The sequence below is a fragment of the Simochromis diagramma genome, unplaced genomic scaffold (genome assembly GCF_900408965.1).
Source record: "Simochromis diagramma unplaced genomic scaffold, fSimDia1.1 OVJJ01000216.1, whole genome shotgun sequence".
NCBI classification, from domain to species: domain Eukaryota; kingdom Metazoa; phylum Chordata; class Actinopteri; order Cichliformes; family Cichlidae; genus Simochromis; species Simochromis diagramma.
In genome coordinates this window covers 17208178-17345340 of record NW_024386883.1, presented here as the reverse complement: position 1 = coordinate 17345340, position 137163 = coordinate 17208178, and the positions used below count along the sequence as shown (strand labels likewise).

The 137163-nt window shown below is 39.7% G+C and overlaps 7 protein-coding genes and 1 long non-coding RNA gene across 12 annotated transcripts; 3 read left to right on the top strand and 5 right to left on the bottom strand.

The window, feature by feature from the left end:
- Positions 1 to 10327: 10327 nt before the first annotated feature.
- Positions 10328 to 14801, bottom strand: LOC120733990 (maternal B9.10 protein-like). Its single transcript, XM_040032531.1, has 4 exons — positions 14358 to 14801; positions 12676 to 12813; positions 11426 to 11699; positions 10328 to 11111 (listed from the first exon to the last, which is right to left on the bottom strand). The coding sequence occupies exons 1-4, from the start codon at positions 14528 to 14530 to the stop codon at positions 10908 to 10910; spliced, it is 789 nt and encodes a 262-aa protein (XP_039888465.1). The 5' UTR covers positions 14531 to 14801; the 3' UTR covers positions 10328 to 10907.
- Positions 14802 to 19852: 5051 nt separating this feature from the next.
- On the bottom strand, positions 19853 to 36915 carry slc25a14 (solute carrier family 25 member 14). Of its 3 annotated transcripts, none has more exons than XM_040032527.1 (9): positions 36760 to 36915; positions 36066 to 36170; positions 34573 to 34711; positions 31494 to 31588; positions 25464 to 25549; positions 25139 to 25234; positions 24756 to 24880; positions 24457 to 24670; positions 19853 to 21356 (listed from the first exon to the last, which is right to left on the bottom strand). In XM_040032527.1, exons 2-9 carry the CDS (start codon positions 36127 to 36129, stop codon positions 21315 to 21317), a joined length of 861 nt encoding a protein of 286 aa, XP_039888461.1. In that variant the 5' UTR covers positions 36130 to 36170; positions 36760 to 36915; the 3' UTR covers positions 19853 to 21314. The 3 variants fall into 3 exon arrangements, with proteins under 3 accessions (XP_039888461.1, XP_039888462.1, XP_039888460.1); XM_040032528.1 differs by having other exon boundaries at positions 36866 to 36884; XM_040032526.1 differs by lacking the exon at positions 36760 to 36915 and having other exon boundaries at positions 36066 to 36324.
- A 253-nt stretch (positions 36916 to 37168) lies between these two features.
- LOC120734061 lies at positions 37169 to 45798 on the bottom strand. The gene is made up of 4 exons (XR_005695964.1): positions 45336 to 45798; positions 44613 to 44692; positions 42087 to 42203; positions 37169 to 39377 (listed from the first exon to the last, which is right to left on the bottom strand). It is a non-coding gene; the product is annotated as an uncharacterized LOC120734061 (long non-coding RNA).
- A 2856-nt stretch (positions 45799 to 48654) lies between these two features.
- LOC120733755 (glucose-dependent insulinotropic receptor) lies at positions 48655 to 52458 on the top strand. Its single transcript, XM_040032147.1, has 2 exons — positions 48655 to 49683; positions 51591 to 52458. Exons 1-2 carry the CDS (start codon positions 49179 to 49181, stop codon positions 52277 to 52279), a joined length of 1194 nt encoding a protein of 397 aa, XP_039888081.1. The 5' UTR covers positions 48655 to 49178; the 3' UTR covers positions 52280 to 52458.
- A 4123-nt stretch (positions 52459 to 56581) lies between these two features.
- LOC120733986 (dual specificity protein kinase CLK4-like) lies at positions 56582 to 65575 on the bottom strand. Its single transcript, XM_040032525.1, has 13 exons — positions 65224 to 65575; positions 61423 to 61516; positions 61202 to 61296; positions 60492 to 60615; positions 59947 to 60013; positions 59677 to 59790; positions 59321 to 59487; positions 58873 to 58967; positions 58624 to 58753; positions 58463 to 58545; positions 58263 to 58342; positions 57186 to 57261; positions 56582 to 57099 (listed from the first exon to the last, which is right to left on the bottom strand). The coding sequence occupies exons 2-13, from the start codon at positions 61457 to 61459 to the stop codon at positions 56962 to 56964; spliced, it is 1206 nt and encodes a 401-aa protein (XP_039888459.1). The 5' UTR covers positions 61460 to 61516; positions 65224 to 65575; the 3' UTR covers positions 56582 to 56961.
- Positions 65576 to 78669: 13094 nt separating this feature from the next.
- On the top strand, positions 78670 to 86773 carry si:ch211-247j9.1 (rho GTPase-activating protein 24). The gene is made up of 9 exons (XM_040032674.1): positions 78670 to 78679; positions 78763 to 78855; positions 79230 to 79437; positions 79513 to 79645; positions 79762 to 79835; positions 79949 to 80070; positions 82738 to 82972; positions 84274 to 85218; positions 85496 to 86773. Exons 1-9 carry the CDS (start codon positions 78670 to 78672, stop codon positions 85734 to 85736), a joined length of 2061 nt encoding a protein of 686 aa, XP_039888608.1. The 3' UTR covers positions 85737 to 86773.
- Positions 86774 to 87397: 624 nt separating this feature from the next.
- On the bottom strand, positions 87398 to 97592 carry LOC120733985 (putative monooxygenase p33MONOX). Of its 2 annotated transcripts, none has more exons than XM_040032524.1 (9): positions 97453 to 97592; positions 96140 to 96263; positions 95958 to 96024; positions 93367 to 93542; positions 93182 to 93293; positions 92784 to 92911; positions 91240 to 91343; positions 90940 to 91124; positions 87398 to 89900 (listed from the first exon to the last, which is right to left on the bottom strand). In XM_040032524.1, exons 3-9 carry the CDS (start codon positions 95980 to 95982, stop codon positions 89692 to 89694), a joined length of 939 nt encoding a protein of 312 aa, XP_039888458.1. In that variant the 5' UTR covers positions 95983 to 96024; positions 96140 to 96263; positions 97453 to 97592; the 3' UTR covers positions 87398 to 89691. The 2 variants fall into 2 exon arrangements, with proteins under 2 accessions (XP_039888458.1, XP_039888456.1); XM_040032522.1 differs by having other exon boundaries at positions 87398 to 89903; positions 97453 to 97591.
- Positions 97593 to 99711: 2119 nt separating this feature from the next.
- Positions 99712 to 136197, top strand: pof1b (POF1B actin binding protein). Of its 2 annotated transcripts, none has more exons than XM_040032520.1 (13): positions 99712 to 100336; positions 104962 to 105042; positions 118254 to 118522; positions 122191 to 122224; positions 122990 to 123070; positions 123659 to 123751; positions 124842 to 124955; positions 127782 to 127934; positions 128065 to 128184; positions 129027 to 129158; positions 131543 to 131613; positions 132249 to 132363; positions 133340 to 135888. In XM_040032520.1, exons 1-13 carry the CDS (start codon positions 99965 to 99967, stop codon positions 133358 to 133360), a joined length of 1656 nt encoding a protein of 551 aa, XP_039888454.1. In that variant the 5' UTR covers positions 99712 to 99964; the 3' UTR covers positions 133361 to 135888. The 2 variants fall into 2 exon arrangements, with proteins under 2 accessions (XP_039888454.1, XP_039888455.1); XM_040032521.1 differs by having other exon boundaries at positions 99716 to 100336; positions 133385 to 136197.
- Positions 136198 to 137163: the final 966 nt, after the last annotated feature.

Genomic DNA, 137163 nt, shown 5'->3' with positions numbered 1-137163 from the left:
CAACTCCAATGTCAAACCAGGGAAACACGAGCCAGACATGTGTTTTGGCAAAATTTTAGGTTTGTTAACTCCCTTAGAGCGGTCGGAGCGTGGCACGCTCATGTTTGCTGCCACTTAACTATTTTTTTTTAAAACAAAAAAACAAAAAAAAACAACTTTTCCGTCAGCTTGGCACCACAAGCTGCGCAATATATTTTTTTTGCATATGAAAAACGTGAGGGTTGTACTTGCATCTTATGCCACAGCTTTGTCCTCGGTCACAGTTTCCTCCCACACATAGTTTGCAAAACTGCGATAAAAGCACTGCACGCAACAAAATAACATAATATTCCCGGAAAACCCGCTTTGCCGATCCGATCCAGTGTTCATAACACTTCCCACTGTTGGAATAGACGTGCAGCACGAACATTTTGCATGACGCCATTACCTGCCAGAAACCGGAAAGTGCATGTCCATTTTCCGCGAAATTGTAGTTGTGTTTTTTTTTTACCATCAGGAGCCACCAGGGCCTTGCTGTTTTTTAAAATTTATCTTGACTTTATGACTTCTGTGTCGTTCTGGGATGCCTTAGGACTCATATTTGCACTGCGGGAATGTTATTGTGATGCATATATCTGCTTTTGCAATATGGCATGGATAATATTCATGTTTCGATTTTTCCTGCAGTTGTATAAAAATTGGTGTTAGTCAAAATAAAACCTGGAAGACACTTCACATAAAATAAATGTCCGTGTGGTGGGACACTATTTTGTGCAACTTTTTTGTATTCTACAGTTTTTGAGGGGATAAGCCTGCTTAAACTTTCTCTAACTAGAAAATTTTTAAAAAGCAAAAACATTTTCAATTTTTGTGAGTTTAAGCCCTTTTTGCAATTTATGTAAGTACTATGCACTAATGGAATACACATTATTAGAAATCTGGGCTATAATTGTTGTATTGATGGTTAGCAACTTGAAATGCTCCCAAAAAAATGGCACACACACATGGTAAAGAATTAATCTAAGCTCTTGGCGGACTGGGTCTCTATGGTAGGTCTTAAAGGGGTTAATGCAGCAACAGACTGATGCGATCTGATAGAAATATAACTGCGGTGGAAAACTGAAGCATTTAAACGTTATGTTGAGCAGTTACAAGCACGTGGAACGCTCAAACAAGGTGTCTCAGACAGTTCTGGGCATGGCCACTCAGCAGTTTACTCTTGTACTGTGGCTGTGAGTGCGGGCGGGGTAAGAGGAACAACGACAATCAGTTACTGACGCGTACCAAGCCTGGGTTTGGGCTATCGATGTGTTAACGTTACTTCCAAGTTACACTCAGTCTGCATGTTGGCACTTACTGTAATGATTCCAGGACCATACCTTGAGTAACCATGAAGAGTTACAAGTGTGCTGGTAGTTGCCATACCACCATAGCCATAAGCCTTGGTTTGCCATCTCTGTGGTTCCAGTAGTGTTCCATAGCCCTGGTTTCCAGCCCTGGGCTTCTGTGACCTGACAACACAAACGTGCACATGAGTTTGTCTAAAAACTTCAATGACATTCCAACTCGAGAAGTACACGCAGAAAAGTGTTCCAAATTACATATATTATACCATTACCCACGACACGTGCGTCAACAGTGACCCGACACTCTTGAGCATTTAAGCCGATCATACAGATTCAAAACAAACAAGAAAATACCAGAAAGGAAGCGGGTGACATCTTGCATTGACCTAGCCACGGACCCCTGCCCCTCGGCCTCCTCCATGCCACCTCCAGTCGCAGCGTGTCCGTATCTGTCTGCTGCTGGTACACCTCCTTTGGCTGAGCATTTGGTCAAGCTCACACTAAAGAAGATATACAATACTGAAAAATCCATCTTGCGCCTTTAATGTGGCCTGTAAAACAAACCTACAGTAAGAAACGCCTTGCATATATTATAAAAACATTGCACAATTAAAGAGTGACCCACTTCCCAGTGTATTTTTACAGAGAAACTCAAAGTTGTAATTTCAAAAACATCTCAAGCATTACACTCCAGGGGTGTTTAACTACCTGACTTGGTCAAACATTCAGTCTTGCACAAGTTAATCTGTAGTGGCTTAATCTTTGTCAATCTTCACCAAACAGATCACAGGTGAGGCTAGCACCTGTCCACCAGGTAGCCTGATTAGAAGAATATTAAGCTGGAATTCCGCTGTACATCAGCACTTCAGGAATAACTGCTTACCCGCCACCTGGATGTTGTGGTCTTCTTCTACAGGACACGTCTTACGCTGGTTTCCTCGTTGTATGTGATGAGATGAATACCCCTCCCTTTCTCGTTGATTGGGGTCAATTGGGAGTCATGGGTTCGATGCTGAAAAAAAAAAAAAAAGCATGAGCGAGAAAAGATTTTGATCAGAAACAACAACTACGGTGCCGTGTAGTTGAGCAGGTCTCAGGAGTAAATTGATGCTCTGCTGTAAAAATGCGGCCATCATTTAGTCAAACTTCAAACACCCAAAACAAGTGTCAGAATATCTCAGTTTTTATTCTAATCCTTAACTAAGATTGACTTCCTTCAAATAAGCTAACAACGTTGTTGGTTACCTGGCCTAGTGGTGGAATGACCTATGATGTTAATTTAATGGCTGTAGACCAGTTAGCTGATACGAACACGGATAAATGTAACTCATGTGTGGAATTGCATGAGTGGACAAAGTGTGGGGCCAAGTCAGGGTCCGCTAAAAACCTAGTCCACCGAAAATTAAAATAAACTAGGCCATCTACCACAAGTTAAAACTCTGGAAACCACTTAACCGAGAAAGACTCAACATACAAAGAGAGATGTAGTGGTTTGCTGCCATTTCTAACCGCAGATATTAAAATACATTTATTTGAAACCAACCTCTCCAAAAGCGCCGATAGTATTCCTGATGGTTTCCTCAGTTGCTTCTGGGTTCAACCCCCACACAAAATCTTCTTGACGGGATTCCTTCTTCATAGCCATCCGCCCTTTAGGGTCGATATTGCGTCCATCCATCTGTGTTCCTTCGCTCGAGACCTGTGGATACAGATATATTACCATAACAGACAATAACAGCAGCAGGATTCGAGTTCATCAACAGAGATGACTAATAATGCAAGAACAAGCAGTGTGGCTGATTAGCATATGATTCATTATATTACGAAGATACCGTTCTCACATAAAAGCTTCTGGAGCCCGTTCGGGATGAAATTATGCCAGTTCACGAGGGGGGTCACATTACCACGCTGGCGAGTCTTTGAGAGAACGAAACCAAAGTCGGGATCGGGCCAGTGTTTTGAGGTCCATCTTGATGGGTGCAGTCTGACACCTCACCGAAACTTACTGAAGTAATCCTTTCAGGTCCTTTTTACTCGTATCCCAGCTGAGGCCGCCCACGAACATTTTCCTGTAAAATTACATGTGACATTTGCTAACATTTCTCCATTCAACAAGGTTTCACAGTTTTTTCCCCAAGGCTCATCATGCCATCACGAGATCCTCGCACACATCACATGTGGCCAACCACAGTCCAACCAGACACTCACCCAGCATCCTCCTCTCCTTTGCTAGCGTCGATCTTTCCGCCATCTGTGTTGTTGTCCTGCTCCTCGTCCCCGGCCATCTGCTCCAGCTCAGCTCCATTCTGCTCCTCCTCTCCCTCGTTGCCGTTCTGCTCTGATGTCTCCATGAGCAGGTTGTCAGCGTCTGCCATTCTGACGGTGGGATCTTCAAATGACTGAGATGGGACAAGACAAAGTTTGAGAGGTTGGAGAAGTAGGTAGCAGACTACATTAAACCAACATTTATCAATTCACGCACAACACTAACTGGAAGCGGTATTGTTTTCTTTACGTTTTTGATGCTTTATAAATACTCTTCAACAAGGACAAGAAACCTTTTGTTCATATCACTACCTGATCCCATCTTTGCTCTCACTTGCTAATTTGTTCAAATAAGACTGATTAAAATTCAGCCACACTTATGCTGACTTTAAGTCGCTCTCACATTGGTTTTAAACTCACTCATACTTAAATGTACATTACATACTCTGCAACAGGCAGAACTTCTAAAATGCTGTTGATTTATTTACCAAAAGGATCCTCTATGATATATAACTGCAAAGTTTAACCAAAACAAAAACGAGGCAGCACTTCCCATCTGAAATTACTGACGTTTAAACTACAGAATGGCTTTTTATTAGCGTATAATAAATGTTAGGGTTTTAGTCCTATATTATTAGTTGATCTTCTGTGATCAACTAATCGTGTGTAGTATTTTAAGACATTTGTTACTTTACATCTTAATTTCTAGTACTTTTTAGGATACTACATTTTAACATGTATAGTTTTAAAGGTCCTTTGTTAAAATAGTTAAACATAACCAATAGCATCATAACAAAACAACAGAATATGCACATGGCTTTTAAAGACACCCGGGGATAAAAACTAATTAACTCTAAACAGATACACACAAAGAGTGTACTCATTTAAATTCAAGTAGCAATAGAAACTATTTTTTCCCCAGAGTTTGGAAATTACTGTATAAGGAGAGCCGAAACACGGCCTAAAGATATTTCTATTCGTCCGTATTTTCAGAGAATATTGACCATAAATCGGAATGCTAATAAAGAGCCGCATACATAATGCTAACTGAATGCTAATTTTAAGTTAAAGCGTTAGTCCGATCATTGCAATGGCGCCATATATCGGCAGGTTATTTATTTATTACACACCACCGACCATCATCAGTAATAAGACAGTTACACGCAGTTGTGCGTGCACCAGTGACCCCACAGCCGCGGTTGAAAGGAAAGAAAGAGCGTGAGTCTTCCATGTTGTCCAAACGTTTAAGCGGACCGCGCTTTGCTCCGTTACCGCTCGGGGCAGACAGCAGGCCGGGCTATCAGATGGGCAACCAACCAAACACAAAAACCGTTTTAGATTATATAAAGTGCACTTAAAAACTGCCATTATGCACAACGGATGAGAATCATCAGGAGAACAAGAGACTCATAGCGTGCAAAAGCCGCGCTAACGCACATTAGCACGCTGCAGCTAACGAACTAGCCATGCTTACAGGCTAACAAGAAAACACCGCACACGAACAAAATGGTCGCCGCAGAAGAATCACGATGGAAATAAGCACGATATAAACCGGAACTCCTACGGTTACTATTTACTACTCTTATATTTGCTATTACCCAAAATAACAATAAAACGTGTTCTTACTTTGACTGAAATACCGGGGACGCCGAGTGGCTGTTCAAAATGGACACGCTCCAAATTCGCCGCTAACTCGTGGCAACATATATATGACCGGATGTGACCAAGAAACAACCACGTCGTAATATCGACATGCGTGATTGGACGAAAGCGACCCTTTTGAAGTTAAAGGCGTTGGATCATTGGTTGACTGTTCGCCCGCTGTGACAAAAGCCACATTCAGTAGCCAAACGTCCTTCCTGCTTCCTGTGTTCTGCTTTCTTTTTAGAGTGGCGTCTCAAAAGAAACGTTTTAAACATGCTAGGCTTAAAAGCGTGAATAATACTAATGTGTGTTTCCGTATCTTCATTTTAGTCGGCTACAAATAGCTTTAAAAGTGAAACCGATGTTTGTACTGTAGCTTCGCTACATTGTTACGATCCTCTGCGACATCAGGGATTAAAGAAGACATTTTGTACTGTTCATATTTGTCACACTTACATGTTTCAGATCATCAATAATATTTTAATATTAGACAAAGATAACCTACGAAAAAATAAAAATACCGTTTTTAAATGGTGATTTTATTTATTAATGGGAAAAATGCCCCTATGAGAATTAGTAATCGCCCCCTAAACCTAATAACTGGTTGTACAACCCATGGTAGCGAGAACTAATAAGTCTTTCACATTGCTGTGGAGGGGTTTTTTTTGCCAATTATTATTTGTAGAATTAATAATAATAATACATTTTATTTGAAAGCGCCTTTCAAAAACACTCAAGGTCACTGTACACCATAGGTGTCAAACTCTGGCCCGTGGGCCAAATTTGGCCCGCAACCTAATTACATTTGGCCCGCGAATCCATACCAAATTACTATTAGAGCTGGCCTACTGGTATTATACAGCTAATATATATATTGTTTAGTATTAAGCTTTGCATGTTCCATATTCAGTTTTTCAGCAAAACGTGTTTGAGTCCATAAGAAAAGATTCATTCTTATATCTGGAGGAATAAATATATTTCAATAAATATTAACATTTAGCCCTGTTCCAGTTTTGAATTTTGGCCCACTGTGTATTTGAGTTTGACACCCCTGCTGTACACAGTAGAAATAAAAGCAACATAAAAGCAAGCAGTTTACAGCAGCGGTCCCCAACCCCCGGGCCTTGGACCGGTACCGGTCCGTGAGTCGTTCGGTACCGGGCCGCGAGAGTTGAGGCTCAGGTGTGAAATGTATAGTTTTCAGGGTTTTTATCGGTTTTCAGCGTTATTTTGTTACCGTTTTTATCGTTTACTCGGTTTTCCTGGGTCTTTTCACGTGTGTTATGAATAAATTTCTTTTTTTCGGTACCGGTACTAGTTTTATTTTGTTGTATTTATCCGCGACACCTTAAAGGCCGGTCCGTGAAAATATTGTCGGGCATAAATCGGTCCGTGGCGCAAAAAAGGTTGGGGACCGCTGGTTTACAGAATTGTTTTAATATAGTCAGATTGGAGGGTTTTTGAACCTGAATGTCCTGTTTACGGTCATGCTACGTCCACTTCCTGGGAAGGTTTTTTCATTTGTGGATCATGGCTGTTACTTATTGATGTGTTACACTAATGCAAATTTTAGCATTGATCCATATACAAATATAGGACTAATATTGCTGATGCCAATACTTTTACCCTATAAAGGCAGCATATGTAGAGGAGAGCAGTGTGTCATGATTTATGAGATGAATCATCATTAATTAGACACATATGTGAGAATGCTGTTTGTAGATTACAGCTCAGCATTCAATACCATCGTTCCCTCGAAGCTGGACAGGAAACTGCAGGATCTAGGACTGAGCAGCTCCCTCTGCAGCTGGATCCTTAACTTCCTGTCTGACAGACGCCAAGTGGTCAGACTGGGCAGCATCACCTCATCCCCCATCACACTGAACACTGGTGCTCCACAGGGGTGTGTACTGAGCCCTCTCCTGTACTCACTCTACACCTATGACTGCACAACTCTAACATCATTGTGAAGTTTGCGGACAACACTACAGTGGTGGGTCTTATCACCAACGGTGATGAGACGGCTTACAGGGAGGAGATCAGCGCACTGACCCACTGGCGCCTCCGGGAACGGTGCCCAATTGAGGAGGGCAGGGATAGCTCAGTAGGTAGAGTGGTTGGGGGTTGGGTCAAATGCAGAGAAAAACAAGTAATTTCCCCACGGGGATCAATAAAGTATACACTATTATTATATATACACACACGTAGAAAAACATATTTAGTATACACATTCAGTAATGCATACACTCTTATATTGTACATATATTTATTCATATAACTCTCAGATTTAGCCATTTTTATATTTTGCTTGTTCTTATGGTATTGTATTTTTGCACACCTCTGTTGCTTGTGAAGCTCGCACACAAGAATTTCACTCGCATGTCCTGTACCAGTGTACCCGCACATGTGATGTGACAATAAAAGTGATTTGATTTGATTTAATTAGCAAATTCTGAACAAATTTTAATGACTACTGTATCACTGTGAATTTCCCCCACAATAATTCATTAATACAACAAAGCACACTTTTCAGCATTTGACACATCCCACACAAAAAAGCTCATATACAGAGAAAAATAATAGTGAACAGGACTCAGGTCAACTTATTCTTGCAGAACCTCCACAACAGCCCCAGGTTCTCATGCAACACCACCCCTGTGTTAAAGAAAATCTTTCCATTCAGGAGTTGTAATCTGTAGGAAATTGAGTGAAAGTAGGTTTAAACTATAGTTACAGGCCAGAGAGTGATTCTTCATTTACACCAGAGCCAAATAATGTGGGATAGAAACAAATGTACCTAAAACACAAGAGTGCTGGGGATTTGTAAAGAGGGCAAAACGTGCCAGTCCTGGTGGTCAGGGCGACTGTTTACTGCTTTACCGGGCAAGTTGAGGCACGTACAACATGGACACACACACACACTCATACACACACACAGTAAAGGGTATCTGTGGAGACAGTTGTGTTTCAGCAGTGGTCACTTGTAAACAGAACGAGAACTGCAGCAACGACAGGTAAGAACGCAGCACATTTTAAACATGACTAAATTCTTTCTTTTTCTACTTTTTTTCAATAAAAATATTTTCCAAGTTTACTTAATCCATCCAGTTGTGTCAAAGTAATGATTATGCACTATACTAAATGTGTAACATGACTGACATGCCAGTTGAAGAGTTTGTTTTGGAAATGGAGGATGGAAAGGCCATCAGGCTCAAACCTCAACCCTTTTTGGATCTTCACCCAGCAATAATAATCTAATTAGAGCTTTATGTCCCTGTCTTCCTTTTCCCTGCAATGTGGATTTTCCAGATTTGTAGATGTGGATAAATAAAAAAGTTAAAAATCCTTAACTGGAGTGGGTATTGTTATTTAATTTTAACTAAAATTACGTATTAGACTTTGTCTTTACATCAAATATTAACTTTTTAAGAAGTCATTGCTTTATAGAAACAGATTAAAACATGACACAACCTGTTTCTTGCACATACGCACACACAAAAAGTATGGTTGTGGTGCTAAGGCCCATACGTTGTTACCAAAGACCAAGTATAAGAGTGAGAAAAGTTGTCTTAGACAGTGTGACTGCTTTTGTTGTTCTAATAATGATCTCTTACTGCATGTGACTCATTCAAACTTTTTTTTCCACGGCAAAAATGCATTAGAAGGCATAGACGTGGCTTTGCAAAGTGGTGACTTCACTCTTTTACAGAAGTATAGGACTAGTTTATTGAGCTCCCTCCTGGAGTGTCTGAAGGTTGCCTGGTAACTGCTCAGAGCTAATCACATGAAAAAAAGGCTTTTTGCACTTCTGCTTGTCGGGATTTATAAAGTGCGTATGGATTAAGTGGTGGATTTTGGATGTTTTGATAAACAGATCTGGCACCTTCTGGTCGGAACAGGGTTACAGATTCCCTGTTTTTCCAGTCTGAGTAATCTGCTCCCTGTACCCTTACATTTACTAAACATGAAAATGGCATTTGCTAATGCTTCAAGCTATTTTTGACACACACTATTATATTGTAAAACTGTGTTGTAATTTGTATGTATTCATTTGCCCTAAACAACATACTTAAGCTACTTCTGGCTGCTCCTTTGCCCAAATGTTCGCTACAGTGGGGAGCTCTGCAAGTTTGATTCAAATAGTTTTATGCCAGATACACTTCATAATGAATAATAAAGACATTTTTGTCTTTGGCCGGAATTGAACCAGCAACGGTTCAATTGTAAAACATGTTAACCACCAGAACAACGTCCAGATAAACATAATCTGCTTTCTGGGATAACCACTGCACACCCTTGGAGGATTAAAGAAAAAAAAAATCCTGTCAGAGGGAGCATTGGTTATTATAAGAGCTTGAAAAAAAGGTGGCAGCTGGACTGCTTGAGATTGTGAAGACATTTCACTTTGTATCCAAAACACTTCTGTTCTAAAAATAAAAGGCAGACAGTCCCAGGTATTGGCAGCTCGTTGACCTGCTATTCATCATGAGAGTCATCACATGAGCCAAGGTCTGGGGGGGGAAAAAAACAAAACACAAAAAAAAAAAAAAAAAAAAAAAAAAAAGTCATTACCGTCACTGGGGGTTAAAGGTGAAACCACTGTGAGACTTTGCCCCATCCCACGATGTGCTTTGAGGTTACCTGAAGCAAGGTGTGAGTGGGGTTTTTTTTTTTTTTTTTTTTTAAAGAAGTGGGAAAATCACATGTGGTTCCATTTAACTGACTGAACTAAATTAAATACAAAGTTACAAAATATAACAAATTATAAAAATCTCATAATATTACACAGATTATATATGATTGACATTGGATTTGTAACTATATAACTATTTTCACTGTAGAGGATGTGCAAATGTTAAGGTTGTGCATCTATTGCACGCTCTGCTTAGTTGGATGGGTTGCAGAGAGAGATGGACGAATTCAGGAATGATTTCCTGTGCCGTTCAGTGATGCAGATGGGCAATCTCGTAAGGTATATGCAAGAACAGGGTCTCCTGCACTTCTGCTAAAAATATTGCAGGTGTGACACCAGGACCAGACACTGCACAAGGGCCTTCAATGAAGAGTAAAAATGAAACTGACAAAAGGCAAGCTAAAGGGGACAAAAATATACATTTTATTACAACTCAAGCATTTACTGCAAGATTACAAGTTTCTGATGGTCAGTGTGATTGGGGTGGCTGTATAGGCAGTGTCGTTAGCTGATTGTTCTTACACGCTAATCACTAACTACACTACCAGTACAACCACCACACACACCAGCGCAGCTGTATTTCCTTCCAGACTGACCCGCTTTACAGGTAAATATAGATTCAGTGTTTTTCAAAGAACTTTTGGATGTTTTATCTAAAAGTCCTAAATGTTAGGTTAACTAAAACTGTTTAAGAGAGGGAGAAAAAACCAAAACAAGACATGTTATGGCCAGTAGAGCTGGCATGAATCTATTTATTTCTTTTCAATGACAGGTCAATGTTACTTTATTCACACTTTAATTTAAAAAAGACAATTAGAGTGAAGAATTATTTAAAATATCAATTTTCACATGTTAAAAACATACTTAAACAGCATTACTTTAAATCAGGTACAAATAAGCTTATCCTTTAAAAGATGTACAAAGTGTGTGGCCTAAATCCAACATCAGCAGGAACCAGATTCTGGTTTGTAGCTTTAAGGCTAGGATCGCGATTTGCTGACCCAGTGGTACTTGTCAACACGAGGCCCAGTGAAGGTGAACGTGGCTCGATAGGATCTGAAGCCTTTCTGGCTTGAGAAGTGGGCTCCAGCAGGAGCGCCATGAGGTGGGAATATGTCTCCTGGAAAGCCTTTCCGCTTCTCCCTCAGCCAGTTCTGAGGGGCACCTGGAGAGAACTCGCTGAACTGAAGACAGGTACAACAAAGTCATTTAGAAAACCTGAGATCTCTTAGAGAAGTTACTAAAAATACTTTGCAAAGCTCTAGCTTTAAAAATTTTATTCAGCAGAATTACATTTTTAGCCAAAAAAATAAAAAATAAAAAGACTCCTGAAGATGGTCAATCAACTTGCACTTTCAGGAAGCCTATTTTTCCAAGTCTCATGTTAATGAGCTTACAGAGAATGAATATGTTAAGATATAAAACGCTACCATCATCATCGTTATAAAACAAGCTTGGGAGGCTTTAAATTATCCTGCATTTCATATATTGAACTCACCCTGTAAACACTGTTGGGGTTGCTAACAGTCGGAATGGTTTTGGGTTCACTGTTCATGGGTGGGATTTGAGGGCAGAGGGTTGAAAGGCTGCTGGTACTCGCGCTCATGCTGTTGTCTCCACCGCCGTCTTCATCCTCGTCTGATGAGCTTCCTGATGGGACCTCGAGACTCGCCCGTTCCACAGCTTCATGGATGCGGCGGGACAATTCCCCATCACCACGCCGACAGTCGTCCACCACTGAGACGCAGAATGGACTGCTGTGTTCACCATACCTGCAGGGATTCAAAAGAAAATTAGAGAAACTGACGGCAAATTCAGGTTTCACGATTTCTTTGTACATGTACAATGACAATAAAGGGCTTTTCCATTATGAGGCCAGAAGTTCCACCTTAACACTGCTCTAAACATTCGTTCCCCCACCACTCCTTGTTCTAATGTTCTAGAAACCTGCCAGAGCTGTGACAACATCAACCCGACTCATGTGCTTCAAATATCTTTAGTTTAGTGGCAGGAAATCAGGACAAAAAAGCTCCAGCAAGGAAGCCAAATCAGCCCTTTTCAGTCACAATCCATTCCTTCCCTTAGCAGCAATGATCAAGTACACAACTATGAATATATTAGTACATGCCAATGACAAACATAATTACAAGTAATCAGATGCTTATTTGTAAAAATGAAATTACAACTATAGGTGTGGTAGATGCACAAGGTAAAATAGTGAACAAAAAACAGGTGATTTTATCTTCGTGCTAAATGGTTGTCAGCCAATGCAATGGTATATTGATAGAGATAAGAACCTTCAGTTTGGCTGTTAACCCCTGGTGGTCTAGGAGAAGTTGAGATAAAGATTGTGTATTATAGAAAGACACACTCTCTTTATTGATTCAACATTAGGTTTGTAACTCGCTGAACCACTTGTTAGCTCTAACTTTGGCATAAAGACACTGCTAACTAATCATATCACCACCTGTTTGAGCCATAAAAAAAAAAAAGTTGATTAGACCAATTTATTTGCACTTTTCCTCAAGTCTTGTCACTGTGTGGATGATCAATAATTAGATTATAATTAAGCATTTACTTCAAACTCTGCTTTTAAACTCTGACATTAAAATAAATGGTTATTCATGTCTTAACGATATCACCATCTGGTTAGTAAGTTAGATGTGAAACCAAAAAGGACTGAGGACTTTGAAACAATGTAACCTGCAGCGTCGCACAAATGCAAGGTGACTAATGATTAAAGCAAACCTGCAGGACACCTCTCCAGGGTCGACCCACACTGTCAGCTCCTGGGGCAGGCCCAGGTCCTCGTACCTCACCCCGCTCTGCTCGCAGGCCTGCTCCAGCACCGGGTCCTGCAGCCGAACACTGTTCATACGCAGACACCTGAAAAACACCGGGCAGCTCAAAGCAAGTATTTTTTTATAGTGTTGCAATTTCACATGGTCACCAAGATATCAAGTCCAGTAAAAATCCAATTAAAATATAGATGGAAGAGTAGTAGTTTGTGCCAGTTAAAGGTGATTTAAAGCCAGACAATTAGGAATAGCATCAGCACATTAGTTCTTTAAAATGGTACAAAAACAAACTGAGGATCTCTTTCATGAATCCTAAAATTGTACGATTTCTTTATGTCACGAATCAAATGAGAAAATACAGAATATTGAACTATAGAGTCGCCTGTAGTGTGCAATGCAAGCCCCATTTATTTTAATTAGAGCACAAGGGGGGGGGGGGGGGTATTTCGCACCACAACACCTAATATTACAGGGTCTAGCACCACTCAAAGTGAGCAGTGGAACGCAACTTTGTGCATTTACTCCAGTACTTTACTTAAGCACAGCTGCAATGCAAATGTATTTCTATTGTGCTCTATCTGCTCCCTGCACCACCGTAAGGACTCTTGTACTTTGAGCTGCAAGTCTTCAGACCTCTCCTTTGGTTGCTCAGATAAAGTGAGCAGATTCTAAGTCAAGCATTTTTCTGAGCAGCTGAGCAAAGCTTAAAATTAACCCGCCAACATTTAGATGGATACCCATTATATTCCTGTGAATAAACCTGAGAGCTGCAGTCCTGCTTCTTACTGAGGCCAGTAGAGTGGAGCATTACAACACATTTCCATTTTTAAGTGTTTTTCCAGGTGTTTTGATCATTTACAAGGTTAAATAACTCAAGTATAACAGTTGGTATTAAGTAAAGAATCAATACTTTCAATTACAAAGTGGGTTCATAATATTTGTTGCATTTCTAAAGACAGCAAGAGTTTCATAACTTTACAATTTTAAAGATTTGGATACTTTATAGCAGAGTACATTTAATACAATCAGCAGCTGCAACATTAAAGTGACATTCATTTAAAAAAAAAAAAAAAAGTAATTGTATCAAAATATACAAAATAACATAAAGTTACTAAATCAAGCATATTCATTAATTTTGACTGAGAAACATTTACCATTATTTCAGCAGCGAGACCTTTACTTAAGAATAGATACTTTACAAAACAGCTGTTCACTACAAAAAGGTTCTCAGGCTCCGACTCAGCCACTTCAATTCATTTTTATCTATACAGCACCAAATCACAACAACAGTCACCTGAAGGCAGTTTAGGTTCAAAGTTAAAATGTCTGCAATAACACTCTGGATGCAGTACATGTACATAAATCATTTTATTTTTAACCATTCATTTCTGATCAAATAATCTGATTTCCTGTAGGTCCCCGACCAACTTGTCTTATAGTAAATCCATACAACTTAAAAGGAGAGTGCCAAATGGATACACATTCAAGCTTTGAAACAAAGTTTTTCCTCTTAAATTTAATTGAGTTTTAATTTTTAAAATTATGTTTGGTTAACTTTTTATTTTTAAGAGGAAGCAGGACCTTCAGCCATTTTGAAACAACCAAAAAAAAAATTGCTTTTGGATTACTGACCTGTAGGCCTGACCCCTGGCGGGTGCACTTGGGTGCCAGTGGTTCTTGTAGTTCTCAAACAGAAGGGAGGTGAGGGAAGCAGCAAAGCGCTCTCTGCTGTCATTGTCCAGACATCCGTATCTCTTCACCAGCCGAGCCAAAAAGAACACAGCGGCAGCAATTTCCTCCTTCATGGCGACACACTTACCGAGCACAGCAAACTGAAACCGTATTTTTAAAAAAATATCTCTTCAGATAAAACGCATGTAGGGATCCTAGTACCACAGAAAATAAAAACGTCCAGAGCAAAGTGGAAACCAAACAATTCAAGCAAACATATTTGCTGCTGAAGCTCAACAGAGAACTCAGCTTGGATTGTAAGGCAGCTTCATCAAAGACACCAAAACACAAATATAGCCACATGCATCTAAATGTGCAAACGCAGCAGCACCCTTCTCAGCAGTGAAACCTCACTCAAATCAAATTCTAAAAGAGTTTTTAATAAAACCACAGTTCAGCTGTGCGACCAGCTGCCACAGCTGATGCTGATTTACTTAATGACTCCTCTCAGGGTTAAAATGTAAACAATGCCCTCTCTGCACTTCTTCAATGTTAAAATGCCCCAAATTCAATGAAATGTGTGAACAGTTCTGTGCAGCAGGAACAGACTTCTACATTAAATCTGTCCAAGCAGAGAGAATATTTACATTTCTCAGCTCATCAGCACATAAGAAGAGAGGCATTTCTGATGATGGTGCAAGACTGAAAAAGTTGTTTTTACAACTTATATTTATTTTGTTGAGTCAGTTTCATTTAAAATCACTTTCACTTATTTATGGTGGTACTGTTGTGCAAGACGGTTCTGGGGCCGTTCTCTGTGGAGCTTGGATGTTCTATACCTGCACGTGTTCTCCGTGGTTCCTCCCACAGTCCAGAGACATACATGTTTCTAGAGTGATTCTAGAAATATGCATGATGGACTAGCAGCCCATCATAATCCTAGCAAGATATTTACCTCTGGAGTTGTTAGTCAGTGATTACATCGAGCCTATTTTGCTATTTAGAAAAAAAGCTGGCCTTAACCAGACACTAGCTGAAATGTGACTCTAATCATGCTTGTAATTGATTATTTACTTTTATACAATAAATATGTAGCTTGCAAGGAAAAAGAACAATACATATATTTTTGTTATTCATTTGTTTGGCGTTCATGAACAGCCTATTTTGTCACCTGACTATATACAGTGATATGATGAAGATGATGAAGATGAAAGGAATAACGTGATAAATTAACACGTCTGCCATGTCATGTCTTTTCATACATGAGCGAAGCAATTGTGCCACAGGCCTGGCAAAAACCATTACAGTGCACAGAAAGCCAGAGGCGGGGAACACAGCTGTGAGATACTAATGTAAGTTTCCCCAAACAGTTTATCAGACAGGTCCAAGGTTGTTGCCTCAATTTTGGGAAAATGAGTGAAACAAACAGATCCTTTTTTTGTACACGCAAGTGAAACCTTCCTCTAAGTAGGCCTGGAAATTATTCTCTTGATAAACTGATTAATCGGTCAACTATCCTATTAACAAGGGAATCTGTTTGGGTTTTTTTTCAGGTTTCAACATGACAAATAGTCATGCAATCTACTTCAAACACACATTTTTGCTTTTCTTTTTAACCTCACTAATAAAACAGGGATTGTCTCCTTGTTAGTTTTTTCTGTTTCACTTACCCCATCCCTCATCCAGTCCTTGAACCTTGATGACGTATCACTGGGGACCTAAGTAAGCTTCACAGTTGTGTGCATCACCATTGGGGTTTAGTCTTTTCCATGTTGCTGATGCTTTGATATTGCTCTCTTTATAAATATCTCTTCTCATATGTGCAAAAGTTTTAGGCTGGTGTGAAAAAAATGCTGTGAACAAAGAATGCTTTCAGAAATATAAATGATTGTTTATTGGCCCCAAATGTATTCTGCAGTAGGATGACGACCCCAAACAAACAGCCAAAGCCATTAAGAACTATCTTCAGCATAAAGAAGAACAAGAAGTACTGGGAGTGATGGTACGGCCCCCACAGAGCCCTGATCTCATCATCAAGTGTGTCTGGGATTACATGAAGAGACAGAAGGATGCGAGGAAGCCTACATCCACAGAAGATCTGTGTTTAGTTCTCCAAGATGTTTGTAACAATCTACCAAACAAGTTTCTTCAAAAACTGTGTGCAAGTGTACCTAGAAGAATGCAAAGGGTGGTCACACCAAATATAGATTTGATGTAGATTTCTCTTTTGTTCCTTCACTGCATTTTGTTGATTAATGAAAATAAATGATTAACACTTCCATTTTTGAAAGCATTCTTTGTTTACAGCATTTTTTCCTCACCTGCCTAAAACTTTAAATATCTAAAAAAATCTATGTAATTTTTAACTCTTAGATGTGGTATTAATGTGACAGCACATAACTTTTCTCCCCCAAGAGAACAAATGATATTTACCAATACTAATAAAAAGTTACTGTTATTTACTTATATTATCTACTTTTACATACATTTTTATTCATCATAAATATTTTTAAAAATCCATGAAATTGATTTTATCAACTGACAAACACACAAAATTAATAATCACAGCTTATATTTTAATAATAAGTGAACAGTGAGTTTATATTCTTTCAAAAAAAAAAAAAGAAAGGAAAAAAGAAAGATGTCTTTATACAGCAATGATACAAGCTAATCACAAATAAAAGTGCAAATGATCAGTGGGAGTGAAGAGAACACTTACAAAATAAAGATTTTCTTCTGCTTTCAGACTTTAAAAGAAGACGAAAATTTGGCAGTTACAAAGTTTCATAATTAAGTTACTTTAAACAGTAAAATGATGAAATTTAAGTGTGTCCGGACCCATCAGGACAAGAAACCTCTAATAGATGAAATCCAACCTTCAATTACATGTTTTCATGAAGTATAACTAAACAATAAAAACAATACACTACGTGTCCAGAAAAACCCATTTCCCCTGCATCACAAAGATCATTGATGCCAAATGCTCAAAATTTAACACTAAATTATTGGCTGTTAAGTCAGTGTAACAGTGTTTTAGTTTTGTTAATAAGAGTAAAAATAAATAACAACATGGCACACACCGGTGGGAAAAATTACTAGGCCCGAAAATGTGAAATAATGTGATTGACACATAGCACCTGAACAGTTTAAATAAAATCACCCAAACAAATAAAACAAACATGTCTTGACTTCAGGTTAACTGAAGAGAGTCGAATAAATAGACAAATCTACAGATTGTCACATAAGATCAGCCAAAAAAATAAATTGAAATGTCATCTTCAAACATAAAATGACCCTGTACAATCATGATTCTAAATATTTGACAATCAGAAAAGAAGAGAAACCTTTGGACATTTGAAAGCTGAACAGTTCACAGAACATTACAGTGAATTTCCAGCTCCGTGGTTTTACCGTTGGACTGTACTAGAGTGGATTTACACAGTTCTCAATTTAAAATGATCCCATTTATCTTAGACTGGACATTTGCTCAGCCCCTCCATTCATCCCGTGTCTGAATCAAACCCTCTAAATTGGCTCACAAAAAGACGTGAAACTTGCTGTTTAGAGCAATCTGAAGCCTGGGGTTTTGAATTACAGGGATTATTTCTATGTTGCTGATGTTTATTATGAGCATTCATCATCTGAAACATCGACATATCACAGGGGAAACTGGAAAGCAGAAAAACAGGTTGAGCAGAAAGTGAATTACCCCACTGTGACATACATTCGTGGAAACATGAAATATGAGAGCGAATGTCAGTCAGCACTCCTGGTTTTACAGAACATTAGAAGGAGTGAGATGAAAACGTGTTCTGTAAATTTAAATGAGCCGACCTTCAACTGTTGTTCAGTTCAGCTCTGTTCATAAATAAGTACACGACAGAAAGCCTCATCATTTACCTGTCTGAGTATCACAATCACATTTACATTCACAACAATGTGCAAAAAGTAGCCGTTATACTCAGATTTAATAAATAATTATGTTTTTGTGTACCATCCTTTACCCAAGTTAACAGCTTGAAAAAGTTTGTCCAAAGAGAATTAAAGTTAAAGTTCTTCAGTCCAAATGACGATTTGGTTTTCCAGTAATTTCATCATTTAAAAAAAAATATTAGTTTACATGTATCATGTTGAATGAATCGAAGACAATTGTATATTAACTATAAATAAACATTATAAACATATACTGCAGCATATGTTTATAGTACTTCAGTATATTAATGGAAGTTATTGAGGAGGAAACAAAACAATTTAATTTAACAAACAAAACAAAAACCCAAGTTTGAAATCAGGCAGGTCTGCACTTTTTCCTTCTGCCTCGAATTCCCTGCTGATATTTTTTAATAAAAGAAATTATTAAACAGACTTAGAACTGCAGTATTGTTACTTCAGTGTGGACTGAAGCCAAAACTGAAGACACGTCTTTGTTTTCAGATGTACCCATGTTATGAAAAACATCCCTGTGTAGCTGCATCTCCACCTGAGTCTTTAACCCACTCCGTGGATTAAACCTTGTACTCAGATTACCAGTGTGCAGACAAAAAATAAAACTGAAGTGCAAAAATCAGTACACTCAGTGCAGTGATGAGCCGTCAGAACAGGACTGGAAGAATATAATTACAGAATATCATCTCTAACAGGTGATTGATGTACAGTGTAAGGCTGTAACAGCACAACGCTCCCAGGACTCCAGGAAAACCTATTTTAAAGTGACCTCTGAAAGCAGCACGTCACACTTAGACGTACAAAGACGCAAAGTGAAACGGCTCACTACAAACTCTGGAGCACAAACTGGAAAAGAAATTAAACGCTACAGCAGTTTGAGGACAGGTAAAACCTACCAACTCCTCCTCGGAAAACTTTATTCACCATTAGTCACTTTAAAAACTGCGCACAGGACGACAGCATTTACACTGGAAGACTGTCTGTTTTACTTAGGATTTTAAAGTCAGGCTCAATTAAGGAGAACTCGGTGGGTACCATGTGCCCCGTTTGTTTGATTAGCATCATTAGAGTACACAGAGGCCCAGGCTTAAGCAGGGCACTTAAACAGCTGCCTTTATGAAAATTGTGTTACGCAGTTAACAAATTGTTCCAATTAAACTACAAGATGCATAAAATTATGATCCTAATGCTCCTATGGAAGAGTGCTGCCCAAAGGTGTTTGAAAGAGACAAGCAAGCATGATAGAGAAGAGTTGAGATGCTGAGACAAAGTAAAGCGCTCTCAGGGCCAGATTATTAAGCACATGTAATTAAAGGGCAGGAAAGGAGGACTACTGTACGTAGTGCAAATGCAGCCTAAAAACCAAACAAACAAACAAACAAAACATTTCTGCAGCTGCAATGATTCAGTACCAGTGGACACTGTGTGCGTCTTTTAATCAAAACCAGAGGAGACGGGGTGATGCAATTAGAAGAAGAAACAGATTCACAAAATCCAATCAGGTTTTTTTTAGCATTTGAGAGAAAGATGGCACAGCTATGTGGATGAGTATGACCAACGTGGTGCTGGTTTATGAAATATTAGTCAAATATAACCTAAAGAGCACGGCTGCCTATAACAGTGCTGTTAAAGGATTTTGATAAATTAAGCAAAAAAAAAAAAAAAAAAAAAAAAAAAAAAAAAAAAAAAAACCTGAATTTGACCAGCACCCAGACACAAAATGAGGAAAAAAAATGTTTATTTTAAATAAAATTTAAACGAGCAGTTAAAAATAAATGTAAATATGTCTGGTCTGTTTTACATGGGTGGAGTTCAGAGAATGTGATTTACAAATGTGCACATGTCACCGAGTAATCTACATCAACTACAGTGACTTATTACAAAGACCAAGTGCAAGTTCGGGACGGGACGCAATTTGGCACAGGAACTGAGGTTAAAAGAGGAACGATAAGGCCTTGTATGTACAGGAACATGCCTCAGGTAAAATACATCCACCTCTGAGTGTGAATGTGTCTGCACATACATTTACACTATGTACTGATTGTTCTCTTGTTTGTGTGGCAGCAAGCTCTCTGCCCACCACCGACTACATCCTAATACTGATTCAGATGGATGTGAACAGAACTGAAAAAATAAACAAAACAACCTTTTTGTTAAGGATTGGCTGCTGCTTTGAATCAAGTACTTCTTAATAAGAGCTGATGTGCTATTTACTCTTCACAGGCTCAGATGGTTCAGATTTCTGACTGTAAAACAACAAAACAGAACAAATGAATAACAAAAACCTTTAGATGAACAAAAAGCTCACTGGAAGAGCCATCATCTCTCTGTAACAGTGTCAACTCTGTTGTACCTTCATCTCTCTTATTACTGTGACTACCAGTAACAGTCACTTTGTCACGTGTACCACTCATTCGCACCATTCCTCTATTCAGCAGTTAAAATGAGATTTTCTGAGCAAATTTCATGCGCCATCTTTCCCCTAAAACAAAGCTTTCTACACATTCTTTTTAAAATCTAACACCCTTTTTCCTCCGTACGTGCGTCAGCTGTGTCTAAGAATCCTGAGCAAATAATTAGAAATTTTCACTCTGTCCTCGGAAAGCCCAAGTTTAAAAATCCAGTCATGCAATCCACACTAATCTATTTCTCATCAGCTGAGAAAAACAAAACAAAACACAACACATTGTCCTCTAAGCTTTCCCTCTTTTGCTAGAACTACGCATTTAGCTGCCTGAGGAGTGTGAAATGGTGAGCGAAATCATTAACCACAGCAGTCTTTAAAACAGAATCAGTAACAATAAATTAAAAAAACAAAACAAACAAAAAAAAAACAACAACCTTGAAATGAAACTGGTTTTCGTTCAAAGGGAGTGTGAATATAGATTTGCCAAATCGCCTGGTGCCATGCTCATGCCCCACTTATCTCTGACACAGTCCAACCGACCCACACAGTCGCACTACCGGCTCTTGTTAAAATGGGAGCTTCTTCAGCTGCTCAAAGGTGATGAAGAACTGAGAAGTATGTTAAGGAAACAGACAGTGGATTGGCAGATACAAATACTTCAATGCATTTACCTTGCAAAAAAAATTGGTATTCAAATTGCACCAATGAAAACACTGACAGAGAGCATCATTGCCAGCACTACGATGGTTCATGGGGTACGCTGAACAAACTCACCAAGTCCATTACTTGATTGCCATACAAGTCAATTTAATTTGTACTGTGCAAAAGTCTCAAGCCTCCTTTAATTTCTTTATATTTTTTGTTCAAGGAGCCAGACTTTCTTTAAAAGTACAGCCAGTGGCCAGCCGTTAAAAAAAAAAAAAAAGTTATTTAGCAATACAAAACAAACAAAAAGAAACATACTTCACTCATAAATAGGGATGGGTATCGTTTAGGTTTTATCCGATACCGGTGCCAAATCGGTACTTTTGAAACGGTGCCGGTGCTTAAACGGTGCTTGAACCGGTGCTTAAAGAATGGAGAACACAAACTTTGTCCAAAAACCTCTCATGTTCAGCTGTTTTTGTTTTGTTTTTTTGTAAAAAGATAACAATGTTAGCCTTTTCTGCAGCTATGGGGCATATATGGTATCACTCTTGGCTGGAAGCAGTGCTTAATCAATGGAAAAAAAAAAAAACACAAACTTTGTCCAAAAACCTCTCATGTTCAGCTGTTTCCCACTTTTTCTTTGGTCATTTTAGCCTTTTTGTCCAGGGTGAAGGGAGTATCTGCCATCAAACAAGAAGACAGCCGCATGTAGCTATGATCATGTTTGCTAGTTCACCTACTCAACGTAAATTACACTTGAACAACATTAAGCGACTCACGCAGAGAAGAACGGCTTCTGCTGCCATCATCATCCCTGCTACACTGGCAGGGCTAGGGGCCAGGACTCTATTCTTCGGGTTTTTGGGGGATGTTGCTCCAGGTCCGATAACAGGCAACCCACCCGACGTGCACAGTGTGAGGTCTCGCAGCAAGCTATCAAATACGGCGCATTTCTCGGCTTTTAAAAAAAAACGCTATGCGTCACCAGGTATTTAATCGGATTCTTGGTGTTACCTCCTTTGACAGTATCACAGTATCAGCTTAAAGCACTTGTTGCAGGCTGCTGAGTTTGCATATTTTGCTGTGAAGTACAGCCAGACTTTTGACCGCTTCGCCTTGGACATTTTTAATCTGTAGCTCTGCTCTAACTGAACGTACGTACCTGGCCCCGCCTACTATCCTGGGAAACGTAAAATGATTGGCTAGAAGTGTATCACAGCTCAGGAAAAAAAAGCACCGAAATAAAGCACCGAAATGTGCGCTGCTTTTCGGTCTGGTTACTACCGTTTATGTCAGAACCGGTGCCATGATGGCACCGGACACCGGTACCCATCCCTACTCATAAATATAAACTGATTAGTGTGTAATTATGTTCTCTAAGAAATTGATGCATTCTCATAAATGCATAAAATGAATCCAATAAAAATACATAGGAGTGGGTACTGGTTTTGAACAGTGGCTGAGATGGACATCATCCTTCTGCTTAATGGAGTAATGGAATGCAAAGGTCGAGGAGAGGAGAACTCATAGGCATTTATGTGACATGGAGGCAGTGAAATTAATTAAGTTGAGGATAAAATAAGCTTTCTATACATTTGAACCTTGAATACAGGAGGAACGATGCGGTTTTCGTCCTGGTCGTGGAACACTGGACCAGCTCTTCATCCTCTCGAGGATACTCGAGGGCGCATGGGAGTTTGCCCAACCAGTCTACATGTGTTTTGTAGACTTGGAGAAGGCATTCGACCGTGTCCCTCGGGGGGGTCCTGTGGAGGGTGCTCTGGCAGTATGGGGTGTCTGGCCCATTGCTATGGGCCATTCAGTCCTTATACGACCGTTGCAAGAGCTTGGTCCGCATAGCCGGCAATAAGTCTGACTCGCTCCTGGTGGGTGATGGGCTCCGCCAGGGCTGCCCTTTGTCACAGATTCTGTTCATAATTTTTATGGACAGAATTTCTAGGTGTAGCCAAGTGGCGGAAGGCTTTCACTTCGGTGGTGTCAGGATCTCATCTCTGCTTTTTGCAGATGATGTGGTTCTGTTGGCTTCATCAGGTGATGGCATCCAGCTCGCCTTGGAATGGTTTGCAGCCAAGTGTGAAGTTGTGGGAATGAGAATCAGCACCTCCAAATCTGAGGTCATGGTCCTCAGCCGGAAAAGGGTGGAGTGCCCACTCCGGGTCAGGGTCTCGTCCCTGACCTGGAGGGGTCTTGTTCAAGAGTGACGGGAGAAGGGAGCGGGAGATCGACAGACGGATTGGTGTAGCGGTTGCAATGATGCGGACGCTGTACCGGTCTGTTGTGGTGAAGAGAGAGCTGAAAGCGAAGCTCTCAATTTACCGGTCGATCCACGTCCCTCCCCTCACCTATGGTCATGAGCTGTGGGTAGTGACCCAAAGAACGAGATCGCGAACACAAGCTGCGGAAATGGGCTTCCTCCGAAGGGTGGCTGGCCTCTCCCTTAGAGATAGGGTGATAAGTTCGGCCATTTGGGAGGGGCTCAGAGTAGAGCCGCTGCTCCTCCACATCGAAAGGAGACAGTTGAGGTGGTTCGGGTATCTGAAAAGGATGCCTCCTGGGCGAGGTTTTCCAGGCATGTCCCACTGGGAAGAGGCCCCGGGGCAGACCCAGATCATGCTGGAGAGATTATATCTCTCGGCTGGCCTGGGAACGCCTGGGTGTTCCCCCAGATAAGCTGGAGGAGGTGACTATGGAGAGGGAGGTCTGGGCTTCTCTGCTTGGGCTGCTGCCCTCGCGACCCGGCCCCGGATAAGCGGAAGAAAATGGATGGATGGATGGACAAAATAAGAAGTGGCAGGCCTAAAAACTGGAAGTCATGTCCACTGGGATTTATAACTACCCTGGTATACCATAACACCATGATATAGCCCGAATCTAATAGGGATGGCCAAATGCTAAATTTTAAAGTACTAGCAGTTTTTTTCCATATTATATATCTAGATTTACTATTTCTGATCCTATTCCAGGTCTTTTATGGAATTAATTATTTTTCTAAGAACTAGAAATGATCCAAGTTCAAGTTTTGTTTTCTTTAAAGGATACAATGATGTTCCAAGGTCCCAGTCGTAGCCAGTTAGGCCAAAATCCCTTGTAGAGAGCAAAGAAGCCTTCATTCCTCCACGTCTGCATCAGTCCATCCAATGTTCCTTTGTAAATGGGGTTTCCAGACAAAACTCGCTGGTTCATCATTCGAGTTCTGACCACATCTACAGGATTGGAGGCCAGTGCCCCCGCCAAGCCACATGCAAAACTTGAACTGCAGAAAAACACAGAATGCAGATTAACTACAGCTGTTGCTACTGCACAGCTAAAGACAGACTTTAAGAATAGTTTAAACTTACATGAAATGTGCTAAAATAGTGTCTCCCATGAGGCCGGAACGAAGGAGGTGCTTCTTTGTTATGTCATAGACAGGAAGTTCCACTCCGACAACAATAGCTGCTCGCTGTGCTGTGGGGATGACACCCTGAAGACGTGAAGGATGGAGAAAATGAATCAGACCGTAACACACTTACAGTGCAACTCAGTGAACAGAATGAAGCAAGATGGGTGCCTATTTTCCTTAGGGGCATAGAAAAGTTGCTTTTAGGCTTTGTGCTAAACTGTGGATAGATTGGACCAGATTAACTTGTAAAGAAATCACGTGAAGAGATAGACCAGACCTTACTGTAACTTATGGTCAAAAACACCTTGACCTAGCTATACAGCGAAATGCAGCACTCACTCTCCACAGCCCTCTGGTGCCCTCTGTCTGGTAGATGTTGATGAAGTTGGACATCATGCTGCCTTGGAGCAGGCTGCCCTGTGCCTGCATTCTGATCTAAAACAAATGGAAACACAAAACAGTTGCTAAACTTTTGGCTCATGGATTAGGTTTAAAAACAGAAAAAGGTTCAACTATAAAGTTACTAGTATTATGTTTCATGAGTGAGTATTTCTCAGCATATCAGTGTCACAACTGCTGTTTAATAAATAATAAAGCAGTGCTTTGATATTGACAGCACACACATTCCAATATCCTAGGGCTTACTGCCAACATTAGTAGTCACCTTGAGAACATCTGTAGGGTTGGCCAAAGAGGACGACAGGACTCCAGACACGACACCGCAGAAGACGTTGATGACCATCGTCTCATCTGTCACAAAATTACACAAATTGAGTCAAGACGGAGCCAAAACCAACCAGCAAACTAGCAAATACTAGATCATCCTATAATTAACTATGAATTGATGTCTAAAGGGTTATTTCTAGAGATAACGTAAATTTTATGAACACTTAATTCTTGCTTTGTGTATCAGTTTTGGTACACTATTGCATCTTCTCTGGGTCTAAACATCAGTGTAATTATTTAGAACAGCGACCGAGACAACTCGGTACAATTATTATTATTTCTTCTTAATGTCTGTAGATTACAGAACAAAGTGTTAATTTTGCAAGGATCCAGTTACTGTATAGTGTATACAGTTTAAAATATAAATACAATTTCTTTAATAAAAAACTAACTTAAAGTGTTGACTTTTTGTGACATTAAAAAAAAAACATATTGGCATTATTTTAGGGCCTGTTTTGAAACATCTGTTGAGGAAGAAAAGTTCAATTGTTTTTGCACCTTGTACTTTCAACATCTCACATCAACGTCTGATCACAATGAGAAAAATCGACATATCAAAGAATCAACCCTTTTACATATCTTACATCCTTAAAAAAAATGACAAATCAAGAGTAGAGCTCAACTGATATATCAGTCTCTCTCATTTCAGCATTAGTGTAAATGTTGATGTTGTTGTTCACACTTTTTTACATTTCTTATAATGCTGAAAATAATCCTCATGAAAATGTATAAATGGTATTATCACAGTTCAGTGTTTACAGCTGTTTCTAGACAGATATGAGAGTTTTCTTGCAGTCCAACAGTACTAGCCATTAAAGTCTGAGCATGCGCTAAAAAAAAACTAAACCCAAAGTTGCCAAAAATAAATTTAAATTAAAAAAAGGAAATGGCCTGAAAACAACAACATAAAGCAGAATGGAGTAGGCAACACGGCTAAGCAGACAATGCATAGTCAAGTGACACCTTAATGGCAAGTTGCTAACTAACTTGTAAGATCTTTTGCTAGTAGGTGAGAACCTACCCAACCTCTGACTATTTTTCTCTTTAAATGCATACTACAGAATATTGTGTATCAACAGTAGCAAATGATACACTGGAATTATTTGAACTCCACAGAAATCATTATTAGCCTCAAAAAGAAACATTAGCCGTTAGCCTGTCTCTTAACTAGAGCCTGTCTGAAATGAAGTTCTCTCAATTTTGAGTAAAAGCTACAAAATTAGGATAGCTATTTCTGGAAGTTGGAAAGGTTAAAAATATGCTAAAAGGCACCAAGTTGAAATTACAGATTCCTATTCAGAGCTCTTGTCAAGCACACAGTACTTCACAGTCAGTTTTAAGAGAAGAGAGAAGGAGAAAATCAAAGGCTTATCTAATTTTCTCATATTTTCTATAATCTACATTGTGCATACTGGCTTAAAAACATTCAGATGGTTGATCTCATTTGTAGTAACCAAACGTGGTGTCTACACTGGATCAAGGAATAGAAATCTGACATTAGCAGTACAACAATGTAATCGCTGTGTTGCTTATTAAGGACAGAAATGTACACATTTCCCTGTGATTTGTGGTCTCAAATAAGGTCAGTGCAAGTACAAGCTGGCAAGTGTGCTGACAAATGCCATCTAAATTCAATTTTATTATATTTTATATTGACTTTTGTTATTTAGCATCAAACCACAACAACTATTGCCAAGGTGGCTGGGATGGTGCCTCCCCCCCCTCCCACTTATGTCTTTGGATGACAGTTACTTAAACTAAATTAGGCAGGTGCATAAATTTGGACACCCCAACAGAAAAATTACATCAATATTTAGTAGATCCTCCTTTTACAGAAATAACACCTCCAAACACTTCTTATAGCTTCCAATGAGAGTCTGGATTCTGGTTGAAGGTATTTTGGACCTTTTGTCTTTACAAAACATCTCCAATTCAGTCGGGTTTGATGGTTTCAGAGCATGGACAGCCCGCTTTAAGTCCCACCATAGATTTTCAATAATATTCAGGTCTGGGGACTGAGATGGCCATTCCAGAACATTGTACTTGTTCCTCCTGCATTCGTCTCCCATACAGCATCTCCTTGTGCAAAGTGCGCTGAATAGTTGAACGATGGACAGTGACACCATCTGCAGGAAGATGATGTTGTAGGTCTTTGGAGCTGGTGTGTGGGTTGACTATGACCGTTCTCACCATCCTTTCCCTCTGCTTATCTAAGATTTTCCTTGACCTGTCACTTCCAGCCTTAATTACAATTGTGGTCTTCCATTTCCTCACTATGTTCCTCACAGTGGAAACTGACAGCTGAAATCTCCGAGATAGTTTTTTGTATACGTCCCCTAAACCATGATGTTGAACAATCTCTTTGAGAGTTGTTTTGAGGCTCCCATGTAGCCACTCTCAAGAGAAGATGCAAAAAGGAGAAAAACTTGCAATTGGCCACCCTAAATACCCTTTCTCGTGACTGGATTTACCTGTGTATGTAGGTCAAGGGTCAATGAGCTTACCAAACAAATTTTATGTTTCAATAATTAGTGCTAAAGGTATTCAAATCAATAAAACAACAAGGGTGCCCAAATTTATGCACCTGCCTAATTTAGTTTAAGTAACTATTGCACACTTTCTGTAAATCCTATAAACTTCATTTCACTTCTCAAATATCATTGTGTTTGTCTGCTATAAGATATATTTAAATGAAATTGCTGATCCAAACAACCAATGATTTATGAAGGAAAAACGTGAAAATTATCAGGGGTGCCCAAACTTTTGCATACCACAGTATATAAAAAGGAAGCCAATCTCAGTCTCAAACAACATCACTTTCCTTTTCTGGCAAAAAAAAAAAAAAAAAAAAAAATTATGCAATTTTGTGCTTTGCACACTTAATATCAAATATATGTTTGACAAATGGATAAAAGCTTATCAGAGTGTCAGTATCAAAACAGCCTCTTTCATAGTTTCCTGCCTTTTCCATCCCCACTCATCTTTCTGTCCCTTCCTTCCTTCCTTCCTTACTGGACGCACTTTGCCTGTTGTTTAGCTTGCAAATTACTGCCGGGATGTTAACTCACTCACTTCCAGATGGCTCAACACAGGTGTTGTATTGTCGCTCTATTCAGAGGAAATATGTTGGAAAAAAGAAATGTCCAACTTAACCTGGGTAAAATGTTGGGACCTCAGTGTGTTTGCATTTTCCCTTACATTGTTTACTTTATCAAGGCTGATTTTGATTTTTAACAAATAAAGGACATCCGCTCAGCTAAGGTGAATGTATTTTATTCATTTCCAGGGGCAAATTATCACATAACTGCTTTACTTTCAACCATTTCCAACAAACATACAAACATCATTAACCTCTTTTCATCCATTTAATCTCAAACAAGTGACAACACAACACCCAATATTTTGTAATCCAAACAAGGAAGAAAAGATTTGCAAGGGGTCTTTTCATGTTTGATGCACAAAACTAGCATTGATTGCAAACAGAAAGATAAAGAATGAGCATGAAAAAATGAAAACCAAGAGAAGCACGGTCATGCACAATCAATTTTTGGGTCACCTGCCACGGAGACTTTTATAGTTATGAAACTGCACCAGCCCCAGATTTATCGAAGGCCTAGAGCATTTTAGAAGCCGAATTTTGTGTTAATTATTCCACACTACAATGTTAAATGACTCTGATATTCTGCTGTTTGGTTTGCTGTCCTAGAAATATGACTTGCATAGTAATAAAAATAAAAAAAATAAAAAAATACTGGCTTTAAGTCAAATTGAGGTAAATCAGTGCACTGCAGCTTTGGTTATGCTCAGTTCCTTTTCAATGTCAGTATATCTTAATGATCAACTCAACACTTGGCAAGAAAGAAGAAATGGCTGTTGTGTCTCAGGGAGCCGTTAGAGAAGGACATTTATTGATATTCACTCTGGACTGTTTAACTGAGCTTCAAAGTTCGCCTTAAAGATCATGGCAAGCTTGTAAAGCGCTCGCTTTGTGTAGCAGAGTTTTTACCATTTAAAAAATAAATAAATAAACAGCAATATTAATCTTTTCCCCTTTCTCCTGTCTAATTCCATCATGCTTCTAGTGCTAACACCACAAACCTCTGTTACACCCGTGCCCGCACCACTAAATTAGATATTGTCAGACAGTGAATACTAGCGAAGAAGACGACGACGAAGAAGAAGGATCGTCAATAATAATGATGCCGTTGCTGGGAAAAAATGATCAAACATCTTAATGAGTGTAGTTGTAACACATTATCTTTGCCTTACTTGGTTCCCTGTTGCTGTGCATATGCAGAGCTGCCTACATTTTAACTGTGCTGATAAAATCCAGCACAGAACCTGCGTGAGCAGAAAATAAGCAAAGGGAGTCTGTTTAAAAACAGTTTTTTCTGGAGCATCTCTTTTTTAACCTCATCTATGTTTGGCCTTTACCTTTGTGACAGATCCCTTTCCTCTCCTGTACTATATAAGCCAATAACATAGTATGTTTAAACCATTTGGAGTTCATTTTGTAAGCTTACTGATCCTCAAGATGCAATGCAATATTACTTCAAGTATTCCAACGGTGATTTGATTCCAGTTGGAAACACAAATCCCCTTTGGAGGGGTGTCAGAAAGGGCATCGGGCTCAAAACTCTGCCAGATCAAACCATGAGCTACTTGTTATGGTGAATCCTTGTAGAAAAGGAGCAGCCGAAATATCCATTTAGTCATCATTACTGGGTATGCTGAATGGAAGATGGCCCTTTAAAAAACAAAACAAAAAAAAACAACAACAACAAAAAAGAAAACCCTTTACAGCAGGGGTGGGTAACATAAGAAGGGGGAACTGTTGTGGAGGGCTGCACCATAAACAGAACCCAGTTCAGCTTTTTAGCCTCCACAACAATCCCAGATTTAGACTTTTTGTTTTTATTTCACTTTATTTTCAGTTAGTTTACTTGTCTGTGTTCAGTTTTTAATCATTTGAAAATGTTTAGTTTTAGTTTTCTATTGTTTCAGTGGTAGTTTTAGACTTTCTCATTAGTACAGTTTGGAGGGTGTTTAGATATTTGGAGAAATTTAGAAGAAAAAAAAAAAAAAAAAAAAAAAATCACAACAGACATCACAATACAAATGCACCTCTGTGTAAAGCAGGGGTAGGCAACTCCAGGCCTCGAGGGCCAGTGTCCTGCAGGTTTTAGATATCACCCTGGGTCAACACACCTGAATCACATGATTAGTTCTTACCAGGCCTCTGGAGAACTACAAGACATGGTGAGGAGTTAATTTAGCCATTTGAATCAGCTGTGTTGGATCAAGGACACATCTAAAACCTGCAGGACACCGGCCCTCAAGGACTGGAGTTGCCCACCCCTGGTGTAAAGAGATGACCAAAGTGCCACATAACTGCTTGGGTTTTCTTTTTTATTCCCCTCCCAAAAAGTCAAAGTTCTATTTATTGCACAGCCCAGTGTCTTTATATTAACACATTAACTAAAATGCTTTACATAGTTTTTCCATTTCATATGTTAAAGGGGTCAAAGATATGACTCTGAATAGCAGCATCAGTTAACCAGCTAAAATGCAAATGTAAGAAAATGACTCTGTCCGTTCTGTTTTTATTATGGAAGATCCAAGATAGCTTAAAAAGCATTTGCTTACTGTAATCTCTGGTTTTGGCTGAGCCCAAACTAAAATCTTACAAATCAAATGCATGTTAAAGGACATTGTATCAGTTTACTGTGAGGACAGAATAATTGTTATTCTAAATTTTATGCCGTATTAAAACACTTACATGGTTGGCCAGTTGTCTGGTTTAGCTGATTAGAGTAAATGTGAGAATACTATCAAGTTTTCAGCTGGGTTCTGTGTAACTAACTAATGAAACCCTGTGAATTAAAGACAGTCTAAAATTAGCCTTTTAAGGAGAACTTAGTAAAAGGACACAAAAAAAAATATTAGAGTTAGAAATAGTGGTACCAACCTTCTGGCTGACTGACAAATAGCCTCTTCAGAGAATTGTAGGTTCCTATCTTGATTGTCCCGTAAGAAGCCTGTCTCAAAAGAGCCGGGGAAATTCTGTGAGGAGAAGATTAAAAAAAAATGTTTGATTCAAGTCAGTTCCTAAAGAGAGTATATATCAAGAACTTACTTGCGTGGCTATGAATGCAAGTCAATGCCATTTCGGCCTTATTAAGGATTGTGAAATTCAAGCTATTGTCTGTTACACAGAAAGTGGATTTTAGAAAGTGCTCTGAAAACACCTGAATGCTCTAAAAACAAAGAGAAGCTTGTTTTTAAATCTTTTTCAGAATGGATTGCATTACTTTCCCCACGGGGCTGTCAGCTGAATTCAGCTCAGCCGCCCGCAAAGTGTAGCAGCTCTGCGTTCAGTCTTTATTACTGCATATTGTAGAGCACATCAAGCCTCCAGACTAATGTTCAATTATTTTCCCTCCCCACATCAGTAAATGTAAAAGAGTATTCACAGTGTCTTATCATGTTCAAATAATCAGCCTTTACTTGTCATGAAGTTGTTGCTGTGGCACATTCTAAACTATTTGTTCTGATGATTGCAAACAGTTAAGAAAAACCACATGGTGAACAACCATCCAGCTTTTCTCCTTCAGAAGGTGAGTACCAAAGGGCTGAAGATGAGTGTGGCTGATAAATGAGAAGCGAATGAGTCCCACACTTTCCCACACTTTTTGCTTTTCTCAGACTGCAACATCCTCAACTTGTGTCTTATTCCACCCACGAGAAATGTGAGCGGAGGAGTGGAGGCAATATGAATTTAACAGAATGAGAACATATTTGCCTCTGCGCCTCAGTTAAAGAGGGCATGTGGTGCAGCTTCATCATAAATTGGTTTGTTACTGCCCACCTACTGATGTATGCTACGATCTCAGATGTAACAGCGCTCATGACATGGTACCATTTAGGACTTAGTTAAATTGAGAAGGGTGCAACAAGACCAAATGTGAAATCATACACACAAGAGCAAAAAGTCTGATTAGCAGCTTCCCCTGTATGCCTGTTCTCTATGCTCTCCACACTAATTTTAAGAATTCAAACATTTTTCAGTATGGTGGAAAAAGACCGATTTCCTGGTCACTGGCAGGAGGATAGAGGACAGAAGAGACAAGGAGGCATAATTTAGAGAACTCAGAGGACTTTAGGCTTTACTTGGGCAGCCAACCCAAGTATATTATTAATTCTTCCCCCCTTGTGGTTTCCCTAACAGCTCACCAGCTAGCTACTCTGGCAATCCATGATATTACTGACCTTCCACCAGCTCCAATCCAAGATAGTGGAGTTGGAGTTCATCCACAGGGTGAGAGACAGCTGATTGCATTGTTCAGGTATTTATGGCCACAAAGTACTTCACAAATATTTCCACAGGAGAATTTATTAACTGTGTTATTCAATAACTCATTTAAGAAAATGTGTGCAAAGAAAGGAGTCACAAATGTGAACACAGGGTTGCTTAATTATGTGGTTTTTTTGGTCAGTAAGACTATAGATATTCATCACGATCACTCAAAAGGAAGGGATTTATTAAATAAGAAAAGAGTTGTTTAACTAGATTTCCTATGAACCCGGACCTCGTGCATGTGTACAAATGGCAAATAAAATGTTTTATCTTCATCTTTCTTTAACTTTTATTATACCTTACCTAACAAAAGGTAAATAAACTAAACCAAACATACTGCAGCATGGCAGGGATTTTTATTAAGGGGCAAAATTCAAGGAAAGAGATGTGTTGAAGGCCAAAAGACAAAATTATTTCAAAGTAGAAGCAGCACAAATATTGTTTAGGCTGAAATTAAAATTCATTTATTGCATAGCCCTGTGTACAGACCCCTTGCAGCTCATATAGTTATATTTTTTTGCATATCATATATTTTTACTGTATTTCTCATATGCTGTCTTTATACATTTATTATTCCTTTAAATGATCACTTATTTCTCTATTTTATATGGGCATTTTTTGCATCTGTTGTGGACAGCAAAGGAAAAATTTAGTTGTACAGGGAAACGTGTTGGGAAATATTTTGTTATATGCAGATATTTTGTGCATATGACAATAACACTTTGAAACTTCAATGTGAGAAACACTGACAGTGGTGAGTTTATTTTTAACCAGTGGAGTGCATTCATATTTACTGAGGTTCATATCCCGACCAACCTAAGCTGCTGACGACTCTAACCATACGTGACCCGACTCCCTTCTACCCCCCTTCCACAAAATATCATGAAGCTAAAATAGAATACTAAACTGCTTTAACAGAGCAGCCAGCAGCAGCCTGCGTCACCCATATATGATAGCAGAAGTGAGTAGCAAGTAAGACTATTTGACTGCACAATGAGAGAAAAGAAAATGAGATCTCCCTGTCTTCTAGGAACAATAATTTACCTGGGACTGTATGCACACTCCCTGGAAATAAGAGCTGGTAGGACTGAAATTCTAAGGAAATCTTTATTCAAATAACCCCCACTTAAACTTACAGCGGAGTCTTATTTCAAAGTGTATTAGCTCTCAGTAAAGCTCAAATGAAAAACACTGGCGAGGGGGGCAGTCGCTTCTCTGCAGCACAAGCAATTTAGACAGGGAGATAGCAGAATTATTTACAACATTAGAGAAAATATTAAATACAAATGGACTTTCCTACATATAAGAAATGATGGAGCCAATCAATGAGGTTTTGGCATTCCACCAAAGGGATATAAACCAGATTTTTTAACATTGTTGCTACAGAGTTAAATTTATTAAGACTTTTCTGTACATCAAATGGCCCAGAAAATACAGGAAATGCTAAGACATCCATTAGGTAAAGCAACACAGGCTCTCTGCCAACACTGCTTATGTGCACAGTCAGCCTACAAAGGCTCAGCTGAGTCAGAAAACAAAAACGTATTAAGCAAAGACAGGAATTTTTAATCTTGATCAAGCAATAGCATTCATGTAAACTAGAGAGATGCATCACGGAAAACCTTTCTACAGTGAAACTATGACATGTTATGCAGATCAAATGAGTGGCCTAAAAGATAATATTCCATACCCAGAGTAGAGCGCCCGAATGCCCTCCTCCTTCCCGATCCTGAACAGAGCATGGAACATGCCTCTGTAGCGCACCTCTGTGTACTGAGACTGACCTTGGACCTGTAGTCTGGTCTTAGTAAGGTCAATGGGAAATGTGCCTGAGAATGAAAAATAATGATAAATAGGGATTAAAAACACATTTTATGTGGTTTATTATTTTATTTTATTTATTTTATTATTTTAAAAAAGACTCAGAATACAGAAACAAATGTATATCATGTAGCTCTATGTTCATATCATATACAGTAAACATCAAACATGTTAAAAGAGAAATCCTCTACTGAAGTCAATAGATGAGTTCTACAAGAGGAAAGATAGTGGTAGAAGCATAACTTCCAGAAAAAGTTTATTTTTGGCGTTTAAAAAAAACAAACAAAAACAAACAAACAAAAAAAGATTAGTCTGAAATGAACGCCTCAAAATTACATATTGATTATGACAAAACTATTATTAACAGTTACTTTAATCAGCACTCAAACCACAGATTATTCAACAGAATTAAACATTTACTTATTGTTTATATTAAAAAGAGAAGCATGTATTTTTTAGTTGCAGAACTTCTCATTCAGTTGCAAAAAAATAAACAAACAGGTCCATGTAAAATGGACTAACCCTGCCAGAACCGAGCAGAGAGTAAATCTGAACTTGTATGGAGACACTTAAGCGAAAGAATATGATGGGCTGAAAGCCAAAGTGTTGTTAAAATTTAAGTTTGAATGCCTCCATGGCTCTTGCTACTGGTTACTTGCTCTTAGAATGTCTTTGTGTTATTAGTTTTACAACCTAATTCTAAGCAACATGTATTTAAACACAGGAAATGTATTTTTCTTCATTCTTTAAGACTCTAAATAGAGCAACAGATGAAATGTTTTAATTTTGCCTCATGTTCTCTGGGGGAAAAAAAAAAAAAAAAAAATAGAATAGCCCTTTATTGTCACTGTACATGTACAATGAAATTGGAGGTGCTCCACACCAACTGTACCGGAACAAAATATATAAATAGTAGACAATAGGATTAAATAGCAAAGAGTAGCTGATGAAGAGTGATTTAAATGGGATTTTGCATGGAGCAAAAAATCTAAATATGATTTTGAATGTGATGATTGTGTGAGAGACACAAACTGAGGCTAAACACCAGACTTTTGTCAGCACTCAACAATCTGGACTGAACTTTGTGAATGCCACACACCTGCGATTGCAGAATGGGGAACACAATTATCACCAAATGGCTTTGACATTTTCTCTGCTACATGCACCATTTCCCTTTTTGGAGCCAGTGTTATCTGTAGTGATGCATTTTCCTACAATACTGGCGGTTAACCATTTGCATACAACGCGCTCTACTCGTGTTACATTAAAGCATATACCCCCGACTCCCAAAAAAATATATACAAAAAAACCCCAAAAATACACCTGATGGTCAATGTGTGGATATTGCGGCGCACCACGTACCGAATTCTGCGACAATCGAGGCCATCCCTCCGTAGATAAACGGCTTCCAGTTCAAGTTGGCCATCTCCGTGGCGGCGGCTGCTGCTTCCACCTGCTGCAGCCCCGCTAAAAATAGAAGAAGACCACCCAGACAGAGGTCAACGCAGTGCTGCCACCTCAGACAATACAACATGTCGACAAACATTGAGGTAAAAGAGGATGCTACAGATCAACGAAGTGCCTCAGCATCAGCATCCCAGCATACTGCGCCGGAAAGAGACGCCCCGCAGTATCGAACGCGGTGAGGGGAGCCGTCATATTTGTTGTGACCCTACTATTGGCTTATAATAAAGTCAATAACATTTTCGGCGTCTTGATTGGCTGGGGTGCAAGAGGCGGGCACGGAATGCGTTACCGATAGCAACAGTGCCAAGAGAAATAAATGAAGTTATTTATTATTACTACTGGTCATAGAATGACAAAGAAGCTATTTTATTAATGAAATCTAAATCATATGATGATATATACAGTTTTAATCATTTTATAAAATGGTCTTTTTTTTTTTTTTTTACAGAGATGATCGCCCACCTGCTTCCAGCGTTCCGCCTCGAAACAGATGGCTGCTGCTAGGCTAAATGCTACTTCTAAAAAATTACTAGCCGGTCTGTTAGCAAATTTACCAACTGGCAACCAGTTACTGTCAAACTGAACGTACCTGTGCTGTAGATAAAGTCCGCGACCTTCTATGCAGTTTGGTTTCCCATGTGTCAGAGAATAACTATGCATTGACTTTAATAAAATGCCAGCGGAAAACTTCTCACCTTTCGTTAGCTTCCCATTTACGCTAGCGCCAAGTGTGGCAGAATTTGTAAAAACAGGATTTCCGTTAACACTTTCAAAATAAAACGCATTTTGTCTAACTAAAGTAATCAAGCAATGTAATTTATGTCGTTACGGTTAAAGCAGTGTTTACACAAATAAAACATAAATAAACAAAGTAATGCTAAATGTAATTTCAGGTGGCTAAAAATGAAAACAGTGATCTTAAAATAAAGTTTCATGGAATAAACAATTTTAAACTAGTGATTTAGCTAGGCTACTGATGGTTTACTGTTGTTGCACTTATTTCTAAATGTTTATTGGGTGTTCATCTATACAAATATATAATTAACCACCACAGCTGATAGATCTTCAGGAAAGCTGAATTTGTTTTATTGGAGTTGTACTGTGGAACAGGTCTTCCCCTGAACAGTGTGAAACACGCAGTCATACAAAAGTAAGAAAAGTACATAGTTTTCTAATATCTTTTCAGGTAGCACATTAAATTAAAATCCATCCACAGCATTCAAACTGTGATATATTTAATCACACCCTAGCGTTTCCATCATCATATTTCTTTAATGAACCCTTACTCCTTTATCTTTGTGCTCTCAGTTGTATGGCAACACATATTCGGCATTTTTTTTTTTCTTGCGTGTTTGCAACAGATGAGAGACTCCCTTCTCAATAAAACATAAAATCGGCAACTTGAAACAACCCAAGTTTTTATTTTTTTCCGATTTCTTAATGAAATTGATTTTACATATGATGCAAGGTTTTCTTTCTTACTTTATTATGATTTCCTGTTGGATTCTTTCACACCTAACTGCTCTAATGCTGAAGTGTTCGTTTTCTGCTTCTTCTGGCTGCTCCAGAAGAAGCAGCTTGAGGTTGACATATCAGATCATCTGCCCCCATCTCACCCTATCCATATCCTCGTCTTTGACGCCAACCCTCTACACGTCCGCCTTCTCTACCTCCTCTGCAGTCTTATTTCCCTCCTGCCTGGCAGCTCCATATTCAACATCCTTTGTCCAGTACTTGCACTATCCCTCCTCTGTACATGTCCAAACCATCTCAGCCTTCTCTTTGTAACTTTGTCTGAGCTGTCCCTCTGATTTACTCATTTCTAATCCTTTCATTCCTGATGTAAATCTTCAGCTCTGCCTCCTGGCAGTGCTACCATTTCAAAACTGTACATCAGAGTAGGCCTCACTACCATCTTGTAAACCTTCCCTTTCACTCTTTTTGCTATCCTTTAGCCAAAAATCACCCCTGACAGTCATCTACGCCCACCTCCCCGACTCTGCCTGTGCTCTCTTCCTCACCTCTCTTGTGCATTGTCTAATGGCTGTTGGTTTGCATGGTTGACCCGTTGTATTTAAACTTACCCATGCAACCTAACTACCTTCACTACCTGCAAGTGTTACAAAATAAATTCACTCCCATTACTTTAGCATTAAAAAAAAGTACCCACCCCCCTCAAACTGCATCTGTTTGGTGCTTTACGCACCTGAGAGTTGCTCATCAGGTAGCTGCACAGCATGAAAACATACTTCCATCAGGGACACAAATAAAAATGCTCCAAGCTGTGCACAAATGACATTACCTTTCAAAATATGACACCTGAAATTTTTCATATGATGAAATGTTGAGCTACAGTTTCACTTATGTAATAGGAGTAAAGGGCATAAGGGCAACATGGTTCAGCTAACATGTCTAAGGCTTATGTTTCTTGTACAACCATGGCACATATTTGCAATGAATGAGCCAAGTGTTACTGCAGTGTTTAAGCTTTAGTAGTTAGTCCAGGTTGCATTCACTGGGTTTTGATTATGATCTAATGTCTTGTTTTTAATCATTCTCTTTCCTTTTCAGGAGCATCATGCTCCTCTGTTTCTTGTGGATTTTCCTGCATTTTGAACCTGTGAAGACAGCACTTACATCACAGGATACAGTAGAAACAGAACACAAAAACAGCTCTTTGGTAGTTATTAGCAGAGGGAAGAAAGTTTGCGCTTGCATTTCAAACATTACAACTCACAGAGCCTCCCGGAATTTAAATCAGCAAATTTTCGGCTACCCAGCTTTTTTTATGTAAATAAAAAAAAAAACTGCAGTAAACCCCTTAAATGCTTTTAAAAGAGGACTGCTGATGTCCTTTCCACATCACTCACATGTCAAACAGCAAATATCCACAATGCTAAACTTCATCAGTAGAAAAATAGACATTGGCTAGGTATTCTTCTCCTCTACATTTAAAATATAGTTGGAAAATATCAATAATAAACAAAAACGGGCAGTTGGAGCCAAATTCAAGGGAAACTGAGTGGATGGAAACTCTGCAGTCCGAAAGTTTAGGGATGCATTTCCTCTGTTTCTTCTTCTAGAGGGCATTCTTGATGAAATCCAGCCTTACTTGTTCAGGCACAGGAAGTGGTGTGGAATCACAGAGTGGTGCGCAGCAGCCGAATGGCTCGCTGGTAAAGCTGTTGGACAACTGACACCAGATTCCTAAAGGAGAAAAGACTGAGTTTGAAAAAAAAAAAACAGGATGGAGAGAGAATCGCTCCAAAATTTAGTCTAGATTCACTTCTTTAACACTACGTCGTACATACAGGTGACCTGTGCTGCTCTTTCAGATCTACCATCTGAACATCTGTGTGATTTTTAAATAGATATACAAATTGTCATGACCAGTGACCACTGATCAGTAGTCACGAGTACCATTCACAGAGAGTTGGCTGCAATCACACCATTGTAGGATGGTGAAAGATGTACCCTTTGGCCCCCTCCTCGATTCAGAGATGGTCTTTCCCTTTTCACGTAAATGGCCTCCTTGACTGTCCGCTCAAACCAGCGTTCCTCCCTGTCCAGGATGTGTACATCCTCACCACTGAAAGAGTGTCCACTGCCCTGTAGATGTAAATATACTGCAGAGTCCTGGCCTGACGAGGTAGCTCTTCTGTGTTCTGCTATCCGCTTAGCCAGAGGTTGTTTGGTTTCCTCGATGTATAAAACACGGTTTACAATTTGCATATTAATTATCATGACACTGACCTCACAGTGCATTGCTAGTCAGTGGGCTGGTTTCAGTCATTATGCAAATGTAGTTTATAAGGTTGGAAACCTGCAGTCAGCAGAGACTGAAGAAGTCACTTGGATGAGTGACGAAACGTTTTCCTACTGAAACCGCTACGTCCAGATCAACAGAATCAACCTTTTGTGATTTCCTTACCTGGATGACTGAGCATAGTTGTTGTTAACAAAATTCTAAAGATACCATCTGAATGTCACAGATATTTAGACTCATCAGATCAGGCAACATTTTTCATCTTCTGCTGCTTCAAGATTCAAAGTGTTGTGCCTTTTGGGATGCTTTGCAAACCTTTGTTGTGATGAGTAGTTATTCACGTTACTGTTGCCTCCCAATCAGCTTGTAGCAGTCTGGCCTTTTCCTCTAATGTCTGATATCAACAAGGCATTTACCCCTGCTTTTTCAGACCATTCTCTGTAAAGTCTAGACACGGTTTTGAGTTAAAATCCCAGTGGATCAGTAGTTTCTGAAATAGTCTGACAGCAGCAACCATATCATTCACCTTCAGAGTGACTTAAATCACCTTTTGTCTCCATTTTACTGTGCGCAGAATGCTGCTACTATGTGATTGGGCGATCAAATATTTGCAGTGATGAGCAGTGAGTAAACAGTGAGTGTATGTTTTATGGATACTCACTGATGCAATCCTGCGGACCACCAAACGTCTTTGTCTTTCCTTTGCCTTATTCCCCCCCCCCCCTTCCTCTAGCAGTCCAGCATGAAGGCAGTTTATAGCTTAAGCAACTATTTTATTCAGACCCACAGTGGAGTGAAGATTACTTATTTACTTTTTTGTGTGTTTCTTTAGAGATTAGTCTGGATTAGAAACTGAGCCTACAGCTTAGCTGCTTCTAGCACAGGCTATAAGGGGTGAATCAAAGATTAAGCAAAACCCTTTGACATAATGATTAATACGTAAAGCTTGAACTTTTAATTGCATTCCTCTCCCTCATTTCCTGTCATTTAGCTACTGTCTGGTTGTTGTAAAGCCATAAACATGATTAAAAACATTATTTAAAAATATATATATGAGGTTACTCCGCTGTTTTTCATCTATATCAGGGGTCAGCAACCTTTAACACCCAAAGAGCCATTTGGACGCGATTTCCGCGCAAAAGAAAACACTGGGAGCCGCAAATACTTTTTGACATCTAAAATGAAGATAACACTGTATATATTGTTTTTTTACCTTTATGCTTTGTGTAAACAATTAAGGTGTGTTGCTTAAATCCATGAAGTACAGAGAAAATTACATTAATTAACACATTTTGAACTCTTAAAGAAATATAACAAAAGGAAAGACACCCAGCTGAACTAAAATAATCCATGTAGGAAACAAAAACTGTTGTGAGCCGCCACCCTTATATCGCCTTTGGGCTTTTGGAGCCTTGACTTGACTTTTAAAAAAAATAATTGGGAATAATTAGCACAGACATTAAGGCGCCTCGCCGCCTTAACGTCTGTGCTATCTATGCTGTTGTGTTGGTATGTGTTGGGCTGTGCGCTTTAACACCGGCTGTATGCGTACAGCAACCGTGTGTGAAAAGTGGTCAATAAAGAGATGCTGAAAAGCATGTTCATGGAAACATCGTCGGGTCTGCCGTGATATGTTTACGATGGGACTTCTGCTCCTGAACCTCTGCGCACAGCGTCTGCAAATCGGGGCTGTACGAAGTCACTTTCATCTTTACGCAGGACTGTAAGCTGTCGTCTGTGAGGCGTGAGCGGTGTTTGTTTTTAACATAGTTCACGGTGGAGAACAGCTGCTGACATAATGTGGATCCGAACATCCAGAATTGTCTTACCTGGGGTTGAAAGTCTCGATAAATGCACGGCGTTTCGGCAGGTATATCGGCTTCCGCAAGTGTGACGCTTATTTTGAGCGATCAAAAAAAATAATAGAATATAATTTTATATTTATATTTCAATATCACAATAATCTTCCAATTTAGAACTACAAGTTAAAAAAGAACTAACATAAATAAAATACACTTCAGCTACTTACTTAAAAAAAATAATTTATTTTCCCAAACCACGCAGAGCCGCATTAAAAGGACTAAAGAGCCGCATGCGGCTCCGGAGCCACAGGTTGCCGACCCCTGATCTATATGAAAACGCAGACTTACCGAGCTCCGGCAGAGAAGAAGTTGTTGCGGTTTGGATGGAGGCAGAAGAGCGAGGCCACGCAGTAAACACAGCACAACAACATGGACAGCAGGCGCCTCTTTAAAGACATCTTCAGTCTGGCAAAACACGGAAGCAACAGGTAACACTTGAAAACTTGGCATTCTCCTCCAATATGCTGTTTACACACGGGGTTAAAAATTGCAACAAAAAAAGTAACATTATTATTATTATTACATTATAAAGTGTTTCTTCTTTAGAGACTAAGCTTGTAAAACCTGTTCAAATATCTAATCTTGAATGCTACATTCTATAATTCATTCACATATTAAATGATGGAGGGAGTGTGAAAAAATATATGTGACAAATGTTATATCATGAGCTGAATGCAGGAATTCAAAGTCTACTGAAGGTCACACTGTTGTGTATTAGCCCAAAATCCCCTGTCCTCCATCATCCTGACAGCATCACTCACACAACACCATCCTAACCTTAAGAGTTGTTCTCAGAAGAAATCTTTACTGACAGACTGATATTCCAAAATGTAGAAAATCCTTGCTTTGGTTGAAAACAAAAAAAAACTCTGAAACTCCTTCAAATCAAACCCCAGATGGAGAAAATCCCTCGCTGTGACTGTAGGAGTATAAACACAATCAGAGCTCCCTGGGCGGGAGGGCTGCTGGGCACTGGGCACAATTACTGCTGACCCACGCTTTGTTTTGAACGGTCCTGAAAGGTCTAGCAGGAGTGAATAACATTCTCACATTGTGTGTGTGTGTTGGAGCTATTTTAGTGTGTTGAGAGGGAGGGTTGCATGTGATAAAAGAGAGATTCTTTCCCCTCAGGTTGCTGTGGACTAAGCTAGTTGAACCTGTGTCCTGCTGGTGTGGGCTCACAGACGAGGTGTGACAGCAATCAGGCTGGACTGACATATTCAAATCAGGTTTTGCAGAGTACATATAAATAGTTTTACAGGACTCCTGCCCTGATCCCTCTGCTAGCTTCATTTGTCATGTATAACATGAGACTGTTCACACTGGACATATGGAAGTTGTAAGATGATGATTTTAGAATCACTGATTTGTCGGCCTTGGAAGTAACAACAGAGGCTTTTGAGGATAACAAAACAGTATAGACCCAGTGATTGTGTCACATTAGGAACTCTGCACTGCTATTGGTTCTCTGTTCTGATCCTGCAGGAGGTTTGCAACTGTGTCTACAGGCCCTTATGTCTGTCACATGTACTTAGTGTAAATATGCGCTCATCTGTGAAGAGAACAAGGTGCCAGTGGCACACCTGCCAGTTCTGGTGTTCTCTGGTTGATGCCAGACAAGCTGTTCACAGACCAATATGATGCAAAGGTCCCGCTAAAGGATGCTGGGACCACAAGCCAAGCTTATGCAGTTAGTTTCCTACAGTTTGGTTAGAAACATTCCCATGAGTAGCCCACTGCCGGTCATTTTGTAGGCCTCTGACAGTGTGCCTATGTTCTTCCTTGCACATAAGAGCAGATATGGGTCTAGGCCTAGCCTTGTTGCCTTGTGTATTTATTGTTTGAGTCTCCCCTTTCTCTTTGTTTTTACTGTGTGTGCCCTTGTTCTGTCTTCCTTGATCCCAAAATTTAATTCTTTCTTGCCCCATTCCCATCTTTTTCTTAGACTTTGTTTATTTTCTCTTTTGTCATCAATAACGTGCCTTTTTTCATTAAAACTGTCTGAAACTCATTGCCTGCTATACAATGACAAGGCCACTAGCAAAACGCAAAATTAGAAAGAAAAAAAAATCACAAGGAATAAGAAAAGAGCAATGGTCTTTGGTCACTGCTTGTGAAACCATTCCCCCTTTTGGGGGTTGGCTTCTTGTTGCTTCTGTGGCACACCTGTCATTAATTTCATTTACATCAAAAGCAGGTGAAATGGATTCATACTGGTTTATGCTCCCTAGCTGGACAGATCCCTTTATCCCTGAAGCTTAACCAAACATTAATTTTCATCTTCCTATATATGAATGTCAGCATGCAAATGTAACATGCAATAGATAAAACAGGAGCTTCAATAAAGAGGCCACAACAGATTGTAGATTAACTGATTATAATTAATAAAATGTATATTAAACCCTTTACTCGTACTGTAATAAAGAGAGAGAAAAAGAATCGGACCACTGACGATTATTATATTGCTCTGGGATTATTGTACCTGAACCACATAAACAAATCATATAAACACAAATCACCACCATCAAACCTGAACTTTCAATGGACACTTATTAAATAGCACTAGCTTACATAGAAAAAGAAATGGAAAGATAAGCTAAACGACTGAGTGTGGTGGAGGGTCTGGGTATTAACACCCTAAACTCTTCACACTCAGTACTAAACGTAACTTTAAAACAGTAAGAGAAAATGTTTCTGATTTCTTAAGAGTTATCAAAGTCCTTTGTTTTCCAGCCAGAACTCCAATAAACCAAACTAATAATCTGCAGAATGAAGCCCAGCAGCAGTCTTCACACCTGCTGGCAATCAACCTACTTCTCAGTTTGTGCCTCTTATCTGATTGGCTGTTGCCTACTGCCTGGTTCCCAGTTTTCCCAAGTCACAGCAACATTTTCCTGTTAGCAGAAAACACAGGGTACTCATCAGTATAAAAGGAATTTGATTAGTTTTGCAAAAACCATAAACAAAATCTGACTTGAAAAGTCTTTGGTGCTAAAGTTGTAAAAAATTGCAAGAAAAAGTAATAAAAATAGTTTGAGGTGTTACAAGACAGGCTGAATGTAAAACTGTACTAAAAATTTCATTGCAATCTATCCAACAGTCACCTTGTTGTAGTCTAGACCGAAGGGGTGGATGGATCAGCTGATGTAAATATTTCATTGCATGCACGGTACCCCCCCTTCATCCCACACCCCAAAAACATGCATGGCCCTTGGTGGACAAACAAAGAAGCAAATACTTGCATACTAGCAAATACTGCACAGTTGTGAAAAATAAACTATGGAGTCACTTTTTTTATTTTGATGTTTTCCCTCTCTAAAAACTCTGTTGAGTAAGGTGAAAGCTCAAGTGGGGTGCTGTTTCTGGTGGCTGATAATATGTCAGTAATTGGATTTTTTTTTTTGGGTTTTTTTTTGTTTTTTTTGCGTAAGGAGACTAGATTTATTCCATCCATATATTCTGGCACTGTCAGGGTTGGTTGGTTGGTTGAAGGAGGACTCAAATGCATGACTTTCTGAATGGAAAAACCGTGTTTACCATGAAAAGAAACTATGAAACAGTGCCAACAATCCACAGTGCACGCGTTCCTAATCTGGATGCCATGATTCTTCTCCTTGATACGTGGTGATGCTTTGTCCTCCTTGGTGCCTATGTACAACAGTGTGCTGCTCCCACCACACATTTCCGCAATCTACCTAGAAACAAGAGATGCCGCAGTGAGTACAGTCCCATGCACCGGCTGACCAAAAACACTCTAACCATTCCAACAGGAGACGACCCCACAGTGGTTTGAGAACTAACTGCATAACAATCCCACACCAACTGCCACCCCACTGTTCTCTTAAGTAGGGCTCCTTGATTAGGCAGATCGGCAACAGGTGAGTGATTAATCCCAGGTGTGGCTGGCTCAAAGGCGGGAGACTCTCCAGGCCTGGCGTTGCAGCAAAACTAACACACCACAACACACACACACAAACGTGTACACAAGGAAACGAGGGACCAGGAGCATATCACACCAACAAACACATGAACCTGACACATGACCAAAAATGACACATGAGCCCCTGACACACACGGAGATGCAGAGGCACATTGGCGACATAGATTATCCACTTCATTCCAATCAAGAAAACACTGATGCCCATCTTCTTTTTGTTTTTCAAGAACCTTTCAAATTTATTCTCTTCTATTAGGTAATAATATGTTCTGCATATTCGCTGAGACAGAGCGAAACGTAAAGCACAAGCAATGTATGAACAAAAGTGAGTGAATGCAGCTTAGTAAGGCATTTATGGAGACAGATAGGAGAGAAGAAGAAGAAGTAAAACCTGAACGTATCATGGAACAGGCTGTGCTAGTTTATCATCATGACACTGTGACTTGTTTTTCATTAAACATTATTTGTTTCTCAATAGTTTGAGTAATTCCTCTTAGGTTTGACCTCACAGGGAAAACAGAAAATGTATGTATAAATCTATGACTCTTTGAATCTTGGGAACAAAAGTACCATAAGATCACCCCATAAGGAGGAGATTGGGCTGAATGAATGTGAAAATAAATTTGCCTAACTTAACATTTAAGTTGCACTAATAAATTTTCAATAAACAAAATGACTAATGAATGTGATTTGGACATATCATTGTACACTGAACCTTTCTATCCAGTCTTTCTATATATCTAAAAGCTCCTGCAAATTCTGATGCTAACTGCAAATCTGCAGCTGAGTCACTTACACCTCTCGTCTCCAGAACTTTTAATGCGTACAGTGCCTGCTTTCAAAATCACTGCAATTTGAAAAATGAAGCATTATTTAATGAAAACTCTCATCAGCACATCTGAAAATGTAGACTTTTATATATATATGTATATATATGTGTGTTACACTGAACTCAGCTGCAAACTTAAAAGTGATAACTTCTACACTTCTACACTCAAAAATATGATTCTGCACCCTCAATAAACATGCAGCAATAACTTTGATTAAACACAGCTGAAATATATAAAATCTAACAGACTATGAAGCTAATCATCACCATATTTTGATAAGATTTGATCGCATTATAGTGATATTTTTCTTCAGCTGGATATAGCTGCCATTTGCAGGTTTTAGAAGCTGGTGTGATGCCAGGTACTGTTTGAAGTGTGTGCAGAGAGAAAGCATCATTAGTCTGATCTATTTGTGTGTGAATCCTAGTGGAAAATTGTCCCATCAAGCCAGATGTCTCTCCTGGGGACTCTGGAGCCAAAATAGGATGCTAGCCAGCAGGGTTGGAGTTCAACTAAGCCCATTCAGCACTGCACATTAGCTGCTTCTGCTTCTAATGTTACCGTGTCACAGGTAATGATCAACAGAAAGAACAACAGCTTAATTCTTAACACAAAAGTCTGAAAATGTGTCTCTTTTCAGCTCTGCTGTCACACGTCCCCGTGTTATTGCACTTCTGGACACTCAAACAATAAACCTGCAGTCCACAGGGCAAAATTTGCTTGGATACATGTGGTGATAGTATGCTATCACAGTACTCTGAAAGGTAATATAATGTATGCTGCTGGCTTTTTTATGGAGGAGCAAACTGGATGAATCAACATAATCCAAACCATTGTTTTTCTTACATTTTAACTGAAAAGTAAATATCTACTTTATGTGGTTTGCTTTGTTTTATTAATGTTGCTCACAGTTAATTTCCACATGTGCATCCTTTTACTCTCTGTAACACTATCACCAAAAGGGAAAAACACCCCAGGTGCTCAGCAAAACAACACATTCATTTATTAAAATAGGAAAGATATTTACCATTTTATGTGGTAGAAAGTTTCATTATAAATATGCTAGGAATATTAGCAATTTTACATACCTATGATATCTATAGTTACAGTTAAATTGTTCAAATTTATGGGAACTTTTAAGGGTTTGTTTTAGGTGGAAGCTCGTTTCCTCTGCCAAAAAAAACCCCAACCTCGTTTTTGTTTTTTGCACCTCATTTTTTCCCCTCAATATTGTCAAAATTACCTACACTGATTTACAGATGTTAAGCCCAAAATTTGTCTGGTAGATGCCGCAATAAATGTTTTCTTTTCCACCCATGAAAAGTTTCCACACTTTAAAATTTTGTTTCTGAAAAAGCGCTGTAGTAAAATAATAGTTATTTAATGTAACTCCAGTTCCGGCATGTGCTACAAATGTAGCTGTTTGCTGTCACCAGAGGGCAGTGCCAAAAAATATGTGCAACAACCAGTAATGTGTGTTCCTCTTGTTCATGTTTGGAAGTCATAGGCAGAGAACATCTGTATGAAACCAAGTCTTAGAAACTCTCTGCTTTTGGCAAGTGATTGAGCATTTAATTTCATTCCATTAATGTTTGTCCGGCTACAGGCCGTTGTATTAGTTATTTAGGTTGGCACCAAGTCTGGCTCCACTCCTCCAATAACCACAAGTAATAGTGAGCAATAGTACTAATACCCGAGCCAACAAATTTACAGAAGTACAGAAGTTTTATATAGTTTAAAGTTGAGTTAAAAGACTGTATTACACAGCCTCTTCTTACATGTTTCTCACAGTCGCAGAACTAAAAAGCTAAATCTTATTTGGTGGTTTACTATTATTAGTTACTCACCCACTGTAAATGATTTATGTCTTCCCTAAAAGGAAGCTTTAGTGCTAACCTGCCCTAGTTAAAAAAACAACCCTCTCGATTAAAGATGATAAGTACAATAAAGTGATTATGAAAGTAGGAATCTTCCGGCATGGAAGAGAGAGAATGAGAGAAGAGGGGAAAGCTGGGACAAGGTTCAACCACAAAGAGGCAACAGCAGCAGCAGATGAGCAGTGAAGGGGATATATGTGCTCTCTACGATGGTGTGTGTGTGTGTCTGCAGACTGTGTGTGAGAGGGGAGGGGATAAGAGAGACCTGCTGATATTGTTGCGTTTCTGTCCTCCTTCCATTAGTTGAAGGGATTTTAAGGATACAGCCGAGTTTGCCGAGATCCAATGGATGCTTCTCAGAACAAGCTAACTCTCTTAAAGTTCTTTACTGCAAGCTAGATTCATTTAATGGGGAATTGTTGAGAAGATTCTTCTGCTTGCGGTGATTGAACGCACGCTTCTTCAGTTTAGTCACATTTTTAGCCACTGGACTGAGTACTGTGATATCTGATGTTTCATTTGGTACGTTAAACAGCCTAAAAAAACGTTCAAAACTTGTTTTTAAGGATCTTTGCGAATTTTTTTTTTTTTTGCTAGATTCACGTTTTGTGTTTTGACGTACAATGACTGTAAGAGTTAAATCTCTGATTGTGATCACAACAATATTGGCCCATTGCAGCTATACACTGGCTTTGTGAATTTAACTGGACAAGCATACGTCTTAGCGCCTTTTAGGATGACTCCTGACAACATAGGCTCCAACCAACCCACAGTGACCTCCTTTGGCCACTCCCCTTGGGTGATGGGTATGATGCTCAGCGTCGCCTCTTCCCTCATCATCTCCACAAACCTGCTCGTGGCAGCTGCTTTACTTAAGCTACTCCTCAAGAAGTGTAGCCAGAGCTGGTGCTTTGTCCTCAACTTGGCACTCGCCGACAGTCTGGTTGGCGTAGCCATCACTGGCCTGGCCACAGAAGACCTCAGCAGGAATGTCAGTCTCGCTGATCGTCCCTCAAACACTACGCCTTCCACTGGCCAGGACAAGACCCGCTGCCTGCTGCGAATGGCATTTGTGATATCACCCTGCATAGCATCCATCATGTCCATGTTTCTCATCTCACTGGACCGCTATGCTGCCATCAAGATACCCCTGCGATACTCGCTGCTGTCTGGGAAGGGGACGGCAGCTGGAGCCTTGCTGGTTCTGTGGATCATTTCACTCACCATGGGATTCATGCCAGGTGAGAAACAGAAATGATCAATCAGTGTGTTGAAATATGCAGAGGACTGTGCTTTTATGTAATCTAAAGGCATATGTAAGAAGGGGCTATACAAGGTTTAGACTCTGGATTTGACCTAAGAGTTCAAATGCTCCTCTTTGAAATTTCTACCTGGAAAAGAAAAGGCCCAGATTTAGTCACTGCTCCAAAACTGTAAATTCAAATTATATACCACTGGACTTTACGGATGAGAAACACAAATCACAAATTTACTTTGTATTCACCTCGAGAGTCCTCGAGGAAGGCTTGTTCAGGATGTTGCAGATCACATTGAGATTGCCTGCGTGCAGTTTTGAGTGTGGCTTCCTTTTGACCGATAAGTTTCTATCATATGAGTATTCAGGGTGTTTTACTCCCGTAATGAGAGGCCTACAAGCATGCACGGTAAAATTTGAACAGCTGCAGTCCAGTGAGACAGATCATGTAACTCCATTGTTTCATTCCTCTCCAATGGCAAATCTAATAAGTGGCCTCTTGCAAGTGTTCCATTCATCTAAACTGCAAAAGCAACAAAAACTGATGTCACTGCTTAATATGAAACTCTCAGTCCAAGCTTTTGTTTCTGCATGTTCTCCTCGTGTCTTCTTCTTCTTCGGGCCTTTATGGTCGCCACAGTGGATCATCTCTCTGAATGTCCTCCATCACTACATCCATGAGCCTCCTCTGAAGCCTCCTCCTCCTTTCCTCCTGCACCACTGACCTTTCCTTACCACCTTCTCTTCCCAGAATTTCTCCTTAGCAGTCCTTTGCACTTCCTGATTCATTAACTCCTCCATCCATCATCCACTCTTTCATTCATCAGAAACGAGCCTTCTATTTTCTCAACACACTCTCTTTACTTGTTAGCAAGTTTATCTCTATTCTTAACCACACTAACCTGTTACACGTCCTTTGCAGCTTGATGAATCTCTCTAGAGAATCAATGGAAGCCATTTTTTTCCTTCCTTGAGGTCAAGTCTCAACTCATTTAAGCCTTTTACTTTCTTTTTTCCACCACTCTCTTTGCTTCTAATTCACCTGGTCTCCTGCACACAGAACAGCACCAGAGGCAGTTATTAATCCAAGTCCTGACCGATTTGTGGAAATCTCATTCTGGATGATTTGCATGCTTGATTTGACCAAGATCTTATGCCCGATGCTCTTCCTGACACAACCTTCCACATTTACCCTGGCATGGGATCGGCACTGGGATTACACTGGCTTGTGACCTGGTTGTTTGTTCTCCTGGTGCGGTGCTAAGTACCAAATTTTTTAGTATGAGCCCTTAAATACTGTTTTTTTACCCATCTTTTAACACTGCTAGTGTTGTTTTGAACAGATAGCTTAAGGAATACCAATTAGATGAATGCCTAATTAAGGCCCTGGCTGGTGCGGACCTGCATGTAAGGGCTTGCACTGGCCAGATCAATCAACCTGATGCAAATACACAAAATTAATGTGATGCAAAACCCTGCCAAAGGCTTTTACATTCTATTGCATTACATTCAGCCGGCCTACGTTTGGAGGTAATGCACCAAGAAATGCAATTATGTGCTGTTAAAGGGAGAAAAAAAAAGACTCAACAAACGTAGGCAATGCAGGGTTGAAGTATTTTTATAGAGGATACTTTTTCATAGAAAAAGTGCAGACTCATTGTACTGCACATATATTTTTCCCTTCAAAACAGTCACTATTTTCTTGGAGCCAGTGTAGTGTTGTCTCCAGGGTCAAGATACGCTGCAATACTATAAAAAGAAAGGAAATGAGTTATTACAGTCACCTTGTTATTTCTAAAATGTATGAAGTTTTTGCATTGTTTGTTTGTAATCTGAGCATATCAATATATAAAGAATATATTAAAAAAACACCTCATGTCCTCTTGTCCTCAGTTATGGTGCGGCAGCTGCAGGTGGAATCAAGCTATGATGGCTTCTGTGCCTTCTTCTCTGTGATTCACAATGTGGCCATCGTCATTTTCCTCAGCGTCGTCTTTTTCCCAGTGCTCGGCATCTTCATCTACATCTACCTGGATATCCTGAAGATCGCCAGCAACCACCAGAAGCAGATCTGCCGTGTTAGGCAAGCAAGCTCCTGGAACGGTGACCACCACAGGCAACATAGCCAGCATCAGCCTCACCATTCATATCTGAGGATCAGTTACTGGAGTCACGTCAAGGCCCTGAGGACGGTGGCGGTGCTCGTGGGCTGCTTCTTAGTCCTCTGGTGCCCCTTCTTTGTGGTGTCCATAGTGCACATTCTTTGTAAAAGCTGTGCTCTCAAAGCTGTGATTGAGAATCATATATGGCTGCTGGGACTCTCCAACTCACTAATCAACCCTATAGTGTATGCCATTTGGCAAAGGGAAGTGCGGCTGCAGTTGGTAGCCATGTTTTCCTGCATTACAGGCAGCTCATTGGCAACCAGAGCACCAGCTGTCACAGAGAGAGGCGACCTACAACCAAATGTGCAGACTCAAGCCTCTGCTTCTAGAAGGGACACACTAAACCCTGCACTCTTGCAACCAATCACCAATGATGAAGCTCATGCAGGACCACAAACGGCCACAACAAGTCTGTGAAATTAAACTGGGAAACTCGAGATATACTACAAAAACACATGTGAATGATTCTCTGAGGGATAAAGCATTGATTAATAGGCTTTGTAACCCCTGAAGTACATTATAATAATAATAATAATTATTATTATTATTATTATTATTATTATTATTATCATTATTATTATCACTAAATATGATGCTTTTTTTAAGTACCATATTTGCACCTCAGGCTTCAATGTGAGGCCACGGAGCTAATAAAGTTCAAGTCAAAACTTTTGCTTTCTTTGTTTGTCTAATTTAATTATTTGAATTATGCTATAGTTCTGATGCATATTTGATCTGCTTAATCTGTATAATATTTTGGCAGGGAAAAAAATCACAAATATCATCTGATAGTCAAGGGGAAATCAGGTTTATTATGTCATCGGTTTTAGCCATATATTTATTAGTTATGATAAATTATGAAAAACCAGGGTAATTCCTGAAATATTTAGGAGTGAGGTCAGTACTTCTCTTTGGTACTCCCTGTGCTGAATGACTGTAGGAGGGAGAAATGTGAGCACAACAACATTTATGTATAACTTGGATATTTATTCCGTTGCTCCATGTGAAACGAGGGGTCAGAGGTCAGTGATAGCAGGGGGCAGGAAGTTCAGTGCTTCAGTTCACAGACTTTGACGTGCACTCCTGATAAGTCTGGAGGGGTTCAGACCAGTCCCAAGATTAGAATGACTATAATTACCGAATATTTACGCCCTTTATGCCCACTTACTGCAAGCCTGATATTCCACAGAGACTCACAGAGGACATTGTCTGTGTACAGCCTGGAGAAATCCCACAAGGACGTGGGATGAGAAGCCTGTTAGAAAGTCAGTATACAAGTCTCTGGAATCTCCTGGCTCTCTATAAATGACTTTGATGTCACACCGTGGTTTGTGGAGCCATGTTTTTACTTTGATCATTTCTGCCAACATCCATGTCAGTTTCTTTAGCCAGAAGTGTTCATATTTAGATGACGGGGTGGAGTGCTAAGTTATCAGACTGACTGATAAATTGTCAAAATGCTGATAAAATACTGGAATTTCACTCACAAACTCTGGAGCACATCACAGTGGTCTGGTTAGGTCCTGGGTTCAAATCCACCATGTAGCTGGGGCCCTTCTGTTTCGAGTTTGCATGCTTTCCTGTGCCTTAATAAGCTTCCTGAATTTGGATGGGCAAAAGAAGGTGGATGGATGAAACTGCAGCACAGAAAACTCCAGAGCAGACCTTAGCATTACACAAACAGTTGTCCACAGGTAGGTCCTGGCAGGAGGGACATGTGTGCAGTAGCTAGCACTACCACCTCACAGCAAGAAGGTCCTGGGTTCAAGGCCCACTGAAGCCTTCATATGTTCTCCCTATATCGGTGTGAGTTCTTGTGGTGTACTCAGGCTTCCTTCCATCAACTGGCCCTTGATGTAAATGTGATTATGAATGGTTGTATGTCTCTGTTAGTTGGCCCTGTGATACAACCAAGGTGAAGAGGTCGACCAGTGATACAGTGTTTACACTTTACCTTTCACACAAAGCAGCTGTACCAAAAGGACATTAGCTTTTTACATCAAAACTTCACTACAGAGCTTGGGATAACACAACAGTGTTGTGTAGTGGGGATCAGGTGATCGATCCCAGTCTGTATGTCTCGGACAAGATACTAACCACACGTTGCTCTCCGATGCATCCATCGGAGTATGAATATGTGTGAATGTTAGATAGGAAGCACTTAGAAACAGCATAGAAAAAAGTTCTTGGGTCAATGTACAAGTTGAATGTACAGCACAAAAGCGCTATATAAGAACAGGTCCATTTACAACCAGAACATGTAGCAGTCTTCAGTTACAGTGGCCACACAGTCAGTTAATGAGCTGAAGTGCTGCCACTGTTATTCCTTACACAAGTAGTGCAGTTAGCTCTTAAGTGATTATTAAACTGGCAACATTCACAAGAGTCTGAAGAATTCTCATCTTTTTAGGACCTAAATACTCTTAGTTGCTATAAAATCCTTTTAACCATCATTTTGATAATTTTACTGACAAAATCTTCAACTGGATAAAGATGGAAATTTCCAGATTTATCACAGGAAAAAACAAAATTGACAACCTTATCTTGCATTTAAAATTACAGCCTATGGCTTTAGATATGCAGTGTCTCTTTGGTGAAAAGTAAACTGAAGTCATACGGATCATAAACAACATGCAGCTACATGTCTGGAAACAGGCGGAACCGATAACGTTATCAATAAATTGTGCGCCTTGGCTCTCGGACACATTTTGTTTTCATCCTGTTTTATTACATCCATGTAATTTCAGCTGATGACTCTCAGATAGCCGATGAGCCGGATGTTTTTCGAAGTAGCAGCTATTGCACATGTAACATTTCATACCTGGATAACTGTTCGGTCATGGAGACTTCCTCGTCTACTTAAATCTTGAAATTACCGTCCACTTTACATGTCAGCAGTCTGTATCAACAAGGCAGTTACACCAGCAAATGTCAGAGATTTCAGCATGAGCTTAGATAGCTGACATTTACTTTAGACTGATAGGCTGCAGCATCTACATTAAGCATAATAAGCTCAGCTAAAAATCTGAACAAATATTTGTCATTACATCATGCTGCTCTGTGCCAGCATGGTCACTCAGATTACTTTTGCCGTAGAGATCACTCATTATAGTTACAGTGAATGTTAAAAATGGTCATTGGTGGCTGACTCTGAGAGACTCTGTCAACGTCCTTTTTTAGTAGCTCTAAGGCCCAAATCTCAACTACCACAAACTTTAGTTCACCCTGCTTCTGTTCAAAACACATAAAATTCCCACTTTTTTTAAGTTTTTGTTCTTTACATACCGAGTGTGTTTTTCAAATGCGAATTTATCGTGTTACGTACTTACACACCCAAACATGAACTTCTTGATGAAATAGGAATCTCCACATTCTTCCTTTTTTGTTTAGACATTATGACCAACTTATAAGATAAGATAAGATAACCTTTATTAGTCCCACACGTGGGAAATTTGTTTTGACACAGCAGAAAGTGGACAGTGCAAAAGTTATATAGCAAAAATTAGAATACAATACAAATAATATGCTGTACACAACTGTACAGAATAGAATGGAATAAAATAAAATACTATATACAGTAGAATAAAATAGAATAGAATATACAATAGGATAAAAATAGAATACAAATTCTATATACAACTGAGTAAAAATACTCTTTCTATATTATTATTATATTATTTATATTAATATAGCTCGATGACTTTATTTTTTGTCTTTTGAGGATGAAGTTGTTGCAAAAATGCAATCCTTTCAGTGTGTATACACACTGTAGTATGCAAGTTTGCATCTGAAAAACTCTGGAAAAACAACATTTTGTGTTGTTTTTTTCTTTAGACATTAACATGATTTCACATGAGCAGAAAGTACTTTTACAAAAAGAATACTAATTAATCATATAAGACAGCAATTCTATACTGGGGACCTCTCCAGGGTTTACACAGATATTCTCCGCCCATTCCTGCAACCCTGAATGGGATCAGCACTCAGGGACAGAATAAATTTCGGACACATCAAATCTGAAATCTTTATTACAAACAGCTGACAAAAAAAATAAATAATCGAAAACATGGAATTAAGCACTGTGTGGATTATAGCATCATGGTAGGATTATTTCAAACAGGAATGCTCTTTGAATCTATAAATACAGCTGAAAATTCAATTCAGAATTAAAAACCAAGCAATCAAATAATCTGCACTCTTTAGTTAGAGCCTGAGGTAGATGTTTAGTGCGTCTTTGTATGTTTGTGTGTGTGTGTGTGTGTGTGTGTGTACATGTTAAAAGATCTTTGTGAGGACAGAAAATTGGCATGCCACTATACTTGTGAGGACGAACAGTCACTTATGGAGACAAAATGCCCGTTCACACGAGTTTGAAGGTATTTTTGAGGCTCAAAATGTGGTTAAAGTGTCAGGGTTACTATTAGGTCATGGTTCGGTTTACGCTACGGGTTATAGTATGGTATTCATTTTTGATGGTAAGGCTAGGGAAAGCATTATGCCAATGAGAGGTCCTCACCACAGATGGACAGTAACACCTTACTGTCCATCTGTGGATTACTGTCCAAAGTAATCCGATTACTTTTTTAAAGTAACGGGTAAAGTAAGGGATTACTATTGCAAAAAAGTAATGAGATTACTGTTACTTTCCCGTAAGCACGCTGCATTACTGCATTACTAAACTGTCGTGATTTTGTTTGTTAGAGTGTCTCATGACAATGATGTACGAGCGACATCCGTGGCAGCAACAGACGTGTGTAGATCAACAATGGATAATATGGAGTGCAGGAGAGAGTTTGACCATGCAGCATTTAAAGCATGGACGTACTTACATTACTTTAAGTTTTATTCCGTAAAAAGTGACAAAAACATTAGCGTCTGCTGTACAGTCTGTGTGGGAAGAAAGCTACTTTCCACAGCAAAAACTTGAACTTCAAATCTGAGCAAGCACCGAGCACGCTGCCACGGGAACGTGAAATTCACAGAGAAACCCCCGGATCCTCCCACTGACGTGACACTGGTCCTCACTAAGATATGAAAACATGTGTGCATGTGTGTGTATGTGCGTGTGTGTGTATGCATGCATTAGCTAGCTGCTGCTTCTACGTCCTCAGTGGGCTGAAGAACGGGTGCCACAGTGCCTCCTGCAGGGTGATCCGTCTGGACACATCATATTCCAACATGCAGCTGAGCAGATCGAACAACTGCCTCTCCTCCTCATTCTGCGTCTGCATGTACAGCTGAGAGACAGAAATAATCAGATTTCCTACAGCTACCAGTCCCAGCTCACAGCTGAAGCTGACTGGTTGATGTGAGTGCCGGGTACCTTGAGAGGTCGACAGTGTTTCCTGATGTATTCATCGTCCCAGTTCAGACACTCGCTGTGCACATAGTGCTTCTTCCTACACAGATTACACGCACAGTGTTTATATTCAGTTGCAGACAAAAACACTCTGTCAACACACACAACACACTACTTCAAATTACACCTGGCGCTGAGGAGAGCATATTCACAAAAGAGATCATGGATAAGCTCTATATCACCATTTGGAGACCCTTGCTGCTAAATTTCATTTTCCTGCAGATGAACAATCTTTTTAATCAAAGTGTTATTTTATATATTTTTTGTTCTTTGTGCACAGTTCCTTGGACAGTTCTTTAGAAAAATGCTGCATATAAGAGTTGTTTATTGGCACATGCATAGTGTCTGTTTGCACAAATGTAATGCAGCATTTCTGTCATGTTTAATATGATTTCTTTTGGATTTCACTGAAAGTGTCTCTGTCATCATCTGCATCTGTGGGTGCAAATATGCATTCATTTGCAGACTATGGGGAAATTCAGCTGAACTTTGTGCTATATGAAAAGTTACATTCAGAGTATTCACCTCAGTGTTCAGATGTATGTAATGAAGTGCTCTTTCAGTATGCAGTGCAGGCTGAGTGCAGGAGTGCCAGTTAAGGCACTCCTGCACTTAACTGGGACTCAATTAGGGATGCTTTTATGCAGCCTCCATGGGTACGAACGACCTATGAGACCCTGAGAATGGTGCAGAAAACCCTTTGGGAAGGATCTTTGTAGGGGCAATGCATAATTAGACTGCTCTATGAGCCCTTTTGTCTAGTCATGGTTTCATGCCATGTTCTCAAATGTCCTTAGTTATCATTTGTTGCTCTTCTCTATTCGCTCTCCTATTATTAGTTCTGTGTTTTCTCTTGTAAGTTGTAAGTATGACTTTTCAACAACCACAGTCCTCCAGCTTCTTGATTTCATTTGTCTTTGACATCAAAATACAAGAACAATTGATTCACACGTGTGTGTGTGTGTGTGTGTGCGTGTGTGTGTGTGTGTGTGTGTGTGTGTGTGTGTGTGTGTGTGTGTGTGTAGCTATTTGTGTAGCTACCTGGTCTGTTTGAGCAGATGTGGGGGGACCGGTCCGAGGACTTTCTCCATCATGGCCAGATGTTCTTTACTGTCATGGGTCTGAAACAAAACCAGCAGTTATACGACTGTGTGTGTGTGCACGTGTGTGTGTGTGTGTGTGTGTGTGTGTGTGTGTGTGTGTGTGTGTGTGTGTGTGTGTGTGTGTGTGTGTGTGTGTACCAGGAAGAGTGCACGTCCTAGGTAAAACTCCATCATGACACAGCCCAGACTCCAAACGTCACATGACTGGTTCCAGCCCAGACCTGAAATGTAGATAACTGAGCTTAATTCTCTGAGTGTTCATGTAGGAGTGTGTGTGCATGTGTCAGTTGTTTGTGTACCAAGTATGACTTCTGGAGCTCGGTAGTAACGCGTTGAAACCAGGGATTCATGGGGTTCGTGGTCAAATGTGGCATTGCCAAAGTCCACAACCTTCACATCAAGACTCCTCAGCCTCTTCTCCTTACACTCCTGACATAAAAATGGACGCATACACACAAACAGGAACACACACACACACTCTCTAGTAAACATCCTTCATCACATAGCAAACCTTAAAATAAAACCATGACGTGATATTGCACTCTTACCAAGTCCTCATTATACTCCAAGTCATAGTCAGAGCGCACAAACAGGATGTTCTCTGGCTTCAGGTCTGTGTGGGTCAGTTTGTTACGGTGCAGAACTGCAAAACACACAAAAATACACAATACAATTGTGCATGAAATCAACCATTTTTTAAACTGAGCAACACAATGTTCGACTGTCCCTGTAGAAGGCAAAAAAACCCCTTTTTTTTAAAATGAATCAGTAATTTTGCCTGTTTGTCAGCTACTGTTGATCAAAATAGTGGCAGACAAGCTAACAGGGTTACGCTTTGTTACACTACATTAGTTTTGATTTCTCTCCTAAAATGATGTAAAAACCCACAAACAATAAAGAAGTCTTTAGAAACTAAGAGATGTTTCAGTCCCAAGATTGCCAACGTAAACAGTCACCTACAACGCCCAGTCTCACAGAAGTAAACACCCGACTCACAGCACACAGCTTTGAAGATCTGGAAGGCCATGCGTCTAATCTGCTCCACGCTGAACGGCAGGAACTCATTCTGTCGGAGAAACTCAAAGATACTGAGGCCGAGCAGCTCGAACACGATGCAGACATGGCCTTCATGCTCGAACCAGTCCAGCATCCTCACGCAGGCGCTGTCAGAAGACACGATAAATCACTTTAATAACGCAATCGCTGGAGATTAGAATGAGAAATGAATGCAAACAGCAATAACACAGCTATTCTTTCCTGCAGCCCGTCAGTTAAACAAGAAGAAAAAAGATTTAACTGAATGCTGTCATGGAAAAATGTAACCCCCTGGATTTCATGTAAGCTACACTTACAATCTGTTATCATCATCCAGGCGGTTGATTTCCTCCAGCACAGCGATCTCAGACCTCGCTACTTCACAGAAACACTCAATGTTCCTCACTATCTTCACAGCTACGTGCTCATCTCTGTTGAACAGACACACAACATGCAGAGGTGTATATGAGGTTTAAAGCTGATATGGACCTCTGAATGTTGAAAACAAAAAAAACCATATAATCTCGAAGCACTAGAAATACCCATTAATTCATTAATTCCAAGGATTTTTCAGCATGCGTGCTTACTTCTCTCTGTCTATACACTTCACTACTTTTCCAAATGCTCCTTCTCCCAGTGCAGAGACAACTTCATCTGGAAAGGACAGACAGATATTTATTTGGATCACCAGTGCAGTCCAGAGCAGAGCACTTTTAAAACACTCTAAAACACACTTCCTGCAGCTTCTGACTTGTCACAAACACATTTGAAAAGTCAACTAGTCGCTTTCCTTTCATTCTTCTTCCACAGCCAGACGATTGTGTGATGCTTCCAAATTATGGCATGAGGTTTAGTTCAAGTTTAATCACAAACCATTTGGTTAATTTTCAGTAATGCATTCCAGCAAATTAAAAAGTGAAAGGTTTAGCATCCTGGACTAAGTGCCTGAGAGTACATTTATTGTACAAAAGAGGAATTGAATTAAATAATAAGCCAGTTCCTCTGTACCAGTGAAAGTAGTCAGGTGATCACGGTAACAGAAAACTATTTCTAGAGTTGCTATTCTGGTGTCAGTTGCCCTTTTAGAAGAAAAAAACCATAAGGGGAAAGGGGGGGGAAATGTGATGAGTACATCTTTCTTTCATCACGAGGCCGATGTGATAGGCCAGGTGGCCCTCTTCATCATCCTCACAGCTCTTTCCCCTCTGACCCTCCTCCACTTCATCATCATTGGTGCTGCCAGCGTTGTCATCAGCCTGAGCGTTGGTTGTGTTTCAGTCAGATATATGGATAAGAAAGCGAAAGAGAAAAACAGAGTGTCAATTTGAAAAAATGTCCATTTTTTCATCAAATTTAATTCCAATAATGGGAAAGTTTGAAATCATAAAAGACTCAGTTCTGTCCTTTTTTATATATTAATAAGATAAAATTGTAGAAGTGTTGAGAAGCCATTAGATTATATAAGAAATGTCTAGCAAGCTAAAGTTTTCCAAACAGCAATTTAATTGCATTCTGGGATGTGTTCCCATCCAAAATAAGACGAAAGTTCAACTACAAAAATATATTTTATATACAGATCCTATTTCATCGACTGAATCACAGTGGATTATTTGGGGTAATCATATTACACAAGACCCTGCTGTTGCCATATTAGATGATGCTTCTAGTTTTGATGGGTTACTCATTCACACCTGTTATTTTTCATCTGAATTAGCAACAAATAATATAATGTAATGCACTGTATATAATGTAATTAATTAATTAATGTTAATGTACTTAACAATAAGGAAAAAAAGCCTCAGGCAAACTTAGGGGGACTGAGCAGAAAGAAGATTATCCAACCAAGTTATGAGTTTCTGAGGTGGTGCGGTGGATGCACTGGTTGAAACTTCCAGTCTTTGTATCCGTTTGTAAATCAGGTTTGGAGTCATCGCCATCTACCAAAGGACAGAGAGAGAAAGACTTCAAAACAGTTCCAGGAAACACAGACGATAATTAACCTGTATGAGGATCACAGTAACAGATATTATTAAAGGCCCAAACCTAAGAGGAAATAACGTTACCTCTCCAGTACTCGGAGTTGTCATCCTTTCTGCCCATTGTAGTGTTGTCAACACTCTACCTGACTCAGGCCTCTTCTCCCCACTCTGGTAGTGTCTGCAAAGGTAAGAAGGAGAACTTATTTTCAAAAAAGGCTTTGTGAAAGCTTTAAAAAGGACATTTCGCATTTAGCTTCACAGACTAAGGAGTGAATCGCACACTTTAGCATTAAACTTTACACACACGTGTGAGGCAGCGTTATCGTACTAGAATTTAGGAATGACAGGTGCCAAACAAACATTATCGATACAAATATATAAATTCTTTACTGGCACATTATCAGCATTTTAAGCTTAGGATCTTTTACTCTTACATGAGGCCAGTACAAATTCCCACAAGGCAGTGGGAATGTAATCTTGCACTCATGTAATATATATGTTATTTATGCATATCTATATTCATGATTTTATGAACTGTTTTTATTTATGTAAAATGGCTAACGGCAGCAGTGGAAACTTGAGTGATGTAGCTTTTATTAAAAAACCAAAAATCTCTGGTACTTTGAATAGACTACTTTGTTCGTGAATATGGATTAACATTTATATCACCAAAGTAGCGAACAACATTAAAAATGCTTTCCATGAGTAGAATATAACACAGACAACATGCTTTTCTGTGCTGGTAAACATAAAGTGCTTCTAAAAATAGTCAGGAGCATTATAATTTACTGTTGCTGCACCTGAATGAGAAATTTCACTCTTAAGAGTGAAGTGGAGAAACTCTTTCTGTGTTTTTTGTTGTTGTTTTTTGGAATAATATAGCTGCTCTCCGTGCTATACCTCATATTCTTAACTTTAAGAACATGAGGTATAGCACACAGTCTCAAGGGTTTCGGTTCTTTATCACTGACCTTTTAGAAAAGCCTATATTATGATGTTCTGTGCAGAAGGTGAAGTTAGGGATGTGTAGGTAGCATGATAGCATAATGGTCCATGGGAGATTGTGACCAGCTGTTTAAACCTTAACCTAGAAAGACTAACATATAAACTGAAAGACAAATCCTTCATGCTTGTCAAAATATGCAGTTTCTTAGTCAACTAAGAGTAGTAGAAGCCCCAAGCTTATTCAGTCACTCAAAATAAGTGAAACTTCTAATATAGTCAAAACTACTGCAGTGTGTTTTTGAACTGCGTCATGAAATAACTGCATTTTGGTTTCGCATATGAGACGTTGAGGAGTTTTGCTCTTGAGGGGCTTTTAGCTGTTCCTTTGCAGGGTTCTCTTCCTCCCTCCTGAGACATAGATCTGTCTCTCTGTGCCCGTCTGGGTCGGCTGTCTCTGATCGACTGTAAATCAGCAGTGAGGATGGCTCACTCTCACTGACAACATGTAGGACCGTTGTCACTCACTTAAGAATATCCAACACTCACTCACCAGCCACTGCCAGGAGCACAGAGTACGCCACTCCTAATTACTGATAGGCAGAATAAGAAACCAATACAGCTGAAGGATAGGGCCCAGTAAAAGTGCAGCCACCAAGACATCATCTATTTTATACATGCTGGTTTACATAAAGGCAATACCAGTCATTTGTGCCTGTAGTCATCTGTATAGAGATTGATTATTTTTGGCTAGGCAGTGATTTTATTATTACCCAATTGCTTATTTTCTCTAACAAAACTAATTTAACTCTATTTTTGGACGTGAAAAACAAAATCTTCTTCTTAGAAGATCTTCTCTTACTGCTCCAAACAAAATTCACTGCCTAAATTTTAAATCTAGAACAAAGTACAAGGTGTTCCTGATCGGATGTGCTGACAGTGTGGGTCTTGTTTTAGCCATATGCCACATTTTTACAAGCTAGGAAAGGATTTCAAATTATATTGCGCACATTTTGATGTTAAAAAATTTGGACAATAACTTAACCCTGACCGATATGGTACACCTGACTGATGTTAGGAGGTCAACCATGGAGGCCTCAGACTGACAACACCGTTGGGTTATGAGGTGCAAATAACACTTCTTGAAACACAATAACTTCCTAACAAAACACAATGGCAAAATATTTTTTTAAAAGCTTTTTTGTTTTTGAGTTATTATCTTGAAGTGTTCTTGTGCAAATACAAACTGGGGAAGGGAAATGTTGTTTGGATTAAAATCAGGTCAGAGTTATGGTACCTTGTTACTGTAAGTAAAAGGGAAGCTACTTCCTTCAGGAATGATTAAAAGAAACAGCTGTTGACTGGATATAAATCAGGAGGCAGTCAGCAGTCTGAAGATTTAAGATCTCTGCAGAGGGCTGCTTTGTGACATCAGCCTGCTTTCTTCTTTACTTCTAATAACAATTTCATAACCTCAAGAGTCTTTGTCATTTGAAAATTACCATAAAATGCTCTCTGGACAACTGCTGAAACAGCCAAAGTTGCTAAAGTTGACTTTTACTGTGTTCCTTTAAGTTCTATTCCTTTGTACCCTTTTTCTATATTACGTAATAGGATAAATTTCAATCTGGATGGTTGAGATAGGTGAGTGACTGCTTTAATTGGAGGGGATTATTTAGTTCAGTTCAGTTGTAGTTTAACAGGTCATCTGATACAGCTGAAAATACACTTAGATGAAATCTAACAACAGCTCTAACTGAGCTCTGAAAGCTGTCCAGACCACAGAGCTCCAACAATCAGCACTATGTCTGCTAACACACTGCTGCTGTGTACAGTCCATGCATGCGACACACTAAGAATACTGCAGGACAGAATGAGATTCTGTCTTTTCACACCACAGGTTAAATAAAGCAGCAAAGTGAAATGTCACAACACCATGGCTATGAAAAAAATAAATAAAAATTCTGGTTGGCTGGTTAGCTTATTATTGTGCGTCATATAGAGTATTGCTAAAATGCTGGATGTTTATATTAAACGTGAACTAAGCTTCAAATAATGAAAAAAGCTCAGACTTACATTGGCTCTAAATGCTCCTTCCAGACTGATTATTATTATTATCATTATTATTATTATTGGCTCTGTAAGCACAGGAAACCCACCCCCCTTCAAATCTGTTGTTTACAAAGAGCATCCAATCAGAATGAAGCTGGCTTATCTTAAAGGGGGTAAAAGGATAAACCATTCCAATGCCCAGTATAAGATACAAAAGGATTATTATTAACTGCAACTCATGCCGAGTTACTTCAGCAGAGTTCAGGAATAACTACATGTAAACAAGTTCAAATTCCAATGTAACTGTGAAGAACCACATCTTACCTGGGTGCTAAGTACCAATGTACTGCTCCACTTATTCCAAGTTAAAAATAAAACCACTGCATCCAGCTCTGTAAGTTATATTGATGTTTTTTTTTTCTGTGCATTTATCCTTTTCACATTAGTGGACATAGTTCTTATAATTTTCATTTTAAACATTTGGTGCACGGTTCATATTTTTTACTTGCATTGCAGCCTACTGCATATCTCCATCAGTTTATAAACAGAAAATCTTTTATAGATTATTTTTATATTTTAAAAGTTGTTATTTTAAATTTTTTTTGCTTTTTTTTTTTCACCCCACGCCCCCATTGGATGTTTGTCACTGAAGCAATAAGAAAAATTCCTCGACTGTACAAAATCATTTAGCTATAAAAGTAACAATTTAAGAAAAAAAAAATCAAATCGAAATAAAATATAATAATATATATCATATAATACGAACCATACATTATTGTTTGAAGTCAATAATAAACTACTTTAAAAAGCAACATTTGTAACAATTTGCAAAACGGTTAACTGGTTACAACAGATTTTGCAGTGTTTAGTGATAGTGATCTATCTGCTTACCTGTATTTGGAATTGAAGCTGTGGAGTCTTCTGCTTCTCTTCTATCTGCTTTTTGGGCTCTTGCAGGTCTGTTCGAGCAACTTATCGTCCTCTTCTTTAGCTTAATCGGGCCACTATTCCACGCCCCCCCAAAGCAACACAACCACTTGTTGCCACATGGCATAGCTGCCAAAGAAGGAATGGGAAAAATGGCGTCCGTGGTGCAATAAAATATTATGTCCTTCAGGAAACCAAGCCATGGACATTCCGGTGTACTTCAAGGCAGTAAAATCCTCTGCCAGCTGTAATGAAAAAGGACACGGGGGCTGCTTCTGCCTCGACCCTTGGCCTCACCCCGTAAAGGCTCCTCTTTCATCCTTCAGGAGAAAACATAGTGTACTGTGTCTGAAACTGTGGATACAGGATGATGCAGGACATTAGGTGATGTACTCTATGAATGACACGGGGCACACGATCCACCAGCAAATCATACATAACTGTGGTTCCATGTAAGCAGTGCCGCATTAAGGCTTGTATCCACAAAACATAAGCTATTACTCGCTGATACTGTTTTAGAGCAGTATCTTTTATTTTCCGATCTTTAAATTAAATGTTGCAAAGCTAATATAACATAACAAATAATAATAATAATAATAAAGTCTAAATACAGCAAATAACAACAAAACATGCTGAAATGTAAGCATAGAACCAGAGTTATGTTTGATAACTACTACTTCGTGAGGTTAAAGTTTTCTCTTGAACACTTAACTTTTGTTGGTATGTGCTGACAAACCCAGAAACATGAAAACTGGTTATTCATTCTTCTTGGGATGCTTTATGAGTAAAGACTTTGTTTTTGGTTCATTTGACAAATTATCATAGATGAAGGACTAAAGGGGATGACATGCATCCAAAATCAAACTGTGGAATAATACCACTGGTTTAATACAAAGACCTACTTAGAGTTCCCAGAAAGTCTAGAACTAATGTTATTATATTGTCAATATCACTGCTAAATTAGTTGCTAACAGGTTTGTTCTGCTGTATCAGATTGAATTTAGTTTACAGCCTACATAGCTCTGCACTAAAGTGTGAGTGTGATATTCAGTCATCTGTCTGATTTAAACCTCTCAACCTTTTAAAAACCCAAACCCTGTCACAGTTCTTGCATATGGTGTTGCTCAGAGTTCATTTCTAGGCCCATAGTTGATTCAGAGGGATCATAGAAGGATCACCTTTTTTCACTGCTTCACAGATGACTGTTCATAAATGCGCTAATTTAAATAAATCCTTTAGTGTTGATCATCCTGGGTCAAAAAGAAATTAACAGCGTACATAATCGAATGAAGGAAAAACCAACTGATGCTTAAACATTAGTAGTTAAAATTTATGTTTGGCTGTTAAAATATCTTAAGTTTTACAACTAAATTTTAGAACGACACAAATACTCCTCTAAATATGGTCTAAATGCGTTCTTTTCAATTAGCTGCAAATGTTCAGGGTTTGTGCAATGACGTCAATGCTGGATTTGTCCAGATGAGCTCCATTTTATTACCTCCTGTGATAGAAATGTTGAAATTCCTTTAAAAACGTCAAAAAAAAGCTGCAGCTGCTACTTGTACACATCCAGTTTCACTTAAAAGCAGCTTTATTTACATTTAACACAATGTATACATAAATATTGTAGTCCAAAATATATTTAAATCAGTCTTGTTTATTTGATTCACAGTTTAAGATAAGATAAGATTTAATGAAACTTGATAAAAAACGTATTTAATTGGGTAAGAGGACATGAAAGGGCACTGTTGCATCACTTTGATACTGTTTCACGCCCACCACTACTTAGATTTCTTTTCAAAACATTCAAAGTGAAGATATCTGCACCTTTAACAACTGGCATTCTTCAAATTCTGAGACAAGAACATGACCGGAGGCTCACCTAAAGAGCTTATTGAAAACGATCTCATGGAAAAAGTGAGCGTCAGAAGTCATTCCTGAGGAACAGATGGAGAGAGGAAAGGAAGGCTTCTTGACGTGGAATAAGAGGTTTCAATTGGCACACATGGAAAATCTGAGGCACTGGAAAGCTGCGTTAGTAGCTCGAGTAAACTGAACTTGAGAACAAACGCTAAAACTATTGGCCTTGACTTTTAACTGCATTGTGTGACAGAGTAATCAGTGAATGACAGGATTGCTGTATATATACACTGCAGCTGATGAGTACTCGAATGGGGACAGGTGTGCAGTTCAGAGCCTAAAACGAGCTGAAGGAGCCACGCCCACAGACAGACAGAAGGGGAAACGGAGACTTTTGTCGTGCCAAAGTAGGTATCCCCGACAGAATTTGTTTCCCCTGTGCTGGGAGCACGCAGGAAGTACTGATGTTTTCATTTTGTGAAAAAGTGAAAAATTTGTATCGTTACATTACCATTCAGTTTGAGGGTTACAACAGAAAATTATATATTTAATCCTCAGGGGGTATCAGATGGGATTATTTTAATAAACCATAAACATTTTGGCTGATAACTATTTTTATTCTCCTGTAACTTTACTATATAAAGAGCTAAATCCTCCAAAGTTTCAGGAGTAATGCGTCATAATAAGAAGTGTTTGTGAACGAAAAATCAGCAATGTGGGATACTGTTTGTCCGTGATTTACACAGGGGGAACAAATTGTGGCAGGATCAGCCTGATATTATTTGTATCCCACTATAACTTTGTTGTATAAAGAGCTAAGATCTCAAAAATGTCAGGAGTAGTTAGTCATTATAAGAAGTGTTTGTAAACTAAAAATCAACAATGTGGGATACTGTTTGTCCGTGATTTGGACAGTCCAGCGTATGCTCCCGACGCAAGGGGAAACAAATTCTGTCGGGGATACCTAGTTTGCCACGACACCGGCAATAAGTCTGACTCGTTCCCGGTGGGTGATGGGCTCCGCCAGGGCTGCCCTTTGTCACCGATTCTGTTCATAATTTTTATGGACAGGATTTCTAGGCGCAGCCAAGTGGCGGAGGGCTTTCACTACGGTGGCCTCAGAATCTCGTCTCTGCTTTTCACGGATGATGTGGTTCTGTTGGCTTCATCGGGTGATGGCCTCCAGCTCGCACTGGAACGGTTCGCAGCCGAGTGTGAAGCAGCGGGAATGAGGATCAGCACCTCCAAATCTGAGGCCATGGTTCTCAGCCGGAAAAGGGTGGAGTGCCCACTCCGGGTCGGGGATGAGTTCCTGCCCCAAGTGGTGGAGTTCAAGTATCTCGGGGTCTTGTTCGCGAGTGATGGGAGAAGGGAGCCGGAGATTGACAGACGGATTGGTGCTGCGGCTGCAGTGATGCGGACGCTGCACCGGTCCGTCGTGGTGAAGAGGGAGCTGAGTGTAAAAGCGAAGCTCTCAATTTACCGGTCAATCCACGTCCCTACCCTCACCTATGGCCACGAGCTGTGGGTAGTGACCGAAAGAACGAGATCGCGGATACAAGCGGCGGAAATGAGCTTCCTCCGAAGGGTGGCTGGCCTCTCCCTTAGAGATAGGGTGAGAAGTTCGGCCATCCGGGAGGGGCTCAGAGTAGAGCCGCTGCTCCTCCACATCGAAAGGAGCCAGCTGAGGTGGTTCGGGTATCTGACAAGGATGCCTCCTGGGCGCCTCCTGGGGTTGGTGTTCCGGACATGTCCCACCGGGAGGAGGCCCCGGGGCAGACCCAGGACACGCTGGAGAGATTATATCTCTTGGCTGGCCTGGGAACGCCTTGTCTCTAGATAAGTCGGGAATATTTTGCTGAGTCATTTTTCAAATAATCGATACTTAGGTTAAACACGACTTAAGCTTTTCATTTTAGTTAATGCTAAATTATTTTTCGCTATGATAACACCAGTTTTGCCCTCCAGTGGCTGGACCGGTTTTCATAAATCCTATAGTTTCTCTGTGGGTTTTACACAGCTGTGACTGCTAGCTAGCTAATTAGCAAAGGTCAGCCATGTAGATAACTGGGAAAAGTGAAAACTTCATGGTTCTACTAATGTATAGAGAGGAAGAAATTATTTTAGGACTCTAACAAATACTATAATGATACATATGCTTTATGGTTGCCTCTACTGTAAACTTTAAAAGGTTTCAGGCAAACTTATACTAACCCTAGTTTAAGCCTCAGACCTTCCTGGTTGACGCTAACAAAAGCTAATGTTAGCCTCTTATTTGGGCTGCTAAAGTAAAGGCTTTTAGCTAGCTGACCAGCATAGAATAATTTGGCGATTAACAGACTAGAGTGGTAATATTATTGAAAGTTTATTTTCACCTCAGCACATTTATCATTATGTCCATTCTGTAGCACATAGAAATGTTTAATTAATATTTGCAAATAGACACATTTTCCTTGTAACTGTATCTTTACTCCAAGATTTGTTGAAAATGTAATTTATGTAACGCTGAGCAGCATTTCAAGTATGTGGAATATTTTTGTACTTGTGCTAATGTGATTGTGCTAATATGATTAAATAATAATAATTATAACTAACTAAATAAATAATAACTATATCTTGATTGAAGTATAATATAAGCACAGTGCTGGTGTGCAGGGGTGTTATATGCCTTGTGGGGGATGCTGTCATATTATAAACTGTAATGTCTGTATCAAGCTTTTAGGCTGATATATGCAGAGATATATGTGTCTTTCTTAAAAATTCAAGTCCTTAGAGATTATTTGAGAAGTGGATCAACACCTATCACTAATTGAACCACTCTAAAAACCTGCAGTGGAAAAATGTTCCTTATTTAATCTGTGAACACACACTTTGGTTTTCCAGCTCAGAGAAATGGCCAAGAAAATAAAAGACCTCACTGAGTGAAAAAAGGATGAAGATAGAAGCTGGTGATGATCCAGCTGGTCTCAGGAAATGAAGAAAAAGCCTGATCACCTTCTCTACAAATACAAGGTGAGTTTAATGTTGTGGTTGTTTAGTTTTTCAAGGTATGTATCTTAATTTATTTATAAACTGCTTATGTTGCAACAGCATGTTATTTGTATGCAACTCTACGTGTATTATAATCCTTTGTATTTTTATTCATTTTTTTAGCTTAAACATAAACAACAGCAACAAAAAACAACTTTTTAAAATGTCTTTTTGTTTCTCTTTTTTTCCTCTGAATAAGTTCCTGTATGAACTGAACAACTCAGAAAATCTAAGGAAAAGCTTATTTGTGTATTTTATTTAAAGCTCAGATGGAACTTGATGGACTAAGATGCAGGCTGCATTCAGGACTTTATCACACTGGCATATGAAGAGTGGTACCAAGAGAAAGTGTGCACACACAACATGTCACTTTATGCTTGCTCTTCCTCTACCCTCTGGTGTCACTTTGTAATCACTTGTCTTATTATGGTCTTATTTGTTGCAGTTTAGGCTCTGTGCACATAAGCAGAGGTTTTTGCTTGGGAAGTAACTGTGACCTCGTTTTCAGAGGCTTCTCTAACATTTAGTGGTTGTGCAAATATGTACTTTTTCCTCTACTTAAAGTTAAACAGCTAAGACAATTTGAAAACAAACAAAAAACAAAAAAAGGTGTGCACTGAGGATTTTGAACTATGCTGTTTAAGTGTTGTCACTGCTGAGGATTTGTGGACACAGATGATCTTTTTTCACTTAGCCGCTGTTTACAGTTTGTCTTCATCCGGACAAGCGCTTATTATTGTACTTTGCCCCTCACTGTCTTTCATCTGTGTTCGGAGTCTGCATGCAGAACATGCACAAGCATGCATATAGTTTTTTGCATTTTTTCTTGCACCTAGAGTCAAGTTCGGGGGCTGTCTCTGTCTCTTTTGGGACCACTGTTTTTCTGTTAGTGAAGGGGATGTCCTAGCAAAACGTCAGTTCTACACCTGCCGACTGCGAGCACGTCGATGATGTTCTCAACAAAATTACAAATCTTTTCTGTGGTGGCTTAATCTGCGTGACCTGATAGAAACTGCTGCCACTGCTCCTGTGTAACACTGCAATTCGTCTAGGAATAGCCTCATATCATTTGCTGTGACTTCACTCCTGACATTTTCAGGATTACTCTTAGATGTTTTATTTCCCATTGTGTTTTAATCTGTATTTGTTTCCTGATCATTTACTCTCTCTTTGTTAAAGATAGTGTTTGAAAATCCGATCATTGATATAGGTGTTCCACTGTAAACTTTAAACTTCTTTAAATAGACTCTGGTGTGGCGTCAACAGACAACAAATCTTGACTCAAAGTTTGTTATATTGTAAGGTAAAGACCCCACAGAGTTGATCCAGGGCAAATGTTCACAAAAATTCACTTCGTTGATGAAGTAAATGCAATTCAGTAATCAAAAGTGAGTGGCTATAACTGACTACATGTGTATACTGTATCATGAGTGGACAGACATGGATGAAAACCACACCATAACTGTTTGGCTGAGGCAAAATAATCACAAGGCAGTGATTCTAACTTAACGGTACTCTGGATATTATTAAATGTAAACATATCGTTAAATATTACATTTTTTGTTTGTCAGGTGTTCTGTTTGAATAAAACACTTTGGAGCCACTTGAATGAATGTATATAAACACGTTTACATTTGGGCAAACTGATTTCAAGGAAATAAAAATGCTCAAATTTGAAAGTTTGTGAGTCATTTAATGACAAGTTGGGTGCTGTCATTATATTTTAGTATAGTTTTTGAGTTGAGGAGAGTGAAGAATAGTTAACATTAATTGTACCAATGTTATTGTGTACTAAGCACAGATTAATGTAAAAGGTTTTAATTTACAAAATTTTGCACAAGTGGTGTATTAGGTTGTAATTGTATAGAAATATAGGATATAAAGAAGTACATTTAATGAGTTACAGTGAAAAGAAGTGCCTGAGAATGGTATATAAACAGAACTTTCAATTTTTCTATTAAAGGAAAATATCAGTTAGTGATACAGAAAATTTAGTTTTCTGTTTTTTTTTTTAGCTGAAGGAAATGTCCATAAATAGTACAGAGAGTATACTGTAAATCTACAGAATTTTCCGTTTTATCATTTATGGAAAAGTCTGTCAACTGCCGCAAAAAAACAAAATGAAAATTACCAGGACATTTTCTGTTTTTCTACTGAACTCTTTATTACAGTGTATAATTTATCAGTTTCTGTTTTTTCCTTCATCCTAAAGACTTGTCGTTCATTCAGGTGTGCAGATATTTTTAACCTGAATATTTTAGTCACCTGAATCTGACATTTCTTTTATATTTAGAACTTAGTTTGAGTTCCAAAATCCTATTTTATCTTAAAATTTGGACTTTTTCATTGTATATTCTTCTCTTTTTACCCAATAATCAGGCTTTAAACTTTATTGAAGTTTTTTTTAGGAATATCCTTTACAGAGCAACAAGTTCTGAAATGTCAATTCAATTCTTTAAAACATAAAGTCCTCAATAGATAATTTAACATATTTCCTGAATAACATGAACAGTTTTCATTTACAATTTAACAACAGAACCAGTATATAAATAGTCTGTGTGCTATATTGTATTGTTCTTTATAGTATCAACCCACTGGACAGTTTATGTGATTGATATGTGTGTGTGATTAGAGGTTGCTGGACTAAGGAGATCAATTCTTTTTTTTTTTTTTCTTTTCAGAAAAAGAAGACAACGAGCTCCTGGTTAGCAATGTTTCCACGCATGTGATTCATTACAGACATGCAGTCATAGTGAGGACGTGACACATTTAATTTAGTGCAGAGCACACACACACTCTCTCTCTCTCACACACACACACACACACCACTTTCTAATGAAGAGTGTCCTTTTCACTGCCAGATGTATTGACAGACAGATGTGAAAGCTCTCAGCTGTGATTAGAATATAGTCAATCAGTCACACAAACCAGCAGAGTTACAGTACGGCACGAGCAGACAGACACGGATACAACTGTGTGTCGCAAACTGGGAATTTTGTGTTTGTTATTGTGTTTTTCATTTTTCTTACTTAAGGCTGCTTGTTGTCTCAGAAAAAGTGAGGAAGTGATGCAAAAGGGCTAAAAAGCTTTAGGTGCGATGGCTGTTGGAGATTGTTTGGCTTTCAAACAGGTAGTGCTCGACTGCGTTATCTGGCAGCATCTGAACATGTTAACATTATGGTTGCTTTTAGGTTGGGGACATAAATCTTACTAGACTGCATCTAGAACCATTTACAGATCAATTTTATAATGCCATTAACCTTTGTATACTGTTCATATTTGTTCATGAATCTAGTTCAGGTGAGTTGTGACCCAGGCCAATCATAATAAGTCATTTTGAATCATAGATTGATTTAGAATGTAAAAATGGCTCGTCTGACATCAGTAAACAATTGTTAAAGTCTAATTAATGTTTCCAAGAGCATCGAGAGCGTGTTTTTTAGGATTTACAACTCTTATTTTCAGTGATAAATGTGTATTTTCACACATTATTTTACCTAAAACATGAAAAACTAACTGCCATAATGACTTTAAAGTAGTTTATTAAAAGCGAAAAGGGAAGAACTTTCTGGAACTGTTCTGTTTTATTATATAACCACCACAATCATTAGACACTGTCTTCACTGCTGTATTATAAAGACAGTCCTCGTAAGTACAATCTAGAATTATCAATATTAGTTTGCTTTTTGCAAACTAGTCTGTACATTTAATGCGGTGTTAGGAAACCTTGCATGTGTGGGACTTACACGTCTGTTTCCCACACTCACTGAAATGGCAGCACATTAGTGGATCTAAAATCCATCTTAAATTAGGCCTGGAACAGCCCCAGGGGAAAGTAAAGATTTTATTCACATTTTGGATACTTTTAGGAAAAATCATCAAATTTCAGGATAAAAGAATGACACTTAAGGTATTTTTAGTGCTGTCAAATGTTAAAACAGGTCAAAGTTTGCCTGAAAATTATGAATAAAATAATAAAATAAAATAAACTGGTCCACCTACACATCACTACAGCATCATTTCAACAGGAGCCCCTGGCCCTACAGCTGAGACACTCTCATACAGATTCTGTGTAACATTAGATCTGTCCAAATGTTGGATGGTTTACATTCGGTCATTCATATGACCACAAGAGGGCCCCTTTATACCTGTGGCTGTTCAGCCCCCTTCAAAATCGACCACTCCTTTTTTGTTTTTGTTCTCGTGGGGTCAAGCTTGACTGTAAAGTTCACATGTCCACATTCTTTTGATGTATTAACCTGTAGGCAGACAACTGTTTATTTGATTCCTTGTATTGAAAAAGGCTCCAGGAGTACACTGTACATTATATCCTACATCAGGCCAATGAAGCTTATTGAATTGGACTGTATTGCGAGAGAGGCTCCTCATACTTTAATGGAGTTCAAAAGTTGACTGGACCGGACAGCCTCTCTTACTTTAATGTCTGCTTGAATCATGGTACCAGTGTGTGTGTGTGTGTGTGTGTGTGTGTGTGTGTGTGTGTGTGTGTGTGCACGCTCTCTGCAGCAGGCCATACTTCAGCAGCAGCAGAATTTGAGCCAGATCATCTCTCTCTCTCCATTTCTCTGTCTCTCTCTCTCTCACCATCAGCTGTGATTACTTTGGTAAAACAGCACTGCGTCGCAGTGAACCAATTTTCCTAATGCACAGCCTTCACGCACACGCAGAGACTATGGTTATTGATGAGGTAAATGGGGAGGGGGCCAAGTGGGGGCATACAGACTGCTGGGAAATTAAGAGACAGAGAGAGAGAGAGAGGGATAGTGGGAATGAGACAGAAGGACAAGCTGGATGGGGACAAAGGGAGGGACAACGAGAGATACAGATAGAAAGGGATGGAGAGGAGGAAGAAGAAGGAAAGGGCTGGCAATGACGTGGACATTAAGATGTGTAGACTGTAACTGGAGCGAGACTGCAAGATAACGAGCAGATAAAGCAAAGGACGTGAAGAGGGAGACGAGGAAGGATGCAGGAATAAGTATTAAGATTGTGTCTTTCCAAATAGAAGATGGAGTAGTTTGATTCTCTGGTAGGAGGGACTGAAAATGGGGAGGGGGATAGATGGTTTTACTTTTTAACTTCTGAAAGAAAATATACAATTAAAAAGAAATGCAAAGGGAGAGACGGGTGGAAATCATGCTGATCCGTTGATAGTCATCGTGAGATACAGGAAGTAAAGTGAGACGTTTCACTCCTGGAGGTAGTGATGAGTTCATGGGTGTCTGAGGAAAAGGAAAAATGAAGACTGGACGTCTTGGGCTCTGGATATAGAGAAATCTGCTGGGGTAATGGCTGACATGTAACAGAAGTTCTGCAGGGAGAAAACAGCTATTTGAAGAAGCTTCATTAACAAGCAACTTGGAACATTTGAAAGGTTGTGCTTGCTATGCATCTTTTCATTTGTGTTCACAGAGCAGAGATGGCTGAAAAAAATGTTGCCAAAAATTGTGATTGTTTTTTGTTTAGGTAGCCACAACCTAAAATCAACACAAGGTGCTCAAGCCCAGTGAAGATTTTCAAAGGAAGAAGGGAAAACTATTTTAAGAAGAGCATGAGAGATGAGCTGTCTGCTTGCAGAGGTGGGAAAGAGTGCAGTATACTGGAACTTCCCTTTGCTTAATGTCCAGTAGTATCCACTAGAAATCTAATTTAACATGACAACTTTAAAGAAAAACAGACACCCTCCAGGAACCTCCCATAATGTGTTTATCCAGCAAATCCCAAAGCTGAAATCTTGTATCGAAAGAGGCTCTGTAACCATGAAATATCATTCCATTTGAAGTTACAATCTCACACCCCTCATCTACGAGAAACCTCTCCTTCAGACACATGTCTGTTTACAGATAGGAACAGCAGCTTTACAAGATTCTTTGTCGAAATTTTTGTCAATCAAGGCCAAGTTGAGGTTTCCAGGAGTTTAATATCCCTCTGGATCTCGTGCTTTGGTTTAAACTTCCTTTTAAGGCATTTGACGTTACAATATCCACCAAGAAATCATCTTCAAGAGGAGCTGAATCATTTGGATCCTGTATTTAAGGTTTGATATCCACTTGGACTTCTTTTCAAGAAATGTGTGATTATCTTTACATTTAAGAAGGAAGCTCTTTGTAAAAAACAATTCAAATGACATATAGTATTAAGCTTCTGTCACTATCAGGATCACTTTTTTATGTACATTTGATACAGTATTCATCAAGAAATTGAGGTCAATTCTTCATCAAATGCATCTCTGCAAGAGTTTTCACTAAAAAAAGACCAAAGTCTATACAACAACATGTGTTTTGTGGTCTTTGTCCATCAACAATGTCTATTTCTGAAGGGTTTTTTTGAACAAGTATGAGCTCTTTATGGTGTGCCAAGAAGTTCAAAACTACTCTACTAACTAAAACTGGGTAGTAATAGAAGAGGAAAACAAGAAGACACAAGAAAGAAAAAAATTCTCTGAAACTTCCCAAGAAAGCTTCCTGCTGGGATCTGGAATTTCATATTAAAAATATTTCTACCAGAACTTCTCTTTAAGCAGTATTATCCACCAAGAATCTAAAGTTTACCTTCACCCAAGGACATTTCCAAGATTGTGTATGTCATGGTCCACGTCCATCCAGAAATACCCCCCATAAAGGTTTTTCCAACTCCTTTTGAGCTACCAAGATGTTCAAAACCAGACTGAAATCCTGCTAGATGAAACTGGGTGCTGATAGGAGGAGGAAGAGTAAGTGCAACGACAGCAAAATTAGAAGAATCTTGTTTTGTATGTTTGTTTTTTCATTTTTATGCAACTGCACTCTCCGAAATGCTCACATTCAGTTACTAGTCTTCAAAAAAAATTCCTCATTGCCGTGTGAAGTTTGCGCTTCGCAGGAGTGCTGCAGCATGGGACTCAGCTGCTTCAAGTCCTGGAAGCATGACAGTACGGGCCACAAAGGTAAGACACACCAACACACACACCATCGCTAATCTCTCCCAAACTCCAGCTGTGTGAGTTAGTGCGTGTTGCCCTTGAGTGACACTTGTTAAATGCTGAGTCAGGGTCTTCAGATTCAGGTGACTGTGTGTGTGTGTGTGTGTGTGTTTTAGTGTGCTTCAGACATATGTGTCTGTGTGTTTCATGTGACTTTGAGGAGTACAGACAGTGGAGCATGAAAGGATGAAAGGATGAGAGGAGAGAGGAAAGCGTCAAGAGTCAGTGATTAAAGTGGGGAGATGTCTCTGTGTCCTGATGCTGGTTATATCAGAAGGTTAATGCATATTTGAATGGATGTGACACTGCGGTATATATATAGATACAACAGTGCTGCTTTGCTGAAGTCCAGCTTACACAGGATTACTATTCTAAAAATACAACAATGCCACAATAGAAAATATAGAATTTCCTCAAAACAAAATTGTGTTCATCATTATAACTATAAATTAAATTACTAAAAGAAGATCTAGTCTGCTTTTGTCTGTAGACGTGGTTGAGATAGCCTGCTGAAGTTCAAAATGTGGAAGCAACTTGGAACTTGGCATGGATGTCAATGCCAGACAGGCTGGTCTGAGTATTTCAGAAACTGCTGATCTTCTGGGATTTTTCTGCACAAGCCTGTCTGTAGGGTTTAAAGGGAACTGCCTAAAAAAAGACAAACTATCCAGTGAGCAGTTCTTTGGGTGAAAATGCCTTGTTGATGCAGAAATCAGAGGGAAATGACTGTTTCAAGGTGATGAGAAGACGACAGTAAGTCAAATAACAATTCATTACAACCAAACTTTGAAGTTAAGCTCAGCTAAGAACAGATACCTGGAGCTACAGTTTGCAGGGACTGACTAAATTCAGCAGCTTTGATTTCTGCTGTGACCTTTGGAATTGTAGCATCAGACTGTGATGTAAGTCACATGAAAGCATGGATCCATCCTGCCTTGTGTTCAGGATGGTGGTTGTGTGGAAGATATTTTCTTTGCACACTTTGGGTCCCTTAGGACCAACTGAGCATCACTTAACTGCCACAGCCTAGCTGAGTATTGTTGCTGCTTTTAAGCCCATTCCTTTATGACCACAGTGTACCCAACTTCTAATGGCTGATGCTTCTAGCAGGATAACACACCGTGTCACAAAACTCACTGTACTCAAATGTCCTCCACAGTCACCAAATCTCAATCCAGTAGAGCACTTTTGGGCTCATCATGGCATCAGCTGCATGAATTTTATCACATCAACATGGACCAAAACCTCAGAGGAATGTTTCCAGCACCTTATTGAATCTGTGCCACAAAGAATAATCGTAATCCAGTAAGACAGACTGCTGCAACCCCACACTCTACCACAGAAGCTCCGCCCTCCTGCTGCTCCAGTGTGTGTTCATGATGGGCAGCCAATCATAAGAAAGCTTAAAGGGAAGAGAAGAAAGAGAGATAAAACAGTTTGATTATTCTGCTTTTACAAGTGATAATCATCAAACAGCATAAGAGAAGTGCAATAAAGTTGTTTTTTTATATTATGATCTGATGTTTTATAAAAGTACTATGAGGATAGGTAATAATATCTGGATTTATTATAACAAGTCCAGACTTGACCTGAGTAAGCTCCTTAACATCTCCCCATTTGTGTGTTTGTAGGTAACAGAGATGTGTTGGCCAGCCCAGGCTCCTATTTCTTTTTATCCAACAGCGCCGGTCAGGGTGACGAGTGGCTGAAGAGCCTTAACAAGGGTGTCTGGATCCCTTTCACAGGGTACATGTATTCATTAGCTTTATTTCTCATTCTTCACTGGTACACAGCTTAAAAATATCCTGCTTTCATTTGGTTTTGCTCGATATAATATGAAGGGTATCTGAGATTAAGGATTGAGATGTGTTGTTATACAAACACAACACTTTGGCGCTGTAAGCATCCCAGATACAGTTCATGCATGCATCCATCCCTGCCTCCTCTTGCTCATGTTGTCAAATTGACTCTATGCGACTAGAGCTATGTGATGTGCAAGGTCACCTACAAGTCTTACCTAACACTGTAAAGTCTTATTATTGTTTATGGTTTGAAGACTCTTCAGAGAGAGCACTCAGTAAATCTTTCCCTCTTGCAGGGGTCTTTGGTCAGCGCCTGGAGGAAACGGTGCTGTATGAGCGGCGTTATGGGGTGCGTTTGGTTCCTCTGGTGGTGGAGCAATGCGTGACCTTCATTCGAGAGCGAGGTCTGCATGAAGTGGGCTTGTTTCGCCAGCCTGGACGGGCCAGTTTAGTCAAAGAGCTGCAGGAGGCTTTCGATTCAGGAGAGAGGCCATCCTTCGATAGGTAAAGTTCCTCTCTGAATGTTCCCTTTGCTTTTCTTCTGATCTGCTCTCTTAAGATAAAACGTTTTATCTGCAGTAACACAGACGTCCACACGGTGGCATCACTGTTAAAGCTCTACCTCAGACAGCTGCCTGAACCGCTGGTTCCTTACAGCCACTACCAGGACTTCCTGCTCTGTGGCCAAAAGCTGTCAAGTGACCGCACACTGGTAACTGCACACTGCACCATCAAGCAGTTTGTTTGATTAAAAGCATCTGCACTCTTATTTTAGCCTTCAGTGGTTTAACATGTCACCTTGATGCATTGCTCTCCTTTTTCTTTTAGGGTTTGAGGGAGTTAAGAATTCTTCTTCATGAGTTACCAGTTGCAAACTTCAACCTGCTCAACTTTATCTGCCAGTAAGACCACCCCTTAATAATAATAATAGTAAAGTAAGAATAATAGTCAAACCGAATGAGTGTTTTTTCGATTAGTCTTGTCATGGGTACTGGAAATGTGTGTGTTTGTGCAGGTTTCTGACTGAGGTCCACAGTTACTCCTGCACCAACAAGATGAGTGTCCAGAATTTGGCCACCGTGTTTGGACCAAACATCCTCCGAGCCAAAGCTGAAGACCCACAAAGCATCGTGGGAGGTAAACAGGACATGAACACTTGTGCCATCTGTAGATTTTATTTTAAAGGCAGACACAGCCTCCAAGTCTGAAAAGAGAGTAAATGCAGAAATGCCATAAACCGTCATGATTTTTATTGGCCACAAGGGGGTGACTCTACTACTCCTCTCATGGGTATGACCTCGGTGATTGACCTGAAGATGAGTTTCTCACTAGTCACTTATTTCAGATATTCTTTAGTACAGCGTGAAGCTCATTTTTAAAAGTTATGGTCCCATATTTAGAGTTAAATGGATGATAAAGCAGGGTAAGCTTTAGGGTGTGTCTTCTTTGTGACTGACAAGCAGAGATGGGCAGTAACGCGTTACTTTTTTCAAGTAATGAGTAAAGTAAGGGATTACTATTGCAAAAACGGTAATTAGATTACCGCTACTTTCCCGTAGGAACGCTGCGTTACTGCGTTACTAAAACCGTGATTTTTTTGCGAGAATGTCTCATGACAGTGACGTAAGCAAGTGCGACGTTCATGACAACAGCTGTGTGCAGATCAACAATGGATCATATATCGAGTGCAGCGTTTAAAGCGTGGAAGTACTGACCTTACTTTAAGTTTGATTCCATAAAAAGTGACAAAAACATTAGCGTCCATCGTGCGTGGGAAGAAAACTTCTTTTTACAGCGAAAAAACCCCTAAACTTCCAAGCAAGCACCGAGTGCGCTATGACTTAATGGGAAATTCACAGAGAAACTCGCGGATTCTTCCACTGACCGCTGCGGCACACCTGCACCAGGGTAAACCTCCGCCTACCCTACTCCTGCTTTACAGGTGAAAATAGAGCAACAGGACCGCTGAGTCTTTGACTTTATTTATTTTCTGCTGTGTTTTACTTGCATCTATTTGAAAGAGTGAGTGTAAACACAAAAAAATATATATTTTATGTGCTGGAATGTGCAGAAAATAGGTTTACATCAGTTCAGTCTTTATTTATAAAGCACTTTTCATACAAAAAATGTAGCAGAAAGTGCTTTACATAGTTAAAAGCAGCCCACCCCACCCTCCAACTCACTCCCCACACTCTCATTAACATAAATGATGTGAATACACACACATCCCCCCCCCCCCCCCCCCCCCCCCCCCACACACACACACACACACACGTGCGCACACTTAAAGAGTAAAAATTGGGCTGGGTTCACATGAGCCAAGTGAGGAAACACTATAACAGGGAGCCGTCTGCACCGGGAGCCGGTCACAGACCGCAGCCTCCAGGCTGGGCACACAGCAGGAGGGAGGCAAAGGAGCCCCCCAGCCAGGCTGAGAGGACCCCCAGAGACCCAGCAGCCACGGTCAATCACAGCCCCGGTGCAGAGAGCCCCCTCCGAGTAAACACCGGAGATATGACACAATAGGCTATATACAGGGTAAAATGATAAAATAAATAAGAACGGGATACAATATAAATATAAATAGAGTAAGAAGATTAAAAAATGAATAAGAATAAAATCAATAAATATTAGGTAAAGCCTAAATTAATAATAGAATAACAGGATAGAATAAATAAGCATAAAATAAATAAACGCTAAGTAAAAGCTAAATTAAAAAGGTGGGTCTTGAGCCTGTTCTTAAAAACATGTACGTTCTCTGCGGCCCTGAGCTCCTCCGGCAGGCTGTTCCACAGACGAGGACCATACCACTGAAAAGCTGCCTCTCTGTGAGTATGTGTCCTGACTTTAGGGACAATCAAAAGGCCAGTACCATATTAAACAAATTTCTTCCAGTCAGAGAATGTTTCATATAATTAAATTTTTGCTTGATGCATAAAGTTAAAAGATTAAAACTGATAAAACAAGTTTTAAAAAGAGACTTTTCCATTTGATTACATTTTGTATGATGGATTATGTAGAAAAAGTAGAATTGGGCTGAAAGATCTATCGCTTTATCACCTCTTCAGGTTGTAAATCGTGTTTTTAAAAAGTAACTAAGTAATTAATTACTTTTGAAAATAAGTAATCAGTAAAGTAATGGGATTACTTTTTTGGGGAAGTAATCAGTAATTAGTTACTGATTACTTTTTTCAAGTAACTTGACCAACACTGCTGACAAGTCACTTTCAAAACACCAAAAAGCCAGAATATACACTGTGGAGTAGCTTTAATAAATATCTTTATAAATATCTATATATATATTGTATTGTGTGTATTTTTATGTATTCCTCTCATTGATACATAGCTATTTTGATCGATACTTTTGATAGCTCTTTTAATTACTAGTATTTTTGTGTGTATGTGAGTTTTTAAGCTACTTTTATCAGTTGCCGTTGGTTGATAGTCACCAAAATAAATGTTGTTGAATCTTTCTACAATCACAAATAAAGAATTTTAACATTAATCTTAATATGTACGGTATGCCAAGGTTTAAATGATGATGTCATCGTTTAGAAGTGTAATTCACAAATTAGTCAGCTGCATGACTCCATGTCCCTGTTTGCTTAGCTGTGATGCTATTATGCTCCATGTGCAGCCAGTGCTTCTTTCTTCCTTAAGTTAATATTAGAACACAGTGAGCAGCATACACACCCGACTAGCCCGATATAATAGTGGTCATCTGATTGGTCTGACTGCAGTGAATTTTCTAAGGTTGTGAACACAAGCAGCGAGGTCTAATGAGAATATCTGTCTGTGCTCTAGGTGCAGCGCTGGTCCAGGTGTTAATGTTAGAGCTGATCACAGAACACGAGTCTCTGTTTGCAAAAATTTCTCCACCCATCTATGCCCGCCCAACTAGAAGTTCACATGGATCTCCAAGTGCTCTGAAGCAGCCTCATCTCCACCCGTTGCCCTGCCCTCGCCAGCTGTCTTTGCCTCTCATAGCGGAGCGTTTCAGGGAGACGGGACAGCCTGCTGCAGACGCAGAGAGCTCCAGGTAAAACTGACCTGCTCTAACAACTTCACCATCAGCTAACAATCGCAATGTGGAAACCTCACAACTCAAAACTTACACTGTCTCTGGGTGCTCTGGGTACCAAGTCAGTACTCACAAATAGGTCCTAATGTAAGGATTAGTAATATGTCGATAGACACAAATTTTAATGACAGAAGAGATCTAGGGAGAAGCTACACCACAAAAACAAAGGCCAGGGAAGAGGAAAGACACACACACACTCATACACACACAAGGCATTACTCAAGGACAGCATTTACACAAAGCTCAGAGGGAGAAAGGAGCAAGACACAATTCACTTAGCAAAGAAAAATATGAGGACACATTTCAGATACAGAAGATACAGGAGGATGGAGAGAAGGGCGGAGCTCACACAGACCCAAAGAGGTAAGACAGAGAAAGGCAGGGCTGTGATTGTCAGACAACAAATAGCAGCTAAGAGAGGACATGAGTCTCCAGATCCAAATCTAAAAGGTCTGGAATGAGACAACAACAAACGAACAAGAGACAGGTTGTTGCACAGCTGTAAATAATAGAGATCATGGCCAACTCATTCTCACTGTCAACATGTCAACTTTGTCAGTACCCACTGGCCTCAGATTGTGACGCGCTGGGTAATTCTGCTGTAGGAGACACTTAAACCCAACCATGTAGTTTGAATGCCTAAACCTAGCCAAACCAAAGTAGGAGCAACTTAAAGTGCAATAAATAGGTGTAAAGAGGGCTCAACAATTTGGCTTCTGGTTCTTTTTTGTGGAATTCTGTAGTTTTGTTGTTCCTTATTAAAATCAGTGCCTCAGAAAATGATGATATTTGGGTATACCTTGATTATTATTGTAGGGTCTCTAGCTTACAATATAAAGCATCTTGAGGTGGCTGTTGTTGTGATTTGGTGCTAAATAAATAAAATTAAATATAATTAAAATATGACGAGACCGGGTTTCTAACCAAGCATCAACTTGTGATGTCTTGGGAATGAGAGTATGTGGCTTCACCCACACCTCACCTGCTTGCCATAGGTACCTGTCTTCTTCTGTTTTCCTCCAGACTTTGTCTTCTATCTAAGCCTTGCTCATGTGCTTCCTGTGCAAGAGATGGATCCCAGATAATCATCCCCAGTCTTTGTGTCTATCCCAACAACCTGTTCTTCCTTCACATCTTTACTTGCATTCTTTCATTGTCACTTGATGTCATTAAAACTTTTAAAGTTTGCAAGAAAAATGATTTCAGCTGCAAGAATGTGCCTCAACTTCAAATTCTAACTTTTTGTTGTTGTTGTCTAGCTGTGCCTTCTCAGCTGCTGCCAAATCAGACTTGTCTTCCGGTCCGAAAAGGCATCTCGGACATCGCTACACCTCCTCCCACCCGGGGAACTGTTTCTACCCCACACCCTCCTCCAGTCAGCCCACTCAGCACCACTCTGACAGACATAACGTCGACTGTCACCAATATAACGCTCACCAAATAGCACCCAGTGGAAATGTTCAAGCCTCTGAAACCAGCTTCCAGGTGCCAGAAAATTCTAAGCCCAGACCAGAGCTCATGGGCTGGACCAAAGTTTGGCCAGGCCCAGGAGAGGCCAGCTCTGCTTTCTGGAGCTCTGCTGGTGCTGAGGAAGAGGGTGCAGTGCCAGAAACAGCCAGTGGGGGCAGCAGTGAGGGTCAGGAGGAGAGCACCCCTTCCGTCTATGACAATCTGAGCAAAGTGTCTCTACACCCACCGATGATGGATGTCACTGATGGACATTTGAAAATGAACTCTTCCGGAGGCCACATTGGAACTGGTGAAGATGAGGCAGAGCTTGAAGAAGTGGAGCACACGAGGGATTCCTCTTCATGGTCTTCCTGCGAGGTTTTACCATTGGATGAAAGCAGTGATGATGTCCGTGTAGTTAGTCCAGTCAGAAATGGAGGGTTGCCTTCAAATCAGGAAGCAGAGAAGGAAAACGGTGACAAAGACGATCATGAAGATAGCAACGAGGATGATGATGAAAACAGTGATAACGACCATGACGACCACACCCACCACCCAAACTCTCCAGCCTCAGGTTCAGTACGCAGTGGCAGCCCTCTTAGTACAGGCAGCTCAGATGTCTTCCTTCCCTCAGGTTCTCCTGATCTCCAGGGGGCTGAAGATCATCTACAACCCAGGGACACCCACTCACTCCTGGATGAGCTGCGGCAAAGGATGGCCCAGCAGAAGTCTGAGTACCAGACCAGGATACAGAGGTGAGACACCTTCAGTGTATTCAATTCAGTTTATCTATATAGTGCCAAATCATGTTGCCTGAAAGCACTTTAAGATGAAGAGCCAACAATAATGGAAATCACAACAATCAGACAACCACCTATGAGAAAGCACTCGTCGACAGTGGCAAGGAAAAACTCCCTTGTAACAGAATCAGCATAAATGATCCTATATAATAATTAAAACTGATGTTTGGCAGTGTGGCGTGCCACCAGTGTTTGCTTAAAGCCTTCACCACGTTTTATGGTGTCTCTGCAGGTTGGAGCGCTGCAATGACGTCCTTGAGAGGCAGGTTGCAGTCCTGCGGGCCAGCCTGGAGCAGCAGAAGCGCAGCCAAAGTGTTGCTGAAATCAAGATTCGCAAGATGGAGCGAGCCAAAGCAGACGCCGACCGCCGAAACACCAAACTGCAGAGAGACATGGAGCTGTTTTTCCAGATGTATGGAGATATCAGGAGAAGTGAAGAAGAGAAAAAAGGGAGAGTAGGAGGGAGTATCTGAAGATGTGTATGTTGACAGATCTGGATAAGCCTGCAATGGAGGGCACTAAACAGTGTGAAAGGAGGAGGGGGAGAAAGACGCTCTCAGCATGGACGTCGACCTTCTCCAAGTTGAAAACGTCACAGATGACCCACACATCTGAGATGCTTGGATTACGATGTGTTATGACCACATGTCAGAGAATTCCAGCTTTTTTATTTTTGTGTCCATGTAGTAGAGGGAACACTAATGCTGGTCTTCTCTAAAACTATGCTTAGGTGGACTGCTCGATCTATCGCTGCCCAGTTACTCGACTTTCTTCTTGGATTTTCAGGCTGCTGCAGAGTCACAGATACACCTCAGAGATATTCTAACACGAGCTTCCTGATGTGGATTATGACCTGACATATGAGGAATATGTCAGGATATTCAGAAAGACAGAACTCAGGTGACCAGATCCCAACAAACAAATGTAGGACAAAGACTGTTTGTGTGGAACAATGTGGGACGCATAATCTAGAATTTTGATATTGATTTGACTTTCCCAGCGTTTCCTGCTGAGTAAACAGTAACCATAAAGAGAAGCTAAAGTGCTTTTTCAGTGATCATCTCTAGGTTGTTGTTGGCATGCATCCATAAACCACATAGATCTTTTTGAACAAGCTCACATGCACTTTCATATTTTTCATCCTACAAAATTAAAAAACCTTTCACCAAAATGTCTTTCATCAAAGTGAGCCGGTATCAACTTTGTTGTCCTAAATGGAAAGACTGGTTTGAAATAACATTTGTTTCACAGGTCAAATCATCAGAGCAGTCAGGGTTACTTTGTAAAGTAACCCAGAGTCAGGTGGACCAACACTGGCTGACAGACTGTTTTACGTCATGTACGGACTGGATGTGGTTAAACATGACTTCTGTTTTTTAGGGAACTAGACTGACACACGCTGCAGGAAATCTCTGAGGCTCGAGATGCACTGCAACAGAAGCAGAGGGGAAATGTTTCTCTTTCTACAGTGTAGTGTGCCAAATAACTTGAAGACTGCATGATGATGCATTTCCAAATAACAATAAAAAAAAGAAAACTTGTTAAAATAAAAAATTTGATTTTTCTTTTCTTTGTTGCTCGTCAGTCAGCCACAGACTTTCTATAAAAGGAAGATGTAGCACTTCTTCAGAACTTTAAAGATGTCAACTGAAACAGAGTGGATGTTAACTGAACCTAAACCCAAACCTTAGATGGGTTACAAGTTGGCATCCTAACATCCACCAGCTAACAAAAAAACCCCAACAACAGCTGTATATAAAAGACCATAGTTGTTTCTGGATCTATAAAAATGAAGCCAAATTAAATTCATAGTTATAAAACAGGAGACCACTATAACTGTAAATGGATCTATAATTGCAATAAACACTGCTGTTGAGTGTATCGTCTCAATCAGGAGTTTAAAGTCTGCAAAATGTTCATTTTAGAAATTATGGTAACATTTAGAGCTTAAAAGCACGATAAAGCAGGATGTGGGAGATAAACAACTATTAAGTGATGTCACTGTGCGAATATAACTGTTTTTATTTTATATATAAAATGAACAGATAAATGTAACTGTTCTGGCAGGAGGGTCCGTTTAAAATGTTTGACGAAACAGATTTTAAACACACACAATGAACACTTGACTCCTGTGTGGCTGATGAGAGTGTAACATTTATTCAGGAAATCCAGGAAAAACTTCTTTGAACCATTAATTGGTAAAAAACAAAACAAAAAACAAAACAAACATTACTTCAGTCACTACTACAGAGTCACACGTACATACAGAGGAGGTTCGGTTCTGATGCTTCGGTCTGGAGGAAGATTTAAAGGGTCACACTTTAAACACAAAGCACTTGTGAACATAAAAATAACAGCAAAAAAAACAAAAACAAAACAAAAAAAAACAGTCAATCATTTAATAGCTACACATCTAACAACAGTGTGGCGTTTGCTTTTGTGTCCAGGGTTGTTCACACAGGACCAAAAGGAAACAACATGTGACTAAACACCACAGCAGAGTTACAGGTGGCAGATGACATGGACTTGGAACTTTCCACTTCATGAAATCGTCCACTGCTGTGTTACAAAACACGCCGAATCTATTCCCAGCAAAGGGACCGTTTCCACTTCATAACAAGAGTGCATCATCAGTAACTCCAACCAGGATCTACCTTTTCATTTAGCGGTGGAACTACAGCGCCCAGTATTTTCTAAGAAGCGTAGCATGATTCATCCTGCAGAGACTTTGCATATAACATCGATAATTACCAGTAAGCTAGCATTGTAGGACCACTAAGAGAAGTAAAATAAAACCTTGCATTACATTTACTTCCTCTTATATTAAGGCCTTTTAGAAATGAAGAACATTTGTTTGCACACTGTTGCAACTGGGGACACCCCCCCCCCCAAAAAAAAAGAAACTGCCAAAAGCAGAAAGAGCATCTGTGATGGTTTCTGCAGGATGCTCACTGGGCATACATCAGCTAATAAGCACTAACTACAAACAGGAATTCTTCCCATCGTTTAGCTTTTCTTCCTAAATTTACTAAGATAGTTTTTTCTCATACCCAAAAAGGGAATAAAATCTTTTGCAAAAGAGGAAGTGGAAAAAAAAACAAGCAAACTTCAATCTATACATTAAATATCCCACAAAACAAAACAAAAACCATTTCCTGCAAAAGAAATAACTGGAACGTTTGAGGAGGAGCCTGACAATTTTCCTGAGACAAAACTTGTTACAATATAATTAGAGAATCGTTGTCTGTTTATTTTGGCTGATACTGAACTGCACCCGAGAAATTTATTATTTATTCATCCCAAAAATGGAAGAAAAATATTTTAGTGACAGGCAGAACATATCAGAGGAAGCTTTAGCATCGTTACCCTGGAGGGCTGCGTGACAGCAGAGGGTCTGGGGTTGAGTTAGAAGTTATGATGAGGATAAAGTGCGTTAGTATATGATACTTATAAACTTGGATCGCAACCATCTTCAGTTTCAACTTCACCAACATAAGCTCTTCACTTCATTGTGGGGTGATTCATGCTGACCTGGTTGGTCAATGCGTTTGATTTTACATCCAAGAAACACTGAATATGCATCACGGTTTTCTTTTTTGTTTTTCAAATGTATATACCATGTTTGTTTTTAAATGGGAAAGATGGTGGACAGCACAGTGGTTATCTTAAGTGGTTAGAGCTGCTGTTAAAAGGTCCCATGAAATAGTTTAAGTTCCACAGTTCATATTTCAAAAATATTTACATAAAGCTGCTCACCCCCAAATCTATGGAGGAATGGGAAAAGTCATTACCAGCATAATTTCAGGTCAGAGACATTTAAGCCTTTGGATAACGTGGGGGGAAAAAAAAGATCTAAATTGAAACATGATTGCAAGAGTTCTTCTCTGGCAGGTCAGATGATAATCAGTCAGTTAGTCAGATTTACTGGTCCACTTTTATTTTGAGGCAAAACCACAAGCTTGGATTAACTGACCAAAAACCGGATTATTACAGTAATTAAAGGTCAAACGTGATTAGGAGGTCTGTCTGTAAATTGTGATGTTTGACCGTCAGTTTGGGTGCTTAGCTTACAGCTCAGCCACCCTGCCACCTAAATTAGACTAAGTGGAGGTTTGTTTACAACGTTCTCCATCAAACTCCTGTGTGGCAAATAGCGTTGCACTTGCAGATCCAAGGTAGGTACTTGGTGGGTTAAATTATGGCTTAACGACAGAAATTTATACAGGAGTGTTTAGGCAGTGCAAAATCTGTTGGATTTATATTTGGAAGAGTAACCGGACCTCGTTAATAACCTAAACACGGTAACATTTGAAAAGATTTGGACTTAAAAAAAAGAAAACAAGGAGAACTGGAATACACTGAACTAAGCACGAGGACGTCATCATTTCATGGGACCTGTGGTGTCTGTGCGTCAGGCAGCTTGCGTTCTCAGAAGCCGGAGGGCGTCAGGATGTTCATATCTCTCGGTTTGAGCTTGTGTGTTCGGGTTCCATGCCGCCGACCCTCCACCGTGGGAATCTCCATTGTGGGTGGAGACACCTTCTGAATGGAAGCGCTGTCGGCCAGTCGAGCCTGCGTCTTCATCACCTCCATCGGGGTCGGCTTCTGAGCGCCACGGTACGCCTGCAGAGCAAAGCCTGCTGGGAAAAAAAGATGATAATACAACTTGCAAGAGGCTCAGAAGGTGGTTGATATAAAGTGACAATATTTTAAAAAATAAAAAAATAAAAATCAATACATTTTAAACATTTTACAACATGTGTCCACAAATAACGGTTTCTTTTTAAATTATTATCTCTTTGAATTCATTGTCAGAGCCAATTAATAAAAATAAATAATTCCCATTATAACACAGACACACAACCCACACCACCAAAACCCCCCAAAATAAAACAAACACACCCAAAACTACTTCTCCATCTTCAAGAAAACCCCCTCAGCCTAATTTAATCTCTTACCCCCCCCCCCCAAAAAAACAAAAAATCAATAACAATAGTAATAATAATAATAATAAAGAATCTGATTCTCCCACCACACTATAAATATAAAGCAGCTGTCTGTTTTTTTTTTTGTTTTTTTTTTAAACAAACTCTATAAAAGTTGTGAAATTCTGAAAGAAACGTCTTTTGAAAGAAAAAAATTCTTTTAGCTGTAAAAAATCTCATTCACTCAGGTCCCTGCAAACATTACTTTTCTCGGGTTACCTACCGAAAGTCATCCTGGGAAGAAGATTTTAAAAGTCTCTGATTCAAACTGAACATCCCACATGTAAAGACCTAAACGCAGTTTCTCAAAAGTCATCGGTGAGCTGTAGTTTTATATCAATGCGATGAAGAAATCTCAGCTCGCCATTGCTAAAAGCCAATGATTAATCAGTCTCTCAGGGTTGTCAGCCCTGAATGTTGTTCAGTGTTTACTGTCAGTCTGAAGTTCATTCAATCACCCATTAACCCCACTCCTGGACTGAACTGGTCATATGGGCCTTTGTTCTTCCATAGTGAGGGGTTATTTTAGTTTCTTACCGCAGCGCTTCATGTTTGTACTCTTTATTTTGTTTATTGTATTGAACACGTCTCATGGGAATTCTGAGGAGAACCTTTTTCCAGTTTTGTTTACACAAGACAAGCAAACACTCAAGTCATTTCCACAGGCTTCACACCGAGGTTGTGCTGTTACCTGCAGCTGTGGAGTCTGATCCCAGGTCAGAGGTCGACTTATGGACAGGTGGTCGCGGTCCGAAGACACCCCATCGTTCCACTACACCTCCTCCTCCTCCCCCGACGTCTACTCCAGCCATGTCCAAACTGCTGTTGGAGGAGGAGGCAATACTGAGTTCTGAACTCGAACTGCCGAACCAGCCTCTTCACAAACACACAAAGTGTAAACACGGTTAGGTTTTTAGCATTTATCACATTGTTGGGTTTAGACGGGCAGGCTGATAACCTGAGGACACTGAGTGTAAGTGTGTGGTTGTACCTGCGCTGTGATTTAGGGGAGCTGTGTGGTGTGTTGGATGGAGTGGAGTGGGCGGAGGAGCTCTGGCGCTCTTCCTTGGCCTCCATGCTCTGGATCTGGAGTTTCTACAATAGAAACAACAAAACACACTGTAAACCTTGGACTTCTGTGAAAATGTAACAGTTACTTTACTCACTTTGAAACAAACATGCTGCTTGCAGGGCAAATGCTTTTATTTGTATTGTATTTATTTTTATACCAGGGACAACACATAAATAACACTGCATTTAAACAAAAATGCAACCGACACAGTATATGTAGGACTTCTAGCCACAGCTAATTTGCAGACTATGACCCTGGTTAGGCTTTTTAAGGATTTGTAATAACAAGCAACTAAGGCAGAACACCCTGAAGCACCTAAAGCACGGAAAATTGAAGAGAAAGAGGAAGTGTTTGAAACAGCAGTTCCTCCAAAGGCAACGTCAGGTCACTTCTCTACAGTGTTTAAAAGTAGAATGGGAGGCAGAGCCTTCAGCTATTAGGCCTTCTATTCTGTGGAAACGGCTCCCAGTTTAATTTGGGAAACAAACACCTTCTCTACTTTTAAGATAAGGCTTTTGTTAAAGCATATAGTTGGGGCTGGATCCAGTGACCCTGAATCCTGTCTTAGTGACGCTGCAACAGGTCTAGGCTGAAAGAGGTTTCCCATGATGCACTTCACTCGCCTCTTTCACTCACTGTTTATACACCTCTCTGCATTTAATGATTAGTGATTATTAATTTCCACCTCGCTCCTACAGTGTCACTTTTGTCCCGTCTTCCTCCCATCATTCCCAACTGGTCGTGGCAGATTGCTGCCACTCTCCGAGCTTGGTTCTGCAGGAGTTTTTTTCCTGTTAAAAGGGAGTTTTTCCTTCCCACTGTTGCCAACTGCTTGCTCATAGGGGGTTGTCTGATTGTTGAGGTTTTCCTCTCTGTTATTGTAACAATATAAAGCACCTTGAGGTGACTGTTGTTTTAATGTGGCATTATATAAAAAAAATTAAATAGAAGTTTCTTACAAATATTATGGTCTCCTGCACATGTGCGCGCACGCATTGGCTTCCTTTGTTAGTTTTCGGTTCCCTGCTGGGTATCATCTATGTGCAGTCTATTGTAATATCATTCTAAAAACAGCTGGAGCCCTTTGATAATAAACTCCCACTAAAACAGTAGAACTGGTGAGCTAAACAAGAATTAAATGATACAGCCTAAAACCAGTAACAACAGGTGCAGCAGCTTACTTCTGATGATCACGAATGGACCATTGGATACGGCCATAAATGATTTTTTTTTTGGTTTAATGCATATTTGCTGATGACTGGCACTGGTCTTTTCTCAGTGGGAATTTATGGATTCAGTTCCACATTGCACATTTAATTGGTGGAAACAGTTATGCGAGCAATCTCGTTAGCCATCAACCAGGTTGGTGGCATAAAGTAAAAATTCAATTCAAGGCTGATTTAGCAACCATGAGAAATAATCAGCTGCATTTTGGGTGCACACGGGTTACACGTGTGTCTGACCTGGATTGTTTCGGGCACGCGATGGTGATGTCTCGTCTCCTCAGCAGTGAGGCCTTTGTGGGGTGTGTAGCCGGTGTCAGAGAGCCCTGCCGTCTGCTCAAACTTATATACGCTATCCTGAGTTTGCTCTGAAACAGAGAAAAACAGTTTGATTCCAATGTGAATGCATTTTCATGCACAATTATTATAAATTCAAACAATGAGTAAACAAGCTACTTTGTACCAGAACTTTTTCTGTAAGTTTGCACATTTTCTTCTTCTTCCAAATTAATCCTAAAGTATTTAATTAAATTTCATTTGTCTGTACCACTTCGTCCAGTCCACGATGTAAAATCATTTCTTCACTCAGATAAATGCACCCTTAATACAGAATATCATCATTAACAGGAGTAACATACTGTTGATGAGAGAATTCATGATGATGGAAGAAGCCTTGGTTTTCACCACAGCTTGTGGTCTAGAGGCTCCAGTGTCCTGCGCTGCAGACTGACTCGCACCACTCTCATCCTCCTGGTGAGAAAACATCATCAGCACCCACGCACTGAAAATACGGGCAGTTTAATAGTAAAGCAGCGTGTGTCACCTCAGCCAGGTGTGTGAACTTCCTTTCGGGTATGATTGGTCGTTTCCACAGGTTGTTGATACTGATGTCATGAGGCGGTGTGGACATGGGGGCCTCCAGATTATCGTCATAGCTGATGGCACGCCGGGTCATTCCGACAGGAAGCTTCATCCCACCCATCCCAGATCCCTCGATGGCTGCAAACACAAAAAAATAATCCCAATGGGGACTAAACACCAGCTCTCCCTCGTCTAGTACAATCTCCAAAATCATTCTGAGATGTGTTTTAGAATTACCAGGATTTCCCACATTCACTGCTTGAGATTGTGGTTCGATGTTCATATTGTGTCAGACTGTAGCCCTGAAGCTTACCTACAGGTTCATGACAATGCATGTCCCCTACATGGTCAGTTCAGACATAAGCTGACCTTTTACCTGCTAAGAACATCTCGTGTTAGACTGTGCGGTTGTGGAAACGCCACAGCTAATTATCTATCATGTACCCTGCCTTCTGCCCTCTCCACCATGCCTAAAACACATGGATTATTTAAAATACTATAAATATTGCTAAGGCAGAAAATCCTGCTGTGTGAGAAAAGACACCTGTGGATACACCCTGACCCAATTGACTCCCAAACTGTAGGGTGGGCGTGAAGCCACTGTGAGTGCCTTCATATGGACAATGAAGTGGAAAACATGGAAGTGAAACAAAGGCAAATTATTTGATCATTTTTTAATTCTCTCCCTGTAAGGATGAGAGATGCCAAAATTATGCAATTTTTCTCAGCAATATGCTGCAAAGACAAGTGTGCTGATTAGATATTCAACTTCATTTTATTCTATTAAGCATCTGTGAAGTATGGTTTGCTGCTACAAATCGAAGCTTAAAATATGCCACATTTCTCCCCAAGTTTCATTTATTCTGCATGACTCATTTATAAAAAATATCATGCTTTAAACTAGACTGTAGAAAAACAAAAACAACTCCTGAGCTCTTAACCACAACTAAGAAACCATGACTGGCAACAGTCACATGCCAACAATTTGCATTGGAAGGAAAACTTGAACATATGCAAAAAATAAAATAATGGAACAAAGCTCAAAAACGGTATAAAGAGGAGAAAGTTACAAACGGGTTGTTAAAATGTAACTTTCAGGAGCAATGACGTCAGAAAGCTGCAGATTTTTTTGTGTGTGTTCATAGCAGGTGTAGAAAGCCGAGGTTTACACGGTCATTAAGGTCCAAAGCATTAATCTGCTGTATCTTGAAATCATGTAGAGCTTGGTATTCACGGGGTTGTACTCACAGTTAACAAAATTCAATGTGGATTTTCTTTTTTTAAATCACCACCTGAGATCTCTGTGCTGGTAGAACTAACCAGTCTTCTTGTTGTGTTAATACTCAACCTTAAAAACAGTAAAACTAGCACAAAATGCAATAATTTTTGCAAAGCGGGAGCATCTCACAGTTCTATGATTCACAAATGGACAACCCGCAGCAATTTTCACACCTTAAAAAAAAACGAACAAACAAACAAACAAACAAACACATTCTTAAACATAGTTAATGTTTGCAAAAAAAAGGTATAAACTCAAATCCATGTCCTCTCTTAAACCTGACCTTGTTGAATTAAATCCACCTGACACTTTTGCACTTAAGCAACAACTGAAAATTATATATTTTAAATTATGCTTTTAAATTTAAAGTCTAAAAATATTAAGCCAGCACTGACTTTTTGTTTTGACCCAGACCCAAATGCCAGTCTCCCATGTTAAAAAGGGTCCATTCATCCACCGCAGCCTGCTCCTTACACTGCTTCTCTTTATATCAGCTCACCTGACTTCTGAAGGCAAAACTTCAGAAGAACGCCCCCCACCCCACAAACATCAACCATGTGTTAGAAAGCCTTTTCAAGTTTTCTTTTTGGCAAAAAGCCTCGAAGATAATCATCTGTAACATGTTAAAAAAAAAATAAAATAAAAGGGTTGTGTCATCTGTGGATACAAAATATTGCATTACACACCCACAATTACCACTTGCGACACTAGTTTTAACGTTTTTAAGGTTATGACATCTCAGCTATGTGGCTGGTATGATATGTAGTGCTGATCCTGGAACAATATTAATCATCCAGTTGCAGGAACAACACAAACATGGGGAAATCCAGTATGTCATACTGGCACCATAAGAACTAAGCCTTACATTAAGGTTTACGGTTAAGGGTAAGTCTAACTTTTAACTTTGTCTAACTGACAAATGGCTTCATTCATGTTGCTTGGACAAAGCTGGTTCAACCACCTTTCAAGCAGGAAAAAAAATGATTCATGTAGCCAACAACTGCAGTTGTCCTCTTTTCAAAACAGCAACTTCATGATTACCTGCATGTTACACATCTAGAGGAAATATACGTGTAGCTAGAAGTATTAAAACAAGGCTTACACTCTTCCCAAACAGGCAACAATACAACGAAATAAAAGCCTTATTCAGATGCTTTGACATAGCTGCAAGCGTGCTATTCTTTCTGCATACATGAAACAGAATGGCCCAATTCTAACAATGGAAAACTAGTCCTGACTGAAATTTGAATACTCCTGTCATAGGAATTACTCACCTGGTAAATCTCCAGAACCAGACATGGTTGGAGTAAAGATGAGGAACAAGTTAGACCAGAATAGGACCTAAAAAAGAAGAAAGGAGATTCAACATGTGTTTTTTTCCATAAATATTTACCTGCCTGTGATTAAAACAGCAACTCCCAAACAAAGAGTAGAACGGTGGTTGACAGGCTCCTACCTTCCCGTTTTGCTGCACTGGTGTAAATTAGGTGGCTTGGTGGGTTTTGTTATGATGGTTGGTGAGACACACAGAAACGTCTCTGGCAATGCATTGTGGGAGAGCAGCAAGGCCAGCAGAGCAACTACAGAGACACCAGAGTTCAAAAGGTCAGCTGTGAGAAATTTCAGTTTGAAGGCAAACCCTTGTTACACTAAATTAAGAGAGGTTGAACATCCTTCGTCGAATACGACAACAATACTTTATGAAACTGTAATGTTGTAAAAAATGTATTTTAAGGCATGAAAGAGCGCAAAACCAACTATCATCTCAAAGTGAAAGAGAAACATCTAGTGCTACCGAGAAAGACAGTGAAATGAATGAGCACAGACCATTATCCTGTTCTGTAACACTGACATAGCCACCGCTTGCCTGCAGGATTATTCCAGAGGATGATTGCAGACAGGCTGCATTACATAATCCCTGCTGCAGCAGCAGCAAGGTGCATGCAACACCGGTAATGACCACTTCAAAATAAAAGCTTAGATTTCAATCAGGCACACGCTGAAGGTTTCCTTAAACACATATTTCCTACCACATGGAACAAAAAACATGCACGCCATACCCTCCAACACTGTAAACTCGACGGCTGGGAGGATGCAGAGGTGACTGGTGATCTTGGAAATAAACAAACTGCGACCTCTTCCGGGACAATTTCTCAAACTATCATGCAGAAATTTATCTGTCTGAGAAGTTCAATCACAGGGTGAATTAAAAGAAGCTTAAAGCAGATATATGGAGAAATCGTCACAGGGTTAGCCGTAATAAAGGCCACTGCCCTGCACACGCAGAACTCCACTGAGGAAATTCGTATTTTATAGTCTAATATTATAAAGGTAACCGCCCCATGCCTGTACAATTGCTTTTGGGATAACATATTATCATGATTTTAAATTCAGAAGCTAATGAGCCAATAGCATGCCATGAGATTCCTGCACGCCGATAATGTGCAGGTCAAAGAGAATAGATAGGTCTATAACAATTTAGCACAGCTTCACTAAAACTGGTGCAGTTTGGCATGTTTTAAACCTTCCCGAATTTGAGAGTGGTTGTTACATATTCACAAAAAGCCTAGCACTGAGTTTTTCACGTTTACAAAACAAACCAAAACCTGCCGCATAGTTCAGTTATTTATTTTCTGAGTGGAGTCTGGCGGAACGAGATAGCGGAACCAGTCTGAGCTGGACAAAAAGACACAAAACAGCTGACGACTGACGGTATTTTAAAACGGTTTTATCAGCAAAGTTAGCATTGCTTTGTTTGCCTTTTCTTACCGGAGGTAATGACGGCTTCAAAGTGACGATTGAAATATGGATGACCCTCCAATGTCGACCAGCGCGCGAAGAGAACAACAGACTTGTTGGGTAGCAGCCATTATTGGGTTCGATAAATAACAGCCGCTTCCTTGACGGTTCCCTTTTCTTGTTCTCGCGCATTCTCATCTCATCGCGAGAATTGGCCTTCACACGTGTGCCTTTCCGTACTTGTGAGGACACTGTCACAGTCATTGGGTGTAACGCAGTACCTGTAACAGTAACTACAAATAAAAACAATTTCTACTTCAAAAAACTTTTTTTGCTTTGTTATGTTTTATTAAAATAACCTCTTATATTTTGGAGATTAAATATGCAATAAAAATCTGAATAATAATAATAATCTCAGAAAAGTGTTGCCTGCCCACCTCTCCCCATAAAGGGAATTTAAACATACAACAACAACAACAATAACAATAATAATAATTATTATTATTGTCATTATTATTATTATTATAATAATTAATAATAATAATAATAATAATAATAATAATAACAACAACATTTATTCAAATAAATATCTTGAAGTTGCACAGTAAATATAACTTACAGGATATATTACACCAAAAAAAAAAAAAAAAAGCCCAAAAGCTACATCTCAGACTCTACAGGTTTCGGTTAGCATGCTAAATGTTCATGAGAGGGGAATTAGAAAAATACTAAACAAGTATGGTTTGTTTGGGAAGGTTTCAAGGAGAAATCCTCTTCTTTCTCTCAAACTACAACAACAAAAACAACAACAACAACATGGCAGCACAACTTAGGTTTCCAAAGTTACATGTGAGCAAACCACAAGACTTGTGTGACCAGACCAAAGTGGAGATGATTGGCTACTGTCTTAATTCAGTAAGCCAGCAAAAACAAAAATAAAATAAGGGCAAACATTATGAAATAAATAGTATTGTTAAACAGAAAGGAGACAAGAGGAGAGGAAGTGAAGAAGAGAGTGTGTGGAGAGTGATGATTTGTGACAGACAGCAGCAACAGTGAAAAGAAAGGTTTACAACATGGTAGTGAGAATTGCTATGATGGATGGTTTGGAAATGGTTTTTACACTTTGAAGAAGACAGGAAGTCGAGCTGGAGGTTGCAGCGGTGAAGATGTTAGAATTTTCATTGGAAGTAACCTGAAGGGGGAAGGTGGATACATCAGAGGGACAGCCCAGGTAGAGCAGTTTGGTGACAAAAGATAGAGAGGCAAGGCTGAGCTGGTTTGGACATTTGCAGAGGTGGAACAGAGGAAACACTGGATGTAGGATGCTGAATGTTGGATGTAGTGAAGGAGGACACGCAGAAGGTTGGTGTGACAGAGGAGGATGCTAGGGATAGGGCGGGATAACCAGATTATCAGCTGTGGCAACCCAGTATTACAGGAAAGAGTGCAACAGCGTGGTTCAAGATAATGCATCTTATTAAAGAGTTATATTATTAAAATGTTTAACCAGCATTTAAATGCTAGAATCAAAGAAATATCTGTTATTTTGAGTAAAGGCAAGAGAAATAATGCTACAAAGATTAATTTGCAGAGTTATTATTATTTTTATTTTATCACGTCTCCTTTTGTATAAATTTAAAAAGCAAGTAAAGTTACACTTTTCAAATATGTGATTATGTAAATGTTAATAAAAACACAGCTAATGAGTAAAAAATTGTTACAAAACTAATAATACTGCAAACACTTCTACACTCTGCCTTTGGTCAAATATAATTTTAGAGTCGTGCTGAACATTTTATGCAACCAATTTCACATAAACAAAAACTAAGCAACATCTTATTGTCATGAGTTTATATATACTCACTGATTTACTAAAACTTGTGCTTACATTTGAACTTACATTATGTGTAATTGTTTTAGTTGTTCAGTGTTTGTCTGTAACATAAGTGAGTGTTTGTCTCCGCCTAGCGGCTGACTTGCATCATTTTAATGTCAAACTTCACTGGCTACCTGCATTTTCTTCAGGTGGAGCCTATATAAAGTCCAACCTGACATACAACACATTAATGAAAGGAGAACACCTCTTCAGCATTTAGCACAGGTGTACAGGTAAAGTGTTTGGCGGTGTTGGAGGAGCATGCAGCACACATTCCCCGCACAGCCAAGATCAGGGCGTGGTGGTAACTCGTTTATTACAGGTTACAAACTATGTGGCCATTGTGACGAAGCACAGTCAGTTTGAACTTTGTAGGTCGTGAGCAGCGTTTTCGCCCTGCGCCCTCCCACTTTGTGGCGCGCACGCCAGGATTTGCAAACAGAGGAGTAGAGCGCCCGCCTCCCTCAAGAGTTTGGTTTTCCTTTCCAAGCAGTACATTTCTGACCAGACTTTGCTCGGCAGAGGTGGAAGTTAAACTCGGGTGGATCGACTCCTCCGCCCAGCCAGCGCTGACAGACCTGCTCTGTTTTATCCCGCTGTGCGTTTTCCCCACTTCAGCTGTCGCTCCGTCGGTTTTGTGACGTTCTGGGCCGATCCATCAAGATGTCTCAGATGAACAAGAAAACGATCACGACGACGACCAGCTTCAGGAATCTACAGGCCTCTCCGGAGCCGATGGTTACAAGGCTTGTCTCCCCCAGCCCTGTGTTCTCCGGGAGCTCCGTGTCGTCGGTGACACCGATGTCTCAGGTGTCCGCGGTGCCGTACGCGGTAAACGGCGCCAGCTATGGGTCGTTGCGGTACCTGGTCCCTGTGCAGCAGCAGCAGCAGCAGTCCTTCGTCCTGATGCAGCAGCCTATGATGCAGCAGCCTGTGATGCAGCAGGTGGTGTCCCCGATGTACCTGCAGAATATGCAACAGCTGAGCATCAGCAACCAAAACGACTACATGTACCAGGATCTCAGCATGACAGAGGTGAGGCCATGCGCGCATTCAACCAGTATTCCCTCCACAACTCTTATTATTTAGTCAGTTCAAAAGTCTAAGAAATACTGGGAGGCAAACCAAAAAAGGAATATGGTTTACTGACAGCAACTAAGAATGAAGATTTCTTAAGATATGTTATTTGCAATACCCACAATAATCACCCACATTAAACTCTTCTTTGTTGGTGTGACGCAAAACACCACAGAGAGTTTCCAAAACATGAGATCCTTGCAGAAGCTTCATTAGAAATCAGATATCTTCAGGCAGCACTTTCAGGGATTTCTTTTTAATATAAAAATTACTTTTTTCCACCACTGCTTTTATATTGCTTGTAGTTTGTTTTCCATGTGTGTTTGAAATTAATCATCTGACATTTTAATGACCACTAAATAACTATCATTATTGGTTAACACAACAAAACACACCTTTCAACTTTTCATGTATTTTGAAATGTATTTTTCTTTGGACGCCTGGAATGTAAATGTGTCTCTAAAGCACATTCGGTTATCTTCTGTTATTTACATTAGATATAAATAAACTAGACATTTTTCATACTGTTATACTGTTATATGTTTGCATTTCCCCCAAAATAATTTATTTAACACAGTACAGTGGGCTACGTACTGACTGATTTCACTCACTAAAACTAAGCGTTTTACACATTAGAGATAAAAACACAAGCATAAAATGCTAAATATGAGTATCAGTACAGATTTGGTGGTTTTGATGCAATCTACTAGATCTTGTGTTGGTATAAATCAGTTTCTGCTCACACATGGCTGTTAAGCATCTTTAGATGGGTGATTGGTTTAAGTTGCAGTCAGCTATCAGAGCAGGGAGGCTGCTGTGTGCAGATAGTATGGGTCAGCCATCAGGAAAGCATTAGCCATGTAAGCATGTTCCTAATATGGCATCAGCTTCTCATTTCTCTCACTGTGCTGTAAATTTTCTCAAGGCTGAGGTGATGTTTGTGCAGTTGAAGACACTTTTTCTGATTTTCTGGCATGAAGGAGGAATTTAGATTTTTACTATGTAAATATAAAATTGAGCCTTTCCCATTTAATATGGATGATCATGGCTCAAAGAGTTGGCAGTTTGTCTTGTAACCGGAAGGTTGCCGGTTCGAGCCCCGGCTCGGACAGTCTCGGTCACCTATCACCTACTGGTGATGGCCAGAGGGGTCGATGGGGCGATATGGCAGCCTCTGTCAGTCTGCCCCAGGGCAGCTGTGGCTACAACTGTAGCTTGCCTCCACCAGTGTGAGAGTGAATGAATAGTGGAATTGTAAAGCGCCTCGAGGGCCCCGAAAAGCGCTATATAAATGCAATCCATTATACTGCATATTAGTGATGGGAATTCTGGCTCTTTCGGCTTGGCTCACTAAAAAGAGCCGGCTCTAAGGGCCGTTTCGTTCGCGACCGACACATCACTACTGCATATGCTATTTTTTTTTAAGTGGGGTTTAGCAGAGTGAAAATCTGTCATGTGTATCGCTTCATTAGATTAAAAACAATATGCAGAGTAAAGTAAATATCCAGAATAAAGCCAGAAAACATTTAGTTGAAAATTCTTTAACATTATTTTATGTCTTTAAAGAAATGCATGAGTGCATAAATACTTACTTGTATTACAGCAAGAACTTCTGTTCATTATATACAAACCCAGAGAGCACAACCAATCGCTCACATTGAAGCTACACATGGAGGCCGTCGTACCGTGTCTGCAAAGGGGGCTGCTAGCCTTGTTGAATAACTGTTAGTAGTTGAGGTGGGGGTCTTTTCTTTAGATTTAGATACTCTGATTACAGTATTTAGTTTCCTTAACTGATTACCCAGTAAATTATTGCTGTGCTGAAAAGGCAGATAATGTATGACCCAGATGTTCAGGCTTCAGGCTCCTATTAATGCTCAGGTAAAGGCACTTTTTTCTGCTCTTAGCTCTTTATGAGGTCAGTTAGAAAGGAAAATAGTCATCTCAGGCACATGACTCTGGCTGTGAGAACAGCAGCACCATCCACTTGTAGTTAAAATCATCAGTTTGTAAGGTGAAGCCAATTAGAAGAAGCCACGGGCTAACTGATGAATAATTTTAATGGTGAAGTATACAAAGCTACTATAGTAGAGGTAAGAATAATGTGCTTTAAATGTCTTGCATTATCTCCCCACATTTATTCAAGGATTAAGGAACTTTTGCCAGCTCGGCCCATTGCCAGTAAAACAAACAGCTTAAGGCTCGGTCGCTGGCAAAATACGATATGGCATCATTAGCAGTACGTCCTCATGATCACTACCAAGTGCGCTCTAGGTCTCTTGAGTTTTGCCACCTGAGTACACTCAGCCTGAGCTCCGATTTCTCTGAATCTTAATCTTCCTTGATCATTTGCTGATTTACGAGACACCGGTGTGGTCCTCCAATTCCCAAAGTCTTGCCAGCGAACATTTCCCTGCTCCAGTAATTGCTTCCTGAATATGTTGGCCTCTGTGCCTGCAATGGTTTACACAAGGTTTCTGCTGCAGGCTGAAAACATTTGAATTATATCAGCTTTCTACATTTTTATCTGCCTCTTTAATGATGATTTTATTTCATATATCTAGCGTCGAGTGCAGCAGAATTGAAAAACTTCCTCTGCGTCTTTTTTTACTTTGGCTACTTACAATTTCAGGCTCATTCTGCTGCTTAAGCCACTGCATTGAAAGCTAAGTGCTCACACCGTGTGTGATAAAGAAGTGCTGCCACACCCCGTCTGACTGCTGAGGCGGGCACGCCCTGACTTTTGAAGACTCATTTATTGTTCCACCTGATGGGATCTACATCTGCTCAAGTAGACTCTGGTGATCGAGTGTTTAACTTCGTCTTTCGTTTTTTTAATTATTGAAGGAGCTGAAGCTGATTTGTTGTGCCAGTAACTTACAGGACTTTCACTTTAGAAAAAGCTGCCATGCTCTATAGTTAGCTCTTAATGACTGGAGGCTGTGCATGTAGTATAGTAATGTAGTAGTACTACATGCTGTATTTGACCGTTTATCATTTTTAGGTTACTCTTGGCACTCGTTTGCATTGTTTATAGTTCAAGTAATCATCAAAGGTGTTTGTTAACCCTTTATTGACCAAGATTCATAAAGGCCTCAAATACCTATTTTTTATCTTGGCTATAAAATTGTAAAAAGATTAAAATCTCATCATTCAGGAAAGTAAGGGAATAGAAGCAGACATGGTAAATCTAGGCAGAGGGGATTCGTTCTGTCTGTGTTCAGACAATAATACCTTCTGAATGTCTTGTGCTGTCATTATACACTGATTATTCCCATACAGCCCGTCTTCTTTCTTAAACTGTTTAATTTTGTCTCTGTTGGAAACGGTAATGAAGTTGCAGTCATTTAAAGAGGACTTGTAAAATGGGCTTGCTAGCAGGCCCATGGTAGATAAAGGGTTAAACATCATTTTTGAAACAGTTTGTTGTCCAGACGTCTCACTTTAATAAGACTGACTGATTAGGAATGGGAATTCGAGTAACTTACAAGAGCATCCTGGAGAATTGCACACAACATATCACAATTCAATGCCTCAGTGGAGAAGAAAGGAAAAAATAAGAGCCACAAAGTAGTGATTCTCATGGGTAAAGCATGTTTCATTTAAAATACAACATCTGGCGCTGGTGTATTGGTGTACCGATTTGTTTTCTGATTTTTAAAGCATTGCAAAACTTTTAATTGGCGTGTGCATCCGTGTATACTTTTATTATCAATAGATTCATGGGGGAAAATAGCTGAGCATTTCAGATTTCTACTGTGTCTTAGCGGCAAACCTCATGACCCATGGACCGCTTTTTGTCTAATTCACAGCTTGTTTGCCTCATTGGAATGTATTTTGATTTGTACTGGCTCGGATTCAATTTTCGGTTTTGTTAATGCCTTCAGAGTGAAAAAAAAAAACAAGTGTCAACAATTCTCACAATGTCAGGAAGCCCTTTTTTAAAATTTCTAAAGCATACAAGGCTAAAGCAGCTGTATTCGAATTTCTGGCACGTTGTTGCTGGGTAGACGCCCTCAAATGGGAAATAATAAGCTTTCTAATTTTTCCAAGTTGCACTTAACTTCCCAATGAGCTCCATTTATTTTGCACTGTTATTTATTAGTGCTCTGAACTGGATATCCTGAAGGTCATGATACAAAATCACAAATTCAGATTTATTTAAACACACTGTATGTTGGACATAGAGTTTGTATACCATGTAATTATTTATTTGAAGAGTACAAGGAAGAACCTGGGAAACGAATAAGTAAAATGGGGTTGAGTGTTGTAGGACAGTGAGGCCATGTTTGGGTCTAGCAGAGCAAGATTCATGTTACTAACGGGCCTCAGCTTCCGACTGCTCTGATGGCTCAGTTTCAGATTCAGTTTTTTCTACTAGTGGATTCATATTGCATCACAGAGTGGTGCAGCTTGTTTCAAACAGGGCTTCTCAAAGCTCAGTATGAGATAAATGATGATTATTTTGATGGGGTTCAATGGGTTTTATGGGTCCAGTGTCCCAAGGACTGAGGTCTCTTGTAGTTCTCTTTATGTCTGACAGTCTCTTGTTTCTTCTCTCCCTCTTTTGCCGGCTGTTTCAGAGCACCAGCAGGAAGTCTTCATCTGTGTTCAGCCATTCAACCAGTCCTATCAAGAGCCCTGCGACAAGTGTTGAGGAGGAGGTAAGGACCTCACATTCACCCAGTCACAAAAGCCTCCTTAATGGGTACAAAATGCTCTATAAAGCAGAAGTCTCTGTACTGCCTAAGCATTAGCTCATCACTAGGGATGGGTTTTTCACGATTCCGATTCCATTTACGATTCTGTTTAACGATTCGATTCTTTATCGATTCTTTTTTTTTAAAAAGGAGAACACTAAGGTCGATTAGCTTAGAACTTTGTTTTATATCTTCTCTTTGAACAAGATAGAAATTTAGAGGTAACATGGCCTTACAAACCCAACTGTGAGATCTTAAGAGATCCACAGCCTACGGCTCTTCAATGGGTGTCACAGGGTCCCCAGGAAAAAAATTGTAAATGTAAAATAATAAAATAAATATTCTTCTGTAGCAATAACAAAGTATAACATAAATTATTCTGTAGCAATTACACAAGAATATCCAGTAATGTCCCTGCCTACAATTAAACACATTCACTTACCGAAAATCGAGGGCATCTGCTGTGGCAAATGGGTGCAAGCCTTTGACCACAAACTGAGTCACTGCTCGGTGACATTCGTCTATCCTGGCCTGAAAGGAGACGCTACCGGTAGACTGCAGCGAGAACTGCCAGCATCTGAGCCAGCCAGGCTCTGTCTGTCTCATGATGGTCACCTAAATGCACAGTAATGGCAGGTTTTGTAATAAGGCAGATCGCGCTAACATAATATGCACTGTTAGTTGATTATTTACCTGCCGCATTAACGGGAGAGGACGTGCAAACATTACCGCTGCTGCTGGGTTGGATTTCACGAGTCTGGAGCGAATTAAAAACACGACATTCATTTAAGGTGAGCATTTGTGAGCAAATGCTTTTGCATATTCGTAGTGTTTCCTCCCTTAAATGAAATGTCTACTTTGCAAGTATTGCAAGTTGCCCTGTTGTCATCCGTTCTCGTACAGTATAACCAAACTTTTGAGCCTTTGAGCCGCTTAGGCGACATGTTTCCTGCCAGGTAAATGACGCTCCGCAACGTGGTGACGTCATTCGGGGCGACTGGAATCGATAAGGGAATCGTTTGCAAAAATGGCAAACAACTCCAAGGAATTGGAACAGTGGGAACCAGTTCTCAACAAGAACCGGTTTTCGATACCCATCCCTACTCATCACTGATTTTAAAGCTACAAAAGCACAAGCTTCAAATCTATTTAAAGTATATTTAGTTTGTTTCATGGTGTTAAGATGAACGAAAAGTGCAAATAATGATAAGAATAATATTTGAAAAAAGTCAGCAGCAATAGGAATACAGGTCGAAACTCCACCAACAGACATTTCATGTCAGTGATGAACACATCATTAGGAAAATGAGACTGTAGCTTGTTATAACAAGTCAGAGGTGGGTCCATTGTCTGACAGTGTCATTTCAAGATTAAAAAGAAAAACTTAGAGAGAAGAGGTTTTGCACCACACCACAGTCTAGTTCAACAGGTTCACGCTGCAAGCATTCAAGAGCAAGGAAACCCCCAAACTGTGTTTGACATGTAAACGCAAAGGATGGACTGCATTACAGTTATATACAAATTAAATCAACAGTAATTCAACATAAATGTGAAGTTGTGAGGCAGAGAGTGACTGGACAGTTAAAACGTTTAAATCTATCTTTTGTTTCTGCCGCATTTCAGTGAATATTTAAACATGTACATTAGTTGTGTGGTTAGAAACATGCTGCACATTGATGTCTAATCACCGAAAGACTGTTTGCTTGTACCTGAGCATCAGCACCGATGCAACAAAAAAATAATCAAAATTTAAACCCAAAAGACAAGACTTCAACTTGTTATGAATCAAATTATGAATTTGATAATCTGAACACAGAAAAATCTGATCATAGTCCAATATTTTTGATACAACAATTGTTGGTTTCTGTCTGTAGTTACAGACACTTTGAAGTCAAAGCTGTTTCTTCAACATGAAAATTGAAAAAGACGGAAAAATGCAGAAGGGGTGTGGAGTTCGTCTGTCAGTTAGGCAGGGACACACCCATCAGTCTCAACATGGGAACACTAGTTCATCAAAGTACAGTAGCATAGCAAGTGTTTTCTGTTTTTTATCTGGTTTTGTTTTAAAATGAATTCAGCCAGGGGCAACTCATTGCACATGCATGCTTTCTGTGCAGGCAGCAACGCCCTGCTTTACAGTCACACTGTTACCACAGCACTTTGTTCGTAATCACAGGACCAGAAACGGTCACAACATTGACAAACCATGCTGGGTGGGTGTGAAAATTGAGGTGTGTCTGGCCACTTCCCAGAGGCCTTTGCTGTAGGTGGATGCATTCTTTTGATTTGAACCTGCAGTGTCATGTATATGGCTGTTGTTACAGGAGGGAGGATCTTTGATTTATCGAGCTGGTGTGGCATTTTTTCTTGGCACGGCCGAAGAAAATCCTGTGTATCTAAACACACTGTTAAGTCTGTTAAGTCCACTAACAAATTAATCAGCCAGTCCACAGTTATGTAATACTTTGTCACTGACATATTTCCACTTTTATGACCTTTGACTTGTTTATTGTGAAGGTAAAGCTGCTTTTGACCACTTGATAAAAAAGAAATGGCTTGTGTAAATGAAACCCTAGTTAACTATTCCAATGCTGTAAAACTTTGCCATTCAACAAATATTGTACCAGCCTGATTATAGGTAGCTACATTGCCTTATAAGCTTACAGCATTGTCATTTGCATGTTTTGATAGTCTGATGAAAGTATCACAAGCCACTTTTTATCAGCATCGGTGAAGCCCGTCTGGTCAAACTCATTCACTTCCTGTGTTCTTTCTTTGCTTTTATGACTTTTTCATCTTTTTCTATGTCTTCTTTGGCATTTTTGTCTTTTTCTTCATTTCTTTTCACTTAATCTTAGAATAAAACGGTTTGATATGAAAAGGTAAAACCTCGTAATCACAGTCTTTGCTCGTACATCAACCATCTGCAGAGTGTCCTGGAGTTACCCCTGCCTCTAATCTGCTTTCGCTCCAACTTGCTCGCAGCGTTCTTTCCCGTCAGCTCGTCAGTTACAACTTATAACTAATCAGCTTTTCTTGACCTGCTTGAAGAATTCTTTCTTGATGATTTCATTTTTAGTGAGGATAAAGTGACATGAAGCAAATTGTGGTTGACCTGACTTTTTTTTTTTTATCAGACTCAGAAAAGGAAACGTCTGTCAGTCTGCTCCTGACTTTAATGATGGTTTTCATTTTTAACATTTTTTGAAGTCATTTGAAGCCACTTTGAGCACAAACGCCACTCTTACTGTGTGACACATTCTTGGAAATTTGACTAAAACATTTCTCAACACGCAGCATGTTTGTAATGAACACAGACCCACCGGTGAGGCCGGAAGGATTGGAGGGCTAAAATTGTCCATCTCCGTGGGAGGGGAACAAGTTCAGAAAACAAAACCCAAAACATGATGGATTCTTGTAGTGTGCAGAGACGGCTGGAGTGCTGTTGAATGTCACGGAGGCCTTTTGACCTTTGTTATCTGAGGACTGAAAGACATTCCCTGAGCACTTGAGAGCGGTGGGGATTGGTTATTAGATGCAAATGCAGATGCTAATTGGCAGACTGATCATTTACCTCTCACCTTTTTCCATATTCATCATCAGCCATAGCGCAATGAGGCTGCACAGTGTGGATAAGAGGTAGAATCTGAAGCGTAAAGGGAAATTCACCCATGAGCGGCAACCTCCAGGCCTGAAAAGTGAAGCCAATGCATACCTGCTAGAAACTGCAGTCTGCAGGCTGACTCCAAAGGCACATCAAGCTTGTTAAAATGCCCATCTATACAATAGAAATATGCACACTTAAAGCACGATACAAAGAGCTGTTAAGGGCTTTTACTTTAGGGTAAGGTAACATATATACATTTAAATACTATGATCTAACAAATGTGAGGTAACTGCCTCACATCTGTGTAGGTTCTACATCATCCAGGTAATCGTTGAGCGCTTGAAATGAAGAGAACTGGACTTGTGTGTTTCACCTCTCATCCAAAAGGCTTCTTCAGTTCTAAATGATCTGATAGAGAGTCCCAGCTACTCTTTTTGGAGGCTGTTCACATTTTTGTTTTGGTTTGAATGAAGTCATGTTTCATAGGCTGTACAGTGTGTGACAGCAGCAGATAAAATGTTTCCAAAAGCAACACGACGCGACTGATTAACAAAGAGTATCAGTTAACCCTGAATGGAAGGTGTGGCATAACTGAATCTTCTCAAGATCAAACTCTGTTTGGCAGATCTGACTTGTATCAGGCGCCTACAGAGAAGAAAATGAATATAGCGCTTCCTTTGCACTGACCAGGTAACCATTACCGCTGTGACCTACATCATGTTTGTCACCAGCCAAGTCTCGGCTTAAATTCTAGCGATAAACACGGGAAGATCAAAGGAGAAAAAAGTTGCCGGACCAGTTTTGAAAATGTTACCCACAGTGGAAAAAAAACATTTAACCTATTCTCTCTCACACACACACACACACAACATAAACAGACTTCCACAGGCACGCAAGGGACGCTTCTCTAAAATGCATCACTACCTAAAATGCTGCTGTCACAGAGCCAATCAGCGTGCAGTGACCGTAGCACACTCTACACCGCTCCACTGCTTTGCATGCAAATGCAAGTTTACAGTTGCAGGTCTGTACAGGCTGAAGTTAAAATTCTATATATTAGCATATTTATGACCTGGGAGCGGGTTTGACTGTGACATCTGGTGCAATGAAACGCAAATTTCACATGGTAGCAGATTCATGTGTTACATGAAGGCCCCAGCTTTTGCAAGGTATAGTAAAAAGCATGTCTGCACATGTGTTTCTTGCTTTATGTGAAGCGAAATCTTATTGCTTGAGGATAGGATTCATTTTTATTAAACAGGAGGGCTTTTGTCTGTGTGGCAGTAGTTTTGGCCTGTTCATTCACCCTGCCAGGTTCATGTTTTCCCACTTTTGTGCGAAAGCACTTGGATTACCTGCACGGAGCAAGTTTTAGAGCATAACACGGTTCTCTGACGAACGAGAACAGGGGTGCAGCTAAAGAATGTTTTCATAATTACTCTGCTTTTTTCTTCATGAATTAATGCTTATATGCCAGAAGATGTTGCAATCAGTTTTTTTAACAAAATAAAGAAAAAATGAAGAAGAAAAACAGTTGTCCAAAATAAACAGATATGAGCTTAGAATAACAGGGGAGGGATCTTAAGGTTTCGAGACTCCATCTCAAAGGTCATCTTAGGGCAGATTAGCTCCAAGGAACTCCTGTTCTGACTTGGATGAATGTTGGGAAGGAATGTCGTAATTGTTTTAACTTTGAACCTCAAATTTAACATATTTGTCAAACTGTCTCAACCTTTATGTGTCAGTAGAAGGACGAGGAGGGTTTTTACATGTGTCCCACAGGACCAGACCGTTAATAAGGAACGGTACTGTGGAGTCCTCAGGGACAACATTTGGCTGTGGATTTGCCTTCCTGTGAATTTTTCATGTGCTTGCATGGAGTGATTTAAAAATAGCAGCAGGGCTAGAACGGGTGCAGAGGTGCACAGAGACGACCCCGAAGAGGAGATCTGTCTGATTTAATGACTTATGATTCAGCAAGCACATAGTAAATTCTCACATAGTAAAGGTCAACGCATTAATGTGTGGCTTTATAGTTTCTCTTAGGAAGATATCTGATGTGGAAGCAACATTCAGCATTTTTTCTGTCTTTTACAATGGATGGAAACTTCTACATCTCTGATGCCGTGTAAAGAATCAGATTTCAAGGATTCCCTGAAGTATTTCGTGCTCTGACAAAAATTCTCTGCCAAATGAAAAACTACAGGTTCATGAGTAATTAAGCAGGATGGTTGTTGACAGACATGTTTGGTGTGGAGGATGCAGTCTTTACGACTATCTTCTGTGAATGTGATTAGCTGTGTTTGAGCTGAAGGTTTCTGAAGGTTTATGCGCCGATGCTTCCTTAGAGGGTTTTTCTCACAGCTGTGTGGTATGTGAGGTTTTCAAGCCTAATTATAGGATGGTGAAGAAGGGAGTCACATTGAGGTGAAGCAAGAATGATGATATCATGTTTTAAATGTTTAAATTTAAGGAATCTCTTAGGAATTATCACTGTCCACTTTTTTATCTTGTTAAAAAGATCAACAGCTGATCAAACAGGTGATCCACACAGATCCAGCCTGTCTGACGTGAGTTTCCTGTCATATTTTCTGCAGTGTCAACTCCTTTCAAACATCAGCAAGTTTCAAAGAGCTGAAATGCATCATGTTTTTTATCATGAGTATACCATCTGCTCCTCAGTCTTCTCTGCTGATAAACACCCGCAGACACAGAGTTATAACCTTATGCTGCAATCACTTTGGCTTCAGTGAGGTTTTCAGTTGAGTTGACTTCATAGTCAAGTTCAAGTTTTCAAATTTTTTCGTTGTCAGTGTCATGTTTTATTTTTTCTTTGAAGCTAATGGATTATACATTTTGTTTTGGTTTGGGGTTGTGAAAGTTGAACTGCCATTAAATTAGCAGATTAAAAGTCATTTATCAATTGTAGTTCAAAAAGCCGGCACAGCTATGTTGATCTCATTCATGCTTGTTGTCTTTTTTTCTCACAATTTATTGAAGGCACATAAATGAGAGAAATACAGACTGGTGATCTGTTCAGAGTGAGCCCCAGCTTTTGCCCTCTTCATATCCAAAAGCCCAGAGATGTTTTTGTAATTATAGTCATTATTTGATGTACACGTTGTGTAAATAATACTTTCTGGTGTAGCTGGATTCTTGTAGGATATCACTATCACATGTGAATCCGTCTTGCCTTCAAGACAAACTGTGGTTTGGCTGGCCTTTTTTGTTTTCAGTGACTGAATCCATCTTCACGAGCATGCACTACATGTCAGTGCTGTTGCTGAGCTACAAAACTGTGGTTCATCCAAGCATCTAATCATTAAGGTAACACAGTCTGTACCTGTTAAAGGTCAAACTTAATAGTCATAATCACAGAAGCCCCTGCACTATAATTGGAAACCCAACACATGCAGTGTTGCCAGCTAACAAATATCCCACCTGTTCAATGCATCCTGTTGAGTTCCTGTTTTAGTTTTACTCGGTGGCTTCCAGTGTAGGAGTTATTTATTTCCTACTGAGGGAATCTGAAAACTGTGGACAAAACTGTGAACTAAAGGTCTGGCTTAAAACAGTATTAAACTCTATTGTAATAATATCCCATTTTAATGTTTATTTTTAATAAGATTAAAATGTCTCGTGTCTCACTTTTGTGAATGAAGGATTTTACACGTCTGATGTCTTTAAAAATTAAATTTAATGTTTGTTCAGGCTTGCCAAGATGTCGACAGATCAGCAGGCGTCTCTGCCGTTCACATGATGGCCGATTGCACAGCAGAAACTTATATATGAGTCTCAACAGGAAGTTCAGTTTAGGCTGTTTCAGTCTGCCAACAGTAGATGGCTATGTGCAAGCAGCTTTGCAACCCACCTTCACCTCAGTTCCCCATTTTAATGCGGCTTCTGACTGTTCCTGGCTCAATAATTCATAATAATTTAAATTATTTTTTAATTAAATAATTTAAAAAGTCTTAAAAAGACAGACTGAGTCATGCACACACAAATGCGTGATAAGGATTTTTTCTTCAGTATGCACACACAAAGACACTCACAGAGACTCACACAAAGAGGCTTGTGTGGTAACGTGACTCTTCTCTCTCCAGTAACAATCTCTAGTGTTTCTCAGTCACTCAGGCTTCTGAGAGCCTGTGTGGCTCATGCACTGACCTGCACACACACACACACACACGGACGCACACACACATTGACCAGAAGGCCTGCCGTGGTGAAGAAGTGAGGTGATGATGTATTGAGTTACTGCTCTTTGTGGAAGCTCCATTCATAGCCCGTGACAGTCAGCTACTGAAGGCTGAAAGAGTTTTGTTTGCATTCAAAACAGGAAGCTGCTGCCTTTTCAACTTTTTTTTTTTTTTTTTTACCACGTTTACTTAAAATACCTGATTTCTTATCACAGGTAAAAACAATCTTATCTCCATTTAAGAAGAAGAAAATCAACCTGGAGCACCTCAACCATTTGAGATGGTAAACATGAAACGCGATTACTGCTGAAAGGCTGTAACTAATGATTATTTGCATTAACCTGTAGTGACATACTGACTGGTATTATTTTTGAGTAGCTAACACATTTTTAGGCTTTAAAATAGCACAAAAAAGCGAACATTGTAACAAACACTGAGCACTGAGCTCAGGGGTCAAGTTTAATTTCAGGCTCTTTGAGCAAAAAACTGGATTTTTGCTCAAAGAGCCTTAAACTTATTGACCTGATATATAAATGTATGCAATTTGAAGATTTTGTTGCAGTTTTATATCTTTTTGATATCCGTTTGTTTTTTTGTTTTTTTAATCTAAGACGTGTGGGAAGTGGCTTTAAAAGACTGTTGAATCAGTGTGCGGATCCACCGTGACATTCATACCAGTCGTCTGTCGTGCATTGTGAGAGATTTTATTCATTGGAACTACCCACATTGCTACCAAGCTGTAGGTGCATGTTTACAGATAAAAGAGATCACAGATCAACTCATTTAAGTCACTTTAAATGGGACTGGTGAGTGTAGCTGTGGAATATAGTTTATTAAAAAAAGGAGGATATGTACACTTTTGACACTAACCTGTGAAAACTACTAATATTATATAGATTACGTGCCATTACCAGCATGTCTGCTGATAGCAAGCGGCTTGTTTTAGAGTCGTGTTTGTGTCCAGAGTGATCTGCCCGTCAGTCATTTCTACACTCCTTTTCTCTGCAGACACTCCCACCTCCACACTGTTATAGTTTTTGTGTAGCTGCCTCATTCCTTTTGTTTCCCATTTTACTCTTACTGTTTAAGAATTAGAAACAGGAGAAAGTAGTGCCAGTCTTTGGCACTGCTGTGACCTTTGAGCTCTGTGTGGGATCATTAACCAACCTCGAGGTTTCACAGTGTCTAGATAGGATTTACAGCCTGTCAAATACCAGAGTTGTGCGTCATCTGAGTCGCTTGTTTTTTCTTCCTCTGTGAGAACTGGACCTGTTTTAATAAACAAAATCGCTCTTTGTGTGATTTTATTATATAAAAACGTGCATTTTACTTACTGTTTATCATGCTTTTGTGCTGCTTTCATTGTCTGTTGTGCCTCACATCTCATAATACAATACAATTTTATTTATATAGCACATTTAAAAACCAGATGTATGCCAAAGTGCTTCACAGAAACCAAATAAATACAAGTAAATAAAATAATAAAATAAAATAGGTACAAATAAAATATACTAACAGGTGGGAGACTTAACTTAGTACGTAACACAGATCATGCGCATGAAACTTACTGTGGGTTTTTTCAGGATTAGAGGGATGTTTATATTTTCACTTTGCAAAAATTAAAGATAACATTGAGATAAGCCTTTCTTTCTGTTGAGGGATTAAAGTTTTGAAACTTCAGCAGTTTTTTTGGTTTAGTCAGGCTTGTCTCACACAGGTAAGCGATTGTCTTGCATTTCTGGCTCCCCAGAGCTTGTGAGAAGTTACCTGAGCTTGTTGCTGTCTTTCAGGCATTTAAACAGCTTCACTACATGTGTTTTTCTTCCCTTCTCTGGAATTTCCTTGACCCTTATTTTAACAATAGTAACACTCACCTCCTGTGCCACTGTTTCCTGATAGGACTTACACAGCAGTTTATTATATGAGCCGTGCATAAAGGAAACCCGCCGCATTACAACCAAGGTTCCCACTGATAGTGTTTATGTACCTTATATGCTGAAATACTAGTTCATCAGTAAAAGCTGTAAATTATGATGTAATCTGTTGACACAACCTTGCAGTAACGTCTTTGTGTATGTGTGCAGTGTTTAATCGTGTGGAGGGAAAAAACTATTTTTTGCATGAATTATAGAAAAATCCTGCAGAGTTCTTTTGTTTGTAGTCTTGTGTATGTCTCTTTTATGAGCAAAACATTTTAAAACACCTTTCTCTTTAGCACTGTGCAACACAGCATTAGTGAATAAACACCTCTCTGACAGTGGTGAAAGAAGCTGCACCTGTAGTGCTCTGTGCAGGACCTGCTGACTCTCCAATGGCACAATGCTTTGAACTTCACTTGGTGGGAAATTCCAGCTTGTGATCTTCCCTCGAGCTTGTGTGGAATCTGGCTGAACCACTTTCCTCAGCCACGGTTTGGATGTCTAGGAAGAAATATCTTATCTTATCCTTATCTTTGTTTAGTCCAACGTATTTAGTTTTAAAAAGAAATTTCTGAGTTTACCATTCCGGAAAGATCACGCAGGTGTTTTTAAATAAATAAATGCAGAGAAATCTTTAAAAAAGTCCTAGAACATAATAAAGTAGCTGTTTTTGCAGCTTTAATGCCATGACTTTCAGTGTTAGCGCCAGTGTTGGTCGTCAAATTGGCCAAATTGCTGTGTTTAAATACCTGAGTTTAAAAGTGCCATAAGTAGAATTCAACACGTAAAACTACCTTTTAAGTAAGAACTGGAGCGTTAGTAGTGGAATGTACTTTAAAGTACCAAAAGTAAAAAGTACTCGTTCTGTACTAACAGAATGCATAAGCAGGAATAGGAATTGTTTCAGCTGTGGTGCCAGACTCTTTATGTTGATGCTGGCATTCTCACAGATGTACATTGCAAAACCATGACATCACACTCATCGCAACTTCTGTGCACCTAAGTCACAGGTAGGCCTTAAAAAAACCTGCTAGTACATACTGTGCTCAGAGTCAGGCAATAACATGATCACACTGACAGTAAAAACCTGTGTAGGGTTCTTTTTTCACATAAAAGTCAGGATGAATTATACCTGTGAACTGTAAAAAAAAACTGTATGTGCCTGTTGATGAGTCTTTATTAGTTTTATTACTGTTATTTATAAGGTGTTATTAATTTAATTGTTAATACTGAGCCTTTAAGCAGTGGTGGAAAGGGTGCAACTAGTGATTTATAACATTAAAAACATGTCAGACAGTTCAGTCTAGTTTTAGTTTTACGTTTTAATGCATGAAAAAAAGTTAAAACTTTAAAACGTAAAACTCGTCACAGTTTTAAGTTTTCGTATTTTTTAAGTCAAAACTTAAATAACAGGAACATCACCTCCCTGTTTGCTCTTTGGAACTGTAAACAAAGAGCCCCAGCTGTACATTACTTTTTAGTAAGCAATTTTAAAATTCACCCTCTTCCGTCGTGGCGAAGAGGGAGCTGAGTGTAAAAGCGAAGCTCTCAATTTACCGGTCGATCTACGTCCCTACCCTCACCTATGGCCACGAGCTGTGGGTAGTGACCGAAAGAACGAGATCGCGGATATAAGCGGCAGAAATGAGCTTCCTCCGAAGGGTGGCTGGCCTCTCCCTTAGAGATAGGGTGAGAAGTTCGGCCATCCGGGAGGGGCTCAGAGTAGAGCCGCTGCTCCTCCACATAGAAAGGAGCCAGCTGAGGTGGTTCGGGTATCTGACAAGGATGCCCCCTGGGCGCCTCCTGGGTGAGGTGTTCCGGGCATGTCCCACCGGGAGGAGGCCCCAGGGCAGACCCAGGACACGCTGGAGAGATTATATCTCTCGGTTGGCCTGGGAACGCCTTGGTGTTCCTCCGGATAAGCTGGAGGAGGTGGCTGGGGAGAGGGAGGTCTGGATGGATGGATGGAATTTTAAAATTGTGAAAAAGTTAAAAAACTACAGCTTGACTGTTCCTGTAAAATCTGTATCCCTGTGAAAATACCTGCCAAATATTGTATTAGTGAAACATATCTCTCCTGTAGTGGACAGAAAGTGAAATTAGATATAAAATCAAAGTGCAGTTATTATGTTAATGACTGGTTGTCCATGTACCTAATAGCTCTTGAGCAATAAAATGTTTAAAGATTTAATATGACAGTATCGACTCATTTGGTTCATCTTAGTTTTTTTCTCCTCGTGTGTAAACTTGAATGAAATATTAATGTCTCGAATTATGGGCAAAACACAAACTTGTCTGAAAAACCATTTAGTGTTTTTTTTCCTCTCAGTCACTCTCTGTCTCTCTGTTCCTCTGTAAATAATTACAGCCACTACTTGGGACTTTCCCTCAGCTGAAAAGATTCAGAGATGAGATTGTCTTGTTGTAAGATGTCACTGAAGGTCTGGAGGGTTGAGCTGTGAATAAGTGCTTTTTAACAGCCAGCATTTTGCAATTCTCTGCTGTTACATGCACATAGCTGCAGCTGACAGATGTGTTTGGCTTTGATTGAGTGTAGTTTGGAAGTGCAGCATGGTGAAGGCCAGCAGGTCAGGAAAGCCCCTTCAGCATTTCAACACAATGGTTCTTCTTCGCATAAAGCCATGAAGACAATTCTGCAGAAGTATTCAAGTGTCCTGCACAGTCTTGACCTTAACCCCATCAGCTTCAGACATGAACTGGAATGCAAACTGCCAGCCAAGCCTTGTCTCCCCACATATTTAAGTAATCCTTATGTAAATAACAGAGTGCAGCCTCCTGGTAGTTGGCTTTTAACCCTTCCTAGAAAGTCCTCTCAAGAATAGTGGGGCCTTTGAAGCAGCAGTTCAATAAGCTGCAATTTTTAATGTGTTTATTTAACCTTTAAAAAGGTTTAAGATGTCGTTTAGTGCAGCTGTGATTCGGTCTGCTAAGGATTTCTTTTCAAGCGTGATCCCTGTTGGCAGGTGTTCAGCATGTAGCTGAGAAGAGAATTTACTTAAAGCACAAAATGGCATTCCTTACAGTTATCGGCTGAGAAACAGACAAAAGATGACAGATTCATGTCATCATACTGACTCGTCCTGAATTGCTTTGTGTGGCTTATTTCCTGCTGTCTTTACATTTGTGTTAAATCACTTCTGGTGATTTTCTTTGAAAATGTTTAAAATACCTTTCTGGAGCAAGAACCAACAGGTTACCTAACAGACTTATTTACTTTACTTCTGATCTGAACGTTATTTACTCATTGATTGATTTGATGTGTGCTGTCCAGATTTGCAGAAACGTCTGCTTTCTCTTGAATACGATGCAGTGTCTGTTTCCGAGAGCCTTTGGCTAACTAACCATGAAAAAAGACTGATAAAGGACTTAATCATGTCATTCGGATAAAACACAGTGCTTATGGATCTGTTTCTGTCCTGGTACTTCTAGGTTGAATTGGAGGTAGAAGAGGAGGAGGAAGAGGAGGAGGGGGATGCTGTAGAAGTGGAGGAGGTGGAGATTGTTAATGTCATACAGTCGAAACCACCTCCAGTGATAGAGAAGATCTCAAGGAGGGAGGTGAGGACTGAGTTGAAGGAGATACCAGAGCCAACAAAGCTGGACACACGTTACTTCGGCGAGCTGCTGGCTGATGTCTACAGGAAGAACTGCGACATCCACTCCTACATCTCCGAGCATGTGTCCAAGATCCGTGGACAGTAAGTAAACTTTAGGCATTTAAGTTCACATCTACATCAGTGTACACACAAGATTAAAATTACTTTATCTATTTGGTGCTAATTTACAAGAACAGCTGCCTCAAGATGCTTTATATTGTAAGTTACACACCCCACAAAATTAGAGGGAAAATCTCAACAATCAATACATCCCCTATGAACAAGCACTTGGCAACAATAGGGAGGAAGTACTTCCTCTTAACAGGAAGTAACCTCTGGCAGAACTCGGCTTAGAGAACGGCAGCTTTGCGCCTCAACTGGTCGATGGGAGTGAAGGAAAAGAAAAGAGAGCTTAGGGAGAGGGGACAAAAGCCACTATAAGAGAGAAGACAGTAATAAAACACATGGGGAGTGAATGACGTGAGCACAGAAGAAACCTTCAATGCATCATGGGAAGACCGCCAGCAGCCTGAGCCATAACTAATGGATGTTTCTGGGTCATCTGATCCAGCATTAATGATATGCTTCATTCAGTTCATTTAAAAAACAAAACAAAACAATATACTTTTTAATATTTTTTTTTACTGTATAATCATAAAGTAGATAAGATGTCTGTCGTCTGAATTCAAACTTGAAGCTGTTTTCAGAGGAGAGGCTCCGCCTCCCATTCTAAAACTTTAAGAACCACTGAATAAACAAGTAGCAAATGCCCTGTTCGTGCTGGTGGTTGTGAAATGAAAACGATGCAATCCTTTTATAGCAAAGTAAAGTTTAGGTAGTTTTAGCCTGTTGACATATCTTGTTCTTTGTTGCAAAGTTGGATTGCTCAACTTCTGATTGTGTAGGAAGAGTTGGCGGGAGAAGGAACAAATCACAGCAAAAATGACGCGTTGGTCAGTCAATAAAATTTTTCCTCTTCCCTTAAGTGTTGCAGGAGTTCCTGCATTGGAAAAAGGAACAAACGCAGACAGATTTCAGGTATGATAGTAAGATATGGTACTAATCCTTTAAGATATAATGGAGCCTGATTATTCAAGACTTTGTAGGTGAGATGAAGGATTTTAAATTCAGTTCTGGAGCCTACTATAGTCTCTCCTTCTAGACTGTGTTTTAAAAAAAAAGCCTGATAATAAGGAATTCCAATTGTCAAGCCCCAATAGTAACAGATGTGTGGACTAGTTTCTTAGTATCACAGGATGTGACAGGATGTTTCTCATTTTAGGAATATTTTTGGCGTGAATATAACTGGGTATCATCTGCATAGCAGTTAAACTATATGCAGTGTTTTGTAATAAAATAGCCTAAGGGAAGAGTCTTCATAATTTGAGGTTAAATCCAAGCTTACATTTGATTTTTATTTGATTTTAGCATTTTAACCTCTATTCTTATATAAAGCAGATGCAAGAACTACTTGAAAAGAATGAGTTTTTGAAAAAAACTCACACAGCGTTGTTGCTCCCTGTTTCAACTTCTTGCAATGCTATTTAAGCAGTGATGTGAAATGAGGACATCTATTGTCTGGTTCTCAGACATGCTCTGCAACAGTTTTAGTGCAGAATGCAAAGCTGGCCATGACCTAGTCAAAACACGAAGCTTTTATTTTGTGTGATATGCTTTTAAAAAAAGAAAAGTTTTAACTGAGAAGTATGGATTTATTTTTAAGAGGAAATTTCAAATATCTTACTCTGGAATAAGTAAAGTACCAGGGGACAAAAGGAAACCCCGGTCCTTATTACCAGACAAATAGCCTTTCGCAAAGAAATCTTCCATTTCTACCAGATTTTGGAGTTTAGCACAACTGAGAAACATCTGTGTCATGCTTTGGTTAAATTACCCAATGCGTCATGCTCCACTGCATTAGAGGGAGTTGTCTTTCAAACCATTACGGAGTTGTTCACCTCCACGTTATGATGAAACCTTTCTATCATGAGGGGAGGGGCCTCCATGATGACTCCAGTCCACACAGACATGAAAAACTAAAAAACCTGTGGGAGATCTTTTACTGACACCTGCACGATCTGCAACCCCATCGTCAAGCACCAATCATCTAATGTTGGATATTTCTTTAACATCACACCTTTCTGTCTGTCCACGGAAAGATGAGATGTTATACGCATACATCGTTTTGATTTGGACTGCTGTACACCATTTAGATAAGCTGTGTGAGATTGTCATGGAGACAGACACTGGGTTTGGCAGCTTGGATTAGTTTCATGTGCAGCATGCTCAAACAGGTTGAAGGCGAGTTTCGGGTTGGTTTCTCTCGCTCGTAACTCCCGCAGTTTCTCGTCTCTGATCTCCTTACAGTACCTCGCAGTTCCCCTTCAAATTCCCAGGTGAGGTCATGCAGTACCTCTGGTGAAGCCCATTCAGATATCCACACACCCAGCATGTCGCTCCCCATTTTATAATCAATATACTAAAGATGGAGATGAACCACAGCACTGGATCTATACAGTGTGTGAGCACTGTTTGCAGCTGCTATGGGAGAAGCTTTTAAGTTTTAGAGTGAGACAACAGAACTGTGGTGATCAGTGTCACCTGCAAACTGTGTGATTGCTCTGTCATTTGGGAGAGATTCGGTGCTTTGGACACGGGTGTGATAAGTTGGAGTTTTGTTGGAGATGGTTTACATTAAAGAAACAGGAAAGCATTTTCAAATCAGATTGAAAACTTGATTAAAAGATTCTTCGTGCCGTGTTTGAGCTGTGCAAGAGTGATAATAGCATTCTGGATCACGTGTTTTGGAATTTTCTTGTGCTTTTGGGATTGCTGACAGTGGATTCTGCAGTTTTTGATTTGTATTTTTTTTAATTGTGTATATAGCTGTACACATGTTGTCTGTGAATCATAAGGAGTGCCTGCACAGTATGTACACCTGAAAACGTAACCTGGTACAGCACGTGTATTTTAAATGATCCATGCTGATTTTGCACATGTTCACCGTCATCAGTTTCTGCTTAATTTTCACATCACTCTGCATGTTAGTACGGGAAACCAAGGTAAGAAAAAAGGATGAACTGTAGGTCAGGTTTGCTAAAAAGGCCAAAGGGAGTGAAATGGAGCTCCAATAAGTTAACACCCAGTTGATTCATGAGGTGTGGGTGAGTGAGAGGGTAGCCATAACTTTTCACCTTCCTGCCAACCACCTACATGTCTCTAAATCACCGAGCACAGATGTACTTACTTCTTCCACACCATTGTACGTGCGCTGACTCACAGTCCAGACTAAGCAATTAGGCTGAAATAAATATCACGCTGACAAGTCTGATGAGATTCAGGGTGTTTTCATATAATCAAGAAATGTTTCCATGAAAAGCTGAAAACCTCTTTAAAATGCTGCAGCTGTCATTAGCCAGATCGCACACCTTAATGAATATGGATGGGACAGAGGAGCTAGTCAGAGTGGCACCAACAGGCGCTCCTCTGGGCACACAGGAAAACACACGAACTTATCCACACATAGAAAAGCACAGCACCAGGAAATGATCCTAAGATTTCATGTGACCTTAAGTATGGTGCCTAATCTCAGTATGGTCCTAAATTAAATTTTTCAACCATAAAATAAGTTTGTGCACCAAAAGGAGCCCAAATCGTTGATGCATCATCAGAGATGAACAGGTTTTTGTTCAGATAGAACAAAACACGCCTACTGGAGCTCTTTCCAGTCACGCTGTTTTACTCATTGTTTTCCTTGCTTTGTGTTCCAGGAAACACCTGATGGATTTGGGAAAAGATTCCATGGTGAGAAACAATCTTCCATCACACAAGTAACTGATAAGTGAATCTGAGGAGATCTCAGAGAGACACAACAACATTAGCTGCGGTCAAAATGAGTCACAAGCTTGAAACTAATCAGATTTCAGATATTTTCTGCAGAATATGAGAGATTTTGACTAAAGTCCTTGGAAACAAAAACTAAAGTAAAAGTGTTTTTTTTGTGATCAACATTTTATTGATTTAAAACGGGGTTGGGGGGGGGGTACAGACATATACAGCACAACTGTAAACTGCAGTAGCAAAGCAAACATTAGTCACAAGGCATAGGGACAGCAAAGAAAAAACACAAAAACACAAAGTTAAAACCAATTATTGCCTCTTCCAGGAGATAACTCTGGATGAGAAGATTTTCCAAGCTTCGACAGTCGTGGGTCGAGCTTTATTTAATTTTGCTGTGGTATGTTCAAAACCAATAACACGGATAAGACATCGTCTCCAGGATGATTCCCTACAAATGTCAGGACTGAACCATTGCCTCGTAATAGTCTCCTTTGCGGATGTGAATCCAGCGAACAACATTTTGCATTGTATTTGTTTTAAGGAGATTTCAGAGGTATCATTAAGGAGACAAAGACCAGGATTGGGAACATAAAAAACTTCCAGTACCTCAGATAACACAGAGTTCACAAAGACCCAAAAATTGGATACAACAGGACAGTCCCAAAACATGTGCAAAAACGTGCCAGGTGATGAATAAGTAAAAGTGTTTTTGTCATTCTTTCACTTCAGGTGGATAAAGAGGAGGTGGAGGCTTTGATTCCAAAAGGAGCTACTGAACTGACCAAGCAACAAATGCGCTACCTGCTACAGGTAAGTGACAGACAGAAAGATTCCAATAATACACAAGTTTAATTAATAACACATTTTGCTATCAATGAGAATATAATCCCACAAATTCAAGCCTGTCACCTGACGACGCCTGGTCTCGTCTTATCTGAGAAGCTAAGCAGCGTCAGGCCCGGTTAGTACTTGGATAGATGGGAGCTGGGATTCCTCCAGCTGTCTTAGCTAACCACATGTCTTAGTTAATTATAGGCTGAATTCCAGCCTTCCTCTTATTTAAAAGGTTCCTGAAAGAAACAGGACTAGTGAAGGTTAGATTGATCTTCTTATGGCCTCTGACAGTGGATTCAGCTCTGTGTTTATCCTGTTAGACCTTAGTAAAGCGCTCAATACTGTGTATTGGACCTCATAATCATATCCAGACAAGATCATTAATAAGGTCAAACTAGTTACCGTTTGAAATTCTGTCTGTACCAGTAGCATCTGTGTTGGGCCGCCTAAAACAGCAGAATATGTGCTTTTTAAATAATATTTACGACTGCAAAGCATTGAGCTTCACACGTTTGTTTTTTCTGTCCCCTCTCTGGTGTTACCTTCTCTGTGTTTGTGTGTCAGACTCGTCTCACTGCAGATAAGAGCATGCGTCTGCTGCTGTCCACCTTCAACAGTTTGAGAGAGGAGCTCCTGCACATGTCGGAGGACCTGCGGGTAAGAAGGAGAAAAACACTTCAGACAAGTCCCAGCTCAGTCACCATAACTCAGACACTGTCCTCTGCAGCACAGTGCTTGGTATCTGGATAAAAAGTAGGGTGGATCGGCTTTGTGTCTTCTTGGAATCTTGGAGAGAAACTGGAGCCGCTAGTTTGACTCTGCGGCGACAGCAAAAGAAAATAAAAAACTGTGGTAACAAACACAAACAGGAGTATAAATCAAAGCTGTCAGATCATCTTTAAGCAACTGAGAAAACTCCAGTACATGACAACAAACAAGCAAACATCTCCTAAGAAAGAAAGTCAAAGAAAAAATGCTAACACTTTATAATATTGTAGGGGAATAAATATAGTGGTACATTCAATACATTCAAAGGGCAGCTGTGGCTACAACTGTAGCTTGCCTCCACCAGTGTGTGAATGTGAGAGTGAATGAATAGTGGTATTGTAAAGCGCTTTGGGTGCCTAGAAAAGCGCTATATAAATCCAATCCATTATTATTATTATTATTAATATGCTTCTATATTAAACATTCAAATTTCGGTATTAATGGGTTTAAGTCAGGAGTGTAAATGTGACCGTAACATCAACACCTCGTGGTTCTGCCATGTCCACTTGAACCTATTTGGTTGATAACGACTTCAGTGTAACATCAGCACTGAGGGAGAACATGACAGAGGGTGTGGTTACATAAGTAACATTCAGATCTGTACAGCAGCGTCTGTCAGGGTAGAACAGTATGCGCCCAAAGGCTTCACGCATCGTATATGAGCTTTTTTTCACAGGGGTGCGAGTTACTTAAATAGTTTCAATTAGACAGGCACGTACAGGACACCAGAAAGATAGTATCAAACTATTAATGAGGTGTGGTGAGTCACATTCATTGTGCTTACATTTCTGAAGAAAAACAATTAACGTTTTAAACTGACAAGGAATCAAAAATGCAAATGTGTGTTTTCTCTGATTCCAACAACAAGCCCAGCGTAATGACTAATCTGAATCCAGAAGCAAAGAAGAAGGCATGTCAGCGATCATGAAGTATATGATTATTACTGTTAAAGATGTGATATGTCTGTCTGATATTACAGCGTCTGGAGAGTGAGAAGGACTCTTTGGAGAGAGATCTGAGTTTCAAAACAGACCAGGCTCGGCAGTATGACTCCCTCCTGGCGACCGTCCGAGAAAACAACAGACAGCTCCAGGTACTCCACGTGTGTCTGTCTGTTAGTGTGTGTGCCAAATATTCATGAACAAAATTTGTTTCTCCAAATTGTGCTTGGAGAAACCACCGTTTTGATGAGTAACTTGTATTTGGTTTGTTTCATAATACCACAAAAACACTGGAGGGGAAAAGAGCCGGTTTAATTCCAGTACAGTTTCTTTTAATGTCAGTGTCTACATACAGAGGCAGAACCCGAACTATCAGACAATCATGAGCAAGCATGGCAGGGTTTTGGAAGAGGAGACCTGCAGGCAGAACCAGGCTGAGGGACAGGCTGGTACTACAGTATGAAATGGACCAATGAGAGGCTACAAAATTACTTTAAACAGCCAAAATTATTAAGATTTTCAGTGTCAGAGGTTTCTTTTAGTGGCCTCTCTCTGCTTAGCAGGTAGAACTTGGTTACCCAAGGCTAAAAAATATTAAATTTTTTGTTGCCTTTATCTTTAGGTCTCTACACCAGAACAAGCTACTGTAGTTTACCAAAGTGCTTGCAAAGCCAGCTGTCAGTCAAAGTGCCCATAAGTCCAATATACAGATGTAAAATTAAAAATTCACCACCATAGTGTTGGCATCCAGTGATGGGGGATCACAAGCCAGTGTGCTCCTAGTGCATAAATGGAGAGGGTTAAACGTTTGCGTTAAATCAAATGTACTGATCATCAAGAATGAGATACTGGAAATGTGAGAAAATGTGCTACTGTTGGGTGAAGACAGAGGAGGAAAGGCAGGTGTGTAAATGTGAGATTAGGGACCCTAAATGTAGGGCCTGTGAGTAGTAAAGGGAGAGAGCTGGTTGATATGATGGCGAGATGAAACATAGATATGTTGTGTACAGTGTTGGGTGTAATGCGTTACTAATTTACTGTAAGTTACTGTAATTAAATTACTTTTCCACTGAAAAAGTAGAGTAACTAATTACTGTTCATTTTTAGGTATTTTAATTACAGTTACTTACAATGTACTTGCGTTACATTGTAAAATAATTAAACTCGCTGAATATCATTATTTAATTTCAATAATTTATTTTCTAAACGTAGAAGTAAACTCTGCCGCTTTAACATCGCTGTAGTGCAGCTGCGCGTCATTTCGCGCCAGTTTGTTGCATAGTCATATTCCAAAGCGGAAGATATCGGACTCGGCTGAAGCGTGTGGCTGTTTTATGACATGGACATATTCCCGTCTCAGACAAGAACATTACAGTAATATGTAAGCTATGTCCTGGGGAGAAAAAACTATCGGCTGCTGTTAATAGCACGAGTAATCTACTCAAGCTTCTGACACGAGAGCATAGACGAACACTTCTGAGTGACTCTTGTTCATCATCCATGGATAACACCGTGGCAATTCCTGCTAAGCAGGCAAAACGTAATTTTACTTCAGCAGCACAGAAAGCGTCTGAAGGTGAGCTTAAAAAAATGATTGCAGGCTACATTGTGGAAGAGATGCTACCGCTGCGTACTGTAGAGTCTCCGTCTTTAAAAAAAAATGTATTTATTATTTAAAGACTTTAATTTCTATTGTTTGTCCACTCAATGTTTATAGGGATTTTAAGTATTTAGTTAAATTACTTATTTAGTAATTAAGTTACTTTTCTGACACAGTAATTAGATAAGTATTTTAAATACAATATTGACTAAGTAATTAGTAATTAGTAATTAATTACTTTTTTAAAGTAACTTACCCAACACTGGTTGTGTATTCAGGAGACAAGGGTGGAAGGGAGGTGGATTCAAACTGTTCTACGACGGTGTCGATAGGAAGAAAAATGGAGTAGTTGCGATCTTGAAGGAAGACTATGTGAATAGTGTTAAGGTAGAGAGAGCGCCAGACAGGGTCTAGAGTTTCATGCTGAAAATAATAAGAAAAGATGACGAATGTTTAAAGTGTGTGCCCCACAGGTTGGAAGTCAGATGAAAGAGAGGATTTCTGGACTAAGTGTTAGAAGAGAGTCTTCATTGAGGAGAGAGTGGTGATTGGAGCAGACTTCAATGGACATGTAGGTGAAGGGGGCAGGGAGCAGAGGAGGTCCTGGGTAGCTATGGTGTTAAGGAGAGAAATGTTAAAGGATACATTGCGGTTGTTAAGAGTGACTGCTGTCATTTCCACTAATAGTCACAGAGAAGTATTTTACTACAGTTGAAGGCTGTGTGTAAAAAATCAAAAAACGAACTTTACGTATTATCACAACACTATGAAAATTGCCAGAAAAAAAGGCGGTTCCATTCTTTCACGCTATGAAAACGCTATGACTATGAAAACAGAATTCCAGAAATCCAGAGTTTTCTGGAGGCATGTTTGCAAAGACAACAGAGAGCTATGACCTGTTTTGCCTTCAAGCATGGGCAGGACTCAGTTGCACTCTTCATAGAAAGTGTTTCATTGCAGTCACTGGCCAGCGTTACTGTGCAAATAGTGGAGATGTTTCACTTAAGGATCAAAATGAGAAAAACCTGAACAACCCAGCTATTTTTTTTTAATCTTTGAAAATGTGTGCTGCTTCTGTGAATCTGTCTGCATGGGTTCATGTGTCAGAGAAGGAGAAATGTAAGTAGCTTTGCTACTTTTGCTTGTCAGTTCATCTAAAAAGGCAATCCTTTATTTGGAATGAGGACACGCAAGATGTTTGTAGTGATTCCTCAGAGTATGGATTACTGCATATACACAAATAGCAGGTCGACGTTGAGGCAAGAATTTGACCTTCAGTTTAACAAATAATACTCTTCGACACAGTCAGGTACTGCAGTTTCTGACTGTGTTGGATTCGGGCGTCTACATAGCGTCTATGTGTGTTGTCTTTCTGCAGCTGTCTGTGAAGGAATCCCAGGCCGCCCAGCGTTCACTGGAGAGCCAGATCATGAGCAAACAAAGTAGCGAATCGAATCGTGACTTCAAGCTGAAAGAGATGGAAGCAAGAATGAAAGCAATGGAGAATGAGAACAAGATGCTCCGACAGAAGGTAAAGCTGGATATGCTCTTTTCCCCCTTCATGAGCTACATCTCTTTAAATAAAGAAAGTTATGCAGTTATTTAGCAAAATGTGTTTTTGAAATCTTTTGTCTTTTTGTCTTGTCTGTCCCTCCTATCAGCTGGCTGGACAAGGTAGCAGCTCCACCTTTCAGATCAAAACAGACGAATTATCCCGTCAGTACAATGAGCAGCTCAGCACCTTGACTCGAGAGAAAGATCGGGAGATCGAGAGGCTGAGGGTAAGACAGGAAGAACTAGATTCTCATCAAAATGAAAAAAAAAAAAATAGACCACAGAAGTTTGGTTTTCAGATAGGTAAGTGGCGAGCTACAGAAGCTGCACAAAAGTTGATTTGTCGCCAAAGATCTGCCTGCCTAATATTGCATTGGTCCCTGTTCGGCTGCCAAAACAGCCCTGACTCATCGAGGCATGGACTCCACTAGACCCTTGAAGGTGTGCTGTGGTATCTGGCACAAAGATGTTAGCAACAGAGTCTTGTAAGTCCTGTAAGTTGCGAGGTGGGGCCTCCACGGATCAGATGTGTTTTTCCAGCACATCGCACAGATGCTCGATTGGATTGAGATCTGGGGAATTTGGAGGCTTGTCGTTGTGCTCCTCAAACCGTTCCTGAACCATTTTCACTCTGTGGGAGGCCACATTGTCCTGCTGCAAGAGGTCACAGCCATCAGGGAACATTGTTTCCATGAAAGGATGTACGTGGTCTGCAACAGTGCTTACGTATGTAGTATGTGTCAAAATAACATCCACATGGATAGCAGGACCCAAGGTTTAACAGCACAACATTGCCCACAGTATCACAATGCTTCCTGTTTGCCTGCTTCCCATAGTGAGTGCTGGTACCAGAAACCATGAAATAATGATTAATGTTAGATGACGGTGCATCCCGGTGCTTGTATTTAAGGAAGGCATTGTTTTTCGCTTGCATGTTGTTGGCAGTTTCAGTTGCATGTTATAGGCCAGAAACATAAAAATATATATTCTAACATGCTCCCATCGTAGTCTTACCTAAACTCATTTTTTTTCCTGGTTTGCTCTCCGTCTCTTGCTCTAATCTCTCCAGACCCAGATAACAAGGATTCAGACAGAGGTCACCACTGACAGGTCGTCCTCAGAGAAGAGTCTTCAACTGAAGATCACAGAGCTTCTCACCATGTTGGAGCTGCAGAAGACCACCATCTCCAAACAAGAGGAGGTCTGCAACACACAACACATCAACACTGTGTTTAATTTTGTGCCAGTCAAAGATGGAAGACTATCAAAAGGATCAGTCGAGACAAACCGGCGCTCTCAGAATCAAGAGACTAAATAGAATCAGCTGGATATTATATAAAATAGCTGTTTTTCAGTTCGTTTTATAAAGAATCTGTTAAACCTTAAATACAGATCAAGTATTAATTATATCTGGAGACCTGGCTGTGATGACAAGCAGACCAACAGGTTTGTAATGATGGACTAAAACAAAGATGAGTGGGTACAGCTGCCTGTGTCCAACTTTGAGTTCAAATAGCCCCACCTCTAATTTCCACCCTCTCACAGTTGTTAAGAAGAGGGAAAACCTATAGAAATAACTTTTTTCTACAGGCTCTGACCCTGCCTGTTGCTGCTGTAAAAGTTTGGTTTTTTGACACTAAAAGCCATTTGGGGATGGAGATGGAGTCAGTTAGCAGCCTCACGTGGCCATTTGAGGTACTGCAAAGCCATTCAGTTTGAATTTAACTAAAGTGGGGTTATTTTTCCACACAATATCAGCTTCAATATCAATATAGTCACAAAGTTTAATACTGAGATCTGCATATGCGGAAGCAGTCTGATTAGATGTTTCTAGGTAGAAATAGGCTTTTTATATGTAGATTATAAACTGATAGTGAAGGTAATGATTTTACCGTCTGCCATTTTTCACACCCGAAAAAAAGGGTAACTTGTGAAGCTCCTGTGACATCGTCCGACTCATTCTGTTCACTGATCCTGCTGTGTTTCCAGTTAAAACCAGTCTGGATTCAATTATGTGCAAACTGCAAAAGCAATTTTAGTAAACCACAATTTTCCTTTATCACCATCAGACTTAATGCATTTTGGATGATCAACAGATTTGTCTTTAGTCATGCGGAAACAAACTGAATGCTATAAATGAAGGTTGTAAATGAAGAAAACAAAGCCGGCACCTTTCAGGTCCAACTACATTCCTCTGACTGAAAGACGATAGTTAATTTAATTTCAAAATCTGTTGCTTTCATTCAAATTCTGTTCTTTTCATTCTAATTCTTTTGTTTTTATGCAAAATCTGTTCTTTTCATTCTAATTCTTTTGTTTTTATTCAAAATCTGTTCTTTTCATTCACATTCCGTTGTTTTCATTCAAATTCGATTCTTCTCATTCTAATTCTGTTCTTTTCATTTTAATTCCGTTGTTTTCATTCAAATTCCGTTGTTTTCATTCAAATTCTGTTGTTTTTATTCAAATGCTGTTCTTCTCATTCTAATTCTACTCTTTTTATTCAAATTCTGTTGTTTTCATTCAAATTCTGTTCTTTTCATTCTAATTCTTTTCTTTTCATTTTAATTCCGTTGTTTTCATTCAAATTCCCGTGCTTTCATTCTAATTCTTTTGTTTTCATTCAAAATCTGTTCTTTTCATTCACATTCCGTTGTTTTCATTCAAATACGATTCTTCTCATTCTATTTCTGTTCTTTTCATTTTAATTCCGTTGTTTTCATTCAAATTCTGTTGTTTTTATTCAAATGCTGTTCTTCTCATTCTAATTCTACTCTTTTTATTCAAATTCCGTTGTTTTCATTCAAATTCTGTTGTTTTCATTCAAATTCCGTTGTTTTCATTCAAATTCTGTTCTTCTCATTCTAATTCTGTTCTTCTCATTCTAATTCCGTTGTTTTCATTCAAATTTCTGTTGTTTTTATTCATGCTGTGCTTCCTCCTTCTACTTCGACTCTTTTTATTTCAAATTCCCGTTGGTTTCAGTTCAAATTCCGTTGTTTTCATTCAATCCGTTGCTTTTCATTCAAATTCTTTCTATCTCATTCGAAATTCTGTTCTTCTCATCTAATTCTTTATTTCTTTTCAGTTTAATTCCGTTGTTTTCATCATTCAATTCCCGTGCTTTCATTCTAATTCTTTTGTTTTCATCAAAATCTGTTCTTTTCATTCACATTCCGTTGTTTTCATTCAAATTCCGGTGCTTTCATTCTATTTTTTTGTTTTCATTCAAATTCCGGTGCTTTCATTCTATTTTTTTGTTTTCATTCAAATTCCATTGTTTTCATTCAAAATCTGTTGTTTAACCTCAGGCGCGTTTGATTACCTCAGGTGGCTCACATCACATACCAGCGCAATTAAAACTGCACAAACTGCAGGAAATAGTTTTGCTCGACATTCATTTGCTGTGAAGTTAACAGTAAAAAAGACTATAAATTCCATGCCATGTGTTGGTACTCGAGTTCCATTTTACTCTGACACATTTAAAAAAATTGCCTAAATGAATGCAAAGTGACTAGAATGAGTGTGAGCTATCTGTGTGGAGCACAATGTGCCGTTTAACTGACGGCTTCTTGTGGTCCTCAGGAGATCAGAAGGCTGACGCAGGACAGGAACAGCAGCTCCAAGAATGTCACTAAGACCATCATCACCAAAAGGTACGAAATAACTATGACAGATTGCTGCCAGACAAGATAACTTTATATCAAGTTAACTTATGTTAAGTGACCCTTAACTCTGCTGAGTCTACTGACTGAGTTCTTGCTAGCTCATGCTGAAAATGCTTTGAAGCAACGTGATGTGTAGGACTAACCCAGCAACCACAGTCAAAGCCTGACGTTATCTTCTCAGGTCTTTGAACGGTGGGCATCTTTTGGATAAGGCAGGTCATTAAATGTGGCACTGAAAGACACCCATTTGGACACACAGTAAAAGAGTGGGATTTATCTTAAGTGGAATGACATGAAAACCAAACCTTTAATAGCCTTTATTCTTGATTTTTAATCACAAATTTCACAGGAGTACTTGTACAGCTTGCCGGTGTGGCTCTTCTTAATTAATGCGATTATGGAACGTGTTGTTTGGCCGAAGAGAGAAAAAGGAGAAAAACACAATAGAACAAAATTATTTAATCTATTGTGTTTTGGGGAGATCTGTTTTTTTAAACTGCCACCTATTACACTTTCAAAAAGATAAGTGACAGTTGAATCACTTGAATGCAGTATATACAGACAAATTCTAACCATCCACGTGACTCACAATCTGAGAATAACAACTAAATGTGCGTTTGCAGGTACAGGAACCAGTACCCGATGCTTGGTCTGCTCAGTGATGATTACCAGGTCACCTCACCTGTCAAAGAAGACAAGACCATCGTCATCGAGAGAAGTGGACAGATGATCAAACAGGTAAAAACAGGAGGCGAGAGTGAAGGGTGAGAGTGAGCAGGTCACTTTCACTGAGCTGCTCTACATTCCACACTGATTTAATGAGCGACAGCAGTGCACCTGTACATACAGCTGCATTAAAAAATATTAGGTTTGTTGAAAAAGAAATTACCAAAAGTTCATATGTTCTTGAATTTACATGTATGTGTTTATAATTCGACGTGATTTGAACTGAGATTCTGACAGAAAAACTGACAAACTGCACAAAATTTAAAGACTTTTGTGGGACTTTAAGTTAATTTTGCAGATTTACAACTTGATGCAAACAAAAAAAACTGACAAAGGTGAAAATAAACGAATAAAACAATCCACATGTGGGCATACGGCTAGATTTTATATCAATTGATTGTCAAGCAGCTTCATTACATGTGCAACAAAGTCTATCATCATTATCGGCTCTTAAGTGACAAATAGAATGTTAAAAAGGGGAAATTCAAACTTCAAACTTGGAGTTTATTTCATGCATAATGTCAAATCTTAAAAGAGTTCAAGTAAATCAGTGTTCATTATTAAGAAATAATAAATATAAAAACTGCACTTTTTGCGTGCTGTGAAAGCAAGATATCTTATTTTATTATTGACCTACACTGTTTGAAGTTTTCAGCTAAACAGCAAAGCCCTGATTATACTGTCTGCGTCTGCACGTGCCAGTTTTTCCGTGACTACATCGACTTGTCAAGTCCTCCTGCTCATATCAGAGATTGTTTTTATTTTTCTGATCATGAATTGTAACATTAAAGTATTTTGCAATGAAGCAGTAAAGGAGTAATCTACTGTGAAGGAATGTGATAGTCGGGACTCTGAGAATCCGTAAGACCGAGGCTGTTCAAATTGTGGAAACTGTGTTTTCTTTGCATCTTCTCCATTAAACAAGTGAAGCGTTTGCATATTTAAACTGAATTATAACAGCTCTACCTGTTTTTTTATTTTGAAACAGGAAATCATTACAACCCCTTAAAGACACACTGCTTCTCTCCGACAGGAATGAACTATGACCAACCAGAAGATCCAGATGTCACCCCCTATTCCCCTGCATGCTCCTCCCCCTCCCCTCAGGGCTCCCAGGGATGGTGGTGGTTGAAATCCCCTTCTTTGCCCCTAAATTTGGGATCTTTGCTTTGACCAAATTGTTTGGGGTGACAATTTTATCAAAATTTTCATTTTTTTTCCTTGTAACTAATAAAAAGGGAATTAATAATCCACTAATCACAGGCCAAATCTGATCAGATGATGCTACAGCCAGTTATGGATTGAGGCACGGGTAAAAAGAGTCACGACAACTGGGAACACGCTGAGATTAGAGTTGAACTGTCCGACGTGGATGGACGCTTCCTCTCTTTTCTCACCTTTATAACCTCATTCTGCTGGATTCACTAAATTTAACATTCAGTCTTATTTGGTTTGACTCTGCACTTTAGCACATTAATACAAAGCACTCAATGGAATCACTAAACAAGTGATTCTGCAATATACTGCAATACAGTCATCTGTGATACCTCACAAAGTTGGTATTTAAAGAAGAAAATGTCCTTGAAATGGGAAAGATTGTACACTATGACCTGAAATTTAAAATCTTTCAGGCTTAGTCTGATATACAAGAATATTCACAGGAGATTGTATTGTGATATATTGCTCTGTTGATGATTATCTGTCCCATCTCTACCTAGCTGGGGCAAGATAAGTTTGGATTTGGTTCCACGTGGATGTTTGTCTTCCCATGCTGTAAAATTCTTGGATGGAAATAGTTTAAGTTTTGTTTCTAAGGAAGTAATATTCTTATTTATTTCCCATTTTCTTTCTAGAGGAAGGAGATTGTTTGAAATATATATACTTTATATGCTCTCTGTTCAGTTTATTAAGCCTACCTGTGCATCCTCATGCATCATAGTACAACGTGTCCATTTTTGTTCATTCTTTGAACTGGCTGCACTAGACAGATATACCTAATAAAGTGACTTCAGTATTCTTAACTGTGAACACTATGAATAAGCTTTTCTAGAAAAGCTCTCCTGACAGAGGTTTGCAAATCTATGCTTCTGTCTAAACACGAGAAGTTGTAAAAAAAAACTGTCAAATCTGCTTAATTACCTTTGAAATCACTAAATGTCAAAAGATTGGATCAATGAGACAAGAAGTCTGCAGCTAACCGAAGGAAAACAATGCACCGCTGTGGAACCAAATGCTAAGTACCAAAGTGTCAGCCTCCAGTTGTCACCGATGTGTGTTTTGCCAAGACTGGTACCATGTAGCATGTAGCATGTAGCATGCAATCCTCCTCAAAGCCACCACAGCCATTCTTGCCCAGGGGACGAGGAAGTGGATGCATTTCTATGACTGCTACTCTGCATGTAAATATTTGTGTATATTTGTAAGCTGGGCGTGCTTAGTGTATGATCTCTCCAGTGCGCGTGTGGAATAATCCCCCTCTGCACTGTGGTTCTCATGATCATTTAACAAACGTTCTTAACGGGTAGTTTACTTCTGTTTAGTGCTAAGTGACTGTTTTTTTTGTTCAGTGCATTTTACTTTATTTGTAAGTTTTCTATGACTCAGAGGTGAATGGGTTCACATGTAGCTTTCATGTGCGATCTCGGGTTCGGGGTGTGTGATGCCTCACATTCGTGTGAGAAAATTCAGGCTTGATTGGACGCCTCCGGGTGCGAAGCATCACATTGGGCGGGAGGGTGGGAGGGGAATATAGCTGGAACTGAAGCATGATTTTGGGAAGGGGGGGTGTTAAGATGGTGCAAGAAGATTTAAAGCACAATATCATATAAACTTTATGCCCGAGTCTGTTTCTGTTTCAGCTTCTTTTTTCTACTCTTCTTACATACAAGCAGAAGGCTTTGTGTCTACTGGGTAGCACTCATACCCCTTTTCCACCGATGCAGGTGCCCAGTCTATAGCCAGTTCCGTGTGTTTCTACCAAGAAAAGACCAGTGCCCATGCCAAAAAACCTGGCATCAGAACGGCACCACAAAATTTCCCGGCCGAGAGTTGGGATCACTGACATCAGTGGTGTGGGAGGGGCTACCACAAGAAAGTGAAGAATGATTGGTAGGTACAGCCCACAGTTTCTGGCTGCCATGATTTTCTTAAAATAGAACTTACCTCAACTCCCTGACACTACATAGTCGGTCCTAAAACCTGTTGCATTGTGGTGCTGAAGACAGAACTGGCTCAACACTATTACTGGCACCAGTATCAGATGGTGTTAAAGAGGTATTGAAGGCACTGTAGCCTGCTTTACTGGCTCATCAGCAGCTTGTGGTTTACATGAAATAGAACACTGAAACTACTGACTTTAAACTGAGGCTGTGTATTTGTTACTGCGCCACAAGCTTAAAAAAATATCTGCTAATAACCGAATGTCAGGGTTGGATGGTAATAAATTATATTAAGGGCAAATGTATTTGCAGAACTCAAAAGAAAATTCAGAATTTTAAATGTATGATTTTAAAGTAATTAAACAGTTTTTGGATTAGATTTGTTTTTCTGTTTTGAATTTATTGTAAGACAGTTCTAATGAAAAAAACAACAACTTCCATACAAAGTTACTTTTCAACATAATCTGACCCAAAATGATGAAAGCATAGAGAAGGTCCAGTTATTGTTTTCATCCTCTTTTTAAAAAACAACCACCGATCCGTGATTGTCTACCAAACCTGCTTATGTTGTCGTTGATTTGTATTGTAGTATACTGATGCTGATGATGGGGTATAAAATACAGTTAATGATTGTTTGTAACTGATATAGACAACAGTGAAGTAATATTACAAGATCTTTGTAAAACAATGTGTAGTTCTTCCTTTAAAGAACAGCACAAACTGGCTACAACCCGAATAGAAAGACGTGAGAGGTAAAAGTGATGGTGACGCCTCGACTGGCAGCTTTATTTAAATGCATTTAAATCAACTCCAGTGCTCGAGAGCTACTTTTCCTTTTTTTTTTACCCCAACACAGCTGAATCAAATGATTGGATTATCTCTTCAGCATGCCATCAAGTTTGGCAAAGGCCTGGTAACAAGCCATTCATTTGATTCAGGTGTGTCGGAACAAGGATGCATCTAAAAGCTGCAGGACAGTAGCTCTCCAGGACTGGAGTTGGACACCCCTGATTTCCTTTCAGTGTTACAAGCAAAACAGCAGTCTTGACCATCAGCAGTGAAAAGTGGCTTTATGCAGAGCTGTAGAAATAAAAGCATTTTCTTCTCTTTGATCTTTGTTCTTTGGCCAGTCTCAAATATGACTTCTACTTTACAATCTACTGTGCTGAAAACTGAAGTCACCGCTTTGACAAGTCGAGACGCATGTTTTACGGGTGCCATTCAATAAAACATTTCTTGAATATGATGAAGGCAAGCTGAGGAGCTGTGAGACACACGTTTCCTTAATTCTGATACTTGACTTCTTGCTCATTTGGGTACTGAGGTTCTCATATCTGTTCTGTTCTGGTTGGAGCTGGTTTGTGCTCTTCTATGAAAGTCCAGCACGCACATATTGGAGTATTTTACTGCAAGGAATAACTGATGAGGTTTAGTTTGTGTATTTTCAATATTTTGAGGGAATCATCAACCCCCAAATGCTCCTAGCTGTATTTGGTGCTTATGTATCGAGCGCACCAGTTTTCGTTGTGGTAAAATGCAATGCAAAGCAGGTTTTGTACTGATCAGTAAGGCTTTTAACAAAGTGAACTTAAAACAGGGAGTGTAATGTCCCACTGGAACACCACAGTGAATAAATGAGCTCCTGCATACCTGT

Coding starts and splice junctions, on each gene's coding strand:
- slc25a14 (XM_040032526.1), bottom strand. CDS start 36,249: ATGTTTGTCGACATGTTGTATTGTCTGAGGTGGCAGCACTGCGTTGAC. Junction 31,589..34,572: donor ATTCGGGCGCTCTACTCTGG/GTATGGAATATT, acceptor TTCTCCTCACAG/AATTTCCCCGGCTCTTTTGA. Junction 24,671..24,755: donor ACTATTTTAGCACATTTCAT/GTAAGTTTAAAC, acceptor GTTTTTCTGCAG/TTCAAGTTTTGCATGTGGCT.
- LOC120733986 (XM_040032525.1), bottom strand. CDS start 61,459: ATGGGCAGAAAGGATGACAACTCCGAGTACTGGAGAG. Junction 59,791..59,946: donor AAGTGTATAGACAGAGAGAA/GTAAGCACGCAT, acceptor TCTGTTCAACAG/AGATGAGCACGTAGCTGTGA. Junction 58,968..59,320: donor GATCTTCAAAGCTGTGTGCT/GTGAGTCGGGTG, acceptor TGTGTTTTGCAG/TTCTGCACCGTAACAAACTG.
- LOC120733990 (XM_040032531.1), bottom strand. CDS start 14,530: ATGAAGGAGGAAATTGCTGCCGCTGTGTTCTTTTTGGCTCGGCTGGTG. Junction 12,814..14,357: donor GCCAGGGGTCAGGCCTACAG/GTCAGTAATCCA, acceptor GGTGTTTTTCAG/GTGTCTGCGTATGAACAGTG. Junction 11,700..12,675: donor CCTGGAGAGGTGTCCTGCAG/GTTTGCTTTAAT, acceptor GAATCCCTGCAG/GTATGGTGAACACAGCAGTC.
- LOC120733755 (XM_040032147.1), top strand. CDS start 49,179: ATGACTCCTGACAACATAGGCTCCAACCAACCCACAGTGACCTCCTTT. Junction 49,684..51,590: donor CACCATGGGATTCATGCCAG/GTGAGAAACAGA, acceptor TCTTGTCCTCAG/TTATGGTGCGGCAGCTGCAG.
- pof1b (XM_040032520.1), top strand. CDS start 99,965: ATGTCTCAGATGAACAAGAAAACGATCACGACGACGACCAGCTTCAGG. Junction 118,523..122,190: donor GTGTCCAAGATCCGTGGACA/GTAAGTAAACTT, acceptor TTTGTGTTCCAG/GAAACACCTGATGGATTTGG. Junction 122,225..122,989: donor ATTTGGGAAAAGATTCCATG/GTGAGAAACAAT, acceptor CTTTCACTTCAG/GTGGATAAAGAGGAGGTGGA.
- si:ch211-247j9.1 (XM_040032674.1), top strand. Junction 78,856..79,229: donor GCTGAAGAGCCTTAACAAGG/GTGTCTGGATCC, acceptor TCCCTCTTGCAG/GGGTCTTTGGTCAGCGCCTG. Junction 79,836..79,948: donor CTGCTCAACTTTATCTGCCA/GTAAGACCACCC, acceptor GTGTTTGTGCAG/GTTTCTGACTGAGGTCCACA.
- LOC120733985 (XM_040032522.1), bottom strand. CDS start 95,982: ATGTCTGGTTCTGGAGATTTACCAG. Junction 91,344..92,783: donor GCGTGCCCGAAACAATCCAG/GTCAGACACACG, acceptor TTTCTATTGTAG/AAACTCCAGATCCAGAGCAT. Junction 91,125..91,239: donor TCCCCTAAATCACAGCGCAG/GTACAACCACAC, acceptor GTGTTTGTGAAG/AGGCTGGTTCGGCAGTTCGA.